Source organism: Nuphar pumila, chromosome 16 (genome assembly GCF_984573655.1).
Source record: "Nuphar pumila chromosome 16, dmNupPumi1.hap1.1, whole genome shotgun sequence".
Taxonomy (NCBI): domain Eukaryota; kingdom Viridiplantae; phylum Streptophyta; class Magnoliopsida; order Nymphaeales; family Nymphaeaceae; genus Nuphar; species Nuphar pumila.
The window spans coordinates 60,828,452-60,953,019 of NC_143264.1; the positions used below are offsets into that span (position 1 = coordinate 60,828,452).

At 36.0% G+C, this 124,568-nt stretch overlaps 2 protein-coding genes across 3 annotated transcripts; one reads left to right on the plus strand and one right to left on the minus strand.

Moving 5' to 3' along the window:
- Positions 1–21,966: 21,966 nt before the first annotated feature.
- LOC149813315 (APO protein 3, mitochondrial-like) lies at positions 21,967–47,782 on the minus strand. Of its 2 annotated transcripts, none has more exons than XM_089990950.1 (4): positions 47,118–47,782; positions 45,656–46,063; positions 27,758–28,194; positions 21,967–22,573 (listed from the first exon to the last, which is right to left on the minus strand). In XM_089990950.1, exons 2-4 carry the CDS (start codon positions 46,036–46,038, stop codon positions 22,164–22,166), a joined length of 1,230 nt encoding a protein of 409 aa, XP_089847076.1. In that variant the 5' UTR covers positions 46,039–46,063; positions 47,118–47,782; the 3' UTR covers positions 21,967–22,163. The 2 variants fall into 2 exon arrangements, with proteins under 2 accessions (XP_089847076.1, XP_089847075.1); XM_089990949.1 differs by having other exon boundaries at positions 45,656–46,066.
- A 25,077-nt stretch (positions 47,783–72,859) lies between these two features.
- On the plus strand, positions 72,860–90,028 carry LOC149813316 (uncharacterized). The gene is made up of 2 exons (XM_089992094.1): positions 72,860–73,170; positions 89,347–90,028. Exons 1-2 carry the CDS (start codon positions 72,894–72,896, stop codon positions 89,571–89,573), a joined length of 504 nt encoding a protein of 167 aa, XP_089848220.1. The 5' UTR covers positions 72,860–72,893; the 3' UTR covers positions 89,574–90,028.
- Positions 90,029–124,568: the final 34,540 nt, after the last annotated feature.

The window sequence follows — 124,568 nt, forward strand, 5'->3', positions numbered from 1 at the left end:
GTGTCTCTTAGGAGAACTATTTTCTCACATAATTGCAAATATGATAAAATGATTCTCTTATGGTTGTATGAGATGATGCTTCAAAAATAATGATTAGCTGGTTTAAAGAGTCACCGGGTTGAGAAAACGATTCTGATTCTCAAATAGACTAAAAAAATGATTCCAAAATCACTTTTGCAAAGTGCACTCAAACGTACCCTTGGTCTTTTGAACTCTATACAGTCACCCTTTCACTATTTCCCATACAGTGTTGAAAATTGGTCTTGCATTCAAGGGTGTGAAGCATATGTTGATCTTTTTACATTAAAATTAAAATCTTTTCATGGACTTAAGAGTCCCCATAAAATGCACTATTCTTTGGTTGGAAAGCTTTATATAACAAATATATCAAGATCAACTGAATTCAAGCCATCTTGTTGATGCTCATTAACCAAGGTCAACTGGTCAAATTTTAAGGCATCAGTATGAAGAGATTTGACCTAAAACCAACTTGGAACTTTGGATTAGTGTAAAACTAAGAGCTTTAATTCTTAGTATCAGTGGTATTTTACTGACATAGTGGGGCTATGTTATAAAGATTGGCTGCAAGTACAACCTTTCAATCTGCATATATGTTACAGTTTTGTTGCCCCCATAACAACAAACATAAAAAAATCACTTCAACTAACAAAAAAACACTTCCATCTTAGTGGCAGTGATTGCAACTACAAGAGCTTTCATTGTCCATGTACTCTTGATTGCTCCAATTTTTAAACACTCACTCAATAACCTTAAGCTCGTGAAATGAAGAACAGAATGAAACTTGTGGTGAATCACTTCTGTGAACTTTGAAAATATTGGGAGAATCTGAGGATGTCAACTTTAAGAGCTTTGATGCACAGTGCTTGGCTATGTCGTCAACATAGAGTACATCATCGATAAAAAAAAATTGTATGCCAAACTCTCCAAGACTCTCGAGTAGCTCTCAAAGAGAGCTTGCCCAACATTTTGCAACTAAGATGGCATCAAAACTGTCAGTAGAAAATAAGACATCAGCAAATGCATCTATACACACATATTTAGAAACACATTTAAATACATTCTGAACACATTTATGTAAGCAACCATACAAATAATGGCACTGTTAAATAAATTACAAGTGTTTGAGCACTGGAAATAGTTAACATTAATTACATGATCTCTGTTGCATTCTGGAGTCCATGTATACTGGATCTATTTGGTGCAATTTGATAACCATCATTAGAGCCACATAAAACACTAATAAAACTAGAAGCAACATATCATAGTGTTGAACCAAATAACAAAACCCAAGAATGTGACATTTTACCTTGTAGTGGATCTTGCTTGTGTCCAAACTTGTCTGAGACAGACCAGGACATCTCTGCTTTAAGAAAATAAGCAAGTTCTTAGCTTTGTCAGTGAGAAATTCCATTTTATCTCTATCAACCATGAAATCTTTGAGCAAATCCTATGAAGATTTTAAGTAAGCCAGCCCTCCTTTACGCTTCCATACATATATGGAAGCTTCAACTTTGTTAGCTATATCTAGAGCATTGTGCTCAGATGATAAGTCAAGGCAATTGAGATTCTGATCAGGCGTGAAATGATCTGGGTTTGTGATGTCTTTGTATATTGTTTCACCCAAAATGGCCTTTCCAGTCTGCACACATGTCAAAGAGCATGTTATAAGAGTGATATTTTTGTATTTAGGAAAAGAAATATCTATTGACACTCCTTTTATATTGTTCTACATGATTGTGACCAAGAAAGAGTCTCGTTAAGTTTCATGTCATTGCAAATGAGACATTTGACAAGGACAACTCTAGAAAACTTGAGTCACTTGTCTTCTAATTTTGATCCATGCTGCACAAATTGCATAGGATTAAGTGGCTCAAAACTAACCTGTGGTAGAGATTCCATATTGTTGAGAAATTCGGTTTTGATGTCACATAATATGATACACTGTCTTATTTGATTTTGTATGATATGATAATATGTTCTCTTGAAATAATGTTATATTATGACTGAATATGTTTTGCCTTAAATCTAACGAGTATTTGATGCAAGGATATCTCACCCAATAAGGATGGAGACTTCCTGTTCAAGTACAACTATGGTGCAATCATACTCCTTGAAGAAAAAGCTTGATGAGCCATGCTTTCCTAAAGCTCAAATAAAGAAATCGGCTACCTCAAGATGAAGATTTTTTCTTTTTAAAGTCATATGTAACAGAACCTTCAGGAACTTGCATTTTGCATATTACATACTCATTCATACATACTATATCATAAAAGTATACGATAGTTTCAAAAAGCTTCTTTTTTGAAAACCAATAAGTGTACCTTCTTACAACCTTTTATGAAAAAGATATTTTGTCATATAATAATTGTACCTTCTTACAACCTTTTATGAAAAAGATATTTTGTCATATAATAATTGTACCTTCTTACAACCTTTTATGAAAAAGATATTTTGTCATATAATAATTGTACCTTCTTACAATCTTTTATGAAAAAGACATTTTGTCATTGTACCTTACAAGACAACATGAAAAAGGAATGTAGGAAAAAGACAAAAACATAAAATCGGCTACATAAGAAAAATAAATTAAATTTTTAAGGACTCTAGTTACCTTTTTCTCATAACCATAGAATGTCGACTTACTTGAAGTCATCATTCTCTCTACAAAGCATTAAATGCCTTCTGTAACAAATCCCTTCTAAATATCCTTCCCAAAGAATGTCGACCTTTTTTTTGGTCCTCATTCTCTCTGGAGACTTTAAAATACACTACATAAAGAATACACTTGACATGACTATGTACAAATAAATATCTCAAAGCACTCATAGTACTTACACTCATTTAAAGTAAAGAAGTACTAATGTACCTCAAATCATTAATTAGAATAAAGACAAAACTACAACCCAACGTTCAAATGTACTATTGTAAATAGACTTTCTTACATAAAATATGTATTACCTAAAACACTACAACGACTAGTGTACCCTCTATTTTACTCTTCTGGAAAAAGGCATTCTCGATCTTCTCTAAAAGATATTTTTGAAAAGACATAACATTTCATATCTCAAAAAGTTACAATTCCAAAATGTAAACGACTACTTTTTATAAGCTATATAAACACACACACATAAACTATTCAGACAGGAGGAATGAAAAAGACGTGTGAGCTTACAAAGAGAAAAATATTCTATTCGTGATTTGAAAAGAGAGCCTTGAAAAAGAAAGAGAAAAAGAAAAAGAAAAAAAAGAGAAAAAGTCAAGTCCAGCTCTTTGACAAAGAGTATCCTCTGAGTGACAAACAGAACATTCTTAGAATCCTTCATTCGTGCATTCATATCATTCTGAAGGTTCTATAGGAAGTATTGTAACTCTGTTTATTCACTGTACTCCTTCTTTGTTTAAAGAAGTAGACCTCTGTGAAAGAGGGTGTTGCCCTTCTCTGTTGAGAGAAGAAGACCTCTTGGGAAGAGGGTGTTGCCCTTCTCTGTTGAGAGAATAAGACCTCTTGGGAAGAGGGTGTGCCCCTTCTCTGTTGAGAGAAGAAGACCTCTTGGGAAGAGGGTGTTGTACTATTTATCCGGTAACTCGGATGTTATAGTGGAATCTCAAGTGGTTTGCTTGGGGACTGGATGTAGGTCTGGATATTGACCGAACCAGTATAACTTCTGTGTTTTATGTGTTGTGCCTTATTGCTTAATTATTTTATTTTATCGATCATTATCATATTTCACTATTCACCCCCCCTCTAGTGGAATTTCATTTGGTATCAGAGCAGGTTTGCTGGTTTCGACGTAACAAGTCTTCCAGCACAAATGGCATCTACCTCTTATGCTCGTGATATTGAAGGTCAACACGCATCTCGTCCTCCCTTCTTCAATGGCTCCAACTATGGATATTGGAAGTGCAGAATGGCTATCTTTCTCAAATCCATAGACTTTGCTGTATGGAAAATTGTTGAGCATCCATACACATCTCCATCCGCAGACTATAACTTATGGTCTGATGAAGAAAAGAAAATGGCAAACTTAAATGCAAAGGCTATGAATGCCTTATATTGTGCCATTGATCAAAATGAATTCAACAGAATATCTATATGTGAATCTGCATATGACATTTGGCATTCTTTGGAGGTGATTCATGAAGGAACCAACAAAGTTAAAGAAGCCAAAATATCATCTCTTGTTAGAAAATATGAGTTGTTCAAAATGAACAAAGATGAACCCATCACAGAGATGTTTACCAGATTCACCAACGATCTGAAATCTCTGGGTGTAACATATTCCCAGACTGAAAAGGTGAAGAAAATCTTGAGATCTCTCACAACTGATTGGGAGAGAAAGACCACTGCTATTGAAGAAGCTCAAGATTTATCTAAGCTTACATTGGACGACTTAATAGGCAATCTTATGGCCTATGAAGTCCACATGAAAGAAAGAAGGGAAGAAGAGCATCCAGTAAAGAAAACTCTAGCTTTCCCAGCCCTATCTGAGAATGAAGACTCAGATAAAGAATCAGAAATTGCGCTACTTACCAGAAAATTCCAGCGCTTCATGAGAAGGAACCGGCTTCCAAACAGGCACAAGGAAAGAAAAGATCTTAAAGAAGATCCCATGTGCTTTCAGTGTAATAAGCCAGGGCACTTAAAACGTGACTGTCCCCTTCTCAAAAGAAAGTCCAAGACTGAGGAACCAAAGAAGAGGTTCTTCAAGAAAAAGGCTTTGCATGCTCAATGGGATGATTCAGAACCATCCACTAGTGAAGAGTCAAGTGATGATGAAGCCGAAACTGCAAATATGTGCTTCATGGCAAACGAAAGTTCGGTAAGTGAAATCTCTGATTTTTCCTTTGAAGAACTTCTAGATGCTTTTCAAGAACTATTTGAAGAATCTAGAAAATTGAGTTTCAAAAATAAAGCTTTAAAATCTGAAAATTTAGAGCTTTCTCAAGAGAATGAAAAACTCAGCAGTGAAAATTCTGAGTTGAAAAAGAAAAATCTTTTGCTTATATCTGAAATTTCTTCTACTAGCTCCAAAACTAAAGATATGCAAGTAGAAATTTCAGAGCTAAAAAGTAAAACTGAGAACCTTATGAAAACGGTTTTCAAGTTTACTAAAGGTAAAGAGAACTTGGATAAACTCTTATCCTCTCAGAAGGTCTCCTTTTACAAGAATGGGATTGGCTATTCTCATTTCAAAAAACCTTCTTGTATAAATCAAAAGACCACATTTGTGAAAAGTTCATCTGAACCAAATAAGGAGTATTATATTGATAATCTTTTTAACTCCTCTAAAGAGATAGACAAACCCAAATCCAAATGGATATGGGTTCCAAAGTCTAACAAAAAAGGACCCGATTGGGTACCAAAAAGAAGATTTACTTAATGTTTTGCAGGCTCCAAAGAAGAACAGATGGATACTAGATAGTGGATGTTCAAAGCACATGACAGGACATCCAGACCTTTTTGTTGTTCTTCATCATAAAGAAGGAGGAACCGTCACCTTTGGAGATAACAACAAAGGTTTGATAATTGGTATTGAAAATATTGGTAACATAGACAAACCTCTTATCAAAGACGTTCTCCTTGTTAAAGGCTTAAAACATAACCTACTAAGTATCAGTCAAATGTGTGACACAGGTTATAATGTTAGCTTTAATCATGATGCATGCCTCATAGCTGACACAAATGAAAACATCATCTTAAAAGGTATAAGAAAGAATAATATATACGAACTATACCTAGAAAACATCACATAACATTGTCTTATAGCTAATAATGACACTCAACATCTATGGCACATGAGAATGGGCCATGTCAATTCAAAATACATGTCCAAACTAGCTAAAAATAAATTAGTACGTGGGCTACCCAACATATCTTTTAAAAAGGATTATTTTTGTGATGCATGTCAATTAGGAAAATTGTCAAAATCTCCTTTCAAATCAAAAAATGTCATCTCAAGTAAAAGACCTTTAGAGCTTCTCCACCTGGACCTTTTTGGTCCTTCTAGGGTAGCTAGCCTTAATCATAATAGATATGTTTTTGTCATTGTAGATGATTACTCAAGATTTACTTGGGTAATATTTTTGAAAAACAAAAGTGACACGTTTTGTCAGTTTGAAATCTTATGTAAAAAATTACAAAACGAAAAATCATGTTCTATTGTTAAAATCCGTAGTGACCATGGAGGAGAATTTGAAAATGAACTCTTTGAAAATTTCTGTAACTTGCATGGTATTTCTCATAACTTTGCCTTCCCTAGAGCTGCACCTCAAAATGGTGTAGTAGAAAGAAAGAATAGAACCCTTCAGGAATCTGTCAGGACTATGCTCCAACACAATAATCTTGTAAAATCTTTTTGGGCAGAAGCTGTTAATACTGCATGCTACATAACAAATAGAGTTCTCATTAGACCCTTATTAAATAAAACTCCCTATGAACTATTCTATGACAGAACTCCAAGAATAGACTACTTCAAAGTCTTTGGATGTAAATGCTTTATCCTAAACACAAAAGATAGCCTGGATAAGTTTGATGCTAAATCTGTTGAAGGCATATTCTTAGGATATTCAAGTCATAGTAAAGCATACAGAGTTTTCAATAAGTGTCATAATACTATTGAAGAATCTATGCATGTTAGTTTTTGTGAATCTATTGATCAATCTGTTCATATACAAACTAATGATGATGTTGAAAGTACAGATTTATTTTTAGATAACACAGCTAAGTCTAATGAAGATGATCACCAAAGAACCTTTGTCGATATCAAAGATCATCCTCAAAAGCAGATTTTGGGAGAACTAACAAAGGGGGTTCAAACTAGAGCTCAGCTAGAACGGATTGCAAACATGGCATTCATTTCTCAACTTGAACCAAAGAAGATTGATGAAGCCATCATTGATGAGTTCTGGATGCTAGCCATGACTGAAGAACTGAATCAATTCCAAAGAAATGACGTTTGGGATCTTGTGCCGAGACCAAAGGATCATCCAATCATTGGGACAAGATGGATCTTCAGAAACAAGCTAGACGAAACAGGTAATGTTATAAGAAACAAGGCCAGACTAGTAGCTCAAGGATACAACCAGAAGGAAGGTATTGACTTTGATGAAACATTTGCTCCTGTTGCTAGACTTGAATCTATTAGAATGCTCTTAGCATATGCAAGCTATATGGATTTCAAATTATTTCAAATGGATGTTAAAAGTGCTTTCTTAAATGGTTTTATAAATGAAGAAGTCTATGTAAAACAACCTCCAGGATTTGAAAATGAACAATACCCAGATCATGTTTTTAAACTCAAACGTGCTTTGTATGGTTTAAAACAAGCACCTCGTGCTTGGTACGAAAGACTTAAAACCTTTTTATTAAAAACTGGTTTTTCTGTTGGCAAAGCAGATTCTACACTATTTGTCAAAGTAGTGGATAATCATACCCTAATTGTTCAAATCTATGTCGACGACATCATCTTTGGATCTTCTAACAGCACTCTCTGTGAAGATTTTTCTAAGTCCATGCAGAAGGAATTCGAAATGAGTATGATGGGAGAACTCACCTACTTTCTTGGACTGCATATTAAGCAAACCAAGGATGGAGTTTTCATCAACCAATCTAAGTATGCTCATGAACTTCTGAAGAGGTTCAACATGAACTCAACTGCTTCAAAATCCACTCCTATGAGCATTACTACTGTGTTGGACAAAGATGAAGATGGTAAGACTGTTGATACAAAGGTATACTGAGGTATGATAGGATCACTTCTTTATTTAACTGCTAGCCGTCCAGATATAATGTTTAGTGTTTGCTTGTGTGCTAGATTCCAGTCAAACCCAAAAGAATCACATCTTAAAGCTGTAAAAAGAATAATGAGATATTTAAAAGACACAGTTGATTTTGGATTATTCTATTCAAAATCCTCTACATTTGATCTAATCTCATACATTGATGCTGACTTTGCTGGAAGTAAATCTGACAGAAAAAGCACAAGTGGAACATGTCACATGCTAGGGCACTCACTGGTATCATGGTTCAGTAAGAAACAGAATTGTGTATCATTATCAACTACTGAAGCCGAATACATTGCTGCTAGCCTAGCTTGTACTCAAGTTATCTGGATGAAACAAACATTAAAAGATTTTGGTTTAAATTTTGAAAATACAACTATTTTTTGTGATAATACAAGTGCTATAAACCTATCTAAGAATCCTATTTTACACTCACGAACTAAGCACATTCAAATAAGACACCACTTCTTAAGAGAACAAGTCTTAAACAACATAATTAAACTAGAATTCATACCCACTAATCAACAGTTAGCAGACATATTCACTAAACCATTAAAACATGAAGACTTCACACGAATTAGAAGAGAACTAGGAATATGTAAACTAAGTGACTTATAAATTAAACACACTTAATATAATACTTCTTATAAGTTTTGTTAAAATCTTATTTTAAAAGTCTTTTTCTTCTTATCGATTTTTGTTAGTCAAAGTAGGTTTCGATATTCACGTATACTCTAAACTCTTATAAGACACATTCTTTATGTCTTTCAACTTGTCATCTTTCAAGTACACATCCATAATGACTCCTTGTCCTATCTCCTTTCACTCATATCCATAAGAACTAATTATATTAAAAGCTATCATGACATTGTTCACATCACTCATCTCATATCTCCTTTATTATTTGTTGTCCTTTTGTGAAAACTTCTCTTACGATAAGTTGATTCACCTTCAACATGATAACATATTATTTTATGAGAAATCTTACTTTTCAAATTTTAGTCAAAATCGAATGATGTTTTTTTGTTCTTTTTACCTTCTTCTAAAGATCTAGTTGCTATGTTTTTACGTATAAATTTTACTATATCATTTGTTATATCATATAGTATGTACACTCTATTTTTATCATGTCTTCCTTTCCTTCTATCGAGATACTTCACTAAGACATTAATGCCTTTCATGAAAAATTCAAATGATTATCCTCTCGTACCACCTTTTAAGTTATTATATTTCACATAAATTTTTACTATATCATCTATTATATCATAGCCTAAGAACAATCTATTATCATCTCTTCATGGTTTACATCTTTTACGAAAAAGTACTGTAAAATTCTCTTTTCAAAAACTTGTACTCCACTCATTAGTACGTTTTGTATCACCATTTTATCTCTCTCTCTACATTATACGAAGTTCCTTTTCATCCGTGACCATGACTCTCTCATATATTTTATATCTCTCTCCAATCGAGATTCATTAAAACCTTGTCCTTCACTCCACTTTATGTCATACAATTTCTATCCAACTTCAAGGTATTGGTGTCCTTTATGACCACTCTCATTTCTTTTACACATCCATATCACCCTCCTTTATATCTATTCACACTCCTTTCACGTATATCAAAATATACACTTCTTAAATAAGAAATTATTGCATTTCCTCATACTCTCATGTTTGTCCTATTCCAAACTCCCTCTTCACGATTTTGGAATGCTTTCACATAAAGTAAATTCTTGAAAAAGTTGTTTGTTCTTATTAGGCCATTATTCACTCTCTATTCTTCATGATCTTCACAAAAATCTTTAAAAACTCTTGAATCATTCTTTCTCTTACGTTTAATATGACACTCCATACTCAATTCATGACTCTTCTCACTATCCAACAAGATTGCCCATAGTAAATTTGTTACATATATAGAAAAATTATTTCGAAACTATGTCCTTCTTAATATCTATGCTAATATAATACACTTTCTTCCAAAATTGATTTGATTTGTCATTCACAAGTCTCTTATTTTACAACTCACGCATTTCCTCATTTCATATCAACAATTATTTTCTTCCTTCTATTTAATCAATTGGTTCATCTCTTACCATTCCATTCGATCTTTTCTATCCTTATACAAATTTTCTCTCGGTTCTAGCTCCTTTCTCTCCTAGTGCTTTATTTTCAAGACACTCGAAAATGGCTTCCTCTTCTACCAATGTGATCACCTCTGCCGATCTAAGGTATCCTGATTTGTTTCACACCTACACCTCACTCTGCTCTCGCCCCATTCATGAAGGAAAATTGATCAACTTTGACGACTTCATGTTCTTCGACTTAGACACCTATCTCCCCGAACTCAAACCTCTCATAGGATCTTCATCCCCAGCCGCCTATTATCCTGAACTAGTTCGACTGTTTTATACCAACTTCTCTTCTAATCATGAACAAACCTCAATCACCAGCAAAGTCCGAGGACAGCTGATGATTTTCAATGCTTCCGACCTAGGTAGAATTCTAAATCTACCTTCCACCGGTACCGACCTTAACGCCATAGTACCAATCGACCGATCGGTACTTCGAAAAATACTTCTCTGCACCAACTGCTACCAACTTCCGTGGCACATGAGGAATCTCCAACCTCAAGCTCAGCTACTTGCCCAGATTCTTTTCCACAACCTCTATCCCAAGCATCCCCGCCAGGGATTAGTTCCTCGAAAAATCTCTCTTCTTATCTACGCCATCCTTTCTTCTCTTCCGATAAATTGGTCATCCATTATTTTCAACCTCTTTATTCGTTATCAGAAATTTGAGCCTCTTCTTTTTGGGTGTTTTATAACTCTCATTTTCAACTACTTCCAAGTACCACTTCACAACGAAGTCATCCTCCGACCCTCTCACGTCCTCGATGCTACCACCTTCAATCTAAGGTCCCTGCACATGCCCGGCTCTGATGAAGCAGATCCAATATCCTCCTTCAATTACTTTTCTGCTATGATGGATATCGAGCAAACTCAAGATCGAATCCTTCGTAATCAAGCCCTGTTGCAGCAGACTCGCAAGCGGAATCATGCCACCCGGACGCCTTCACCTTCTCCACCTTCGAGATAGACGCATTTTTATATTTAGTCTGTAATAACTTTTAAATTATTTTTTGGTCTGTAATAACTTTTTTACTCTGATCCCTCCTTTTTGTCCATGACAAAGGGGGAGAAAACTTGTCTCCATTATTGGAGAAACATTCTCTCTTTAAACATTATTTCACATTTTTATCATATTATTATTTCTATGCATAATGTCTTTTTGACAGGGGGAGCATATTTTGTCATCATCAAAAAGGGGGAGAATGTTGAGAAATTCGGTTTTGATGTCACATAATATGATACACTGTCTTATTTGATTTTGTATGATATGATAATATGTTCTTTTGAAATAATGTTATATTATGACTGAATATGTTTTGCCTTAAATCTAACGAGTATTTGATGCAAGGATATCTCACCCAATAAGGATGGAGACTTCCTGTTCAAGTACAACTATGGTGCAATCATACTCCTTGAAGAAAAAGCTTGATGAGCCATGCTTTCCTAAAGCTCAAATAAAGAAATCGGCTACCTCAAGATGAAGATTTTTTCTTTTTAAAGTCATATGTAACAGAACCTTCAGGAACTTGCATTTTGCATATTACATACTCATTCATACATACTATATCATAAAAGTATACGATAGTTTCAAAAAGCTTCTTTTTTGAAAACCAATAAGTGTACCTTCTTACAACCTTTTATGAAAAAGATATTTTGTCATATAATAATTGTACCTTCTTACAACCTTTTATGAAAAAGATATTTTGTCATATAATAATTGTACCTTCTTACAACCTTTTATGAAAAAGATATTTTGTCATATAATAATTGTACCTTCTTACAATCTTTTATGAAAAAAACATTTTGTCATTGTACCTTACAAGACAACATGAAAAAGGAATGTAGGAAAAAGACAAAAACATAAAATCGGCTACATAAGAAAAATAAATTAAATTTTTAAGGACTCTATTACCTTTTTCTCATAACCATAGAATGTCGACTTACTTGAAGTCATCATTCTCTCTACAAAGCATTAAATGCCTTCTGTAACAAATCCCTTCTAAATATCCTTCCCAAAGAATGTCGACCTTTTTTTTGGTCCTCATTCTCTCTGGAGACTTTAAAATACACTACATAAAGAATACACTTGACATGACTATGTACAAATAAATATCTCAAAGCACTCATAGTACTTACACTCATTTAAAGTAAAGAAGTACTAATGTACCTCAAATCATTAATTAGAATAAAGACAAAACTACAACCCAACGTTCAAATGTACTATTGTAAATAGACTTTCTTACATAAAATATGTATTACCTAAAACACTACAACGACTAGTGTACCCTCTATTTTAATCTTCTGGAAAAAGGCATTCTCGATCTTCTCTAAAAGATATTTTTGAAAAGACATAACATTTCATATTTCAAAAAGTTATAATTCCAAAATGTAAACGACTACTTTTTATAAGCTATATAAACACACACACATAAACTATTCAGACAGGAGGAATGAAATAGACGTGTGAGCTTACAAAGAGAAAAATATTCTATTCGTGATTTGAAAAGAGAGCCTTGAAAAAGAAAGAGAAAAAGAAAAAGAAAGAAAAGAGAAAAAGTCAAGTCCAGCTCTTTGACAAAGAGTATCCTCTGAGTGACAAACAGAACATTCTTAGAATCCTTCATTCGTGCATTCATATCATTCTGAAAGTTCTATAGGAAGTATTGTAACTCTGTTTATTCACTGTACTCCTTCTTTGTTTAAAGAAGTAGACCTCTGTGAAAGAGGGTGTTGCCCTTCTCTGTTGAGAGAAGAAGACCTCTTGGGAAGAGGGTGTTGCCCTTCTCTGTTGAGAGAAGAAGACCTCTTGGGAAGAGGGTGTGCCCCTTTTCTGTTGAGAGAAGAAGACCTCTTGGGAAGAGGGTGTTGTACTATTTATCCGGTAACTCGGATGTTATAGTGGAATCTCAAGTGGTTTGCTTGGGGACTGGATGTAGGTCTGGATATTGACCGAACCAGTATAACTTCTGTGTTTTATGTGTTGTGCCTTATTGCTTAATTATTTTATTTTATCGATCATTATCATATTTCACTATTCACCCCCCCTCTAGTGGAATTTCACATATATGATTCAGGAACTTCCATCTCATGCATTTCATTTTCAAGAAATGCATAAATAATTCCATGTTTTTATAAAAAAATATCATAATCATGCATTTCATGATTTTGATTCAATATAAACACATTATACACATGAATATATGCATCAAGCATATCGTAAACACAAAGATCTTATTTATACAATGAATCAAATATTAAATCCAACATTTTTACATGAGAAACTATGTTTTTCTCAAAACCAATTTTTAAAAATGATTTTGGGTTATGAAAACGTTTAACGAGATTTCTAATCTATTAAAACCTAATTCAATAACTTATTCAACATGTTAAAATATAGAATCATAACTCATATCATAGATCAATATTTATAATCACTCACAAAATATATTCTTCTCTCAAGAATGGTTTTTCAAAAACAAATTTTAGTTTATCAAAAACCTTCATACTCCAAAACATATTAGATCCTAAGTAGATCTAGATTGATATTCATATACATATTTATGCATCTAGAAATGACATCTCAGCATGCTCATGCTCCTTAGCATCATACATGCATCCATAGTTAAAGTGCATTTACCTCAAAAGTAAAAAATCAAAAACCAAAACCGTAGAGAACTCTTCCTTCTTGATGTCTACCTTCTTCCAACCACTGCACCTCCAACAAAAGTACAACCATACCCAGGAAGAAGAGAGAAGGGAGAGGGAAAATAGTGAGAGAGGGAGTGTTTAACGTAGAGAGATAGGAGAGAGAGGAGAGAGAGATAAGAGGTAGGGTTCTTGTAGGGTTTCCTAATCCCATAAAAAAACTTTCCCTAATTTTTAAATTTTATGTAATATAGAATCCTAGCATATTAGAATTCCAAATAATTTAGAAACTATACAATACTCTAGCTAATTAGACCCCTTAATTAAAATATGCAATATCCTACTAGGTTGACTTTTGATAAGGTGGAGTAGATTGGAAAGATAGGAGGGCACATCCTCCTCCTTCTTGGATTTCCTTTTTAATTTTTGGTCCACCCCGTAATAGACTCTAGATCCAAGAGGGGCCCACATAGGAGGGGTGTCCCATCCTCTTGGATTAAGTTTACTTAATTACTTCAACTAATTTCAAATTCCATAATTTAATTGAAATAAATTCTAAATTAAATTAAAATTCTAATTTAACTTCTATATCAAATTCAATGAAATTCTAAATTCAAATTCATATTAAATTCAAATCTAAATTCAATTCTAAATTAAATTTACATTGCAATTCAAATTCACCTAAATTCTGAATTAATTTGAAATTCAAATTGAAATTGAAATTGAAATTTAACTCAAATGAAATTCAACTTCAAATTAATTTAACTATGTAAGACACCTAATTAATTGGGTTAAGTAGGATTCCTTTTTTAATAACTGTGGTTCATTTAGAATATCCGAGATCCATTTCACATTAAGTTCAAATTCAAATTCCAATAAAACTCCTAAATTAAATTCCAATTCAAATAGCAATTCAATCCAATTTCGAGATATGAATTCATCTTTATTTCTTTAATAATTATAAAGAAAATTATGGGTATTACACATTTAATAGGGGTAATGGGGTTATGGTTGCAATGACTAGCTTTTAGAGTGGTTGTTGTAGGCATTTGTGTCAATTGAATGTATAAAGGTTGCATGAATGATCTTTTCTTACATGCTATCTTCATTTGATGAATAATATGTTGTGCGATTGGTATAGGCAATTAATAATGACCTCAAAAAAGGGTTAAAGTATATTATCGTCCCATTGATTATCCTACTTGGAGATCTATAATGGTATTAAAAAATAGTAGCTTTAAGAAATGTATGCTTTGATATCTCATAAAATCGGATGTGTGGAAGAGTTATTGAGCTTCCGATATAGTTATTCTCTAAATGTAGGAAGCTAACAAATATAGATAGAAGTTTTTAATGATGATGATGTAGACTCATTGTTATGTAGTAGTGATGTTTACTTAATTGCTTTCAGCGTACAAGATAACAATGTTAAACAAGAAGCAATTGAAAGTGATTTATAAAAAGCAGTTGATGAATGAAATATACATTGAAGAAGTGATGATGAGAATCGTCTGAAGAATGTGCATTTTTCTCAAAAATTATCTATTGAGCTCAGTTTTGAGGCAAACATCCAACTCTCCCAAATAGTTAGCAATATTGATGTTCGTAACATGCATGCAAAGGGTATGCAGTTGTCCCAACCAATTAGGGATATTGATGTTGTACATGTAAGCAATAAACAACTTGCACCAACAATTAATGTTGTACATAATAAGAATATGTTGAGCTACATTAAAAAACCAGTGCTATTGATGTTCACTACAACAATGCAGATAACATCTAACCTTCTAGGGTGAATGACATAACTAGATATAAGTTGTTGGACTTTGTAATTTTTGCTTGATATGTAGGTGTGATGATGAATGAATTATTATTATGGATAATCATAAAATTAGAAAATGTAGGAATAATGCATTCATAAAAAAAAATAAAGAGATAAATGTGACGACCTTTGATTTAGCTTGTGTATTCAAAAAATCAAATAGTGATAGCAACAATTATATATTTAGTGAAGAATCGAATGGTGATGATGACTATACCATGTAAGATGAGAATAACTATGAAACCATAAGAGATGACGAATACACTGATGACATGGGATAAATAATGGTGGATGCAAATGATGCATAATTGGAAATTGGAAAGTCGGACCATTGGTATGTTGTATAAGCTATATGAGCATTGACTGGAAAGTAGAATTATTTTTTATTTTTATACTAATGAGATATGGTTGAATAGGTTCTCGTTAAATGGAATCTCGTACAATAAAGAGCAATTGAAAATCATTGAAGCAAAAGCATCTCAAATGATCTAGGAGTTGCATAATGAAAAACTTAATGACCAGGAATCTTTTCAGTGGCTAACTATAAGCTTAGATGATGAAGACATTGCTATCGATCAAAGGTTTAATAATCTACAAATAAAACAAAATTCTTGAGAAATTGCAATAATAGAGTGATTGTCATATGCACAAGAAAGAACCTTCAAATTATGGGTAATTGTCCTTAAAAGATCTATTACACAAAGATGCACAGAGCAATGTTCTTTCAAGTAAAGAATTACAAAAGAGAGTATATATATAGTGGTTCATTAGGCAACCTTTTAAGTAAAAATGTATCTTTTGTGTGGATTGCATGTGTTATTCATGCACACCTGCATGATAACCCAAATATGATTCTAAAAAAAATCATCAATGACAACAGTCGCGAGGAAGATGTGGAGATTAGTTTAAAACAAGTATGATATAGACGAGAACACATGAAGGAAGATATACATGATTTATATGAAGAGACTTTCAAGATGCTTCCTGCCTATTTGGATCATTTAATGATGATAAACCCAAGAACGGTATGGATTATTGAGACTGATAAGCGATATCAATTTAAGTACTAGTTCTTATCATTTCATCTATGCATTAATGACCTTTTAAAAGGGTATCCTCCAATTCTTATGGTATATAACATGAGTATATTATTGTCAGCCCATAGTATTGATCCTTGTAGTGAAATGTTTTTAGTAGCATTTATAGTTGTAGATAAGGAGTCCAAGAAGTCATGTGAATGGCTTTTGTAGCGTCAAAAGCACCAACTCATATACTTCGATGACTTTAGAGAGAATAGAATTGGATAGTATCTCATATAGGCACCCAAGGTTGTTGTATGTTGTCCCCTACACCTTTCCTAGCAGTTGTCATATTGGATATTGCATGAAACATTTGACATATAACTTTGCTAAAAAAAATTAATTCACCACTCAGTGCACTTTTATGGAGTGCAACTCTAGCGCTATGAAACAAAAATGTACATATTTAAAAAAAAAATGGGAGCAAAATCAAGCCGCATATGATTATATTGTCATCAGCATGAAACCAGAGTTTTAAGTTACATCTCAGTTTTCAGGAAAAAGATATGGGTGTTTGATATCTTATATAGCATAATACTTCAATTTCTAGATTCTCTCCATATGTGACAATCTCTTAGTACCTTTTCTTGAGAGGTTTTGTCTCATGCTAATGACACTTTTGTAAAAAGAAAGAATATCGAAAAAAAATTGTCAAACATTGTTGTGCCTGAGGTAAAAGAAATGTTAAGGCACTAACAAAAAAAGCATTACAACTACGTGTGGTTGTCATACATTGCCACTGGCATCTGTACGAGGCCCATGATCTATCTCACAGTTACAGTGTTGATATTGCGAAGAGTAGTAGGTGTGTGAGATTTCATAACATGTGATTGCGTGTATTTTATACAAGGACAAGCTACCAGAAGATTACTGCAGTGGGTACTTCAAAGTTGATTCATATATAGTTGCTTATCATATATTTGCATTATTTTTTATGGCAGATGATGTCTCACATAATGCTTTATTGACTCTTATTCGAGTCTATCCACCAAAGGTGATGGTTAACCACAACCGCTTAAGGTGAAGAGACAGATAATAATAACAAAGGATGTTGTGTCATACAAATACAGACCACAATAGATGGAAGCACACATAACAATATATTTCATTAACTATTTTCATGAAATGTATGTGTTTGTGTGTGCTTTTCTATGTATGTATATTTATTAAGAATTGTTGAATGAATTGCTTCTATGTACTTTTTAAGAGTTTTTTAATGAACTTCTTCAATGTCTTATGTTTTCTATATACATATCTTAAGTCTTTCGTGATATAACACTTAAAAGGAAATATGACAGTAAAAAAATAACCAAATCCCCAACCCCAAGCACGAATTCAATTATGGTAAGATGTATACTGAAACAAGTTATATGTACATGCAATTAGTGATCATACATGCATATGTTTATATTCAATTGTAATTGGCCATAAAAACAGGTTGATGAGAATCAGCTAGATCATTATAAAGCAGAAGAGCTGCTCGAGTGTTACTTTTTCATGGACACTTTGTTGACCAGTGATGTAAGTGTTAGGTTTGCATGTTTGTTTTAATATTAGAAAGTCGTCAAGGGTTAGATTTGTCTTCAGTAGGTGTTTGTATGTAGATTCATTTAAATCTAACATGAATGTATCATATATGTTAATTATATAACATCTAAAAAGATTTATAGGTAGAGTTGAAAAAAAATACAAATGGGACATGGCAGAAGAAATAGAACTACTAAAGACTATTTACTTGACCATGTATTTCTCAATGAGTCCTAAAAGTGATAGACCTCCTATTTTTCTATTGACTAATATAAACTAACTTCTTCACATTGATTGTTCACAGCCAATGGTCGTTTCCCCCACTTTGCGATTAAGGGATCGTTCTTTCTTGGAGAACCAGAACTTGTCGTATTATTTTGATAAATGTGACAAGGTAACCGTTGAATAATACATACGATGTATGCTTATTTTTTCAACTCAATTTATGTTGTAGATCATATATTCTCTCAAGTGAGGCAATCATCACTGAGTTTTATGGGAGATGCTCATGAAAAAAAATGAGTTTAGGTTGTAAAATTTCACAGAGACTACAACTCATGTAGATGAGGACATCAAAGATATAATATGAACTTATTACTTATTCAATAATATCTTTAGTTTTTTTTTATATTAGATAGGATTAATATTGGGTTTCAGGTTTATTTCGTTGCAGTGTTTTGGCTTCAACGCTTACTTTGATTGGCAAGCCTATCATCTAGATGAGATTCCTCAGCAAAATAACGGATAATTACTTTGTATATGATTGAAAATTTCAAATCGAGGTGCATTTACTGGCTTTCCATAACACTTTAATCATGTGATGTGTGCCACATCTTGCAAGGTGATGGTTATCTCAAAATCAAAGAATTGAAAAATGTTCGTTGTGAGATTTCATAATTACACCATGGAATCTATGAGACTATGACCAACGCTCCATGGTGAACCCTTAAAAAATGATCTAAAGTGTATTTGATCCAACTACTTCTTCACACCCTTTGATAATGTTAAGAAGCACTTGTGTGCTTGAAACTAGTAGAATTGTTGCATGTACCTTATTAGATCATCTGCTCTCACAATAGATTTTTCATGAAATCAATCACATATCATAATTTAATTATTGAATATAACACTCAGATTGGTTTATTTTAGTATCCTATTTACAAGTGCAAACATTAACAAGAATTTACATGGAATCAGCCATATATTACACATCAATTATTGAATATAACATTGACATTAATTTATTTTAGTAGACTAGATATAACTACACACAATAACAGATAATTGATTTATTATTGCCTTTAATACATGATCATGAATTGCATTATCCAAATTGGTTACCTTACAAACATGCTTCACAAACATACACACATATCACAATTAAATCATTAAATTGCAATATTCAAACTCGTTATCACACACACATATAATTATTAATAATTGATTATAAACATCTTACAAGCATGCTTTACACACACATCACAAATTAATCATTGAATTGCATTATCCAAACTGGTTATCTTATAAACATGATTTACAAACATACACACATATTATAATTTCATAATCGAATTACAATATTTAAATTGGTTATCTTACAAACATGTTTCACACACATGTATCATAATTTAATCATTGAATTGCATTATTCAAATTAGTTTTCTTATAAACATGATTCACAAACACACACACATACATACCACAATTTAATCATTAAATTATAATATTCAAACTGGTTATCTTACAAACATGCTCTACATACACATATCATAATTTAATTATTGAATTGCAATATTCAAACTGGTTATCTTATAAACATGCTTCACATACACATATCAAAATTTGATCATTGAAGTGCAATATTCAAACTAGTTATCTTAGAAACATGTTTCACACATATATGATAATTTAATCAATAATTGACTATAACATTAAAATTGATTGCAAATATCTTACAAATATATTACATACACTAATAAATTAAGGAAGTATTTAACATGTACTAAACTTTTGTTGTTGCGACCTCTTCGTCGAAGCATGCACTTCCTCCTCTAATTGATCCTTTTTTGCCCAATCTACCTCAACCCCCTAAGGTTCATTCTCTGCTCTGTCCACTTCAGCCCCCTAAGGATCAGATTTTGGGTGACATTCGCAGACAAGATTTATGGAGGTCGTACCATATTTGCGGACCTACGTCAAGAGTGTTTAGTTAAAGGCGGTTTGCACATTTTTGGTGACATTCACAAACATGATTTGCGAAGGTGATATCATATTTACGAATGTATATTAGGAATGTTTAGTTAAAAGAGGTTCACATATTTTAGGTGGCATTCACAAAAATGATTTGCGATGGTTGTATCATATTTTCAGAAGGAAAAAATGTCTTGAAAGTTTTTAGAATTGAAGATTTTAGATATGAAGAGGACTTCAATAAATTGTGAGGCATTTCGGAGAACATGCCATTTTGCAAGAATAATACAGTCATTATTATACAAAAATGAGCTAGTTCGATGCTTAGGTTTAGCATTCAAATTTTATGGCCTTTTATTTTGAAAAATGCATTTTTTAAAATAAAAAAGCCAGCTCAAACTCTGCTCAGCTTGCCACAAGAATGACTGAGCTTGAACACGTATTGTTCAGCTGGTTTACCAACCCTAATGATTAAGATAGGGAGTAGATCAGGTAGTGGAACCCACAGCTACTTCAGAGTGCCAAACAAGGCAGGTGTCGTGCCATTTGTTGGCATTTTACAATAATAGTGTAAAACACCATTTTACCTGTTCCCCTCACATTAGGGTCAGAGATACGTATGGGATCCAGCTATCAAAAGCATTCATTTCAACAGCAAGAAATGGTGCTGTGCTATTGGGGCAGCGACTTCGTTCTTTGGCTCTTATCAAGGTGCCTGAACCCCTTGTAATATTACATACAAGGATATCCCTACCCCATGCTTTGTAATGTGCTTGACTTACTGTTGGGAACTCTATATTTCACATTATATGCAGCGTCCTTACATCGTGGGCATGCAGCGACCAGACTGACAGCTGCCATCCATCTTGACATTTCTCGAGATGGTTGCTCTGTCAATTTCTGAGAAATGTCGAGATGGATGGTCAGCAGTAGTGGAGCTGTGGCACTGCTGCATAAAAAATGACCTCTTTGTATTGGAAGGCAAAGCCTCCTGATTGCCACCCTGCATGTACTTGGAACACTTATAATTTGTCTTTTTTCATGCAGCTCTGCTGTTGATGACCATCCATCTCAACATTTCTGGAGATGAACACCACACACAACTCGAGAAATTCCAAGATGGATGGCTGTCAAGCAGGTTGCATCATGCTCACCATACAGTGACGCTGCATATAATGTGAATACATAAGATCAGGGGTAGACTCCAGCTTCATTATCGAAAAATAAAATAAAATAAATGACTCTAATGAGAATGCAATCCATATAACCTATCAGTCCAATCCAATTTAGCATATTAACATGTTAATGTTGTGTTGATATCAGGCCAGTTTGGGTTTTGCTTGAGCCGTTAATGGCCACAGCATGCCACAGGCGCACAGAGGACATTACCATTGTATCCCCTAAACATAAATGTATTATAAAAAAACGCTTACTAAATATACAACTTAAAACCTCTACTGCTAGAAATGATTTTCAGTAATTGTTGCTTCAGAATTTTATATAAATTATGTGTTCATAAGCTTCACCATTGGCAACTTCCTCTTAAAGAGAAAAGTTTTTCCATTGGCAACTGTAATCACTGGGGGAGGGAATGCCACACATAAGCACATCCAAGCAGTGATCTTTTCTTTTCTTTTCTTTTCCTTGTTTGCTGCTGTCAAGCAAATGTAGAAACAAGAAACTCTGATGGTCCCCAGAACCAGTTTGGGATGAGCCTTGAAATATAGAAAGCACCCATCCGTATATTCATTTAGTAAGAATCATAAAACATGGGAAGTTAAAACCAGTTGGTACAGCACATCTATGTATTCATTTGCTAACAAATTTCAAGTAATTACAAATGGGCAACCAAGCGATCTCATCTACATACATGAATGACAAAGTTAAAGAATTCTTGCCCTCCCCAATTGTCCTGCATCTTCAATGCAAAGGAATTTGCAAAGCCCAATCTTTGGTTTCACAAACTTCATCACACAACTAGCTTCTCCTCCTCCGGATCAGGTAATGAAACATCCTCTCTCATCACTCCCCAGTACTCTTCCCCCACATGTGCACCAGCCTGTGAACACACCTCCACAACAGCAGGTAGCTTACCATAATACCACCTCAACTCATCCATAATCACCTCTCCACCTCCAGGATTCCTCACATGCCAAACACACACAGGTGGGACTAGATCATCCACTGTTGCTTCCTGCCATGCATGCTGCCCATCGCGTTGCTGGTGCTTGTGCGCCTGGCAGGTTCGCGCTCGGTGCCCCTTTGGACCAACCTGAACCTCTGGGCAGTATCCACACACTTGTGCACCATATTTTTGCATGAGTCGTGCAGCTCCTGACCGCATTTTTTCCCATGCATCCAAACTTTTTTCAGCTAAATCTGGGCCAGCAGTGCCAGAGACATCAATTTAGGTGACAGCTGAATGACAACATGCTTAGATGGTCGTGACTAGTGACACACAACATGGAGGTGGCTAAGGTATGATTAACCATAAACAATTGCTATGAGATGATTAACTTGAGAAAAAAACATATTCAAAATTGGAGAACTGTGAACACGCTTCTTAAGTTTTTCCGAGTTGAATCTGAGGCAGACAGAGTTCTTTTCTGATTCTGTCAATCTTACAGTTTATATAACCAGTTGAAGACAGAATAATTGTTCAGTGTGGAACCTTTGAGCGGTAATATATATATATATATATATATATATATATATATATATATATATATATATATATATATATATATATATATATAGGGTAACTGGAATATGTAAACCAGCAAAATATGTAAACTAGTATGCACTGAGATTTTTATAAGTTTTCTTATTTTATTCTAAAATTTCACCGTATCTAGATGCTTGGTTTTATAGAAACAGACTCATTTGATTAGGATGAATAAGAAGAATCTTTTAAAGCTTGAAAATCAATGGCTCAGAATTTTTGTAAATATTCAAGCATACAAAATCGCATTTCTTGATCTGATTAGGATGATCCAATAGTCGATTCCAAGAAAATGGACCACGCTGAATGCATCAGCAGGGTTAGATTTGCAAAAAACCCTATGAAAATCTTTGGTTCATCCTAGTTTACTGTTAGAACCCAAACTCCCATGGAGAACGGTTGTACGGATTTGGACGCATGAAACGAGGCACGACTCAGGGGAGGGACACGGACCATGTGAATGAGGCTCATGCAGCATTGGGGGAGAGAGAGAGAGAGAGAGAGTTGTCTCATGATCGACTGCACAAGAAAGCGTGAGGTGGATGGGGTCGATGACAAAGGAGGAAGAAAAGGCATTCCTTCCAAGTCGATGACAGGTGTGAAAAAGAGGCGAGAGAGTAATGCGTTCTCTTAGAAAACAAAAACACAAACCAAGAATGAAGCTTAGAGAATAATCTAAATAAACTTCATTAAAAATTTAAAAGTAAACTAAGCACGGTACATTTATTTATAGATTTATCCCACAGTAGATAGGAATCTAAGGGAGATGTCCCACTAGAGTCTCGACTTGGGCAGGACTCTAGGTTGGGCGGGTTTCTCTAAGAGTCTTGAGAGAAAGGGAAACTCCCTCTGTGCAGTCCTAATTGGGCAGGACTCTAGATGGGGGGGCTCCTGTCTGGGGCAGATCTGGCTGGTCGGACTCGGGGCAAGAAAGGGTCTGTAACAAATCACCTCTCTCAAACTCGCTTTGCCTCAAGGCGAGAACTCTGGGCACTAAGTCGTTAGCCGCTCTTTTTCCAATCTCATTCCACCTTGCGAGTTATGGGTCCACAATATAGAACCGGATTTCGGAGTTGTTCTATAAACTGAATTAACCAAGCAAGATTTACCCCAACATGTGTATTGAAGCTATGAACATTCTTTCTAATCCAACCAAAGTTATCTGAGAGGCCTCCAAAGTGGAACGAGTCAAACGAATTTGGAGCGACTAGTTGAGACAAAATATACAATCATTTTGGAGCTTCATCTGGTCCTGATGAGTTGAAGATATAAAGCATGATGCCATTCACTAACTGGTCTTGATGCTCAGTAGAAACAACAATCAGCAAGGTCAGATCAATACTCATTTTGCCCATAATTGAAATGTGATCTTCAGGCGTTTCAGTGCACCCATAGCGACCATTGGGGGTTGTGATTCAGCCATGCCATATTTGAAGAATGATGCAAGATCCGCATCATAGAGAACTATATTCATTTTCTGACAATCTTCACATGGTCCCGCGAAGAAAATAAATGATCCAGTCCAGATTCATTCTTTTTCTTTACTCAGCGTATTCGGGCAGCCTCTTCACCAAATCTCGCATGGCATTGTCAATCTTACACAGCATTGAATCTATCACATCGTCTATCTTGCACCGCAATGAATCCATCTTGAATGCACCCTACAAGTCAAGTGTTGTCTGCCTACAGGAAAGGACGTTGCAGGTCTGAAGTTCGGGTGGTACAAAGGGCTGGGGTAGGTTTTATAGCTGGTTCTGGGCTTAGTCGACTGGTGGGAGGTCTCACGTTAGTAAAACAAATTTTTCTGGGATTTTTTAGGGGTTTTAGAAGGTAAAAATTAATTAATTTTTTAGACTGGTCAGGACGTTACAAGTTCAACCTAGGATTTGAATTCTGATAGGTTCCAAAGATTTGACTGGATCTCAGCATTCCAGATGAATTTTCGGGATCTATAAATTGAGTCTGAAAGCTAACATGTATACACGCCTACGGTTAAATTTTTTGGATTTTGGGCTATGGAATCTGTCTTAGGAATTTTTGGAAGTAGTCGGTCAGAAACCGGTCAGGATCCAAGCGCGATTTCTGACAAGGTATGGTAAAAACACGATATCGACAGATTGAGATCTGATTTTTTCAATCAGTAAATTGGGTTCAGTTTAGGACATGCATGGGCTATCTACGGTGTTTTGGGGGGTTTTTTGGGAGTGACAAAGGACCGAGATGAATTTTGAAAAATCTGACTGGGATGTTGTCATGTGTTGATCTTTCCTAAGAATAGGCAGAATGAGGCCTATCTTTCGAAAGTCAGATCGAGGTCAGTGAAGGTCAGATTTGAATGATTCAAAAAATAATTTGAAAGTACGAGAATCGAAGAACCTGATGTTGATGTGATCTCCTCAAAAGGATCAAAGGATCTTGGGGTGCAAATCGTCGCGGTTGATGCAGATCATTGTTAGTTGCGGCTGGATCTATCGTGCTGAGCTGTGAAGGGCTTGGGCCCTTGCTACGTTGACCCGGGTAGTGTTGTTGGTCGACACAGTTTTCCAAAAGCAATGTTTTGATACCACTGTTAAAACCAAAACTCCCACGAAGATCAGTTCTACGGATCTAGGCAAACGAAATGAGGCACAACTCAGGAGAGGGATGCACACCATGTGAAGGGTGTGCAGCGTTGGGGGAGAGAGAGTTGTCTCTCTTGATCGATTGCACACGGAAGCGTGAGGTGGATAGAGGTTGACGGTAAGGGAGGAAGAAAAGGCATTCCCTCCGAGTCGATGATGGGTGTGGAAGAGAGGCGAAGGAGAAATATGATCCCTCATAAAACAAGAACATGAACCAAGAACGAAGCTTAAAATAATCTCTGAATAAACTTCATTAAAAATAAACTAAGGTACATCTATTTATAGATTTATAAGAGGGCAAGAACATAAAAGTACAAGCATAATCCCACCCTAAATGGGAGTCTATGGGGGATGTCCCACTAGAGTCCCGGCCTAAGTAGGACAACAGGCTAGGCGGGTTTCTCTGGGAGTCTTGGGAGAAAGAGAAACTCCCTTTGTGCAGTCCCAACTAAGCGGGACTCCAACTAGGTGGGTCTTGATTGGGGTAAATCTGGATGGTCGGACACAAGGCAAGAAAGGGTCCGTAACATTTACATAGTTTGTTGATTTACATATTTCAGTTTTCATATATATATATATATATATATATATATATATATATATATATATATATATATATATATATATATATATATATAACCTTTCCTCAAATTTGGCTGATAGTCAAAAAATCTTGTTATCGAGATTTTCTCAGCAAAAGAAAATCTTGAGATAAATGTATTTTTTCTTGGGAAAAAATATAGAGAAAATATTGCAATATTTAAAATTTACAACATAAATAAATTATAAAATATAAGAAAACTCTTAAAATATAAAAAATGTAAATATGATCGATAAAAACACAGTATTTTCAAAATAGGTGATGGATTGAAAATATCGTGTCTTGTGATTATATCAGTTTTCGAAAATCTCACAATAAAATCAAGGAGATTTTAAAAAACTGGCCGATATTTGTAACTATGATTTGAAATATATAAAGCAGTCAACATGGTTATAATAGAAAAAGGATTTGGATCATATTATTGTGATGTGAGAAAGATTTTCAAGGGCATAAAAAATCAACACCCTACAATGTACCAAAATTTCAAGACTTGAAAGATCATGATTTTATTTTGAAAATCCACAACCCAAGGTATGATTCCTAGCAAACATACTGTGCTTAACGCATCTATAGGGTTAGATTGAGTGAAAGAGATGCTCTTGTCTTGACCCAATGCACATGGGGCCACAACAGAGTTTGGGGACGCCTCTATATAGGGTAAATATTTGGTAATTGGCACTAATGAAGGTTTTTATAGGTCAGAACCTACAAATGTGGTCTGCATGGTTTATTTAGTAGGAAATGGATTTTGGATCATGTAATTGTGATGTGTAAGTAGATTTTCCAAGGACTTGAAAAATCAGTAGATCCTAAACAGTCTTATCTCCAAAACCATCCTAAACAGCTTTAAAGGGACAAGGTTTCAGTGTTTGATCAATCCAATCTCATAGACGTATTCTCTATAGCTTACTAGAAAACATGTATTAGGTTAGATATTTTTCATGTTAAGTTACGTATTTAGAGCGATAAAAAATCGACAGCTAAGATTACACTAAAACTTGGTGAAATAGAAATCAAGGTTTCTCATCGAATTGATTTGATCCAAAACATGGTTTTTAGTGAATAAGCAATGATGAATGGATCTACATATTAGGATTAAGCAAAAAACATGTACAACTATGTTTTTTAAAAGGTTAAAGATATAATATTATTATGCCAAATACATGGGCGTCTTTGGCTAGTTAGATGACAGCCTTGTAGACATTTTCCTCTATCCACTTATAAAGCACATTGACGTTGATATAAGAGAAAAAAGCAAGCTCATGACTCACAAGCTTCGTGATCTTTTAAAAATCCTATACTGGGATCAAACAAAAGAATGCTAAAAAGATAAAAACACTTACCTATGAATAAAACTTGATTAGCCGCTTTGACCATAACATCTAATGAGGCTCATTTGTTTGTTTTGATGATCCAAATTACATAAGATGAAGAAAGACCATGAAGATGACATCCTATGTCCAATAGATTTTCAACAATGACCATCATATACCCATGCATGCACACAAAGTCACAGACACGCACATATTGCTCATTGGACAACATTTTCAAAAACAATAGCAAATAAGAAAAACTACAGGGAGCAAATTCAAACAGAAATGATGAGTTTGAGAACGAACCTTGTATATCAGCACCATCTGAATCTGACATGGAAGAATCAGTAATCTGCAAACTCTTCCTCTTCTCCCAAAACCCAAATGCCTGAATATCTTCCCCATGGGGTGGGCCATCCCGAGGATATCTTTTCTCAAAATCAATCATCTTTCCTGCAATATTATACACTGGAAAAGTGTGTCGCCTTGTCGGATACTCAGGCAAGTCAACACCTGCTTGCATGCATAGCTCTACAATGGCTGGGACACGGTCAATATCAACACGTTCCTTGTGTGATACTGCTCTACCCAATCTGTCATAGAGGTGGAAAGATTCCACAGTGGGAAGTACATGCCCAACGCTACCTTTCTCCCAAGTGTGTTCTCTGGTTGGTGGGCTGCCAACAACATTGCATGTGCGTATTGTGTGTGGCACATGTCCTACATGAACTTCCCCACAAACCCTGCACATGTGAACCTCTTGTAATGCTTCTAATTGAAGATACAATGAGAAACCAAGACTTGCATTATGAACTAAGTTTGCGCGTGAAAACCAACGGAAAAAACATGTGCACAAATGGACATGCTTAAATATGAAAAAGACTAGTGATCCAATGTGTTAAAATCAAAAGAGGGATGGTTTTGTCATTTAGGTAAATAGCCAGGGTATTTCTGTCATTTTTGTATTTTTCATTACTCATACTAGGTGTTTGGGTTTGGATTACATGTAATTGACACCAGTTCCAGGATCCAGGTACATTTTTTGTCGTTTATAGAACCGCTTTTTATGTTCCTACTATTGGCTGAACAGTAACACCTGATAGTTTTGAGAGACAGAATCATAGAACCTTAACTTCTCTTAATTTCTCCTTTTCTTCCCATTGTCTATCGCTCACTCATCTTTTAACTTTTAGTACTTGAGAAATACCACAAACTGAACATGGTATTGGAGCATGCAGAAGTCTCCATCAGATTCTTCTTGGTGTTTAGAGCTACTATCAGGCAAGAGAATATAGGTTCCACGCAGTACTTACGGGTGGAGTATTGCCTCTTGGGTCATTTGGGATTAGCTGAAAACTAATTTTAGCAACCCTTTGGAACAGATAAAATAAAAGGATTTGAAGTATACAAGAGGTTATGATTTTTACAATATTTTTGCTGCCATCAGGGTTACGGCAGCAGCAATGTAAGGATAAGGATATTTGATGCCTACAAGGCTACGATCTATATTATGCCTCCGGAATATTATGATGGTTATGGTACATGTGAACCCCGTGGCTGTGAGGAGTTTGGCAGAAATTTTGAAAGGGGAAATTTAAACTGAGTGTAAGGGGGTTAATCTGTTGCAAGGTAAGAAGTGTCGATGCTACACCAAGTAGTTGATGACTTTTGAGTCATGCAGGACAAACATTTCGTTGAAGTCAAAGAGAATTCTGCCATGGAAAGCTCATCAGTAAGCCTAGAAGATTTCCAGATTTCAAGTATTATGTTTGATGGAAAAAATCTTATTGAAGAGTCAAAGTCTTTAGAGTTTGTCATATTATCTCATGGAAAGTGGAATCTGTTAAAATATATGTATGTGTGTATATATACTTATGTATAAATGCCTTATAGGGGCATTTTTGTCTTTTCACATGTAATAAATACTGGTTATTAAAAACAGTATTTTTCCTTTTATTATTTTTCTCTTTTTATTCTCTTTTTTGAAATTAAGAGGACCATTGGGGGCTCTATGTGTTAGATTTTCGTTTGTACCTGCATTAAGAAAGAGAAAACAGAAAAGGAGAGAGGGAGAGAGAGACGAGAAGAGGGATGCAAAACACGACTGCGGCTGTCACGATTTCACTTATGAAATCGTGACCTAATGTTGGTATTAATATACTTAAGTATATACAGTGGGTCGGGTCGGGTTTGGTGTAATATCCGAACCCGAATACAAAAGAAATAAAGCAAGATACACTTATACAGGAATGAACTTGAGTCTGGACAGGTGAATAGTAATTCGGGCCTGGTACAGGATCCAGACCCGAAACACTATTCACCTTTTTCACCCCCCCTCAAGTTGATCATGGTTATGGACCATGCACAACTTGCCTTTAAGCGTCCAAAAACGATCCTTTGTTAACCCTTTCGTAAATAGGTCTGCAACTTGTCTTTCAGTATTAACAAACTCAGGCTCAATCTCTTTTTCTTCGACTTTCTGCCTCACAAAGTGTTGGTCAATCTCAATGTGCTTAGCACGACTGTGATGTACTGGATTGAATGACATGTTTATAGCACTTTGATTATCACATAGCAAGATAGTGTGGGAGATCTTTTCTCCTACTTCAGTCAGTAGATGTCTAATCCATGTGACTTCTGTAGTAGCAGCAGCCATAGATCTATACTCAGCCTCAGTACTTGACCTAGCGATAGCCTTTTGTTTTCTACTGCTCCAAGAGACTAAATTTCTTCCAATGAAGACGCAATATCCTGATGTAGATCTTCGTTCATCAGGATCTCCTGCCCAGTCTGCATCACAATATACAGTGAGTCTATGTTCATTTTTGCCATATGGTTGTGGTGAGTATGTCAGTCCATCACCAATAGTCCCTTTCAGATATCTAAGGATCCTCTTGACTGCTTCCATATGTCCAGTACGTGGTGCATGCATAAATTGAGACACTTGATTGACTGAATAAACAATATCAGGTCTAGTGAATGTGAGATACTGTAACATTCCTATTATGCTTCGATACCTGGTGGGGTCATCACACAGATCTCCATCATGGACGCTAAGTTTTTGATGAAGCACACTCGGAGTTCCCAGAGGTTTGCAGTCTTGCATGCCTGCCTTGCGGAGAACATCCACGGTGTACTTGTGCTGAGTGAGTGTCAAGCCATGAGTCTGATTATCAACTTCCACACCAAGAAAATAGCGTAGAGCTCCAAGATCTTTCATTTTGAACCTCTGACCTAGTAAATCTTTTACTTCTTGGATGTGGACCGCAGAGTTTCCTGTGATAACAATATCATCGACATAAATTAATAACAGAGTGGTCACAGTCTGACTTTTGAAAATGAACAATGAGTGGTCCATCATGGAACGTGAAAATCCATGTTTCTGAATCTCTAGTGAGAAGCTATCAAACCAAGACCGAGATGCTTGCTTCAGACCATAGATAGCTCTCTTTAACCTGCACACATGGGTTTTACAATTTTGTTCTTGATATCCAGGGGGTTGCTCCATATACACTTCCTCCTTTAAGTCCCCATGCAAGAAAGCATTCTTTACATCAAGTTGACTCAACTTCCACCCATGCTCAACAGCCAGAGAGATAATAATCCGAATTGTTCCCATTCTTACAACCGGACTAAAAGTCTCATCATAGTCTTGCCCTGCTTCTTGAGTAAATCCTTTTGCCACGAGCCTTGCCTTGTATCATTCAATGGTTCCATCTGGCTTGTACTTTATCTTGTAGACCCATTTACACCCGACAACATTTTTGTCAGGCGGTCTGGGAACAACTTCCCAAGTTCCACATTCATGTAAAGCTTGCATTTCATCATTCATGGCTTCTACCCATTTGGTAGAAGTGGCTGCCTGGTAGTATATAGTGGGCTCATCTTCCTTATTGAGAGCAGTTAAAAACAGTTGAAGATCCAAGGAGAAGTTGTTATAACTAACCCACCTGTCAATGGGATGTCGTATGCGGCTCGATTTTCTGACCTCAAGAGTATGAGAAGGAGTCGGATTACTGACTGGGACATGATCTGAATGGCTTGATGTTATCGGTCTCTGTCTAGAATAGACAATGCCTTTGTATCTGCCCGGTATTTTTTCTGAATCATGTGGCCCCGACGTCTCAGTGTTTTCAGACATCTCTTCTTCTCGCTGCACGCAATCTGATGAACATGCTTCACTGGAGTTAGCAAAAAGTTCTGAACTCAACCAAGGATAGTAAACTTCAGTTGGTATATTCGTTGCATCAGCTTTGCCATCAAAATTTTGTTCATCAAAGACAACATTTCTTGAGATTCTGATACGTTTGTTGATGGGATCATAACACCTATATCCTTTGTAGTCATCTGCGTAACCCACAAACCTACACTTCTGGGCCTTGTCTTGAAACTTGTTTCTCAGGGACCGATCAATATGCACATAGCAAACACATCCGAAAACACGCAGATCCTGATAACTAGGATTTTTTTTTTTGGCTGTCAGAGGATCACAGACGATTAAGTTCAGAGGATGAAGGAACTTGAACTTTTCTATGCACCAAGAAGAAGACTTACGTAGAAAAGAAAAAAAAAATCACAAGTCACGTATCCCTTTTTCCTTCTTTTTTTTTTTTTACTAGTACAGTAAAGAATGATCAAGAATAATAATAATGCACAGCAAACATAGGAATCAAGAGAAACCCTATAGCATCCGAGGGTACAGAGATAAAATTTTAGAGAATGTAGAAAAGAAAAATGGAATCAAACAATTAATAAGGGTGAGTTTAATGTCTCACGTGAATCAATTCACGAGTTTAATGCCTGGGAGAAAAAAGGATGATTCACGTGAACTAGTTCACGTGAAATGCTGCTGTCAACCCACGATCTGGATTCACGTGAATAGGGTTCACGTGAATCACAGATTCACAAAGAGATAACTCACGTGGGGTGTGAGTACACAAGAGGTTTCAGAAAGATGAAAGAGGAACGGACAGAAAAAGAGGAGACGAAGAACAGAAAAAGAGGAGACGACAGAAAAAGAGGAGACGAAGAAGAACAGCGAAAACCTCAATTTCTTGATCTTTGTCACGAGCCAGAACCCTTTTTTTTTTGCCTCTAGATGGATCTACGCTCTGATACCATGTTAGATTTTCGTTTGTACCTGCATTAAGAAAGAGAAAACAGAAAAGGAGGGAGAGAGAGACGAGAAGAGGGATGCAAAACACGACTGCGGCTGTCACGATTTCACTTATGAAATCGTGACCTAATGTTGGTATTAATATACTTAAGTATATACAGTGGGTCGGGTCGGGTTTGGTGTAATATCCGAACCCGAATACAAAAGAAATAAAACAAGATACACTTATACAGGAATGAACTTGAGTCTGGACAGGTGAATAGTAATTCGGGCCTGGTACAGGATCCAGACCCAAAACACTATTCACCTTTTTCGCTATGGTCTTTTGTGACTATAAAATGGCCTCCCGCTCTCTTGTTTCATGTATAAATAGGGGCGTGATTCCCCTATTCATTCAATGCTTGATGCTCAAGAATATGTTCAATAATATCATATTTTTTACTTCTTTTGTGTTGCCATTATTGGCTCTTTTATTGTCCCATTGTGGACTTGTGCTTGTGCACTTTGTGATTGTGTTGTTGTAAGCCCTTAAGAGGTATTTGTTAACATTTTTCGCATATTTGATTACATGGTATCAAAGCCATAGTGCTTTTGGTCCTTTGGAAAAGTGGCCATTAAATATCGTGATTGTGGGAAAGCATTCAAAAGTCTTCGTGGATTCGTAGTACTTGCGGTAACTCAAAGTGGAGGTGCTTTTTCATCTCCTTCCACATTCTTTCATTCCTCTTCTATCAAGTCAAAATGGAGCATGAACAAAAAATTGATTGCTCATTCAAACTAAATGGTTGTGGACATCCGCTATGGAAAATAACCTCAAGGGAAAAAAGCTTTGGGATATGTGATGGGCACTATCCCGAAGCCTCAACTCAAGCTCACCAAATTGGAAGGCAATCAAGAGAAAGCATTGGAAGGAGATGCTCAAATTAAAGCTATTGAAGATCATCAATCCTATGTAGAAGATTGGGAAAATAAACATGCAAAAATTCTTTCATGGTTTATGAATAACGTTGAGCTCAAAATATGTGGCAACATTGCAAAATTCCGTAAAGCCAATGAAATGTGGTTCTTTATTAAAGGTATGTATACTCAAAAAGATCTTGCAAGACAATGTTTCTTACAAGAAAAAAAATGAACCATCAAATAAGGGAACATCAATGTCCATGATTATTTTAATACTCTTGGTCCTCTATGGTACGAGTTATCTCTTCTTGAACCCAAGTGGGTTGCTAGTGAAGATGTAGAGTTAAGAAGAGAATAAATAAAAAAAGAATATTTTTTTTCAATTTTTACATAGGCTTAGGCCCAAATTTAAACAAGTTAAGTTATCTCTCCTCCATAGATCTAAACTTCTTCCTTAGAAAGATGTGGTTGCCGAAATATGCCAAGAAGAAACTCGTCTTGGTATGATTAAAGGAGGGGATGAAGTATTGGTGGTTTCTAAACCTATCAACCATGTGAAATCTTTCAAGTCTCGATACTTTGTGAGGCAAAATAATTATACTAGAAATAATAACTATAGTGGTGGCTCTAAGAAAGCTATTTGTCATCATTGCCATGAATCTGGACACAAGACTCAATTGTCCTAAGCTTAATGATACCTTCAAGAATAAGCTGGCTTTTGTTGAAGAATCCACACCAAAGCGAGATGAATCGATTAAAAGACTCTTTTTCATTTGCTCAATTATCAGAGGCACTTCAACAATTACTCAAATCTCCATCTACTTTAGGCGTCACAATAGCCTCATCCTCTCCTACAGGTATGTCTTCTTAGATCCTTGATTTGGGAGTTTCCTTTCATATGATACCTAATGAGAATGGTCTATCCGATTTATGCACTAACTCAAAAAATTTCTATGTTTCCACTGCTGATGGAACATCATTGCAAATTAAAAGTATTGGAACTTTAGATTCTTCTCAAAACTTTTGTGTTCCAAAAGTTAGGGTTGTTCCAAAATTAAATTTAAACATTTTTTTCGTTTCCCAAATTTTCAATCATGGATGTGAAATTTCTTTCTCATCTAAGGGTTGCTATGTGCAGGATCTCCGGTCCGGAAAGCGGATTGGGTAAGGCCATGGGAGAGGAGATCTCTACTTCATGAACTCTCTAAATCTCCGTTCAAAATCTTTTTGTAATTATGTTTAAGATAAAAATATTAAAACTTGGCATAAAAGACTTGGACATCCAAGCTATTCAAAGATGTATCCTTTCACTTTTGGGGAAAAAGTCTATAACGAAAGAGATTTAATTTGCAAAGATTGTATCTTTGGAAAGAAGAAATTCATCACATTTCCTAATAGAACTTTTGTCTCTAAAAGACCTTTTGAATTAGTGCATTCAGATGTTTAGAGACCTTCACTGGTCATACCAAAAGGAGATTATTCATACTATGTTACATTTATTGATGATTTTACTAGATATGTGTGGATCTACTTTCTTAACTTCAAATCTGACATTTTTTCTTTGAAAGATTTTATATAATTGTTAAAAATCAATTTCAAAACAACATTTTTATTCTTAAATCTGACTCGAGTGGTGAATACTTATCAAATGAATTTCAAAATTATTTAAAACACAATAGGATTTGTCACCAAAAATCATGTCCTAGAACTCCTCAATAAAATGGACTAGCCGAAAAGAAACATAAGCATATTATAGAAACCACTAAGACACTACTTATCTCTAAAGATATTCCAAAAAGATTTTAGGCCAAGGTCGCTCTAACATCAACCTATTTGATAAATAGAATGCCCTCATCATCCTTACAAAATGTATCTCCATATGAAAAATTATTTAAAATAACACCTGAATTCAAGTGTTAGTATTTTTACTTGCAAGTGTTTTGTACTCTTAAATAAAAGAGATAAATTGTCTCCAAAAGCCATTGAATGTGTCTTCATAGGTTATGGAGAAAACCAAAAAGATTATAGATGTTTTGACTCTAAAAATAACAAATGTTTTAACACTAAAAATAACAAACTATATGTTTCTAAGGATGTAACTTTTTTGGAAAATGAAAATGGGCTCAAGAAAACTAAGGAGAAAGAGGAAGTAGATCATACTTTTCTATTTGATCACTTACAAAAAAAGAGCTTCTTGTGATGTTTCTTTGAATGATAACGGTGATAATACTTTGAATGATAATGAAGATGGTGATAATAATGGGCATCCAAATGATGACAATGTTGAATCACCAATAAGAAATGATAATATTGTTGATAGACCCATAAAAATATATACCCTCAAAGTGCTTTAGAAAAATATTCACATAATTCTTCTATAGAAGAAACCGCACTTAGAAGATTCAATCGTGTCTCTATCTCACAAAGTAGGTTTGTATTTTATGACACGTTGACACCAAATTATAGAGCATATTTAATAGCTTTACATTCCTATTATGAACTATCACATTATAATGAAGCCAAAAAGCTTCCACAAAATGTAGAACTAGATACCGTTAAAAAGGCTAAGACATTGGAAGTAACTTAATTACCCTTAGGAAAGAAATCTACAAGATGTAAATAGGTTTTTAAGGTTAAAACCAAGAGAGATGGGACCTCAGAAAGATATAAAGCTAGGTTAGTGGCCAAAAGATATTCTCAAGAATATGAAATTATGGAATTGACTATGAAAAAATCTTTGCACCAGTAGCCAGAATTACTAGTGTTAGAACGCTCATAGTCGTTGCATCTATTCAAAAGTAGCCCATATACCAACTTGATGTTAAAAATGCTTTTCTAAATGGAGAGTTAAACGAGGATGTTTATATGAATCCTTTGTCAAGGTTTTGTATTAAAAAATGTACAACTCTTAAACTTAAGAAAGCTTTGTATGGTCTTAAAGGGGCTCCTAAGATTTGACATGATAAATTTAGTAAATGTAATGATTCATATGAGTTTTCATTCTTGCTATACTAACATTGCTCTTTTCTAAAGTTGTTATTCTTCTACTTTATGTAAATGATATGATAATCACTGAAAGTGACAAGCAGGGAGTTCGTGATATTAAAAATATTTTTAAAAAAATTGATATATCTGACTTAGGCTTTTTAAGAAATTTCTTAAGTATTGAAGTTGCTTACTCCTTCAAAGGGTATATTCTTTCTCAAATGAAACTTGTTGATGATATTTGCACTAAGTCCGACATTTTAGATGATAAGAAGATAGAAACCCTTGAAGTGATTATTGCTAAATTAAGGCTGGAAGATGAGACTCTACGCGAAGATCTTACACCTTACCACCAACTAATCAGGTCTCTCACTTGTCTATCACTAGACCAGATATCGCTCATGCAATTCACTCTATCAGCCAATTTCAGCATGCATGTGCACATGAAGGCTGCATTAAGAATTGTCAGATATATCAATAGTACTATAACAAAGAGAGTTTTCTTATCATCTTCTTCATTAGATTTACATGTTTATCCTGACATTGATTAGGGAGAAAATCCTAATGATAGTCTTAACTACAGGTTTTTGTGTATTTTTAGGAGACTCTTTAATTTCGTGGAGATGCAAAAAGCAACAAAAAGTATCTTTGTGTTCAACAGAAGCTATCGTGTGATGGCTACGACAACTATGGAGCTTATATGACTAAGAAGTCTTCTTAGTAACATGGGAGCAATAATCTCAAAACCTTCGAAGATGTGCTGCGATAATAAGAGGGCAATTTACATTGCGAGCAACTACACCTTCCATGAGCAAACCAAATACATTGAGATTTATTGTCATTATGTACGTGATGAATATATGAGAAAAACCATTGAGTTGCCGTATGTTACATTAAAATACCAGCTGGCTGGTTTTTCAACAAAGCTCTTCCTGCTCTTTATTTTTCTCCTTAACAATTTTTTTTTACTTCACTGTAAGTTTGAGGAGGGTGTTAAAATGTATGTATATGTGCATATATATATTCATTTTTCAGTCTTGTAATAGTTAAATGCCTTATAGGGGCATTTTTGTCTATCCATGTATAATAAATATTGTTTATTAAAAACAATATTTTCCTTTTATTAATTTTCTCTTTTTTATTTTCTCTTTTTTTTAATTAAGAGGACCATTGGGGGCTTTATGGTCTTTTGACCATAGTCGTTGGCAGCTCCCAACGACTCTATTTGAGAGCTCCCAATGGCCTCCCTCTCTCTTGTTTCATGTATAAATAGGGGTGTGGTTTCTCTTATTCATTCAATGTTTGATGCTAAAGCATATGTTCAATAATATCATATTTTTACTTCTTTTGTGTTGCCATTATTGGCTCTTGTATTGTCCCATTATGGACTTGTGCTTGCGCACTTTGAGATTGTGTTGTTATATTAAGAGGCATTTATTTACATTTTCGCATACTTGATTACAGAACCTACCAATAAAATCCAAACACCAGAAGAGAAGAATCTCAGGTATGCAAACTGGAAGCAAAAAAATGAAAAATGCACTTCTAGTCTCTTGGTCGCTTCAATTAGTGTAACCCAATATATCTAGAGCTTTTATGCATTTATGTATTAATAAAAAAAGTCTAGAAGGCTATGACATGCATATTCCAAGAAGAGGAATATTGTGAGTCAATAGAATTAAAGAAATGTCAGGGGAGGACTATAAGCGATTATTATGATAAATTTTATGGCTTGGAATGGACACTATTACATCACCCATGTGAACTATGTAAAGCAATAAGCGGAAGATAGATACAAGCCTACTAAGGGCATACAAAAGCATAATTCAATGTGCACAATCACAAATCCACTAGGGACTAGCAGTGTCAACGGGACGGGTTTACCTGGACCAAACCCTATAGGTTTGGGTATGGTGACAATAAGAAGACCCGATTAAGATCAGGGTTCGGACCTGAAGATCCGATTAATACATGGATCCGTGTATAGTTTGTGAAATTTTATACCAGACTCAGGCCCAACCCGAGTTTCGATTAAGACCCAAATTTTTTTAATGTAAAAATAATAAAAAATATTATTTTACCGGGTATGGTTTGGGTTTTGTTTATGTAGTTGTTGTCGAGTTCGGGTATGGTTTCTCTTATAGTAGACCCGATTAGACTCCGGTCCGAACCCAATACCATACCCATAAAATCCGGTTCTACCTAAGTCCGAACCAAACCCGACCCATTGACACCCCTACTAGGGACAATACAAATAGCCTACAAGGGCTTACAACAAACATAAAAAATAAGGATTTTATTGATAATATACTTAGCAAAAAGCATAAAAAGAATGGGGACAAGGTGTCCCTATTTATACACAACAAGACATAAGGCAAGGAAACTTGGGAGCAGCCTGGCAATTCAACAACTATGGTGGGGCAAAGATGGGGGTGCCCACAAGTATGATATGAGTCATATACATTGTCACTATTGTAAGGAAATGGCACATGAAAAAAACATGTTGCATACTAAAGAAGAAGGGAATGAAGATGGGAGAAAGTGCAGCAGTGTCAGGGATTGTTGTGGGACAAAAGAGTATTGGAAAGGAAGAAAATCAAGTCCTAGTCACAGCTTTCACCTCTACCTCCTCTTATGATGCTCAGACCTCTGTTACCTCTAGACTTGACCAACTAACACAGCAAGTCCAATACATTCTCTCTTTATCTACCTCTAGTTTGTTTGCTCCTACTGGTATATCAGGTTGTGCATATACAAGTATTCCTAGCTTCAGAATCATGCCATATGACTGCAAATGAGTCCATATTAACCGATTGTAAATCATGGTGTGGTGTCTTTCGCACTGCAAATGGCTTCTTGATGACTATTTCAAAAGTTGGTCTAGTTACTTTTGAGTCCAATCCATCTGAAAAACTTAATGTCCCAGAAGTATTTTGTGTTCCTTCTCTTACAATGAATTTACTTTCCGTTGGTAAAATCACTTAATCTAACTATGATGTAATCGTTACTCTTGATGATTGTTGTGTGCAGGATCGATCGTCAAGGAGGAGGATTGGGATTGGGCATAGGCCGGGTCATCTTTACTTTATGGATCAGGGTCAGGGAGATGTTGGTGGAAGTAGAGTTGGTGTTGCAGTTTTGAACTTTTTGATATTGTGGCATCGGCGGTTGGGTCATGTGTCTAGTTCTAGGCTTCAATTTATGTTATCATCTGGTTTACTTAGAAGTACTTGTAAGCATGGTGTCTCGAGTGATGTCAAGTGTTATAAAAGTTGTAGGTTATCTAAAAGTCATGCTCTCATTTAGTTCTAAGGAAATTAAGTCTAGATGTTCCTTTGAGATAGTTCATTCTGATGTATGGTATAGTGTCCAAAGGAGGATCCATGTATTTTGTGACATTTATTGATGATATTATCATTTATATATGGATATATTTTATGAGAAATCAAAGTGAATTGTTTGATATTTTTAAAAGATTTTATATGTACGTTGAGACCCAATTTGCAGCTAAAATAAGAACCTTACATTCTGACTCAAGGGGAGAGTACATGAGTAAAGAGATGCATGAGTTTTATTTGGAAAAGGGATTGTGCTTCAGAGGTTTTGTCCTTACACTCCAGAGCAAAATAGGGTGGCAGAGAGGAAGAATAGGCACATATTGAAAACCACTAGAGCTTTGCTATTCAACGGTGGAATGCCTAAAGAGTTTTGGGCAGAAGCAATAAGAACAATTGTGAACTTGATAAATTGAATGTCCTCCAAGGTGGTTGGAAAAGTTTCTCACTATAAAAGACTGTTTGAAAAAGAATCACATTATGACATGATAAGAATATTTGAGAGTACATGTTTTGTTCAAGTTCCTCAGCAATTCAGAGATAAACTGTCTCCTAAGGTTGTGAAATATTGCTTTATACGGCATCCTGAAGGATAGAAAGGTTATAAAGGATTTGATCCTGTGAAAAGAAAGTATGGACATCAAGGCATGTGGAGTTCTGGGAACATGTGTCATTTTACAGTTAGAATGATTTAAAAGAAAACATAGAGTCTACCTTGTCCTTCTTGGTACCTTTTTCAAAGACTTCAGATAAAGGTAATGACAAGAAATGGGTTGCATATAGCAGGAGTATTCTACAAAGTCATTTCTTGATCAACATGATCCAGAGGAAGAGCCCTTGCCAGAGCCAAGTCCCAATGTCCCTCAAACCGATCCCAATGAGTCAACGCATTCATCTTCTCTTGTTCTTCAGGTACGTAGAAGCTCTAGACCCTCTATCCCTCCTAGATTTTTTTTTCTATTATTCCTTTTCTGCTACTCATCAAGCTTTCTTAATCATGATTCAATCTTATTATAAAACAAAATCTTATGTTGAGGTTGTATTAGATCCAAAGTAGCAAAAGACAATAAGAATCGGAGGCTTTGGAGAGGATGAAAGCATGGGAGCTAGTTAAACTACCAGATGCAAAAAATGTAGTTGGGTGCAAGTGGGTATATAAAATTAAAACAAGGGCATATGGATCTATCAAGAGATATAAGGTTGGTCTAGTAGCGAAGGGTTACAATCAACAATATGGGATAGACTTCGCTGAGACTTTTGCACCAGTGACCCACATGACTACCATTAGAACCATGTTGGCAGTAGCTTTAATCAAGAGATGGGACTTATGGTAGATGGATGTTAAAAATGCCTTTTAAATAGGGGTTTAGAGAAAGAAGTGCATGTGGAGTTACCTCAAGGGGTTGTTGATAAGGAGGGTAGAGTGTGCAGATTAAAGAGGGCTTTGTATGGGTTGAAACAAGCTCCAAGGGCTTGGTTTGAAAAAATCAGTGCAGCAGTGGTGAACTTGGGATTTAAACAGAGCCATCATGATCCTGCTTTGTTTGTGGCATCTTCTAATAGGGGTTAATGTGTTATTTTGTTGTATGTAGATGATATGATCATCATTGGAGATGACAAGAAAATGATTGTCAAAGTGAAGACACAACTAGCCCAAAATTTTGAGATGAAAGACTTCGGAAAATTGAAATATTTCTTAGGTCTTGAAGTTGCATACTCCAAGAGAAGATATTTGTTGATACAACACAAATATGCAGCAGATTTGATTAGTAAAGCAAGACTGGCAGACGACAAAAAACATGTGGACAGTCCTATGAAAGCCAACTGCAAATTAAAGCATATTGATGGTGAATTACTTAATGATCCCACGGTTTATAGGCAGCTAGTTGGGAGTTTGAATTATTTGACTATCTCACGACCATACATTACATTTGCAGTTCACATGGTAAGTCAGTTCATGAGTACCCCTAGGTCATCCCACTTGGCAGTTGTTTTGTCTTTGGATGGCCACTGATATTTTGTTTCATTAGTGCACAATTGTTCAAAACTGACTACAGTGTGCTCAATGAAATTGAAGAATGATGGTACTTCCACTCAATGTAGGTGAGTACTCAACTTCAACTTGAAAAGTTATTTGCCAAGGCACTTGAAAGATCAAGAATATCATAAATCACAAGTTGGGAATGATCGACATCTTTTACCAACTTGAGGGGGAACACTGAAAGTGAAATAGATGCACAATTTTGTCATTTAGTAAATAGCAGCATTTTTGTCATTCATTGAACACACTTTCTTTTGTTCCTAATATTGAGTGAACAGTGACACCCGATAATTTTGGGAAATACTTTATTACTCATTTTCTTCCTATCATCACACCTCTCTCTCTCTCTCATCTTTCTGTTTTTATTACTTGAAAATACCATGGATTGAACACAATGTTCTCCGTAAACATTGGTAGGAAGGAATTTATCTTTTTACATGACCATCTATAAGTTGGTAACCCAAAAGTCCAAAACCACAGCCACATGAGTAGTGAGTTGGGAGCCACAAGCAGGTAGGTGGTCAGACTTATACACTGGGTTAAAATAAATTGAATATGATACCCCATTAACTGGGTTATGTTGGATCAGCTTACAAGCCTGAATAGTGTTGAGAAACTATATTTTGATGACACACAATATGATACACTGTCATATTTGATTTAATATGATATGATAATATGTCTTCTTGAAAATTGTTATATTATGACTGAATATGCTTTGCCATGTATCTAACGACTATTTGATGCAAGGATATCTCACCCAAAAGGATGGAGACCTCCTGTTCAAGTACAACCGTGGTGCAATCATACTTCTTGAAGAAAAAGATTGATGAGTCATGCATTCTTAAAGATCATCTAAAGAGATCGACTTCCTCAAGATGAAGACTTTTTTCTTCTTTAGAGTCATATGTAACAGAACCTTCAGAAGCATGCATATTGCATATTACATACTTCATCATAAAAGTCACTCATTCCCAAAAGCTATATTTCATAAAAGTATACGATAGTTTCAAAAAGCATCTTTTTGAAAACCAATAATTGTACCTTCTTACAAACCTTTATGGAAAAGGTATTTTGACATGATATATTAGCTCATGATTTCAAAAAGCAATAATTGTACCTTCTATCATGTATAAGACAACTTGAAAAGAAATAAAAAGAAATGATTTCAACTATGTAAGAAAAAGATAAAACATAGAAATCGGCTAGACAAAGAAAAACAAATATAATATGTTTAGAAAAGACTTTAGTTACCTTTTTACAACTCAAGAATGTCGACTTACTTAAAGTCATCATTCTCTTTGTAAAACATTTAATACCTCCTCTAAAAATCTTTTTAGAAACAACTATTTTAATCTCACTCAAGAATGTCGACTTGCTTAAAGTCTTCATTCTCTCTGTAGACATTAAATAGCACATCATAAAGCAATTCTTGATATGACTATTTACAAATAAAGATCTCAAAGCATTTATTGTACTTACACTCATTTAAGTAAAGAAGTGACAATTTCTAAATAAAATACTTAAGTACTACAAAATCATTTATTAGAATAAAGTCAAAACTACATGATGGCTTACACATCCAACGTTCAATGTACTATTATAAGAAAAAGACTTTTTACATAAAATATATCATACCTAAAATATTACAACGACTAGTATACCCCAAATACTACTTTTATGGAAAAAAGACTTTTTCGAAAATCCATAAAGATGTTTTTGAAATGACTTGACATCTCACATCCCAAAAATACTATCATTTCAAAAAGGCAACGACTATTTTTCTAAGGCTATATAAACACAATCAAATTAATTATTTCACATGGACATGTGAGCTTGCAACGAGAAAAATTCTTATTCGATATTTGAAAAAGAGCCTTGAAAAAGAAAAAGAAAAGAAAGAAAAAAAGTCAAGAATAGCTCTTTCACAAAGAGTATCTTTTGTGTGAAAAGAACAGAACATTCTGAGAATCTTTCATTCGTGCATTCATATCATTCTGAAGGTTCTATAGGAAGTATTGTAACTTTCTGTTATTCTCTGTATTCCTTCTTTGTTGAAAGAAGTAGACCTCTGAGAAAGAGGGTGTTGTCCTTCTCTATTGAGAGAAGAAGACCTCTGTGAAAGAGGGTGTGCCCCTTCTCTGTTGAGAGAAGAAGACCTCTGTGAAAGAGGGTGTCCCCTTCTCTATTGAGAGAAGAAGACCTCTGAGGAAGAGGGTGTTGTACTATTTATCCGGTAACTCGGATGTTATAGTGGAAAGCTCAAGTGGTTTGCTTGGGGACTGGATGTAGGTCAGGGTTTTGACCGAACCAGTATAAATTCTGTGTTTTATGTGTTGTGCCTTATTGCATTCTATTTTTAATTTATCGATCTATTTAGTATTTCACTATTCACCCCCCCTCTATAAGTTGGTAACCCAAAAGTCCAAAACCACAGCCACATGAGTAGTGAGTTGGGAGCCACAAGCAGGTGGTCAGACTTATACACTGGGTTAAAATAAATTGAATATGATACCCCATTAACTGGGTTATGTCGGATCAGCTTACAAGCCTGAATAGAACACCCTAAAAACTATAGTATGGCATAATTGGTCTTGGCTATATCTCGGCAATGCAATTTCTCGTGATAATATAGGTTTAATTCATAATTCTCTGAAAAATATCAGGAAAATCTCAGTGATTAAAAAATTCAAAAAGTATAAAAATAGCAGAAATAAGCATGAAAATAACATGTTTAGATAATATAATACACGTATAAAAAAAGAAATAAGTAAATATAAAATAAAGAATAAAAACATATTTAAGATATAGAAAAGAAGTAAAAAAGAAAGTAAAAGTACGATAATATTGTGATATTGTTGTGATAATATCATGATATTATAGCAATATTTATAAATTTCCAACATTTTAAAGCATAGTGAGATTTTTCCTTTAATAGCGTTTTATGAATTTACAGCTATATTGTCCAATATTTTCAAAATATCACCTATATCTGCGACTATGGACTATGAACTATGGACAAGACTATAAATGGGCCTAGATAATTGAAGAAATGGAAGGCCAGAAAAAGAACATGTTTCCAGCATTCATAAGATATGGTACTTTTTGCCTTTCCAATCGTCTTAACTGCTTCACGCTTAAGACAGGTAAACATAATCAAGACCATGTTTGTGCGATTGCACATAGACACACAATACGCAATTGTATGAGGGCTTATGGTAATAACAATGTTGAGAGAAAACTTATATCAAGTTTTATGGATAAAATCCACCTTTTTGAGAGATGACATTTAGTTCCGTAAATTCTAAGGATGCTTAAAGAGATTCCTTCACGTTCTTTTGAATTTAAAAAACTAATTTAATTGGCTTTCTTCATTTTTGAAGAAAAACAATTTCAAGAAATCTCTGCAGAGAATTGTAAATATGTGTAGAGGTGAACATCGGGTCGAACACCCAACAGGCAGGGTACTTGACCCGAGATGGGTCAGGCTTGGGCTGCCCTGTGCAGCCCGAAGCCCAATATGCCTAACCCAGCCATATTAGCAAATGAGCTGAGTTTCAGGTAGGGCGGAAGCACCATTTCGATGGACCTCAACCCAGCTCGGTCCATTTACTATTCAGGCTTAAAGGAACTGATCCAACCTGACCCCTAACCAAATAAGTACCGAGCCAAGCCCGAACTCTACAAGAGATGAAAAGGTTGGGCTTTTGGTGGGTCTGGGTCTAGGTGAGGCCCATCGGGCCCTAATCAGCCTACGGTCTGGCCAGGCTGGGCCGGGCCAAATATCAACCCCTAAAAATGCATATGCGATCAGTGAAGAGTTTTACCTGCACCAATGAACACCAACTTTATGAATGATACTTGAGATATAATGGAAAAGTTTGATTCTGGATGTGTAAACTTCATATGCAACCGGGACCAATCTCTTAACTAATAGGCCATTTTCTGGTGGTCGCAAACTGATTTCTCGAACCTCCTGCCTAAGCTTTCTTTGAAACCTTGCTCTACACTTGAGTTCATTGATATCAGTCACAAAAGGCTTCCTTTCTGATTTATTCAGCTTCCTTGGAAGCTCTGTATATTCAGGAAATGCACTGGTTGAGAACAGACGCCCTCTAAACAAGAAGCTTTTCACGACTTTTCCTCCAACAAGAGGTTTCAGAGTCACCTGAAGCTTGCATATAACATTTCGATATGACCTCAATATCATTGCGCTTGCTATGTTTCTTCAGCTACTTCTGTGGAAAATAGTGATGTTTTTATCAGAATTAAAAGCACAAACATACTAGGATGAAATGTGAATAGCAAAATATGTTATTCGGTGGGTATATTGAAATCAAGGACTATATTATCCAACAATGCAGCAACCTATTACTTAACTCAAGAAATTTGTACCTGCTGATGTCTGCCAGTATCTAGACAATGTAGATCAAGTGATCCAGCTATGAGTTATGGTAACTTAGTCTGATATTTTTGGCATTAATATGTAGGTCCAAATGGTCACAGATCCTCTGTTGGGCCCCTTACAATTAGTGGGAGGTAGGCATGCCTCCATTAATTGTAAGGGAGAGGCCAATACTAACCATAGTGTGAGGCTTATCTAAATTATCACTTGAGTCTTATTTGTATACATCAATATTGTGAAAAGCCTTGAGGCAAAGCAAAGAGCTCCACCAAAACATGAAGGGAGGCCTAAAGCGTGAGCCTCAAAAATATATTTTAAAAACTTTTAAAAATCTTTTAAAAAAATATCTAAAAACATGCATAAATAAATAAATGTTTCATTTACGAAGCAACAACCAATAAACAATAGAAAATATTGAAACATAGAAGAAGAATATATAAAAGTAACATCAATGCAACAACCTATCTAAGTATCTAACAAATAAAACATGAGCATTTAACAATTCAATTCCTCAATATCATGTCAACACTGTATAATGCATATTAGCATTAACAACCAAAAGTTAAAGTTAATGTATTTGGCCAAGACTCTCCACAATGAGAGTGTTATAACATTCACAAGTGAAAATGAAGGACAAAAAACAGAGGCAAATGTCCATAGTCCCATGAACATAATCACATGCACAGTCTTTACAGACCTACAAATGCACATGTAATTAAAAAAAGAAGAATAAGGAGGAGGAAAGACGAAGAACAGAGAAAGAAAAGGAGGAAAGAAGAGGAACGGAGGAAGAAGAAGAATGAGGAGGAGGGGGGAAGAAGAAAGAGGAGGATGAGGAGGGAAGAAGAAAGAAGAAGACGAAGAAGAAGAGGGAGAGAGAGTACCTGAGTGAGAGAGAGAGAGTCCGCTCCTCTCTTGTTCTTCTTCGTCGTCGTCTTCTTTCGGCAGAGAGAGGCGCTGCTGGTGGTGGCTGCCGTCGGTGGTAAGGCTGGGGAGCAAAGAGGGAAGGAGACGAAAGGGGAGGAACAAAGAAGGACTTCCGTCAGGTGGTTCAGAAGGCGGGCTCGCCGAGCTTGTGGGTCCGACGGTCGTTCTGCAGCAAGTGGAGCAAAGGGCAGCAGTCCTCCGTCAGTTGGTGCAGAGGGCGATCGTCCTCTGGCGAGGGGAATGGGAAGAGGGGAAGTGGGAAACACACGGGGAATGAGAAAGCTTAGTATTGGAGACGTGGGTAGTTCATGACCGCCCGATCTAACTCAAATCGAATGGTCATTAGTGGTTCGTAGGGTTTTAGTGTCCATGTTTTCGTAGGAATGCAAACCCCTTTAATAGTTGATACGTAACTCAGAATCTCATGACTCAAGGGGTTGGCGTAGTGGGGTAGGGCCCTAGACGAGCAGTGGGTGTCTTTCTTCTGCGCATAGGCTTCAGGGTAAGGGTCATAGCCTTAGAGTTTTACGTTGTTGGCACGATGATCATAGGTATGGGCTGAGTCAGCGCGGCCAGGTCTTAGTGCTGGTGCAGTTTCTTTGGGTTATAAATCTCAAAAAAAAAAAAACTCAAAAATATGGAAATAAGGGTTATTATTGGGTCGGGGTCCATAATGTAATTGGGCTTGAGGTTTAAGGCTAACCTAAAATTATGCAAATGAGGATATTGATCTAGATAGGTAGATGGATTAGCTGTTTTAAGATCCAGATTCATTGTGGTAGTAAGTAGTCCATAAATAAGTATTCTCTCTTGTAATTGAGGGGTTAATGAATGTTAACGAGTTTTAGTGTTTTACCATTCTAGAGGTCTTTGAGGCTACTTCTCCTCAACTTGAAGCAAATCTACTCTCTCTCTCTCTCCACTTTTTCACCTTGTTCGGATCAAGGATCGTAGCAATCTGGTATCAAAGCCAACTTTGTGCTGCTCTAAAGCAAACTGATTTGAAGCATCTAAACGATAAACGAATGGGATTGGATAACATGCATATTGCCCGCCATCTGCTGCTCATTGATCAGCTCTGTGAATTTAGACCACAAATGCGCTCAATGATTGATGGGATGAATGTCACCTAGTATGATCCAAGCATAGAGGTAATAGATGCTGCAATCACGACAATTACTTGCTTCTACAGTTGCGTGAAGGGTTGTGTGTATGACGAGGCAAGGCAGGTTATATGTTCCCCCCCCGGAACATGCAGGTGCGTGTTCTCGGGTCTGAATGAGTGCCACATATGTAAGCATGTGGGGCTCATTTTCCCGTGTGTGTCTGCATCACTTATCACCAAAGTCTGATGCATTTGCAAAGACTAAAGTATCATTTCCTGCCATTAGCGTCATGAAATGACATTTCGAGTAATGTACCAAAATCTCCTCCAGCCAGAAAATTGAGGATAACCTTTTGTTTTTGCCCTAAGAAACACCTATGCTTGAAGAGTCTCAACCTCGAAATATGTCACCATCTCCGTTTCAAATCACCCTTACACCTCCGGAGGAACACCCTTTGCGTCGTCTACTACCGTGGGAGCACCCTTTGTCGTCGTCTGTTATCGGAGCACCTTTTACCGTCGTCTGCTGTCGAACCACCTATTACCGTCGTCTGTTGTCGGACCACCTTTTGTCGTGCAGCTGAGGATCTATCAGATATTAAATCAACAAGAGCATATTCAAAAGTATACTGTCAGTTGGTAGCTCCATGTTCTTCTATAAAAGTTCTGACAACAACTCTGTATCAGGGGTCAGATCCCACATATCATTTGCAAGCAAACGAGCTCATTCGTAATGGCAGCCCACTGCACCATTCAAATCGATACAGTTTCTCATATGTTTGTTATGTTCAATATTGTTTCAATTGGTGGTTGTACATAATCATCGAAAAGAACTAATTGAAGATCTTTACAAAGAATGGGTTGACCCTGCCAAAGGAGAGGTGATTCAGTTATTTGTAATTATATTCGAGTTATTATTTACCATGCCAATAAAAGTAATGATTTATAGTATTAGCATGTTTTGATGCAATTTATACGACAAATATCGTAATAATTGACACTAGCAAACACATAATATCTATTTACAATGATTCATACTTCAAATAATGTGCAGCGAGTTTAATAGAAATCGCTAATCGAGCAACGATTTGAACACACACATCGATATACATATCGCATAATATACTACAAATCGATATGACAATTCAGCATAATCGCTTATTCATACTACAAATCGATACGATAAACGTAAGTACTGTTATGCCTCACAAACCCTGGACAACAACAATCGTGGTAACTTCATAAATCATAAATACAAATCGCGAAACCTGATCCATCAGATATTGAATGACACATATTTTGGTAACAAAGTCAAATCGACACGATTTATGATTTATAGTTATGATTTATATGTTTAAAGCAGCAATGATTTATACATTTAACGCAGTAGCGATTTATGATATATAAAGTTACCAAGATTTGTACTCAAGTTTGCTAAATCGTACAATGAGGTTTACTGTTGAAGCCCAAACGTTACAACGATACGTACTTATAAAGGATACAATTTATACATCGATTTATAAGTTTGAAGTAGTGATTTGTATGTTTAAATTAGAAACGATTTATACGTTTGATGCAATAGCGATTTATAATTGTTGATGATAGCGATTCATGTGACAGCTATTTAATTATAGGTACCACGCTTTAAAGCGATTTCCATAGAAATCGCTAAAGGAGCAATGATTTGAACACGCAAATTGTCACCTCATGTCCCTACAATTGTTATTCCTCACGCACAGGTTTCAATTACATACTACAAGTATCTAACCCTAAACCCTAACCGTAAACCGTAAACCGTAAACCATAAACCATAAACCATAAACCATAAACCATAAACCATAAACCATAAACCATAAACCATAAACCATAAACCATAAACCATAAACCTAAACCATAAACCCTAACCCTAAACCCTAAATATCTTACTAAACCCTAACGGCAAACACTAAACCCTTAATATATTACTAAACCATAAGCCTTAAACCCTAAACCTTAACCCTAAACACTAAACACTAAACACCAACCTGAAACCATAACCCCTAAACCTGAAACCCTGAACCCTAAACCATAAACCCTAAACCCTAAACCCTTTCCCGGAAACCCTAAACCTAAACCCTAAACCATAACCTTAAACACTAACCCTAAACCATAACCCCTAGACCATAAACCATAAACCCTTTTCCAGAAACCCTAACCCTAAACCATAACCCCTAAACCCTGACCCTAAACCATAACCCCTAAACCCTAAATATCTTACTAAACCCTAACGTCAAACACTAAGCCCTTAATATATTACTAAACCCTAAACTTTAACCCTAAACACTACCCCTAAACCATAACCCTAAACCCTAAACCCTTTTCCCAAAACCCTAAACCCTTTACCCTAAACCCTAAACCTTAAATCATAAACCCTAAACCCTAACCCTAAACCATAACCCCTAACCCCTAAACCCTAAACCCTAAACCTCTAAACCCTAAACCCTTAATATCTTACTAAACCCTAACGCTAAACCCTAAACCCTTAATAAATTACTAAACCCTTAATAAATTACTAAACCTTTAACCTTAAACCCTAAAACCTAGACCAAAACTCCGAACTCTGAAACCCTAAACCCTAAATTCTAAACCCTAAACATCATGTTGATTTGTTCTTTAGTAAGTCTAAATATTGTGTCGATTTGTTTAAAGTTATTTTCTTTCTGCCTTTTATGAATCAGTCATTAGGTAAACCGTGATACGACATATCGTTCACGTAGAAAACGCTCGTAAAAGCAAATCGCAATAGGATATCGTTCACATAGACAAAGCTGGTAAACAAAAATCGCTATAGGAAAAATCGTTAATGATTTAGGTCTGTTGTTGTACAGATCTTGATAGAACACTTTTTTCTATAAAATAGTGATAACGATTTGAACCTTTAACTTAATGTCTGTTGTTGTACATATCGTGATAGAACACTTCTTCTATATAGCAGTGATAGCGATTTACAACTTTTTAATAGTTATCAAGTTGTAAATCGATTTGTATTTTACTAAGTCTAAACGCCGTATCGATTTATGTACACGTGCATAAAACCCTAATATAGATATGTGTAAAACCTTATTCTATGTAAAACCCTACCCGACCCGACCTTACCTGACCCGTTGTCCATGTCTAAAACCCTAATCTATTTAACCTCTCTTCTTTTTTTCTACGGCAACGCAGCTTCTTCTTCTTCTTTTTCCTCCTCTGCCTTCTTCTTCTTCGCCCTTGTATTTTTCTTTCTTCTTTGTTCTTTTTTGTTCTTCTTTGTTCCTTCTACCTGTGCTTGATAGATGGGTTTTGATGCTGATAACGTAGTTGTTTCACGTCGTGAGGAAAGATCGGTATAATCTTCAATGATGATTATGGTTGTTATCTTCTGTGTATACATTGATATATTCATGACACATACGACTATGGCGTATTTGTCGTGAAGTATATCGAAGCTTACGCATAATATAACGGCCATAATCATCTTCAATCGTTGTCGTCATACCGGAGCAAGCACAAATATTTTGCATGATAGACAAGGGGTGATGTTGATGTTCATCTATTTGATTTATTTCTACTGTCGGACCCTCCATTGTTCGCAAGCCATAATTCGTAGTTGAAAAAATATCTGCCTACCTTTGATATACTTTATGACAAATATGCACATAGTATTGGTTCTTTCTAGCGGTGAGTGCCTGAGCATTGGTTTGTGAATCATATTATCAAGAGTGCGCTCATTTTCTGCTGCAAAGCGATTCTATGTACCAATCGCATATATATCTCTCTAGAGCTCTTGCTAGCTGGAATATGAACTCTGGATCAGGAGTGATAACATTGGAGGATCTCTGAAAACAAAGAATGTGCAACACTCTGAAAGCAATGAATGTTCAGCTGAGGATATTTGCATGAGAAGCAAAGAATGTACAACACTCATATATTTTGTAAATGAATGTGGTTGTAATATATCGTTGAAGTTAACTCGATTTATAGTTTACTATGCCTAAACATTGTGTCAATTTGTTTATTGAATTTTATTTCCGCCTTTTATGTATCAGTCATTGTATAAATCGCGGTAGGACATGTTCACTTATACAAAGCTCATAAAATCAATTCTTGAAAGGACAATCGATATCAAGCAAATCGCTTGGACAAAGGTCGTAAAGGCAAATCGCAATAAGATATTCAATGTATAAATCGCAATGGATAAATTATAATATATTAATCATCGATACGATAATTTAACATAATATTGATTTCTATCGTGACTCTGTATATCGATTTAAGATATTGTTTTGATTATTAATATCGATTTAAGATATTGTTTTGATTCTAAATATCGATTTTTAATATATCAATACGAATTTTCAAATCGATTTATGATATTGTTTTGAATCTTAATATTGATTTCTATGTTGATTCTTAATAAGGATTTAAGATATTGTTTCATTCTTAATATCAATTTAAGATACTGTTTTGATTATAAATATCGATTGTTAAGATATCAATAGGAATTTGCATATCGATTAAGATGTTTTGATTCCTAATATCGATTTAAGATATTGTTCTGATTCTAAATATCAATTTTAAAGATATCAACACGAATTTCCAAATCGATTTAAGATATTGTTCTGAATCTTAATATCGATTTCTATGTTGATTCTTAATATCGATTTAAGATATTGTTTTGATTCCTAATGTCGTTTTAAGACATTGTTTTGATTCTAAATATCAATTTTTAAGATATCAATAGGAATTTCAATATCAATTTAAGATGTTTTGATTCTTAATATCGATTTAAGATATTGACTTGATTCTAAATATCGATTTCTATTCTGATTCTGTATATCGATTTATAAGTTATCAACAGTAATTATCATATCGATTTGTATGATATTTGATAATCCGATTGCGTTATACTATGACAATATTTTTGCAATAAAGGCAGATCTTTATGGTCGACAACGACGTTATTTTAAATCTTTTATTATGAGACATGAACCGCCAAAAACGTGAACTGACAAAAAATCTTTGGCAAGTCCCATAAGCATTAAACTCCTTGGCTATAAAAGGAGTTCTTCGCAATATTTTCCCTAAACGTTCCATAAAAATTCTAACGCTTCATCTTCTTTCGCCAGAGCACCCTTTGTCGTCTCGGTAAGTTTTTGTGTTGTGCAGGTTTCCAATGGCTTACATTCTTAAGAGAAGAAACCCTTCATCGTCAGCGGAGAAAACTCTTGACGTAATCATCCAAGAGTATGTTTTGTATGAGCAAGTAGAAGTGTACTATAGAATAATGAAGATTGAGAATGATAAAGAAAGGAAGCAATTGTTGGTAAAGTATAGATTGGAGCCTAATCCACCAGATATTGAAGATGATAATCGAATGATGAAAAAGAAGAAGAAGGATGATGAAGACAAGCAAAATGAAAGGAAGGAGGAGGATAATGAAAAAAAGCAACGGAAACCAAGGCAAAGGAAGGAGGAGGTGGAGGACAGGGGAAAGCAAAGGAATAATAAGGAGGAGGAAGAGAAACGAAGACAAAAGGAGGAGGAGAGGGAGAAGCAAAGGAAGAATAAGGAGGAGGAAGAGAAGTGAAGGCAAAAGAAGGAGGATGAGGAGGAGCGGGAAAAGCAAAGGAATAATAAGGAGAAGGAGGAAGAGAAGCGAAGGCAATTGAAGAAAAAGAAAGAGGAGGAAGAGAAGCAAAGACAGTTGAAAAAAAAGATGGGGAGGAAGAGAAGCAAAGACAATTGAAGAAGAAGGAAGAGAAAAGGTAAATGAAGCAGATTCAGGATGAGGAAAAGAAGGAAAGATAAAGGAATAAAAAGGAGAAGGAGGACGAAGAAGAGAAGGATAGACAAAAGAAGGAAAAGGCTGATGAGGAAGACAAGGAAAGACAAAGGAAGGAGAAAGAGGACGAGGAAGAAAAAGAATGACAAAGGAAGGAGAAGGAGGACGAGAAAGAGAAAGCAGAGAAAAAGGAAAAAGCAGGACGAGGAAGAGAATGAAAAAGAAAGGAAGAAGCAGGAGGAAGAGAAGGAAAGGGAAAGGAAAAAGCAAACAATGGACGGAAGGAAGGAAGAAGTACAAAAGAGAGGAAGGAAGGAGATAAAGAGGAGAAAAGTGTGATCAAGGTACGTTAATCGTTGTTGTATGTCGCGATATACTGTTGTAGGTATTATTATATATAGCGATTACTATGAATAACAATTACTATGTATAGTGATTACTATGTACAACGATTATTACGTATAGCGATTTTTCTTTAAAGTGACTATTGCGATAACGATTACTCTATATAGCGATTACTATGTATAGCGATTACTTCGTATAGCGATTACTGTGATAGCGATTACTATATATAGTGATTAACTGTGATTTGATATTTTTTGTTATAAGCAGGTTAGAAGAAAAGCAGAGCAACAGGTGAAAAGCTGAAATGGCAGTGTCAGTGACCTGTAGTTCTATCGTGGTTCAGAAAACTGAGTGAATATGAGAAGAACAATTACGAAATATGCACTATGGCGGCCTTCTGGACCAATATTATTTTGAAAATTGCTGGAACACCATGACTCACCTGGTCAATAAGTTGAACCATAAGATGAACATGTTCCAGTTTGGGGTTTTTGAGATGACCATGACCCTAGAAGATGTGGCATGGATTACGGGTCTTAAGTGTCATAGTAGTGTTGTCCTAACACGGGATTCAAACTAGAACCCAAAGGACAATTGCACGGTCCTTCTAGGAATGTCGATGGAGGAATGGTGTGAGTGTATTTCTGGTGGAGGCACTTCTTCGTCGATGAAAGTTCATTTTTTCCATAATAAATGGGAAGGTCGGTCCGCTGCATGTGCATCTGAAGCAACTGACCAAGAGTTGCACGACTTTCTTTTTTATTTTTTTAGACTTACTTTATTTTTTTAGACTTACTTTATTTTCTGATTGTTCTAGATCGAGAATAAGTTACTTGTGGCTGCAGTTCCTGAAAAACTTAGATGAAGTCGACAACTAGGCATGGGGTGTTACTATGCTCACACACTTGTATAGTCAACTTTACTGTGCGAGTAGGGGTACGAAAATCGTTGGGGGGGTTTGGCCATTTGTTCAGGTATTTGTTTATTATATATTTAGTGCTTGTGGACTAAGCTCGTTGATATATTGTTTTTGTAGGCCTGGACTTGGGAGCATATTGTCGTCTTGCATTCTCAATATAGCCTGCGGTTTGTGGTTTTCCCATGATCGACGCGTGGGCTTCAATAAATGTCAAGTACGAAAATGCTCAATTCATTTTAGATGGACTGCAATTAAGTGAGGTAAATGGTTTAAAATTGTTGTAATGTTTAGCATTCTTAAGTAATCATTGCTTTATGATTTTGTCTTCCTTAGTACAAATCGTTATCTCCAATGCATCTAACTTTCATTAGCGTAAATCGTTATATGGTTTAACATTCTTAAGTAATCACCGCATTAGGATTTTGTCTTCCTTATTAAAAATCGTCATCACATTTTTATAACTTTCATTAGCATAAATTGTTGTAATGTTTAACATTCTTAAGTAATCATCACTTTAGGATTTTGTCTTCCTTAGTACAAATTGTCATTGCCTTTGTATCTAATTTTTATTACCGTAAATCACTGTAATGTTTAGCATTCTCAAGTAATCATCGCATTTAGCGTTTTGTTTTCCTTAGTACAAATCGTTATCGCATTTGCATCAAACTTTCATTACAGTAAATCGTTGTAATGTTTAGCATCCTCAAGTAATTATGGCATTCAGCATTTTGTTTTCCTTAGTACAGATCGTTATCGCATTACATCTAACTTTCATTACCATAAATCATTGTAATGTTTAGCATTCTCAAGTAATCATCGCATTAGGCATTTCATTTTTCTTAGTACAAATCGTTATCGCATTTGCATCTAACTTTCATTATCGTAAATCGTTGTAATGTTTAGCATTCTTAACTAATCATCGCATTCAACATTTTGTTTTCTTTAGTACAAATCGTTAGCGCATTCAGCATTTTGCATGAATAATTATGTCTATATCTAAACCACAATCTCGATTGTACAGGTTGTGTGGAGACCTTATGGGGATGGGGAGGACGAGGACGACGAGGTTGTTGTCGAGGTTGCGAGACTGTCTGTATACGATATTTGGCTCTTTAGCAAATGTGAAGCCGAGATGCAACATGGTAGTCGAGTACTCCTACAAGCTAGCTTGGGACAGTCGATACCAAAATTGCCTCTAGCATTGAAAAGAAAGATGAATAGTGGTGGGGCCACAAACGTGAATTGACATAAACTTTTTAGAGAACAATTGGATAACTGGAACAAATTAGGTGTTCATGCCATACCATATGATTGTAAAGAATGACAATATGACCCCAACTATTTTAAACAATATTGGCAACTCATGCGTGGAAATCGACAGATTAAGGAGAAGCAACCTGAAAGTGAGGTCACTCTTGTCCTCAAGCATGTCATCCTCCAGCATAGACGTAATGTCCATCGTGTCAATTTGGCGGATACTACGATTCCATTTGTTGCAGTAGATGATAAGGAGCAAACACAACTCCCAAAGGAGAAGGTATCGTTCGATCAAAGGTTTGCGATGTTGGAGAGTGAGAATAAGGAGTTATGGAAGGACGTACAAAATTTGAGTAAAAAAATTGGTTAACTAGTTGAGTTGATTACCAGTGGGGTATATAAGACCAAGGGAACAAAGAGGCCACCGAATAAAAAGACTCCACCAAGTGCAAGCAAGAGACGAGTTATAGGTCTATCTGACTCGTCAAGCGTAAGTGAATAAACATATGTGATTTGTGTATCCCGATAATTCTATGTTGTAATTCTAACATTCTTTGTTGTAATTATATAATTCTTTCTTTAATAAGTGTAACACAGAAGTGCCACTAACTCTTTCATGATTTGTACTTACGTATAGCGATTACTGACTTCGGGTTTATTATGTATCGTGATTTCTGTGATAGCGATTAATATGTATAGTGTTTAGGAAGTTCCAACGATATGTACTTACATTTGCTAAACCGTATAGTGATTACTAGCTTAAAGTTTATTACTTTTAGTGTTTCTTGTGATAGTGATTACTTAATATGTCAATTACTCCGTATAGTGATTATGAAGATACCATTATTTGTACTTACGTTTATTAAATCGTATAGCGATTACTAGTTTAGGGTTTATTATTTATAGTGTTTTGTGTGATAGCGATTACTTAGTTTAGCAATTAATAGGTATAGCGATTATGCAGTTACCACGATTTGTACTTCCTATGATAGCAATTATAACGATTACTAGTTTTGAGTTTATTATGTATAATGATTCTTTTAGTTGCAAGAAATGTCGCATAACATTAGTATAGGGTTTAGGATTTGACACGCTACTGATGTTATGCTACGTGTTATTCATTTACGCGTACTAACATCGTGTCGATGACACTAGCAAATGAAATGACGTCTTTTAATTAATACGTAATATAATTTATTTATTTGTTAATAAACTTTCATTACACGATTTTTTAAAACTGGTGGGTTGTGAAACGACGTGAACAATAAATGAATGAATTGTCGTATTCCTTTAATCGTCGTGAACAAGACGTTTCCTTAAAGAAGAAAAGGAGTCTTTCCTATAACCTGCTTCGTGAGCAACGAACAGAAAAACCGATGTTTCCTCTAACCTCCTTCTAAGCGCAAACTGTATCGATGTCGAAGAAGGACGCTACGATTAAGTCGAACGCCTGCAAAAAAGGGTACCTTCGATTTCTATAACTCGCTTCGTCCTTTTTACGTCGTTTACAGTTCATTTACTGGATATAATGCTACAGTTTTTTTTACTGAATATTCAGCTAATTTTAGTGCAGTATCTACAAAACAAGGTGCTAGAAAACTCAACAAAGTACTCGAAGAGAACATCAACCCGATGCGAGATGAATTTGCAGAAAGACACACTATCAATAATTTTGTACGTATGAAACTGCTCCCAATTATACATTAATGTATGCCATGAGTATGCATATTAATAAATGCACATTTGTTCTAAACAGACTATATACAATTTTGTCATGTATATTCAAAGCAAGGGAAGAACCATGTCGGTCTGCGTTGTCACCCCTTATTTTATGGTATATCGATTATCTGATATGTTTATTTTGTTATTTTATTTACTATTGTACCTTCGTGTTTTAAACTTACTATTATTATCGTTTCATTCAATAGAGTATTGTCCGCCGAATGTCATACGGGGCTGGATTTCTAGACGGAATACAATACTGGGGTGACGATGACCAAATGGGAGACTTTTTTTCAAGTGAAAAAGTTTGTGACTATATCGATTTATAAGAAGTTAAATTTATTTAAGATATTATTTTGATTCTTAATATTTCTATATTGATTCTAAATATCGATTTTTAAGACATTGTTTAGATTCTTAATATCGATTTAAGATATTGCTCTGAATCTTGATATCGATTTTTGTGTTGATTCTTAATATCAATTTAAGATATTATTTTGATTCTTAATATTGATTTCTCTACTGATTCTTAATATCTATTTTTAAGTTATTAATAGGAATTTCCATAGCGATTTAAGATGTTGTTTCGATTCAATGCTGATTCCTAATATCGATTTAAGATATTGATTTGATTCTTAATATCGATTTATATGCTGATTATCAACATTGATTTTTATGGTATCAGTGCGCATTTCCATATCCATTTTTTAAGATATTTTATAATCGATTTGCAGATATTGATTCCTACATTATGGCAATCGGAAAAGCATTGGGTCTTATACGTGTTGGATGTACGAGAACAAAAATTATAGCTATACAACTGCTTGGACTATGACATTGGTGTAGACCATGACATTGTGCATTTGGTAAGTTTCTATCTTTAAGATTACCGTATCTGGTTGGATTTTTCAAAGACATTGGCCCGTGGAGGCTTCACGTGGCAAATGATGCTCCTTTACAAAATAATGGCATCGATTGTGGCATCTTTGTAATGAAGTATATTGAAGCAATATACTATAGACGAGCACCAAAATTCAACGTTGTATGTTGTATACCTAAACATTATTTATTAACCTATATTATTGATTACTACATTTTTATATTGTTCTCATTTCCATTTTTTTTCAGGATGATATATCTTGATTCTGCAAAGAACTATGCAAGGAATTAAAGGATTTTCTATTTGAGGATGATACAAAAATCCAGATTGCACGATTACCTACAAAGCTACGAAGGACGCGAGGCCTCCAGAAGTAAGAGGAAGTCATTTTAAATGTCTACCTGTTCTCAAGGATAACGTGAAGAAGATTACGTTCTACTGCTGAGAGAGAGAGAGCAGTTTTTTGTTCAACTTTTAATTTCTATTTTTTTGTGTACAGACATTTATAACAAATTTTGTAAGACTATGTACAAAATTCACATTGATCCATAAACCAAAATCACGAACCTGGCACACGTGTGTTGAACACGCAAATCGCCACCTCAAGCGCCCAAATCGCAACAATGTAAATTCTGCAACAATTTAAGATATTATAACGATTTTTGTGAGATATTATTTTGTTTCTTAATATTGATTTATAATATATTATGTTGAATTGTCGTATATAGATTTATAAGATATTATGTGTTTTCTAATGTCAATTTGTGAGATATTGTTTGGTTGTTAATATCGATTTGTAATATATTATGCTCAATTGTTGTATATCAATGTGCAAGATATTATGTGTTTTCTAGTATAATTTTTTATGATATTTATAGTATGATTTCTATTGTAGAATTACAAAAAATTATAACATTACAACACAGAATTATCGTTTAACGTTTTGTAGCGTGAAAATGCCACTGATTTGCTTTTATGAGTTGTGTTCTTATCGCGATTTACATAATGATTGATAAAAATCAAATGATTTGCACAAACATTAACAGTACAATTTTACCCTGATTTGTACTCATGCACAATGCAATTTTTACTCAGATGTGGCTCACATAGACGTCATTGGGTAAATCGTTATACCATTGTGATTTACACAATGACGTCTGTCTTTTAGACAATGAGCTTTGTCTAATTGAATGACACGTACCATCGCGATTTACACAATGACGTATGAAGGCTACGTACTATCGCGATTTGCTTTTACAGGCTATGTCTATGTCAACGATATTTCCTAATCACTTTTACGGTCTATGTCTATGTCAACGAAGGGCAAAAATTACAAGCCTTTGTTAACCGCATACGTCGTTAATCCCTTTTGCGATTTTCATTCACATAGGGTGAGCATCACAACAATTTATGAACAATACACATCTCTAATCGCTTATTGGATTTTCATTGATGAAGGGCGAACATTACCAGCTTTTGTACACCGCATACATCGCTAATCCTTTTTACGATTTGTAAGATATTATGTGTTTTTGAGTATCAATTTGTGAGATATGGTTTTTCTTGTTAATATCGATTTGTAAGCTATTATATTGAAATTTTGTATATCGATTTGTAATATATTATGCTCAATTACTGTATATCGATGTGTAAGATATTGTGTTTTCTAGTGTCGATTTTTGTGATAGTTGTAGTATGATTTCTATTGTAGAATTACAACAAAGAATTATAACATTACAACACAAAATTATCTATTTACAACAAAGAATTATCGATTTACAACAAAGAATTATAAAACTACAACAAAGAATTATAGAATGCTAAACATTACAACGATTTGTAAGATATAAAAGTTAAATGCTACAACTATTCTGAAGCTGAAGAATCCACACGCGATTCCTGTATTGCGTTGCTCGCTTTTGAATTGAACAGAACATGTCATGAAACAAAACAATATCAGACACTACATTAAATTCAACAAGAAATGCTAATATCCTCCCAAAATTTTTACATACCAAAAGACTTGTCACACTCATGCCATCGTTCCACTCAAACAAGTCGGGTGGATCGCAGGTTACAATATTATAGTGCATGTTTGTATGGTATTGTTGCATGTTAGAAATTACACTGGTTATATATTGATAGGTTGCACGTAATACAATTTACATGGGAAGCAATATACTGTATTACATACTTGTTCATGTGAAGGGCTTGGTTGCTTAAGGGTTGGTTGTTTCTTAGACATTTTCTTGCCAACCATTTCTAGTGTACCCTTTATCCTCCGACGACTGCGATCAGAGGTAGGTTTTCTTTTGATACCCTTCGCTAGGTGAATATTTTCATCATAATCTACAACGTTTACTCCTGACTTGTCGAAGATGATGTTTACACTTCGGCTCAACTTCTCACAAGGGTCAAGGGATGCATGATTTTTACTTATGTTGTTCGATCCCATTTTTGTAGATTGGTCTTCACGAGTTGCAACAGACTCGTGGTAAATTAACTTCACTTTTTCAAGTAATTTCCTTGACACGTTTTCCATACATACATAGGCTTCTTCGCTTTTCGATGTCAAATCTGCAATATGCATAAGTGACCTACATAGTTGTTGGTAACGGGAGGCTATCTGGCACTTCTCATCAACATTAGATGGACTGACATTATTTGTCTCTAGCAATTCAATCTTTGCTTGTCTTGTCTTGTCTATCTTCACATTATATATGACTCAAATATTTCTTATGTCTTCTCTTGATTAAGTGCCTTTAATGCATGACAACATAAAATACCTTTGAATTCAAATATTTTGCACGTACATTCAACTATTCTGTTGTCAATATTGTACGTAACATGTGCTTCTTGCTTTTTTGGATACTTTTCGTCATCCTATACAACATGGTATTTGTGCACATTCCCATGTTGCATACGTCCTTCTATGTTGCAATTCATGACCTGTATAATCTCCTTATTAGTCCATTCAAATATAGTTAGTGTATACAGATCTGAAGGTCGCATCAATATTTTCATGCTCAAAGTTAAAGGGCGGGTGTTGAAGTATTTCACATTTTGTTTAAGTTTATTCTGTCTAAGACCGTCTACAAATAATTTATATTATTCCATGAAACAAAAATTGTTAAACATGAATACAATGTTTTTTTCAGTGTGGCATGCATAGATTCAGCTCTTTGTGTGCTTATCATACATGCACAAAAGTATTATCTTCCATATGCCAATGCCCACTTCTCTTTGTCTACATATAAATGTTGTAACCACATACATTCTTTAAGGTCGCACAAATGGCCATTGTTCCATATTAATCTTCATTGTCGTACAAAAAACAAGCACATCATTGAAGCATTCATAATCCACTCTTGACTTTGAATTTGCCCAAAACATATTCACAGCATACTCATCCTCATCCAGTTGCATTGCACTAAAGAAACCAGGGTCAATGTTTGATTTTTTATATAGGTAATGAACTAAAGAACATATTCCTCCATTCTTCATGTTTTCTGACATCTTCCTTCTCAAGTGGTTTCTTAGACCCATAGGTGTGAATGATACATTCTTGCAACCATCATCTACGTGCACGCAAAAATTGTATGTTTTCCGTGGTGCAATGCCGGCGGTATCAGTTATTTCAGCAATTGCAGCATGCGCTGCAGTTACTTTACGATGTGACCTTAACATAGGAGTCATAAATGAAGCGGCTAATTCATGGTTATAATCATTGATTAAAGTACGAACTACATATTTATCATTCGGAAGTTTTCTTAACACCATTCTCGTTGGACAATCGCATCTTAAATCTGGCTTGCTCCTTGTTGGATTTCTACTTGACTTCTTCAAACCTTGCTTTGAACAAATATTTACCTTTCTCACCACGACACTTTGTGCATTTTTTGCCCAAGAATACCTTCTAACACTGAAGCCAATTTTTAAGGCATAATCATTGTAAAATTTGTATGCAGCTTCCTCATTATTAAACTGCATTCCCTCTACAAGAACAGAGTCAAGTGTACTATTATGTAGACTTGAGGTGTCTGCATCTTTGTCAAGTGCACTGTCATAATCGTCTACCTCATTATCGAATTACAATTCTTTTACTGGAATATTTAAGGCAAGATTGAATCCAATGCCTGCACCATTCTTATCATGTGCATCATTAGTGCACATATTCAATTCTCCAAGTGCGTTGATAGTACGAATGCCCGTTGCTCCATGACTTTTCAATGATTGAGATACGTCATCTTCACTGTAACTAGTTGATATGCTCAACACTGTCATGTGCAAAATATCAATTTGCGTTAGCCAGCGCATACATTTACTACGATTTATTCAAGATGCATATAACAACGGCTACCGATGAGTTAAGCATAATAGCTTACAAATCGATATTAACAAACAACACCATATCTAACAAATCGATACTCGAAAACGATAATATATTACAAATCGATAGTAACAAACAAAACAATATCTCACAAATCGACAATAGAAAACACATAATATCTTACAAATTGATATACGACAATTCAGCATAATATATTATAAATCGATATTAACAAACAAAACAATATCTCACAAATCGATAATAGAAAATACATAATATCTTACAAATCGATATACGGCAATTCAACATAATATATTATAAATCAATATTAACAAACAAAATAATATCTCATAAATCAATAATATAAAACACATAATATCTTACAAATCGATATACGACAATTCAACATAATATATTACAAATCGATATTAACAAACAAAACAATATCTCACAAATCATTACTAGAAAACACATAATAACTTATAAATCGATATACGGCAATTCAACATTATATTACAAATTGATATCAACAAACAAAATAATATTTCACAAATCAACACTAGAAAATACATAATATCTTATAAATCGATATACGACAATTCAGCATAATATATTACAAACAAAACAATATCTCACAAATCGATATACATGTTACTACAACCGCAATTTATGTTACATTGCATATACTTAGTGAATGAATGATACCGGGTGGGGTAGAGGTTCTTGCTCGCATCTGTAACCAAGCATTCTTGTCAACAGGTCCGAGTGTCTTACAAATGTCTTCAAGTTTTCAACCATTGAAACGATAAAATCTACCTGGAATAACAAAACAATGCCTTAATGACACTCACGATGACATACGTTCTTCAACAATAGCACGATGACATGGAAAGGTACTCACGACGCTTTAATGGCACTTGTTGGAATGTTTGTGCTTCATTGTTTTTTTCCATACTGCCTAACGAAAATGAAGAAGAAGAAAAGACTATAAAAAGAGATGGCTGACAAATCCCCCTTGATGCCCACCAATGATCGAACTAGTCGTTCGATTTATAGTTATCTCCACGAGATAGGAACGAACCAAAAAAAGTTTTCTATCTAACAAGTGTCTTTCTTTGCTTCTCCCTCTCCTACTCCTTTTTCTTTTGCCTTTGTTTTTAGCTTGTGCTATAACAAAGGCGAAACATGCAAATGTATATACGGGAGAGGGAGGACATTTTCATGCAACACATATCTATCTTATGGGAGGACATTTTCGTCAAAAACATATCTACCTTTTTTATATGTTATTTTATTATAAAGTCATCGTGGGCAACATTGGCATATGAATTATCGTGGGTCCCAAGATATTCCTCCGTACACACCGGAACACGCAAATTTGTGTTTTGGAGATAACACACACCACCCTCCCATGACGAGGGCATACCCATAATGGATAAGCATTTGAATAGCGTGAATCCGACCCTGTAAGAGTTCGAATGGACGCTTGTTGGGCTTAGGGTGCTAGAGCTAGAGGCATCCATTCCATGGTTGTTGCATATTCACTACGAATTTGCAGTTGAAGTTGATAACTACAACAAGAAAGTAACTGCCCGCCACTTGTTCGAGGAAAAATACAACAGAAAAATACAGGAAGACATCATGCAACCAGTTGAATTGCAACAAAAGTTGGAAGTCCAGATAGCGCTTGAAGCTACCCACGTTGACAATAAGACTGAGTTGTAGCAACAATCGTGTCGTAACCTCTTCGGAGGTCATGGATGTGCAAGCTAAGAACAAACCCCGTTTGGCTCCGAATAATGAGGGCATGAAAGTTGATGAGCCTTGCATCCAAATTATAGAGTAAATAGTTGTCCGTTAACTGCTTGATCAAAGGCCGGATTGGCCTTCAAACAGAAATAGCTCTCATGGGCTAACATCTATGAAATTGAGTTCACTATTCGAGATATCAGTAAAAAAACTTCTTTATGAAGCAGTGATGCAAACCAGAAAGTTAATTGAGAAAAATATGTCATCTACATTGGGGTTGAGTATGATGCATGTGAATGGTGTCTTTTATGGTAAAAGTGGAGTGAATAACTGTGATTATGAGAAGACAAGGAATGAGTTGGTATAAAATGGAACTTCATTCTTGCAGCTCAAAAGAAGCTGAAGAAGGTGTTGAGTTTGAAACTACAAATACCACAAAAGTCAAATTGGAGTGAGGTATATGATCTAGGTTGTGAGAAAAGTATGTTGGGTGTACTAGAAAATGAAGCTTTTAAAGTGTTTCGTACCAAACTATATTGAAGCTTCCCACGGTATGTTCGATGGAATGCTCCAAAGAAATGTGATGTATGGAAACAATATAGTTATTGGGTATATGCAGCAGAGAGTAAGAATTAAAACCTTGGAAGTGGTTGCAAAGATGCATCAGACTGTTGAGGATCTGAAATATATTATTCCTCGAATTGTTTCAAGTAATTGCATTGGATTGAAGAATCTGCGCTATAGGAAAATAATACAATGTGTTGTTTTGACAACTGGTTATGTAAATTCTAAGTTTTTAGGGTGCCCTTTGTTGGATTTCTATGCTAGGGATACAGAGCCGTACCTGTGTTTTATGGGGCCTGAGGCAGAGAGAAAAAATGGGCCCCTTATCAATAGTAGGAGTTCGAGGGCAGCGCCTTCGATTTTTTTTTAAAGAATCAAAATAACAATAAAATTTGCATTCACATTAAACAAATATAATATTCCAAATATTTATATTATATTAAATAAAAATTGAAGAAGACGAGGGGGCGCATGGGTTTTTAATGTTTAATCAGATCCAGGTCGGGTAAAGGATCCGGGCAGTGTTGTGGAAAGCGTTGAGGCGTAGCGAGACGCTCCACCAAAATCTGAGGCAAGGCGTAAGCCTCGAGGCATAAAGCTTAAGCCTCAAAGTTTTTTTTTTTTTTAACTTAAAAAAACCATAAAAAATATCTAAAATTATAAAAAAATAAAAAAAAATCTTTATTGATGAAGCAACAACCAACAAGAAATAAAAAATCTCAAATAAATACTGAAAAAAAATATGAGATTAACATGTAAAAGTAACACTAATGCAACAACTTGATCTATGTAAGTATCTAAAAAATAAAACATGGGCATTCATTAAATTAAAAAAAAGATAAACATCGTACATGAACTGCAACATAGAATATCAGTAAGCATCCTTGTGGACAAAAAACAAACGAATTATTCTTTTCTAAAAAGAATCAAAACTGCCCTGGAACTTAACACATAGATCACTTTCTGTCAATGTGCTTAATACAGAAATTCAAAATTGTCATTAGGCTTAATACATCTATATCCTGTTATGGAACTTAACATAAATAAATTTCTGTCAATATCCTTAATACAAAAATTCATCAAAACCGAAAACATGCAATCAATCAAATAAATGTAAGTTGAAAAATGAAATCCTATGTAATCAACATAGAACACTTTGTTTGCTGGGACCCAAGAATGCCAAATATAAGAATGCACGAGAACTGTTTGTTGAAGTGTGCTACTCTTGGTTCTTTCTTATACCAGGTCTTTGTGACTCAGTTTAAACAAATTGAAATATTATGAACTGTATTTTGCAGCTGCTGTTACTTCAGAAATAAGTCTGACACATTAGAGGAAGCTGTGAGAGCAGTGATAGAGACATATTGTGAGAGAGCAGATGTAAAAGATGGGCAGACAATTCTGGATATTGGGTGTGGCTGGGGATCTCTTTATATATACATTGCTCAGAAATACAACAATACCCATGTCACTGGAATTTGTAATTCTGAATTAATGCAGGCCTTCATTTGGTATGGTGTTACTGAAGACAGGAAAGGCAGATAATTGAATAAGCACTGGTCACCTCCCCAATAGACAAAGGTGGACTAGGCATCACCAGGTTAGATGTCTTGAACAGAGCCCTGCTGGCAGACTGGGGGTGGGTGTGATGCACTGGAGACAAGATCTGGCGTGGAGTAGTTTCCAAACATGCCTTATTAAGTACTGAGACTTCCCCTAGAGCTAGCATGTTTTCATGGTTGGTCTCTCTTGACAACCCAGTTTAACCTTAAAAAGAGACATTCATGTGGCCAGCAAATGCATTATGTGTGAACACGAGGAAGAAGACTATACAGAGATCCTACCTTAACCGGCGTTTGGGGCTGTTGTTGTTGCGAGGAGGTCGCCGGCGGCGGTGGTCCTGCTGTCGCGCACGAAAACGAGAGGGAGATGGGAGGCAGAGGGAGATAGAAGGTGAGAAAAAAACTAAAAACACATAAAGGGGTCGGTAGGACTTTGTTTAAGCCCTAATTTTTTGGTCGAATGAGGGTTTTGACCCTCATTTGACCAAATAAATTAAGGCGTGTGCGCCTCAGTTCCAGGCGTGCCTCGCCTCAAGGTGTGCGCCTAAAGGCCTATGAGGCGCACGTCTCAAGGGTATTGCGCTTTATACCTACGGCTCAAGGCACAAAGGCCCTCACCTTGAGGCGAGGCGCGCTTTTTGCGCCTTGAGGCGCATTTTTAATAACACTGGATCCGGGTCTGATCCTTTACCCGAAGCTTTTCTAAACAAATGGGATGCTCAGGCCTTAAAAATGCGCCCCTAAAATTTTTTTGGGCCCAGGGGCCCAAGCCTCATTGGCCTCTTTACAGGTCCGGCTCTGTCGGGATAGAAGGGTAGATGATGCACACAACATATTTGGTGGAAGGTTCCACAACCAAGTTGGTGCATGCCAATTGCTCAACAAAGTGTCTCTCCTCAGTAGGGACCCTCTTGAATAAGAGGGTGTTGCGTGTGCACCCCTGAACACACACTGTAGCTAAAGTGCGTGTTTTGGGGTCCCCACTGAGCGCCGTGTGGTGCTCAATGGGGTGTACGGGGAGCCGTACACCGTCGTACATCAGCCTACAGGATGTACGACGGTGTACGACTAACCTGCCCGCCTCTTGAACAAGGTTCATGAGCCACAAGAGAATTAAACTTGTCTAAATCTGCACGACATAGGGCTTATAGTGGTGTTCCCTACCATTCATTTGATCCATTTGTAGTAAAAGATAGCTGAGTGGTTGTTGTTTGTCCACCATGGTCACATGCGTATAAATATAAGGAATAACCGATACAAAATGCAACACCTATTGATTCCCAAAGACATAATCAGCAAACAATACTACGAAGATCATCAGATATTGAATAATGTATACTTGAAGCACAACTGAATGCAACCAATAACTGTAACGTCCAGAAATTTTAACTTGTAAATTTTGAAAACATTTAGAGAAAACTTTTCAAATTTCAGGGTTTGATTTTAAAGACTTCAGCGAAAGCAATTTCTTTTTACAAAGAAAAACAAGTTGACAATTCTGAGCATGTTAGCTTATAAATCAACCTTATCCACAAAAAATAGTAAGGAAGTCAGCATAAAGAGGGTGATCTCGAGCCATGTTACATCACGCCATCGGCCATCGTAAAGTCTTACTTGCCATCTGCCCATGAAATAGGTGAGTTTCATAACAAACTGGTAAGTGTACAAATAGACAATGTAGAATAAATAAAGTAAGACATCACAAGATAAGCAGTTTATTTCATTGAAAGCAGTAGTAGTATTTGTAATTGAGAGAAATTAAATATGAGTAACATATGCAATGAGCATCTAAACTGAAAGAAAGAGACAACACAAGACGTAAGCAACATTATATGCAGTTAACTAGCATAGTTAGCTAATTAATACAAGTAAAGAACTACATAAGTAGTTTAACTAACAAGTGTAATGCCACAACAGGCATGAACAATTCAACTAGCAATGAGAACATGTTAATTTATATTTCGATATTAGCTGGCATCGTGGGTACGCACAAGGCACAAATCGTATAAACAACTGAGACTAATTCGAGGGTATATTATGTCATGTATTTTTAATACCCCGAATAGCTAGTTGAGACTGCTCTTAAGGGGACAATCGATGACCGAGAGAGAATTCTTCAAAAGCCATTTATTCCAATGGATGCATCCAACTTTTGCAGAAGTGTTAAGTTAACTTTTGTAGCCCCTTTCTTCTAACTCTGGTGACTGAGAAAGCTGAGTCTTTTGTCCGTAACTGCCATTAATGAACCTGTCCATTGAAGTTTTTGTACCTTCACATCCTTTATTTTAACGAGGGTCAGCGATTCGAATGGGTACATCAGGTGTTGGTTAACTAAAGACTCATTTTGGATGCTCTGGTCTTTCAACTAACTTGAGCATTTTGACTGTGAAGGCGAATCATCACCATTTATGTGATCTCAATATTGTGTTATTTGCATGTTTTGAGGTTGCCACAACCCCATCATTCAATCATCGTAACATAAATCAGACATACATGTTCAAAGGTACGGTCATACATATCCAAATGTACGATTATGATGAAAAGGTAACATTTAATATGTTTTAATTCATTTAGTTCAAACTTGACATGCATTGCTCTTTGAGCATTTGATATGTAGAGAAGAACATCATTATTTTTATTTATTTCAATAGAGTGTTTATTATACAGCTCGAGGAGCTCAACGATCTCTCATACTACTTATTGTAGTGAACATACCTCACCTATCAAAAAGGTTCAAAGGTCATGGGTTTCTCGAAGGATAACCCTACATAGTGTTTCGTATGACTTAAAAGCAGTAATATACTTGACACACTCAATCACTACGAAACATGAAATCTCAAACAAGTCTTGGGATCGTCGTGGATCCAATCATTTCTTCCGAGTAATCGATTTGGGGTACAATTAGTTGCATCTAGCAATGCATAGATGGAACACAAGCTAGAACTAATACTAGCAAATCTAAGCATGCATAGTATGACGACAACAAGAAACAAATAAAGGAAAGCAATGGCAGAAAACTAACTGCATAACTAAACTATGCATGGCGACTACAAGAAAACATGTAATTTCAGATAAATAAAGGCAAGTAAAGAACAAACAATCATAAGTTATATTTATCTATATGAACTCATGCATGAAAATATCAATTGTTCTTATCTCAGAGTTCAACTATTTTATTTAATTAATCTAAAGTTCTTGTTCGACTTTCCCCTACCTCTAAAGGTTGCGACACTACTTGCGCCTATGAGCGAAGGTGATGTGGAGCTGAGGCCATGGAGCATGAGTAGGATCCGTCGTGTGAACTGTGAACAATTAAAAGTGCTTATTAAAATACAAAAAGCATTACCACAGTTGAGGTTCGAACTTGCAATGTCCCAACACAAGGAGACATGCACTGACTACTCCTGTCAAACAAGCTGAGTCCCCGTTGGTTGATAGAAAGAGTCGAAGGCAAGGGCTTCATCCCTACCTGCCTGCCTAAGAACAAACAGGCAGGGGTGACCCCTCCCCTGTCAACAGGGACCGTAGGGAGGGGGCTCGACCCCTCCACTGCACAAAGAGGGAGCAGGGAGGGGGCTCGGCCCCTCCCCTGCCAATAGGGAGCTCTGAGAGGGGGCTCGACCCCTCCTCTACACAAAGAGAACGCAAGAAGGGGGCTTGGCCCCTCCCCTACACAAAGAGGGGACAGGGAGGGAAGGGTGTGGCAGGGGCCACCAGCCTCTGCCGGCCTTCTAGCCAACTCAAAGAGAGGGAGGGCATGGCAGGGGCTGCCGGCCTCTTGCCAGCCCTCTGGCAAACATGAGAGAAGAAGATGAGGAAGAAGACAGAGGGCGTGAGAGGGAGGAAGGGCACGACAGGGGCCGGCGGCCTCCTGCTGGCCCTTCGGCAACTAGAGGAAAAAGGAGAGGAAGACAAGGGGGAGAGATCGTGGAGGCTTACCTGCGAGGGAGCCGGTGTCGATGGATGGCCGGTGGTGTCGACTCAGTCGCACATAGGGAGGGCGAAGGCGAAAGAGGAGGAACGCAGGGAGGTGAGAGCGTCCCCTCCCCTTGCGTGCTCTTAAAGGCACGAGGGGGCGCCAAATCGGTTTCCCTTTTTACCAGAGGGGGGAGTGGTGCGGAGGCTTGCGGCTGCGAGCCACCCCCCCTTTAGCTGAGGGTATCAAACCCAGCGGGTCTGGGTCGGATCTGAATCCGACCCGGGTCCGTTTTTTTTTTTTACTCGTGGGTTTTACAATAAGTTTATGCAAGAAATGTTTGCAACAACAAGTTCCTTGCAGAGAAGAGTGGCCTCTGTCATCATTCACATGTTGACAAAACTTCAGGTGGGGAAGTTGCTACCAACCGTGAAGATTATTGCTCTAGCAAGAGTTTTTGTTAGCTATGCCATTATTGTAAAGAATTTCAATGTGTATTTTGATCCTAAGTTAATGGGTGTACTGCAAGTGGAAAGACAAGGTACACCTGAAAGGTTGTACCTTTGCATTGTGAGGTTGATCATTCCTGGGTGGAAGATTCCTGTTGTGATTATGAATGGAGGTGGAAGCACTCAAATAAATGCAACCATGTGAAAGTTGAAAGCGGTGAGCATGATGTTGGCGTTTTGAAGCTCACGCTAAGGCAATTTACTAAGCTCAATGGTGCAATCAACAATTATAGAAAACTTCATACTTTATTTGGTTTATGCAACCCTCTAGTATTTCTAGTTTGCACAGATCTCATTCATCAATTTGAGTTATGATATCCTTCAGAAAACTAAGTTGGCTCGGGCACTGCAGAACATTAATCTTAGATTATTGGAAGAAGGTGGCCAAAGCAACAATATATTATCACGCATATTTGGTGGCATTGCACTGGAATTAGTAGAGTTGTGCCAATGTGCATGTAGTTTTAAGGCACTACTACTCAACACATTGCAGGTTGAGAATGTAACCAGTTCGTGTCAACATGTCTAAGCATGTCCGTTCGTGTCACCGAGGACATTCACCCAAAATGGTGCGCCCATGGTTACCCATTCAATTTACTGTTTGCATTTTGGATTTGGATTCCAATATGACAAGATCCGCTCCGAATCCAACCCACTTGCACTCCTATCTGCAAGGGCATTTTTGTTTTTGTTTTTAAAAAACAATTGGCTTCCTTTGACATCTGGAGTTGGTGACAAGCCTTAAATGCTCTTTTAGTTTTGTGCACGTTTTATCCATCTTACTCCCAGTCATAGTGGACCCAGGTCTGACCCGGCCTATTTACATCCCTAATAACAGGCTACTAACAGCCCGATTCGATATGGGTATTACATATGGTTCACACTTCACACTAGGAGGAAAAGAAGAAGAAGAAAGGATCTGGATTGATTAACACCAGCCAAGATCCGACCCGTTTTACATGTCCAAAAACCCCTCACTAGTCCCCTCCCCCTCCAAAAACCCCAAAATTTTTAAAATACGAATCGAGGGAAGGAAACGCTCCCAGACCAAGAGCTGAAGCGGCCCAGAAGGATGGAGAGAGAGGGGGAGCTAGAGGAGGAGGCGAGGGGAGCGTCTTCTTTTACTTGTTCTACCCGTCGAGCCACGGATCCTTCAGGAGGAGACGATGCGGACGACGACGACGGCGATCTCGAAGGGCTGGAGGCAGAGGTGAGAGAGATGGCGGAGAGAGTCCTCCGCTACAGGCGCACAGTTCCGAAGGAGCTGAAGGCCGCGCTTGGGTCCTTCCTCGTCTCCTCCTGCCTGGATCCATCGCGATTAGGTGGCGGCGCTGTGGATTCTGCCTTAGGTTTATCTTTCGCCTTTGGCTGGCTCTTTTTTTTATCTTTAGGGTTTGTTTTTTTGGGGGTACTGTCTTTGTGTTTTTTTACGGTGAATTCTAGATTGGGGGTTTGAACATGTTGGTGTTTTTGGGGATTTCGATGGTATGGATTTCTTTTTGGGCGTGTGGTAGGGTGGAGGTTTTAGGGTTTTGAAACTATTGTTTTTCGTTTTTCTGTTTCCGTTGCGAATTTGCGTTGTTGTTTCTCTTTGCGTTGATGAAAATATTGTCCTTTGCTTGCGTTTGTTGGTGGCTCGGCTGAATGTTCAATTTTTCTTTTTTGCTTTTTAATGTTTTTCTTGGGTTATGTTCTTTTTCTTTAGTTATATGAATATGTGGATGGATTTTATGTGGGTCATATTCATGTTTGTGTGTCAGGATTTTCTTTTTTCTTTTCTTTATTCCTTGGTTAGGACATGGAGTACCATGTTAGGTTTTTGTGGTAGTGTTTCTGTTCCTTAAAAAAAAACTAAATGGAAGTATTAAGTTTTTTAGTGAATATCTGAAAATAAGCAGGCGTCTGTTTCTATATAACTTTATTTTTTTCATTCATAATTTTCTTTTTTCGAGGAGGATGATCTTTATCTTGCTATATTCCTTTTGCATGTGAAACTAGTATTTCATGTCTTGGTATGAGATAAAATGGGTTTTGGTCCAATTGTCTCTTTCTTCCAACTACATTGGACGACTTCAATATAAATTTTCACCATGATGTCTACATCATAAATTGCTTGTTTTGAACTTATTTCTCCACAACACTAAGTAGTGTCTCATTTTTGTAGTTGCTTGATGACTTTAACCTGTTTGGTTTTCTCATATTGGCTTGTTGAATTATGTCGGTCATCTGTTGAACTTCAGAATATAAATTTTCATGCATTTCATGCCGATGGTATTATTTGATTTTGAGATTTGTACATGTAGTGTACATTACTCTCTCTCTCTCTAAAAAGCGAACCAACAAAACCTAGTAATACCCTGTTAATCACTGTATGACTCGGCTAAGTCACAGTTTGGAACTCTGATTTGGTCAAAGTCTCACTTGGTTTTACTGGTTCATGGATAAATTCAGAAGCGTGTTAAGTTTTCACTTAATAATTAATATGATTCCTAAGTATTGTAGGATTAATAATGCACTCGTGAAAAGTGAAATGGAACACAACATCGAAAGGTTCTTTCGTCATTTAAAACCCAAAAGTTAACGTTGTATAATACTATAATTGTATAGCTATTCAGTTTATATGGTAGTATAGTTGTATATTCTATTTAATTTTAAGTTTTAACTTTAAGCTTATAATGTTTTTAATTTCATATCTCAATAATGGCACAATCATATGTTTTAATTGGGAAAAACTTTGTTTCCCATTTGTTTCCATTTTCACTTCTGGTTTGACCTTTGTTTTTGCTTATTCAATCCTTATTTGGTTTCTCATTTTATTCTTGTTTTGATCTTAGTTCTAGTATTGTTTTGCTTTTGGTTTGATTCCCATTCTTTTTGTTGTTTCGATTCCTAAATTTTTTTAAATGCTTCTTTCTTGCTTCTACTTCATGTGTCACTTATCGCTTCTGTCTCCAATCTGGCAACCTTGTCTGAAATCCTATGCTTGCAAAATTCATGGATTTGGCATGGATCTTGCACCAAATTTGATTTTTTTAATTAAAACCCAAGGTAATCAAATGCACTCTAAGTTTGTTACTTGGAAATATTTCTGCAATTATGTCAACTAAGACCCACATATACATTGCTTGAGAAATGTTAGAAAATTTCTTAAGATCTCAACAGACTGTTGTCATATATCTATGTTTGGTGTCTGTTGTAGAATGATCAACAGTTCGTTGTATTATGTAATAAACATAAATTGCTTGCCTAGAAAAAAATCAGTCTATCTTGATGATTACTGGCTTCATATTAGGATTCCATCCCCGATCTAAATCAGAAGAAGCTACAATCATGAATGAGATGTAAAACATCTCTTCTGCATGCAAACCCAAATATCTTTCTATAATTAAGGATTCTTTTCTTGGGTTAAGTGTGATTGGTTTTGGGTGATTCACGGGTGCAGCAGGACACCTGATTGATGGCTAAAGGATATTGATTTTAGGAACTCATATATTAAAGAGCTCTTGTGTTTCTGTGCTGCTTCATGGTTTAGAATGACTCACAAATCTCCTTTGAGTTTCCTATTTTCCAAGATATTCTCGAAGTTGTAACTGGTTTCCAGTTCATCTTGGTTTCACCTAGAAGATGAAGAATGCTTTAGCTATGGCTTTTGGGGTTATTGGCTCCTTTATAGGGCAGTGAATGCAAAGTTTCACTTACATGCAAACTTTATTAGAACAGGATCTGTCATAAAATGTTGTTCTCATGATGCTCTCTTGCACTTTGCTCAAATATTTCTAATGCCACAATGCTTGAGCAGTTTCTTCTCACATCATTGGCTGTCTGTATTGGTATTACCAATTTCTGGGCAACTTAAAAGCAGTAACTTTGGTAAAGACCAGGATTTGATTGAGATATATCCAGACCAGCAAGGGTTTGATTGATCCTGGCTATGCTCGATCATGGACTTGTCAAATTCAGGTTTTGAGAACCTACTTGGTTCCGTTTAAAAGAAAAGGACCCAAGCCTGTCAGTTTCAGCCTACCCACCATTGGTATCATGTTATAATCACTTGTTTAATGTCATGTATAAGTTGTCCTGATTATTGCATTCCTGCAATTTCCTGGTCCTTGAGGTTGCTTACTCTAAAAGAGGGCTCTTCTTGTCATAGCACAAATATGCATCAGATCTTGTAACTAAAGCGAGGTTGGTAGATGACTCCAAAAAGGTTTCTTCTCCTATGGAAAAAAATAACAAGATGAGAAGTTCAGATGGTAAGAAGCTTAAGGATCCTGTGGTATACAAGCAACTAGTGGGCGGTCTGATATATTTGACCATTATTAGACCAAACATTGTCTATGCAGTGCATGCTGTCAGTCAGTTCATGAGTTCACCTACATTAGCACATTTGGCTGTTGTGCTTAGGATTATCCGATATGTGAGGGGTACTGTGCATTTTGAGAGGTTTTTCTCTTCTTCATCCTCCACAAATGTTAAAGCTTTTTGTGATTCAGACTTTGAAGGATCGACCAAAGATCACCTCTCTACTATTGTTTTTTGTGTGTTTACTGGGAGCTCTTTGATTTCATCAAAGAGTAAAAAGAAACAGAGAGTTGCTCTGTCTACTGCAGAGACTGAATATAAGGCTATGACTTAGGCTACTGCTGAGGTCATGTGGATTAGATTGCTCTTGAAGGAGCTTGGAGTGCCAGTTTTTTAGAAGACACCTCTGTATTGTGACAATACGAGTGCTATTCATATTGTCAAGAATCCCGAGTTTCACGAGAGAGCAAAACATTGAGATTAATTGTCACTTCACCAGAAGAGCCTACTAAAATGGAGTCATAGCTCTAGAGTATGTTGGCGCAAAAGAGCAAATTGTAGATGTTTTTACTAAGAGTTTAGCCCCATTATACTTTCAATCCTTACTTTCCAAACTTGGGATGATTCCTCTTGCATTATCTCAAGTTTGAGGGGGAGTGTGGAATAGTATAATATAATGTATCACTAGATATTTGTACTACCCCATACTTAGTGTATGTATCATTATTCTTTGAGGGTATTTATATAATCTGTCAATAGACTATAGTCAACTATTTTTGTCATTTAGTGGAAAAGGGAGGGTCGACCCCTATGTGTTGTATCTTTTTCAGTTTTCCTTTCTAATGAAGTTTTGGGCTAAAGTCTTTCTTCTAACTATAGTCTTCTTGAGTGTTCTTGTTCTCTGGTTAAAGGTGGATAGTTTCAATAGCTACAGTAGCACTCACACATAACCCACATCACCCAGGTCTAGATGTCTCCAAATTATGTTGGAGTTTATGACACAAGCAACAAGAAAGCCACAAATGAAGCAGAAGCATTGTTTAGATTAAGAAGATAATTGTTGTTGCTAAAATCCAGAAGTTGTAGGAACCAATATGCTGCAAAAAATGACCAAAGAGATGCAGTGATTGCTACTGTCCATGATGAACTTGGTGTATATTGATTTTACTAAAAAAAAAATGAACCCACAACTCAACCAGTCATGACAAGCCTAATAAATTGCCACATATACAAACAACAATCTTCACTCTGCTCAATCAGTTTGGCCATACTAGCAAGTATCTTTGAGGTGCAGTGTGCTTTGTGCTGGCACATGGTCCTTGATTGAAAGGGTCAACTTGATCATGATGCTCGGTAATGGTTCAGATCTGATTTGGTCAGTTGGACCAATGAGAATGGTTGCAAGATTCGATCGAACATAAGACTTCAATATGAATGACACATGCATGAGGTTTGTGGAGCAACATCACTCTATCTACAGATTTTAAAAGCCATGTACTAGTAGGCATGATTCTGACACCATGGGCATCATGCTATTGCTTTGAATGCATCCTTCCTGCTGGCTATTTTGAATTCAGACTCAATGGCTCCTTATTGTTGCTACTCTTGCTTCTTCCAACTACAGTAGCTGATGATTTATGTGGAGCTGATAATCACTTGTATATCATTTCTCTCATTTTGTTTGTTTCTCCTTTTGACTTATAAAATCCACCCCATAAAACGTTAAATGAAAATATTGTGCATGGCCTTATGTTGTCTTCTCATAGGTATCTATTATCTTCTGTACATCATCTCCTGTAATAATGTCATCTACATACAGTAGCAATATACATTTTCATTGAGTAGAGGAAGCCACAAACAAAGTAGGATCATGATGACTTGATCATGATGACTCTGCTCAAAACCAAGCGATTTCATGGCAATGCTAAATTTCTAAAACCAAGCATGAGGTGCTTGTTTGAGCCCATATAGGGTTCGCTTCAACTTGTACACCTTGCCTTGAGAATCTGAATAACCAGGTGGTAGTTTCATATACACTTTCTTCTCTAAATTTCTATTCAAGAATATATTCTTCACTTCCAACTGCCAAAGACTTTTTTGCGTTATTGCAACCACAAAAAATAATGTCCTTATGGTGGTCATGTGAGCTATTGTAGTAAATGTTTTAGTAAAGTCAATCCTGAATTGTTGGTTATATCCCTTGGCTACTAGTCCGGCCACCTTATACATTTCAATGACCCATCTGCATTAGTCTTGATTATATAGACCCATTTGTACCCAACAACATTTTCCCCCGGTGGAAGTTCTATAAGATCCCAAGCATGCATTCTCTCCAGTTCACTCAACTCCTCAGCCATAACAGGTTGTCACTCTTTAGAGGAAGCCTTTGCATAAGAGTTAGACTCGACATAAGAGAAGATTAGAGCTAAATAAGTATGATGCTGAGGAGAAAAGGAATCATAGGATATAAGATGTGTGGGAGGAACAAATACTCTGGAGCTTCTACGGACCTAAAGAAATGAGGAGGTGAGGTTGACTCTAGATTCATGTGCTATGGATCAACTGTGAGAGAATCAGAATTGGGCTCTAAGTTCCTTATCTCCTCTAACTCCATTCAATCTAGAAAATGTATTTCCATTGCATTTTCTTGCCTTCTAACATAAGTCTGCCCAAATATGTTAGTTCTGTCAACAAACTCTTCCCCTTGAATCCCCCCACTCTTCTCAACAACTCTTTCTTTAGGAAATGGAACCAAGAAAGAAAAGTCGAAAACTTCTTTTCTTTCATGCTCTCCTTTACCAAAGTAAGGTGTGTTCTCATGAAAAATAACATGCCTTGATACCCAAACCCTTCACTCAATCAGGTCATAGCATTTATACCCTTTCTGTCTATGAGAGAACCCCAAGAAACAATACTTCACATATCTTGGTGAGTGCTTGTCCTTATATTTGCCAAACATACAAAGCAAATATAACCAAAGACGTATGTCACAGGGATTCGGCTAGCAGGGTGTCGCACCCACGTCGACGCGACTCGACGCGGGTGCGGCACCGGGTGCGGTCAACCCGATCCTGGGTGCGTTGACCGCACCCAAGATCATTTAGGTCATTTTTTTATTTTTATTTTTTTAAAATTTGCCCTATGAAATGGGCTGTGATTTTTTTTAAAAAAAAATTCTGCTGACAGCAGCTGTCTGTCAGGGTTGACAGCTGCTGTCAGTTTGTTTTAAAAAAAATTCAGCTGTCAGCAGAGGGAAACAACGATTTTTTTTTTTAAAAAAGTCTGCTGACAGCAGCTGGCTGTCAGCTGCTGACAGCAGCTGTCAACTGCTGACAGACAGCTGCTGTCAACAGCTGTCAGCAGAAAAACCTGGGGGGGGGAAACAACGACCCCTTTATATATATATTTACATTTTTGCCCCTGCCGCACCCCCGCACCCGGGTTTTTTGGAAGTGCCGAATCCCTGCACCCGCACCTGCACCTGCACCCGCACCCATGTGACATAGCCAAAGACTTTCAGCATCTCATAGTTTGGAATAATTTCATATTGCTTTTAGAATGGAGATATACCTTTAAGTACCCTTGATGACTTATGATTGATCTGATATATTGCCATACACATCCTCTAAAGAACAATGCTCTTGTAATATCCAAAATGTGCCTGTTTTTCCTTTCTGCTACACCATTTTGCTTAGGAGTATAAGGAGAAATTTTCTAGTGTTCAATTTTTTTTCTTGTAAGAAGTTTTCAAAAATACCACTAACATATTGTCCACATGAATCAGTACGAAGCACCTATGCAGTAAAAAACACTAGGTGGTGTCTAGTTAGTGGACCCCTAAAAAGACTAGTTGAGGACTAGGTGAGACTAGTCGGTACCCCAATTAAAATATAAAAAAGTACACAAAATATACATAAATTTTTTTAAATTTTTTTACTAATAAGATGTTTTCATTGCACAAGTACAAAATTACACATGATTTCACAAAATATATTGACATGCATAACCATTATATATATATTCAATTATTCATAATATATTCAGTATAATCAACAAAATATGCTTTCAACCTTTCACAGAATCACAATATCACGTGCATATATAAATAAATTATTACATAATTCATAATAGAAAACATGCTTTCAGGCTTTTATAGAAAAAATCATCAGAAAGAATGTGATACACACACATATAAAAAACATAATCAATTAAAATTAATTGTGCATGCTTTCATTGTTTCACAAAAAAAATCCAAAAGCAAAGTAGCACACACACACACATATATAAATATAACAAGTAAGCATGATTTCACACACACACACACACACACATATATATATATATATTCAAAAAAATAACAAAATATATCTAAGAATGATAAATGACTAAACTACCATTGTGCCTAGGCGAAGGCAGCTTAGTCGCCGACTAGACGCCTTAGTCAGTGCCTAGTCAGAAAAATTGTTACCTTTTAAGTTACCCACCTAATAATTGCAAAGCCTAGGCATTTTACTTACACCTAGACCGACTAGTCAGACTAGTCAGAGCTTTTAACTACATAACGAATCACTTTAATTTTAACAGAAAACTAAGTCTCAATCATTGCAAAAAAATTCTTGAAAATAACAAAGAGTCCACCTCTATTCTTTATGAAATAAACCTGAAAAAACCTTGTACAATCATCTATAAAAGTGACAAAATATGAAGAACCACTCTTAGACAAAATAGGTGAAGGATTTCATGCATTTGCTTAAAAGGACTCTCAAACTCTCTATCTCTCACCCCAAATGGCAAGGCATGGTCCTTTGCCAACCTACAGGTTTCACACTTAGACACTACTAACTTTAATCTACTCGAACTCCTTGAGGTAACCAAATGTTGCAACCTAGAACTGGAAATATGCCCTAATCTCTGGTGCCATAAAACTCATCTACTACAATGCCACTCAAGCCGGCTCCACAACTTCTATGCTTGCTTATCTCCAACCAATCCAAGTAACATAAATCTCATCGTCTCTGGCCAATCCCAATCTTCTTCTCGAATAATTGATCCTGTACAACACAGTCAACATGAGAAAATGTGACATTACAATTATACTTCGTGATTTAGCCAACAAAAATAAGATTCATGACTAAAGAGGATACATGGTAGACTTGAGAAATGCTCAATTTAGAAGAAATGCAACATAATTTGAAAACTAACATAGAATAACCATCTGTAGTGTGAAAAACACCATTGCATGGTTTACAATTGGTCAAAATATACCCATGAGTTGTCATATGACATGAGGCACTTCAGTTTATCAACCACCCAAAAGCAAAATTTGAGATATTTTCAAAGGCAATAGTTGACTGAGCAAGGAGCTGGAGCTGGAGCTGGAGCTGGAGCTGGAGCTGAAAGATTTGTTGCTGCATCTTTTTCTAACAACTGAAGCTAACCACCACCTGAATGTTCTGGAGATTTCTCAGCAGAAGAACCAACATGTTGAACACCAATATCAATGTGATCATCCTTGGGCTTGGTGCCTTCACCATCAAAAGATACTACATAAGTTCCATATTTTTTTAAAGAGCTGCATAATAGCTTTTCATTTGACAAAAGCCTTTACAATACCGACATTGGATAGAACTCAAGCTATGTCACATGGGTGCTGGTGCGGGGATGCGGCACTTCAAAAAAACCCGAGTGCGGGGGTGTGGCAAAAATAATATATATATATATATATATATATATATATAAAGTCCAAAAGTTGGACATAAATGACCCTGGGTGCGTTGACTGCACCCAGGGTCAGGTTGACTGCATCGGGTACGGGTGCGGGTGCGGCACCTAGTTGGAGAATCCCTGTGACATGTATTAAAAAAAAATCTTGGCAAAGTTTTTTTTTAAGTCCAAAAAATTGGACCAAAATGATTCTGGGTGTGTTGACCACACCCAGGGTCGGGTTGACCGCACTCGCTGCCGCACCCGGTGCCGCACCTGCACCCGCGTCCCGTTGACGCGAGTGCGGCACCCTGCTAGCCAAATCCCTGTGACATAGAACTCAAGTCACTTAATCCTCCAACTCTTCCACCACCTCTACCACCAGACTGTCATAACCCTGTCATTGGATGAATAGGTTTCAAGCTACCTCATATTGGTATTTTCTGCAATCAATTCAGCTAAGACATTGGTGATTGAGGGCAAAAGTAGATGATGCAGTATGACACTCCTCACTCCATCAAACTAACTCTGATCGAAGTGCCATAAGAAACTCAATAAGTATAATTGTCTCCTTGTGCTGATCAGAAAGCCCCATACAAGTTTGTCATGTGGTGCATTTCTCACACGTTGCACACATCTCGCATTTGGTCTGGGCCGTCTGGCTTTCCATGAGTGCAAGTGCATACCAAACTCTTTGCATGTCAGAATAAAATTTTCCAATTGACTTGTTTCCTTGATGCATACCCCTCAATTCTTGTATGAGTTGGTATTGCGTAGCTCAATTCTTTTGCTTGTAGACTGTTTGAGATATGCCCATGCTTCTTTGGCCTCTTAAAATTTGAGGAGTTACATAATTATCCTCTGTCCTACTCTACTGAACCTAATATCCAGGCCTTCACTCGTGCATTATTCACTATCCATTCTTCTAATAGTTTCTCATAATTAATATCTGTAGGCTTTGGATTGTCTTTGGTCTCATGCAAATAGCCATCAAGCTCCTTTCCAACGATTACTACTGTCATGAAATCAACCCAATAAACATTGTTTGTCCTGTCCAACTTTAATGGGACAATCTGAATTTCTCATCCTTTCGACATACCTCAAACAACTCCCAAACTACAATTTAAAAGGTGCACACAATCACCAAAACACCAAGCAATACAGAAAATACTAAACAAGTGCAGCTTTGCAGTCCAAATATGGAAGGAGATGCAAGTCAAGTAGTCACACTATGAGAACCAACACACCAAATAGCAAAAGCACCCAAACAGTGCTTATTTCATATGCAAATCACTGATATCTCCCTATCATGTCAAGCTAAAGAGACAAAATGACAAGATAGAGACAAAACACTCCAAGTCGATAAAGCCAAAGGGATAACTATAGCTATCGCCTATGAGAAATCCCTCAAAAAGTGTCTTGAATCTCACCCAAACACCAAATGTCAATGAGAAATGGCATCTAATGCATCTCACACATAAAAACAACCAGAGTAGATGCAATTTCAGCCATCAAAAACCAAAAAACCATATAATATGACCACATTTCCCAAATCTGCCTCAATAGAACATCACACAGAAAAAATACTTCGAAAATCACCCAAAAATTCAAAACTGAGATACTCTAAAAATCAAGAATTACTGATTTGATACCTCAAACACCCAAAATCTGAAGGTTGACTGGTTAATGCTGATGTCAGCACCTTCCTACACATACTTCAAACCTGTTTGTTTCTTTCCATATATCGGTAGCACAATTCTGATATCGGTAGCACCCAAAACCTGTTTGTTTCTAAAAAAAAGAAAAAAAGGGTTTTTTCCAGATATCGGTAGCACATGTACATGTCTTGTTGAAGTTCTCCTGATTGATTAAGTGATCTCAAACTTGTTTGTTTCTTTCCATTCGTTTTGTTTGCTTATTCATTGTCCCATTGATATGGATTACTCATCGTCATCCGTTCCCTCTGCAAATTTCTTGAGTCAGCTCGTTACAGAAAAACTTACTCATTCTAATTTTTTGGCTTGGAAGAGGCAAATCCTTCCTTTTGTACGGAGTCAGGATCTCGATGAACATCTGGATGGTTTAGTTCCTATACCATCACGACTTATTTTGCAGGAAACTAAGGATGAGAAGGGTGACACAATTACCATTTCTATTAATAATCCAGAGTATACAACTTGGAGGAAGCGGGATCAGTCTTTGGTTGCTTATATTACGTCAACACTCTCTTAAGAAGTGTTGGTTACTCTTTCAGATGATTGCACTGCGGCGGATCTGTGGAGTAAGTTGTCTCAGACATATTCTTGGATATCAAAAGCCCGAGTTATGTACTTAAAAAATGAATTTCAAAGTTTGAAGAAAGGCTCCATGACAGTCATGGAATACGTAGGATGCTTGAAGAGTATTACTGATCAATTGGCGGTTATTGGAAGTGCTATTGCAGATAAAGATAAAGTTCAACAGCTTCTCAATGGATTGGGTCTTGATTTTGACATGCTTACCACGACTTTATCATGCCTTCCGCAGTTGCCCACTTTTGACGACCTTCAAGCGAAACTTCTCTAGCATGAGATGATTATGAAACAAAGGGCAGAAGGAAATGAATCAGCTCGTCCTCATTCAGTTTTGGCCATGGACACTTCTGTAGGTTTTGGACGAGGGAATGAAGGGCATCAAGGAGGCAGAGGCCGCAAACGTTTTGGGCAGGGAGGACGTGGTATCTTGCCTACACCTAATATTTCAGGGGTTTTTAATACAGGGAATCAAATGAGAGTGCCCACTTGTTTCTTATGTAACAAAAGAGGACATATGAAAGCTGATTGTTGGTTTAATCTACATAATAGAGGAAAAATAAACAAAATTGAGAATAAATCAGCTACTACTGTGGACACAAAAGGGCCATCCACAGATGTGCAACAACTTTTGTTATCAACATTGTCACAGATGACGATCAAGCAAAATGAACAAGGCGAATGGTATGTTGATTCAGGTGCCGCCACACATGTTACGGGTAATGCGGGTAAGTTATCTCACTTATTGCCTTATTTTGAAAAAGGTAGTATAGTTACGGGAGATGGAACTTATCACTCCATTAGTCATACTGGCAGTGCACATATCCTTATGTCAAAGTCCTCACTTCACGTATCCAATGTCCTTGCTCCTAATATTAAAAAGAACATTGTTTTTGTAGCTAAACTTGTTGACGATATGAATTCTTCCGTCGAATTTACTCCCTCTTCTGTTTATGTTAAGGATCTACGAACGAAGAAGATGTTCGCTAAGGGGGAGCGACAAGGAAACATGTACGTCTTCAAGGAAATTCCTTCAGTGTCTTCGTCTTCAGTCTCAGTTCTCCAGTTGAAGTCGCCCAAGCATTCTTCAGTGTCTTCACCTTCAGAGTCTTTGTTTTTCCCTTCATTGGAAGTTTTTAATTCATCTCATTGTAATAAGTCAAATATTTGGCATAGTCGTTTGGGACATTGTAGTCAGGGTTTCGTTGAAAATCTTGTATCTGATGGTCTCCTTCCAGAGTCTAGTTTATGTTCATTTTTTTGTAATAATAATAAATGTTCTTCATGCGAACTCTGCAAAAGTCATGTTCTTCCTTTTCATATTATAAATAAAAGAGCTTCAAAGCCATTTGAGATTATTTGTTCTGATGTTTGGGGACCCGCACTTATTCCTTCTCTTTCTGACAGTCATTACTATGTTATCTTTATTGATTCTTATTCCCGTTATACTTGGATATATTTCTTAAAACACAAGCATGAAGTTTTTCAAATATTTCGGGAATTCCATTCGATGGTCAAAACAAAGTTTGCTTGTGATATTGTGCATTTACAATGTGATGGTGGAGGAGAGTATTCATCGAACGAGTTTATTGCCTTTCTTCGGGATAAAGGAATAAGTCGACAGGTTTCTTGACCTCATACTTCTCAACAAAATGAAGTTGCGGAGAGGAAACACAGGCATATTGTAGAGAGCGCGATGAGCATGTTACATGATAGCAATGTGCCCGTTAGTCTCTCGACAAAAGTTTTTCACACGTCTATTCATATCATAAATCGTCTTCCTATGGAACTTTTGGATCAGAAATCTCCCTATTATACTTTATTCGGGCAACATCCCTCTTACGATGAGCTGCGTGTTTTTGGTTGTGTATGTTATGTACATGTTGATTCATCTCTACGAGATAAGTTTCAGGACAAGGCTGTCAAGTGCAGATTTGTTGGGTATGCAGATGAATACAAAGGTTATCGATGCTATGATCCTACTACAAAACATATTAGGACCTTCAGAAATGTTGTTTTTGACGAACGAAATTTTCAGGTCAATGACTCTGCAGCGTTGTCATCTCGAGAATTAGTAGTATATGATCCATGGATGAGCGCATATCTTTTTGCTAATACAGGAGAAACATATCAGACAAATTGTCCTTCCTTCGGCTTGAGTAGGGAGTTGAATGACTCACATATGCATGTTGAATTATCTCCAGTTGAGTCTCCAGTTGAGCCACCTCCAGTAGAACGCTTCTCTGGGCAGATATACACTAGACGGGACAAAAATACAGAGCCGAGGAATGTGGAAAGCATCGCCAATGATCCGGCTCTAAGGTCGTCACGCATTAAGCATCCTATTCAACGATGGGTGAGTTATGAGACCTTCTCCCTTGATTTCCAGTTGTTTATGTCTCAGCTCACAAAACAGGATGAACCCACTTGTTTTAATCAAGCTCTTCAATCCCGTCATTGGACTGAAGCTATGAATGAAGAAATTGAAGCTCTTCATGAATGCCAGACTTGGGAAATAGTCCCTCGGCCAGAAGGAAAGAATGTAGTTGGCTCAAAATGGGTTTATAAAACAAAGTATAAGCCTGAAGGAAGCATTGACAGATATAAGGCATGACTTGTTGCTCGAGGATTCACACAACAATATGGTGAAGACTACGATGAAACTTTTAGTCCGGTAGTCAAAATGGGTATTATTCGTGTCATCATATCCCTAACAGTCGATCGAGGTTGGAGCCTTAGCCAGATGGATGTTAAAAATGCATTTTTGCATGGAACTTTAAAGGAAGAAGTGTATATGGAGCAACCTTCTGGTTATGCCGAGAAGGATCCTACTGCCTGGGTGTGCAAACTAAGAAAATCTCTGTATGGGTTGAAACAAGCGTCCCGTTCCTGGTTTGAAAGTTTCTCTATGCAAATTCAGAGTTATGGTTTTAGAAGATGCTCTCTGGATCACTCACTCTTTATTTACCAAAAGGCAGACATTGTTATACTTCTTCTTATATATGTTGATGACATTGTGATCACTGGGAGTTCAGATAATCATGTGCAAGACGTGAAGCAGTTTTAATGAAAACTTTCAAGATGAAAGATTTAGGGGAGTTGAGGTACTTTCTTGGTGTGGAAGTTGACAGACAACAAGACACATTGACACTCATGCAACAAAAATACACTCTTGACCTTCTGGAAAGAGTCGGATGACGAATTGCAAACCAGTCAGTACTCCTAGTGTATTACATCAAAGGTTGAGCTCTGAAGATGGTCATCTTTGTGTCAACCCTACAACGTATAGAAGTCTTGTGGGGATGTTACAGTACTTGACCTTTACCAGACTTGATATAGTTTGTGATGTCAATCAGGTATCCCAGTTTATGCACCCTCCAACGGAGGGTCATATGGAAGTTGTGAAGCGCATTCTACGCTATTTAAAAGGAAATATAGGAGACAGACTTGTTTATCGCAAGAACGATAATCTGCATAGAGGACATGAACTCATCACTTATACAGACGCAGATTGGGCAGGGGATCCAGATGAGAGACGATCTGTCTCTGGATATTGTGTATATATTGGACACAATTTAATGTCTTGGAGCAGCAAAAAACAAAAGGCAGTGGCACGATCGAGTACAGAGGCTGAATACAGATCGATGGCTGCAGGCACGGCAGAAGCCACATGGATTAGACACTTATTGAGTGATCTTGGAGAGACAATTATTCGATCTTTTCTTCTATGTGACAATCAAAGCGCAATAAACATTGCATGTAATCCTATCCAGCATAGCAGAACGAAGCACATTGAGATTGTTCAGCATTTCATACAACAGAAAGTCGAGATGAAGGAGATAGAACTACGTCATGTTCGAACAGAAGATCAAGTGGCAGACCTGTTTACCAAGGGGTTAACAGGACATCAATTTTGGCTATTGAAGAGCAAGTTGTACATGCTCCAAAATCACGTACAACTTGAGGGAGGGTGTTAAAATATAACTTGCGTATGGATCTGGATCCAGATCCATATGCATGGTATGTTAAATGAAACACATGCTGAATATAATCTCATTAATGGCATCCTCGTTGTATACCTGTTTTATATATAAAGGTTAGGGCTTGGAGGTCGAGCAAATGAGTGCCCCCCAGCCGATTGTGCATCTCCTCCCTCTCTCTCTCTCTCTCTACTTTCCTGTGCAGGCTGAACCACACATACGAAATCGAAATCTAATACTTCAGTGTAAGCCATAATGAAGTCTCCTTCCTTCTTTAGACCACCCTCTGGCATCAACTTCTTGTTCTCAGTATGGCTTTGATATCATGCTGAAACTATCCACCTTTAACAATAGAACAAGAACACTCAAGAAGAAGAGGGTTAGAAGAAAGGCTTTAGCCCAAAACTTCATTAGAAAGAAAAATTGAAAAAAATACAACATATAGGGGTCAACCCTTCATTTTTCACTAAATGACGAAAATAATTGACTTAACCTATACTGACAGATTACATAGATGCTCCCAAAGAATAATGATATATACACTAAGTGTGGGGTATCACAAATAGCTAGTGATACATTATGTTACACTATTCAACAGTAGCTCCCTGTTCTATACCTTGGTTTGAAGCAAGCGATTCGTCACTGAGCACAAGGGACTCAAGTACTAGAGTACAATTTAGGTTTTGGAGTTTATTGGGATACTACACCTTGTTGACCATATGGCATATACCCATCAAATATATGAGGAATATGCATGTTTTCAATAATATCCGGCATGATACTATGATAGATTTGACTTTCTGCTTGATGATTTTATACTTTCAGTCCTACCCATTTTTATAACATCAAAGGCAATTCTATTCGGAAAATTATATATTTTGACCATTTCATTTTGTTGCTTAAATTAAGAAAAGGAAGATTAAAGTTTTTCATGCCTGGGCTTAATCATCCATTAAGCAAATCCATCTTTTATTCTTCCTTTTTTTTCTATTTCTACACCATTTTCTTTGTTGCTCAAAATTTAAAAAGAAAAAAGAGGGAAAAAACTTACTGTGGCATTGATCATTCTTTATGTGGGTCCGCCTCATTATGAAAATTATCTTCTTTTTTTAATTGAATTTCTGCTACTGTTTATGCATAATGTTTTGTCTGGTAACTGCTTGTATTTAGCTGTTTATTGCTGTGCAATTTATTTCTTTATTCAAATTTTTAGTTCACATTAATAATGTGTGATTACTGATATCTGCAGAAGCGAAATCAACAGGGCTTGAAAGATCAGCTAATGAGGCTTCACTCTTAGAAGATGACCAAGAAACTTCTAAGAAATTAAACCTTCTCAAAACCATGATATCTGGAAATATCTCCTCTATTCCTATTATTTTGAGAAGGATGAAAGCATGCATTGAAAGGATAGACCAGCTTGATCAATTCAAGGTTGACACACATATTGCTTTCAAAAGGAGAAGAAAAAATTGATCAAGAAGTTTAGATAAATGTGCAGTAGCTTGTTTTAATTCAGTATTTTAGCTTTTAACTGTACCATACCACGTTTCGATAACTTGTGCTATGCTGATGGCCTTGAGGTCGGATGCTTCTCGGGGTTAGTAACATTTGAGTGACCTGGATTGGTGCCAAGTTGCATGTAATTGGTCAACCATGCTAAAGATGCTGCTAAGCACCAGATCGGTCAACATACCTTGGGCTTCCCCCGACTTCTGAATCCAATGCGACTGTACTTTTAATGGGTTAAATGGGCTAATTTATTGGAGTTTTCAGGGCTGTTTCTAGTTGATGTTGTCTCGTTATCAAGAGAATCGAGTGAAGTGCTTATTTATTGTAAAAGATAATAACCATGATTTTGTATCTTTTCATCCGGTTTTCAATGTAATTATGTTCTAATTTTCCTATTTATCATTATTTTGAACTGTCAACCTCCTCTTACCTACTCCTGTACATGGCCTGCTTGATCAAGGTTTAAATGTGGTGTTTTTTAGTGGAGACTGAGTTTCAATTAGCTAACCTTAATTGGATCCATGTGTTCCCAAGCCTATCAGGTTCTAACTTTGGTTAAGTTTATTCTGGGTGTGGTCAAGAAAGTATCATTACTATTGTTTGTTGGGTATTTTTTGGATATCATGTGTCTAGAGTTGATGAATTCCTTAGGGCTTGTTTCTTTCACTTAAATCTGTCAAAGCATCGCCAGTTTTCATGTGGGATTGTAAAAAATGGGCGTTTTCCCACTTTGAATGAAAGAGATGCTCCTCTAGGAGGGGCTCAGGTGGGACGTGCATTTTCCATATAAAAACCTCAGGTTTTTGTTTGAAAATGCAGTCCCATGCCTTATGTTGCGGAAGCGTTTTAGGCTCTATTTGGGAGCCGGCAACCGAGGATGCATCTATCAAATCCACAATTGCTCCAGAAATTATGATTTTATCATTTTCTACTTGCCTGTTTGGGAACAACAGTATTGAATTTACCAACTCCATGTTCACCTTGTTTGGGATGGACCATGTTCAACAGTGGAAGCAGTATTTGCATCCTCAATAGCTATCTCACAAGCAGTGCCCCTAATTTTGCGAAGCAGATCAGGTCATGCTGAAAATGAGCGTTTTTGCTCATGCGGACATCGTGGCCGTCTGTTTGCATTTTCTACTTGCCTGTTTGGGAACAACAGTATTGAATTTACCAACTCCATGTTCACCTTGTTTGGGATGGACCATGTTCAACAGTGGAAGCAGTATTTGCATCCTCAATAGCTATCTCACAAGCAGTGCCCCTAATTTTGCCAAGCAGATCAGGTCATGCTGAAAATGAGCGTTTTTGCTCATGCGGACATCGTGGCCGTCTGTTTGCATTTTGGATGAATGCCACGTGGTTTTGTTGACTTTTGAGCTTTTTAAAATGCAAATCGGATGGCCACTATGTCAGCATGAGCAAAAACGGTCATTTTCAGCATGACCTGATCTGCTTCCCTAATTTTGACGGTTACAAAGTTGTTAACAATCTTATAGTGTAGCATTCAATTCAACCATAAGCTTTAAAATTATACATTACATATGTCTTAATTAACTGGAATAACTAATAAGCATGATTTTCAGGGAATAACGCAAGTGTATTTGTAATCAAAAGAAGCGGTGAATGAAAAACAACAAACCTGAAAATGAAAAAAAAAATTATTTTTCATACAAAAAATATATTGAGCTATGAATTCCAACATTAAAATAAAATGAAACTTATGGAATGGAGCTATGAGCTCCATCATAAACAACAACACACTCATGACATTACCACAAAAAAATGGATTTTAATAACAAAATGACATAAAACATAACCTCAAATAGAATTTTTACTGGAAGATATTAAAAAACAAGGTCTGGCCTACATGTGGCTCAAATAGAATTTTTACAGCATTCGGACCAAACCCCTTACTGGGGATTTCAGGGTCAGGCCCATATGTGGCTTCGCCTATGTAGTACTGTCTTATGGTCACCATGCCTGGCAGTGTAAAACCTCGTCGTCGCTTCCTTTATTACTCACGACATCCTTCAACTTGAAGCCTGTAACTTGACTTACCTAGCCAGGTGTAGAGAGCTCTTATATGCTGAAACGCTGATGATTGCCAGCGGGATGTTTTCTGGAAAGTCATGTCACCAAGGAATTTCATTTTAACGTGCAACCATTCTTTGATACTACCTCAGAAAAGTTGGTGAAAACACGAGTACTTGTGACTAACACGACTACTTGTGACTAGGGGTGTCAACGGGTCGGGTTTACCCGGTCTCGACCCTACCAAACCCTATAGGGTCTGGGTATGGTGATAAATAAGAACACAAAATTAAAACCCAGGTCTGAATCCGAAGGTCCAATTAATACATGGAGCCAAGTATAGTTTGTGAAATTTTATAACAGATGAGGGTTCGACTCAAGTTCCAATTATGACCCGCAATTTTTCAATGTAAAAATAAAAAAAAATATTATTTTACCGGGTATGGCCTGAGTTCGATTTACGTAGTTCTTATCAGGTTTGGGTATGGTTTCTCTTATGATGGGTTCAATTAGACCCGAGTCTGAACCCAATACCATACCCGAAAATCGGGGCCAAGTTTGGTTCCACATGGGTCCGAACCAAACCCAACCCGTTGATACCCCTACTTGAAAGTACAAGAGCCGTCACTTCACACAAAAATAAGACTATTTAAAGTGTGTGTGTTTTAGCACTTTAACATAGACTGCCACCCGGAGTTTACCTTGCAGGGACAAGCCCATTAAGTGACCTGGTTCTCGGCGAGGGGTTCTTTTCATTAAAAAAAAAAAAGACTGCACATTGTGTGTGTCCTTTTTTTATCAAGTGATTTCCTGATAGGTCTTGCCTTTGGCTAGGCTAGGTCTAAATATGGTTCGATCTAGGTCAGGTCTACCTGCTTGAGGAAGCATATGATGCAAAGCAGGTTATATGTTTCCCTCTGAAATACGCAGGTGCGTGTTCTTGGGTCTGAATGAGCGCCACGTATGTAAGCACGTGGGGCTCGTTTTCCCATGTGTGTCAGCATCACTTAGCATCGGAGTCTAGTGTATTTGCAAAGACCTAAGTACCCTTTCCCGCCATTAGCACCATAAAACAATATTTTGAGTAAAGGACAAAATGTCCTCCCGCCAAAATGGGTTATCCCTTATAGTTTTGGATCACCCTTTGATGATGCACCACCTGCTGTAATAGGAGCTCCCTTTGACGACACAGCCTTTGACGTTGTCAACTGCCGTGAGAGCACCCTTTGTCGTCGTCTGCTGCCGTCGGAGCACCCCTTTGCTGTTGTCTGTTGTCGTCGAAGCACCCCTTTTTGTCATCTGCTATCGTCGGAGTGATTTTAAAGCATCGTTCTCACCATTGGCTGCATCTACCTTCTAGGTGTTTCTCCTCCACTATCGGATTAGCAAAACTTTTGTTCTTTCAGTGAATTTTTTGTAAACAAATCGATTTTTAAATCTGAATGCTAAATCTTACAACTGGTTGTACTTTTCATGATAAACAACACCTATTTTCATATTGAAATAAATCGATTTGTACATATCCACCTTCTGGGCGTCAAAAAATAGTTAGCACGATTTGTTCTTATCAAGGCCAAACATTACAATGATATATACTTATGAAGGCTAAATTTCTACAATGATTTGTAAGTTTGAATTTAACAATGATTTATAAATTTAATGCAGTATCAATTTGTTCTATGCAGCAACGATTTATACGTTTGACGCAGTAGCGATTTATGATTCATGATTTATATATTTAAAGCAGCAACGATTTATACATTTAACGCAGTACCGATTTATGATTTACAATGATATGTACTTATGAAGGGTTTGATTTATACAACGATTTGAATGTTTGAAGCAACGATTTGCATGTTCGATGCAACAACGATTTATACATTTGAAGCAGTAGTCATGTGTATTTATGATTTATGTTTGTACTTAAGTTTGTTAAATCGTACTACGATGTTTAGTTATGAAGCCAAAACGTTACAATGATATGCACTTACGAAGGATGCGATTTGTACAATGATTTGTACGTTTGAAGCAGCAACGATTTATATGTTTGATGCAATAACGATGTGTAATTATGAAGTTACCTCGATTTGTACTTAATTTTGCTAAATCGTACTACGATGTTTACTTATGAAGCCAAATATTGCGACGACTTGTAATATTGGTGATTGTGTAACGAATGTGATAATTTGTAATAATATATACTTGGGGAGGCGATTGTAACATGTAATGATGCAGTTAAATTTATGTGTTGTCTGTTGAGAACAGGACATCAATTTAAAATTTTGAACTAGGAGGGGAGAAACGCCACAATATTTTATTTTCTGTTTGTAACGACTATATCGCACTGACTTTTTTAGACACATTTCCTCTTATCACTTTCCAACCGCCCTCTCTCTCTCTCTTTCTGGCGATAATGATGTCTGAAATGGAGAGAACAACCGCAACGCTACTGCACAAGTTGCCTACAACGACTCTGAGAATCAAGGGTGGCTCCTGTGCCTCCCAACCCCTCAGCCTTCAACCACCACCATCTCTTCTTGTCGATGTTCTGCCTCCCACCCCTCATCCCATGCCCAAAGTTTCTCTTTCTCCCACCTCACCCATCGCCAATCCAAAGTTTCTCTTTCAGCCACCTCACCCGTCGCCAATCATCCGCCAATCCGATATATATGAGGGTTATGTAAAGTACCAAAATATAATGAACATTGAGATTATGATTTATTATTTAAGCAGGACGATTTATACGTTAGATGCAATAGCGATTTATACTTGTTGATGATAGCGATTCACGTGACAACTATTTAATTACAGGTACGCCATGTTGAAGCGATTTTCATAGAAATCGCTAAATGAGCAACGATTTGAACACACAAATGGCCACCTCATGTCACTACAATGTAAATTCTTCACGCACAGGTTTCAATTACATACTACAAATATCTAACAAATCGACACTAAAAAGCACTTAATATTTTATAAATCGGTACACATATCGCATAATATATTACTATACCTAACCCTATACCTTAAACCCTAGACCCTTAATATCTTACTAAACCCTAAACCCTAAACATTTAATATCTTACTCAACCCCAACGCTAAACCCTAAACCCATAATATATTACTAAACCCTAAACCCTTAATATCTTACTAAACCCAAACGCTAAACCCTATAAATGCTAACGCTAAACCCTAAACCCTTAATATATTAGTAAACCCTAATCCTTAAACCCTAAACCCTTTAACCCTAAACCCTAAACTCTAAACCCTAAAACCTAAACCAAAACCTAAACCCTAAACCTTAAACCTTAAACTTAAACCCTAACCCTAAACTCTAATCCCTAAACCATAAACCTAAACCCTAGCCCTAAACCCTAAAACCCTAACCCTAAGCCGTAAACCCTAAAACTTTAAACCTCAACTATAAACTAAAATTACGCACCTGACACACATGTTTTGAATACGTAAATCTCCACCTCAAGCACGCAAATTATAACAATGTAAATTCCATAAGCACACCTTTGAACATCATAATACAAAAATATCTTGCAAATTGACACATCTTAAAAATCGATATAATATGACACACGTGTTTTGATATATTGTTTTGATTGTTAATATCAATTTGTAATATATTATGCTGAATTGCCGTATATTGATTTGTAAGATATTATGTGTTTCCTAGTATCACATTGTGAGATATTGTTTTGTTTGTTAATATCGATCTAAAATATATTAGGTTGAATTGTCGTATATTGATTTGTAAGATATTATGTGTTTTCTAGTGTCAATTTGTGAGATATTTTTTTGGTTGTTAATATCAATTTGTAATATATTATGTTGAATTGCCGTATATCGATTTGTAAGACATTATGCTGAATTGCCGTATACTGATTTATAATATATTATGTTGAATTGCCATATATCGATTTGTAAGATTATGTGTGTTTTCTAGTATTGATTTGTGAGATATAGTTTTTTTGTTAATATTGATTTATGTATAAGTGTAGCACACAAATGTCATTGAACAAATCGTTGTAATGATAGTCAATGTTAAATAAAAATCAAAGAAGCGTTTAGCATTATGTACAGTGAAAATGCCACTGATTTTCTTTTACGAGTGTTGTTCCTATCACGATTTACACAATGATTGATAAACGTCTGAAACGATTTGCAGAAAACATTGATAAACAAATGAAACTGTTTGCATAAACATTGATAAACGGCTTAAACGATTTGCACAAACATTAACAATGCACTTTTACCGCGATTTGTAATCATGCACAGTGTGATTTTTATCCAGATGTGACCGACATAGACGTCATTGTGTAAATCATTATACCATCATGATTTATATAATGACGTATGTCTTTTAGACAATGAGCTTTGTCTAAGTGAATGACACGTACCATCGCGATTTATACAATGACATATGAAGGCTGCGTGCTATCACGATTTACTTTTATGGGCTATGTTTATGTCAACGATATTTCCTAATCGCTTTTACGGGCGATTGGTGTTTAGGGTTTAGGTTTTAGGTTTAAGGATTTTGGGTTTTACTTCAACGATACAAATCAAGTTAACTTCTTAAATATAAATTGATTTCGTTCACAAAGATATATCATTCTCGTTGTAACTTCGTAACTACAAATCCACATGATTTACAACCGCATTCATATACAAAAAATATATGTATTTAGTTACAGTACATCATGACCAATGGTTTGGCTTAGATACATTACATGACCATCATAAAGAAAGAAAACAAATATCATCACCAGTATGAAACCCACGTCCAAAATAGTGATGTGATTCTAATACAATCCAAGTGCAGGAATGTGGAAAGCTATTTATGGGAAAACATTTCCGTCAAACACATATCTATCTTTTAGAGACTCCCATTTTTATAGAAGAGATCACCAAAACATTCATATCGTTCATCATTGAGTTCATTTTCTGCTGCAAATCGATTCTAAGTGCAGCTGCGGATACATCCTCTCCAAGTAAACAAGATCATTAGTAATGACAACCCACTGCACCATTTTTCTCGGACTGAGACTGATAGGGACTCTAGCAATGATGCACCTTCAGAATATGCTTCACAAACTTCAACTCAGGCACTATCCCCTTGAAGAGCCGATAGGCTACATCATAAATCACTTTTACGTATTTTTTATGGAGTATATCGAAGACAAATACGTAAAAGCGATTTATGATGTAGCTCATCGATTCCTTCAAGGGGACAGTGCCTTGTGAAGCATATTCTCAAGAGTGCACCAATGCTAGAGTCTCTACGAATCATCCGTAGTCCGAGAAAAAATAGTACAGTGGGCTGCCATTACTAATGAGCTCATTTTCTTGGAGAGGATGTATCTGCAGCTACACATAGAATCGCTTTGCACCAAGAAATGAACTCGATGATGAACGATATGAATGTTTTGGTGATCTCTTCTGTAGAAATGGGAGTCTCCAAAAGATAGATATGTGTTTGACGGAAATGTCGAAGAAGGAGAAGAAGAAGAAGACGAAGGCGGAGGAGAAAAAAGAAGAAGAAGAAGAAGTTGCGCTGCCGCAGAAAAAAGGAAGCGAGGTTGAATAGACTAGGTTTTACACCTGGACAACGGGTCAGGTAGGATTTTATATATATCTATATTAGGGTTTTATATTTTGCAGGGTTTTACGCATGTGTACCCATATTGACACGATATTTAGACTTAGTAAAGTACAAATAGATTTAAGCAGCTACCGTGACAACGATATATTTTTGTTTATCTTTGTGAACAAAATTGATACTAGAAAACATATAATATCTTACAAATTAATATACATATTGCATAATATATTACAAATCGATACGAAAATTTAGCACAATAGCGTACAAATCGACTCTATAGAACACATAAAATCTTATAAATCGATCTACATATAGCAACATATATTACAAATCGATACAAAAATTCAGCATAATAGCTTATAAATCGATACTAACAAACAAAATAATATCTCCCAAATCGGTAGAATGTTACCACAACCGCGATTTGGGATACATTGCATATAGTGAGTGAATGACGATACCGACTATAGCATATTTGTCATGAAGTATATCGAAGACTAGGCAGATATTTTTCCAACTATGAAGTATGATTTTTAAGAAACGATTCAACTACAGTTTATGTATAGTAATTTGTATATGTGAAGGGTAGATGAGACAACAATTTTCACTAATTGTATAAACACTGAGCCACGACGATTTACCTATGGTATAAAAATTGTAGCTTTGTAGGCTAGATGAGACAACAATTTATACATATGAATGATATATATTACAACGATTTATGCATGTGAATCATACATTATTAAACAGAATTCACACAACATTCTTGTGTTCCATAGCTTTTTGGATGAAGTCATTTTTATGAATAGTGATCCAAAAAAATATTAACAATTCTATTTTTATGGCTCACAATTTATGAAAATGGATTCATCCAAAAACTCTTTCTTTGTGAACGAAATTGATACCAGAAAACACATAATATCATACAAATCGTTATACATATCGCATAATATATTACAAATTGATAAAAAAATTCAACATAATAGCTTACAAATCGACTCTACAAAATACATAAAATCTTACAAATCGATGTACATATGGTAAAATATATTATAAATTGATACGAAAATTCAACATAATAGCTTACAAATCGATATTAACAAACAAAACAAACATATGCCTTTCTCACCATGAGACTCTGTGCATTTTTTGCCCAAGAATACCTTCTAATATTGAAACCAAGTTTTAAGGCATAATCATTATAAAATTTGTATCCGGCTTCCTCATTATTAAATTGCATTCTTTCTACAAAAACAGAGTTAAGTGTACTATCATGTAGACTTGAGGTGCTTGCACCTTTGTCAAGTGCATTGTCATGATCGTCTACCTCATTATCGAATTGTATTTCATCTGCTAGAATATTCAAGTCAACAGTGAATCCATTGCCTGCACCCTTCTTATCATGTGCATCATTAGTGCACATATTCACTTCTTCAGGTGCATCGATAGTATGAATGTCCATTGCTCCATGACTTTTCAATGATTGAGATACATCATCTTCACTGCAACAAGTTGATATGCACAACACTGTCATGAGCAAAATATCAATTTGTGTTAGTCAGCGCATACATTTACTATGATTTATTCAGGATGAATATAACAACGAATACCAATTAGTTAAGCAAGTCAAAGAAACTATTGAATGAATCACAGTATCAAAGCAACAACATAATAGCTTACAAATCGATAATAACAAACAAAACCATATCTCACAAATTGACACTAGAAAACACACAATATCTTATAAATCGATATACGATAACTCTGCATAATATATTACAAATCGATATACAACAATTCAGCATAATATCCTACAAATCAATATACGATAATTTAGCATAATATATTACAAAACAATATTAACAACCAAAACAATATCTCACAAATCGATACTAGAAAACATGTAATATCTTACAAATCGATATACGACAATTCAACATTATATATTACAAATCGATATTAACAACCAAAACAATATCTCACAAATCGACACTAGAAAATACATAATATCTTACAAATCGATATACGGCAATTCAGCATAATATATTACAAATCAATATTAACAAACAAAACAATATCTCACAAATCGATACTAGAAAACACATAATATCTTACAAATCATTATATGGCAATTCAGCATAATATATTATAAATCGATGTTAACAAACAAAACAATATCTCACAAATTGACACTAGAAAACACATAATATCTTACAAATCATAATACGACAATTCAGCATAATATATTATAAATTGATATTGACAAACAAAACAATATCTCACAAATTGACACTAGAAAACACATGATATCTTACAAATCGATATACAACAATTCAACACAATATATTACAAATCGATATTAACAAACAAAACAATATCTCATAAATCAATATACATGTTACTACAACCGTGATTTATGTTACATTGCATATATTGAGTGAATGGACGATACCGGATGAGGTAGAGGCTCGTGCTCGCATGTGTAACCTAGCATTCTTGTCAACAAATCCCATCGCGTTTCAAATATCTTCAAGTTTCCAACTGCCGAAACGATAAATCTACCTGTAATAACAAAACAACACCTTAATGACACTCACAATGACATATGTTATTCAACAATAGCATGATGACATGAAAAGATACTCACCACGCTTTAATGGCATTTGTTGGAATGTTTGTGCGTCATTGCTTTTTTTCATATTGCCTAATGAAAACAAAGAAAAAGAGAAGACTGTAAAAAGAGATGGCCGACAAATCCCCTTATGACGCCCACCAATGATCGAACTAGTCATTCGATTTATAGTTATCTCCATGAGGTATGAATGAACCTGGAAAAGTTTTCTATCTAACACAAGGCAGGAACGAGAAGGCGGCCATGTGTTGTAACACAAGCTAAAAACAAAGGCAGAACATGCAAATCTATTTACGGGGAGCAGGAGGACATTTTCGTCCAACGCATATCTATCTTATAGGAGGCCATTTTCATCAAAAGCATATCTATCTTTTTTATATGTTATTTTATTATAAAGTCATCATGGGCAATATTGGCATATGAATTATCATGGGTCCCAAGATATTCCTCTGTACACACCGGAACACACAAATGTGTGTTCCGGGGAGAACACACAACACTCTGTGCATATGATGAGAGGAGAGCAAATTATATGCCAAATTACAGATTTTCATTGTTATGGGATTGTTACTGCTCATTGAATGTTCAATGATAACCAGCAGGTGGCCATTAAAGGCAACACTCGGGCCATCAGTGTGGGCCTCATTGTTTTGCACAATCAATGATAACCAGCAGGTGGACAGTTAGGACGCCCAAGATTTTTTATGTGGCATATCACTCGATTTGTTCTTGTGTTTGATTAGATTGGAAGACTAACCCTAATTTCGACGGATATTCAAAATGCCTGATGAAAAATGAGATTTCTTTTGCTGAAAAACATGGTAGTACAAGATCAAAAAAATAACCTATAAACTTTATGAAATTTAAATACTATAAAAAATATTATTGATAGAGAATAACATATCTGCATATAGTTGTAATTAAATATATAATTTTATGACTGTGTTTTATGATAAACAATCAAATTCTTTTTTTTAAAATAATCATGGTAATGAAATTAACTATACACTTTATATGTGATCCACATGACATGTCAATTTAAATACACAATTGAAATATTCATGACCTAATTGATGTTTTAAATTAGTATATATTATTACAATTAATTGAAATATTTAAGTTTATCGAAATACATTGAATTTCAAATAATAGACACTTGCAGTTAGAAATAAATATATGGCCATGATCATAAATATGATTTTAGTTAAGATAAAAAATAAGATCAAGCTTATTTAAATATGCAACAAATAAACACGAATTTGCAAAAATATAAAATATTTGATTTTCATGCAATTCATGACATCAAATAATAAAAATTTGCTTTTAGCTTAAAAAGACAAAATTTAGATAATTGAATAGGCTTTTCAACACATTAAAAATCACTAAGTTTTGATATATGATTGCAAAGTTTTGGCTTCCAAAAGCTTACTATGTCAAATGCTATCCGATTTTAGATATGATCTCATTATATGTACAAGATTAAAGTATGAATTTGAATAAATAATATACATACATTAATAATAACATCAAGAAAGAGGAGAAGAGAAAACATAACTTTCACCAAAAAAAAACTCTCGGATCCATGTTGATTGAAAAAAAAAAGACACAATGCTAAATCAACTTACTTTAACTTTAACCACCATTAAAATAAAATCGAGCTCAAACTTTTATATCCACCCTAAGTTTAAGATCATACTAAATGGGATGAAGTTGGGCTTACCTCTTGGCTACATGGTATAAGGCTACCTAGAAATATTTCTTCATTGCTCATCTCTAAGGTGAAATCCTTTATTTGTAAAGTATGAGAACTCTAATCTCTCGTTGAGAAAAGGAGTTTCATTTGCTGCCAACCTCTAACTACACTTTCTTAATTGACAAGGTCATCCCTCATTAAGTAATATTTTTAATTAAAATATAATTTTAAAAGTTATAGAGATTTTAGATATACCAAAACCAAATTTAACAAACAAAATAATTACAAACATGTCAAAAAAACCAAATTTATAAAAAATTTGGCACAATATATTCATATTTATTAGTATATTATTAGGCACCATATTGAAAGATGTACTTAAGGTCTAGCCTTAATATGCGCTCACGCTAGTTACCGTTATGAGCATTAAAAAAGTTTTGTTCACCCAGTACATAGACATATGATACTAATATAGAACACGTTGATTGTCTAAAACCAAAGTTCGTGTACTCAATCTTATCTCAAAGGTCACTAACGAGTGTGATTATTAATCATTGCTTTTCAATAGGGTTACATGCTCCTACATATATCAAATTGCTTAATTGGTAAAGAGACAATGTAGGATCTACTGCAAGCATGTGTCTTATATGTTCTATGATCTCAGTCGAGTTTTCTGATGATTTTCCTATACTAGTGTCATAAGTAAGCCCATCTCTTGAAGGCCTCATCTTCAAGAGACCTTAATATAAAAAAATAATAAGATACACCATATCATCCAACTCATTCAGGCTTAAACCTCTAACTTGATTTATGAGACATCAAAAATAATGTATTCAGTTGAGTTTTTTTTCTTGTGTTCAAATTGACACGACTTATATAAGTTTCCAAATAAGTTCATCCTGCAACCAAAAATGGTAAAACTATAATAAGATCTTGCATATGCAGTACCAAAACAACATTTCATAAACATAATAACGGTCATATTTGAATATCTATGGTTTTCATCAAAAATTATGCAAGACCATATAAAATGTTCAACATCTTTTACTCTCCAAAGTCCAAACTAAAGCCTCTTGTTTTATTTTCATATAAGGTAAAGGCTTTACATGAGAAAAGAGAACTAATTTCTAAAACATCTGGAAAGCTTAGTTTTTCCACTTGAAAGCTTTTATAAGGAAAAATGTATGAAAGAATTTACACGAGCTGTGAGAAAATTGGAGCTTGCTTGTGCCAACATGACACTTTGTCACCACGCAAAAAGTAAAAAAGTTAGGGTTTAGGGTTTAGTGTTTAAGGATCAAAACATGCAAAGTTTTATTGAATTCCTTGAGGAGCTGACCATTGAGAAAGAAATCTTTGAAGAGATTGATCGGGTCAGATTCATCCCCTACGTCATCCCTATCTTCAAACCTCTTCTGGAGATTTCCATGATGCAAGTTTTCAGAAAACTAAAAGAAAAAATTCAATCCATAAATTTTCATATATTTTTAAAACAATTGCGCTCTTCACTGGAACAAAATGGAAATATGGAGTTTGGAAAGCCAAAGCGTTTATGCGCAAGCCAAGGTCAAATAAAAAGTTGGTAGTTAATAAAACTTTATTAAAAATGTGTTTTTGCACATTACAATTTCTTCTTTTTTTCTTCAATAGCTTTGTGGGGTCGCCAAACCTGTGTGGCCAACGACATTATGTCTTGCAAAGATGCTGAGATGAAGGAGTTGGATCAAACCCTTCTGGTGCATGGGGTATAGAGATGGGTCATGTAAGGCAGAGTAGTTGTGGCTCCACCTGGGGGTTTTCTCGCTTTAGTGAGGGTTTTTCATGAGAGGGTGTTGTGTGTTCTTCCTGGAACACAAATTCACGTGTTCCGGTGTGTACAGAGGAATATTTTGGGACCCGTGATAATTCATATGCCAATGTTGCCCACGATGATTTTATAATAAAATAACATATAAAAAAAGTATATATGCTTTTGACAGAAATGCCCTCCCGTAAGATAGATATGTGTTGGATGAAAAGTCCTTCCGCTCCTTGTAAATAGATTTGCACGTTCCACCTTTGTTTTTAGCTTGTGTTACAACACATGTCTGCCTTCTTGTTCCTGCCTTGTGTTAGATAGAAAACGTTTTCGGGTTCGTTCCTACCTCATGAAGATAACTATAAATTGAACGACCGGTTCAATCATTGGTGGGCGTCATAGAGGGATTTATCGACCATCTCTTTTTACAGTCTTCTCTTCTTCTTCATTTTCGTTAGGTAGTATGGAAAAAAGCAATGATGCATAAACATTCCAACAAGTGCCATTAAAGCGTGGTGAGTACCTTTCCGTGTAATCATGCTATTGTTGAAGAATATATGTCATCGTGAGTGTCATTAAGATATTGTTTTGATATCGCAAGTAGATTTTATCGTTTCAACGGTTGGAAACTTGAAGACATTTATAAGATGTTGGGACCTGTTGACAAGAATGCTTGGTTACAGATGCGAGCAAGGGCCTCTACCTTATCTAATATCGTCCATTCACTCAGTATATTCAATGTAACATAAATCGCAGTTATAGTAACACGTATATCAATTTGTGAGATATTATTTTGTTTGTTAATATCAATTTGTAATATATTATGCTAAAATATCGTATATCGATTTATAATATATTATGTGTTTTCTAGTGTCGATTTGTGAGATATTGTTTTGCTTGATAATATCAATTTGTAATATATTATGCTGAATTGCTGTATTCATTTGAAAATCTTGATTTGTAATATATTTTGTTGAATTTTTGTACATTGATTTATATGATGTTATGTGTTTTCCAGTGTCGATTTGTGAGATATTATTTTGTTTGTTAATATCGATTTGTAATATATTATGTTGAATTGCCGTATATGGATTTGTAAGATGTTATGTGTTTTCCAGTGTCGATTTGTTGGATATTGTTTTGTTTGTTAATATCAATTTGTAAGCTATTATGTTGAATTGTCGTATATTGATTTGTAAGATATTATGTGTTTTCTAGTGTCGATTTGGGAGATACTGTCTTGTTTGTTAATCTTGATTTGTAATATATTATGCTAAATTGTTGTATATCGATTTCTAAGATGTTATGTGTTTTCTAGTGTCAATTTGTGAGATATTATTTTGTTTGTTAATATCGATTTGTAATATATTATGTTTAATTGTCATATATCGATCTGTAAGATATTATATGTTTTCTAGTGTGAATTTGTGAGATATTGTTTTGTTTGGTAATCTCGATTTATAATATATTAGGTTGAATTTTCGTAAATCGATTTGTAAGATGTTATTTATTTTGCAATGTCAATTTATGAGATATTGTTTTGATTGTTATTATCGATTTATAATATATTTTGCAGAATTGCTGTAAACGTATGCGCTTGCTAACACAAATGGATGTTTTGCTCATGACAGTGTTGAGCATATCAACTGGTCGCATTGAAGATGATGTGTCTTTATCACCAGAAAGTCATGCAGCAACAAACATCTGTACTATCAATGCACTTGAAGAAGTGAATATGTGCACTATTGATGTACATGATAAGAAGGGTGCATGCATTAGATTCACTCTAGACTTGAATATTCCATCAAACGAATTGCAATTCGATAATGTCATTCCATCAGACAAAATGCAATTTGATAATGAGGTAGACGATCATGAAAGTGCAGTTGACAAAGGTACAAGCACCTCAAGTCTACATGATATTACACTTGACTCTGTTTCCGTAGAGGGAATGCATTTTAATAATAATGAAGATGTATACAAATTTTATAATGATTATGACTTAAAACATGGCTTCAGTGTTAGAAGGTATTCTTGGGCAAAAAATGCACAGGGTATCATGGCGAGGAAGACATATGTTTGTTCGAAGCAAGGTTGAAAGAAGTCAAGTGGAAATCCAACAAGGAGCAAGCCAGATTCAAGATGCAGTTGTCCAGTGAGAATGGTGTTAAGAAGACTTTTGAATGGGAAATATGCAGTTTGTACTTTAATCAATGATCTTAACCATGAATTTTCCTTTTCATTTATGACTCTTATGTTAAGGCCACATAGTAAAGTAACTGAAGTGCATGCTGCAGTTGCTGAAATAGCTGATAGCGCCGACATTGCACCAAACAAGACATACAATTTGTGCGCGCGCATAGATGGTGGTCGCGAGAATATACCATTCACACCTATGGATCTAAGAAACCATTTGAGAAGGAAGATGTCAGACAACATGAAGAATAGAGGAATATGTTCTTTTGTTGATTACCTACAGAAGAATTCAAGCAATGACCTTGGTTTTTTTAGTTCAATGCAACTGGATGGAGATGGGTATGTTGTGAATATGTTTTGGGCAGATTCCAAATCAAGAGTAGATTATGAATGCTTCAATGATGTGCTTGTTTTTTGTACGACAATGAAGAATAATACAGAACAGTAGCCATTTGCATAGTTTGTTGGAGTGAACCATTACTCACAGAGTTGGATATTAGGCGGCATTTTTTTGTATGACCAGACCAAGGAAACATTTGAGTAGTTGTTCAGAGTATTTACACAGGCAATGAATGAGAAGCACCCTGGAGTTGTACTTACATATGGTGATCATGCAATTGTAGCTGCAGTGTCTCATGTATGGCCATATGCACATCATCACCTATGTTTGTAGCATATCTTTCAAAATACAACAAAGAACATAGAACACATTTTTAATCAGAAGACATGGTTTGATAAAATGTTTAGAAAGTGTGTACTTGAGAGCATGGATGAAGTCACTTTTCTGTCTGATTGGGAGCAAATGATTCAGATGTACAACCTTGAAGACTGTGTGTGGTTACAAAATTTATATGCAAACAAAGAGAAGTGGGCATTGGCATATGGAAAATAATACTTTTGTGCCGGTATGATAAGCACACAAAGAACTGAATCTATGCATGCCACACTAAAAAAACTTTGTATTCATGTTTAACAATGTTTCGCTTCATGAAACAGTATGAATTATTTGTAGACGATCTTAGACAGAATGAATAGTTTGTTTTGCTTCATGGAAGACAAACCTTGTATTCATGTTTAATATTGGGTTTAGGGTTTAGGGTTAGGGTATAGGGTTTAGGGTTTAGGGTTAGGGTTTAAGCATTATGCTTTATGGTTTAGTAATATATCGTACAAATATTGGGTACAAATCTTGGTTACGGTTTAGGGTTTACGTATAAATCGTTAATTCTTTAAACATACAAATCGTTGTTTCAAATGCACGAATCGATATAGAAATCTTATCCTTCATAAGTACATATCGTTGTAATGTTTGGGCTTCACTCACTCAGTATATGCAATGCATTGCAAATCACGGTTGTAGTAACATATTACCGATTTGTGAGATGTTGTTTTGTTTGTCAATATCGATTTGTAAGCTATTATGCTAAATTTCTGTATCGATTTGTAATGTATTTTGTAATATGTATATCAATGTGAAAGATATTAGGTATTTTTTAGTATCGATTTGTAAGATGTTATACCATATATTGTCCTATCGCGATCTACAAAATGACGTCTATGTCGGCTACAACTGGATGAAAATTGCAATTTGCATGAGTATAAATCACGATACAAGTGCACAAACAAATCGTTGTCTCATCTTGTCTTCAAATATACACATCGTTATACACATTATTTAGGTTTTAGGTTTAATGCTTAGGATTTAGGTTTAGGGTTTAGTGTTAGGGTTTAGTAAGATATTAAGGGTTTAGTGTTATACACATCGATTTCGTTCACAAAGACAGAGTTTTGGGATGAATCCATTTTCATGAATCGTGAGCTACAAAAATAGAATTGTTAATATTTTTTTGCATCACCATTCATGAAAATGGCTTCATCCAAAAAATACATGAATTCTGTTTAATAATGTATCATTCACATATATAAATTGTTATAATATGTATCATTCACATGTATAAATTGTTGTCTCATCTAGCCTACAGAGCTATAATTTTGATACCGTAGGTAAATCGCTTTTGCCCAGTGCTTATACATTTAGTGAAAATCGTTGTTTTATCTAGCTGTCATATATATAAATCGCTATACATAAACTGTAGTTAAATTTATTTATACTTTACTAAGTCTAAACATCGTATCAATTTATGTACACATGCGTAAAACCCTAATGTAGATATATATAAAATCCTACCCGACCAGACCCGACCCGTTGTCCAGGTGTAAAACCCTAGTCTATTTAACATCTCTTTCTCTTTTCTGCGGCAGCACAACTTCTTCTTTTTCTTTTTTCTCCTCCGCCTTCGTCTTCTTCTTTTTCTCCTTCTTCGACATTTTCGTCAAACGCATATCTATCTTTTTGAGACTTTCATTTTTACAAAAGAGATCATCAAAACATCTGTATCGTTCATGGTCAAGTTCATTTTCTGCTGCAAAGCGATTTTATGTGCAGCTGTGAATACATCCTCTTCAAGAAAATGAGCTTATTGGCAGTGGCATCCCACTGCACCATTTTCCTCAGACTGAGGCTGATAGAGACTCCAGCTGTGGTGTACTCTTAAGAATATGCTCCACAAACTTCAGCTCAGCCACTGTCCCCTTGAAAGAGCCGATGGGCTACATCATAAGTCATTTTTATGTATTTATCTTCGATATACTTTATGACAAATACGTAAAAGTGATTTATAATGTAGCCCATCGGCTCTTCAAGGGTACAGTGCCTGAGCTGAAGTTTATGAAACATATTCTCAAGGTCAACCATTTCTAGAGTCTCTATCAGCCTCAACCCGAGGGAAATGGTGCAGTGGCCTGCCATTACTAATGATCTCATTTTCTTGAAGAGGATGTATCCGTAGCTGCAAATAGAATCACTTTGCAGCAGAAAATAAACTCGACGATGAACGATACAGATGTTTTGGTGATCTCTTTTGTAAAAATGAGAGTCTCATAAAGATAGATATGTGTTTGATGAAAATGTCCTCCTATAAATAGCTTTCCACATTCCCGCACCTGGATTGCATTAGAAGCACATCACTATTTTGGACATGGGTTTCATACTTGTGATGATATATGTTTTCTTTCTTGATGATGGCCATGTATTGTATCATAGCCAAACCATTGGTCATGGTATATTGTATCGAAATTCTAATATTTTTGTATATAAATGTGGTTTTAAATCATGTGGATTTATAGTTACAAAATTACTGTGAGAACAATATATTTTTATGAACGAAATCAACTTGTATCGTTGAAGTAAAACCCAAAATCCTAAAACCTAAACCCCAATCGCCCATAAGAGCGATTAGAAAATATCATTGACATAGTCATAGCTCGTAAAAGCAAATCGAGATAGCACGTGGCCTTCATACGTCATTTTGTAAATCGCGACGGTATATGTCATTCACTTAGACAAAGCTCATTGATTAAAAGACAGACGTCATTGTGTAAATCACGATGGTATAACGATTTAAACAATGACGTCTATGTCAGACACATTTGGATAAAAATCATGGTGCATGAGTACAAATCGCATTTGTGCAAATTGTTTCAGTTGTTTATCAAAATTTATGCAAAGCGATTCATTACTAGTAGATTTCTTTTACGTTTCATAATTCATCGTTTCAGACGTTTATTAACTCAACTGTGTAAATCACGATAGGAACAACTCATAAAAGCAAATCAGTGGCATTTTCACTGTACACAACGCTAAACGATTGTTTGATTTTTATTTATGAGCGCCGATCATTATAATGATTTGTTCAGTGACAACAATTTAGTCCATTTGCCTTTGTGTTGAAAATATTATCATAGTATAACACAATTCGATGATCAAACATCATACAAATTGATATGAAAATTCCTGTTGATAGCTTATAAATCGATATACAGAATCAACATATAACTCGATATTTAGAATCATAACAATAACATATAAATCAATATTAAGAATCAAAACAATAACTTAAATCAATATAAAAAATCGGCACAAAAATCAATATTAAGATTCAAAACAATATCTTAAATCGATTTGAAAATTCATTTTGATATCTTAAAAATCGATATTTAGAATCAAAACAATATCTTAAATAGATATTAAGAATCAAAACATTTTCTTAAATCGATATGGCAAATCCTATTGATATCTTAAAAATCATTGTAATGTTTAGTCGATTTGCCTTTGTTACGAAAATATTGTTATAGTATAATGCAAATTGATGATGAAATATCATACAAATCGATATGAAAATTCCTGTTTATAGCTTATAAATCGATATGTCGAATCATCTTCATAATCGAGGGTTTAGGTATAGGGTTTAGTTTATAGGTTTTAGGGTTAGGGTTTAGGGTTTAGTAATATATTAAGAGTTTATGGTTTAGCATTAGGGTTTAGTAAGATATTAAGGGTTTAGGGTTAGGGTTTAGTAAGATATTAAGGGTTTAGGGTTTAGGGTTTAGGATTAGGGTTTAGTAAGATATTAAGGGTTTGAGGTTTAGGTTAAGGGTTTAGGGTCTAGGGTTATGGTTTAGTAAGATATTAAATGTTTAGGATTTAGGTTAAGGGTTTAGAGTTTAAGGTTTAGGGTTTAGTAATATATTAAGGGTTTATGGTTTAGCATTACAGTTTAGTAAGATATTAAGCGTTTAGGGTTTAGGGTAAGGGTATAGAGTTATATTAAGGGTTTAGGGTTTAGCATTACAGTTTAGTAAAATATTAAGGGTTTAGGGTTAGGGTTAGGGTTAGGGTTTAGGGTTAGAGTTTAGTAAGATATTAAGGGTTTAGGGTTTAGGTTAAGGGTTTAGAGTTTAGGGTTATGGTTTAGTAAGATATTAAGGGTTTAAGGTTTAGGTTAAGGGTTTATGGTTAGGGTTTAGGGTTTCGTGTTTTAGGTTTTGTGGTTTAGGGTTTAGGCATTAAGGGTTTTAGGGTTCTTGCTTTAAATGTATAAATTGGTGCTTCAAACGTACAAATCAATGTAGAAATCACACCCTTCATAAGTACATATTGTTGTAACGTTTGGACTTCAACATTAAACATTGTTGTACAATTTAGCAAACTTGATTACAAATCTTGATAACTTTATAAATCATAAATCTCTACTGTATTAAATGTATAAATCGTTGTTGCTTTAAATGTGTAAATCATAAATCACCACAACGATTTTCCTTTGTTACGAAAATATGTGTCGTTCATTTGCAAAAGAAACATCGTTTCACATCCCGCTCATTGTCAAAAATCGATATGCCTTGTGAGACTTGAATTTCGGTTGTGATGTTTGCGATTTAAGCAATGATGTCTATATAACCAACAATGATTTTCCTTTGTATAGAAAATATTGGAATAGTATAATGTAAATCGCAGTTGTAGCACTATCAATTTGCGAGATATTGTTTTGTTTGTTAATATCGATTTTTAAGCTATTATGTTGAATTTCTGTATCAATTTGTAATATAATATGCGATATGTATATCGATTTGTAACATATTATGTGTTTGCTAGTGTCAATTTGTATGATATTTGTATTATGATATTGAAATGTGTGCGTGCGACATTTACATTGTTGCATGATTACGATGGCAATGTGCGTATTCAAATCGCTGTTTATTTAGTGATTAAAATTGTAACCGCTTCGCAGCATCGTAGATGTCATTAAATCATTGTCTCTTGAATCGCTATTGTCAACACGTATACGATAAGTCATTTCTTTTATTGGCACGATAAATAATAACTCGATACATAGTATCGTGCGATGCAACTGACGATCATGACAGATAACATGAAGAATGATGTGCATATAGATTTAATTTTGCATGGTCGGCAGGAAGAAATCCTTTTGCCTCATAAGTGTGCGTAGTTTTCATTCTCCTCCTCCTTCCTTTGTTTTTCCTTCTCTTCGTCATCCTTCTTTTTTTTCTTCATCTTTAGTTCTTCCTCATCTTTCTTCGTTTGTTTTTCATCTTCAATATCTGATGGATCAGGCTCCACATAATAAATATCCAACAATTTATTCCTGTCTTTTTCATTCTCAATGTTCTTTACATAACCCTCATATATATCAGATTGGCGGATGATTTCTTCAAGAGTCATCCCCTCAAATGGTGAAGGTTTTTTGTCTTATGAATTATAATCATTTCTAACCTACACAACACATAACTATAACCACATCATTGTATGTTACAACCGCTTTCCCAAGTATATATTATTACAAATTTTCACATTCTTTACACAATCACCAACATTACAAGTCGTCGTAATATTTGGCTTCATAAATAAACATCGTAGTATGATTTAGCAAAATTAAGTACAAATCAAGGTAACTTCATAATTACGCATCGCTACTGCATCAAACGTATAAATCATTGCTGCTTCAAATGTATAAATCGTTGTACAAATCACACCCTTTATCAATACATATTGTTGTAACGTTTTGGCTTCCTAAGTAAACATTATAGTACGATTTAGCAAACTTAAGTACAAATCATGGTAACTTCATAAATCATAAATAATAAATACACATGACTACTGCTTCAAACGTATAAATTGTTGTTGCGTCGAACGTACAAAGCGCTCCTTCAAACATACAAATCATTGTAGAAATTGAATACTTTATAAGTACATATCATTGTAAATCATAAATTGCTACTGCATTAAATGTATAAATTGTTGCTGCTTTAAATGTATAAATCATGAATTATAAATCGTAAATCGCTACTACTTCAAACGTATAAATCGTTGTTGCATCGAACAAATCGCTATTGTATTAAATATATAACTCTTTGTTAATTTCAAACTTACAAATCGTTGTAGAAATTTAGCCTTTATATCGTTGCCTTTCATGACTCTTATTTTAGTATGAAAATAGGTGTTATTTAGCATGTATAGTACAACCACTTGTAAGATTTAACATTCAGATTTACAAATTGATTTGTTTATATAACGAAAACGTACACAAAACTCACCTTCTATGACACAAGGTTTGCTAATCCGACAGTGGAGGAGAAACACCTAGAAGGTAGATGCAGCCGATGGTGGCAACGGTGCTTCGACTACGCTCCAACGGCAGCAGACGATGGCAAAGGGTACTCCGATGGCAGCAGACGACAACAAAGGGTGCTCCAGCGACAGTTGACGACGACAAAGGTTGCGCCGTCAAAGGAACCTCCTGTTACAATAGATGGTGCGTTGTCAAAGGGTGATTCAGAACGTTTAGGGCAACATATTGCGAGGAGCTCCTATTAGAGCAAAGGAGTTTACTCCTTAGGGCAAAAACAATGATGATTTTAACCCTTTCTGACGGGAGAAAATTTTTGTCCTTTACTCGAAATGTCATTTTATGGTGCCAATGACGGAAAAGGGTACTTAAGTATTTGCAAACTCTAGCGAGAGGATATTTTTGTCATTTACTCGAAACATTGTTCCATGGCACTAATGGCGGAAAAGGGTACTTAAGTTTTTGCAAATGCACCGGACTTCGATGCTAAGTGATGCAGACACACACGGGAAAATGAGCCCCACGTGCTTACATACGTGGCACTCATTCGGACCCGAGAACACGCACCTGCGTGTTCCGGGGGGAACATATAACCTGCTTAGGTTTTCATCATAAAAAACACAATTTCTTTTCTTTTTTTATTTTAAAATGAACTACAAAAAGCCACCCAACTTATCAGCTGTTTATAGAAAGCGTCTGCTACATTTGATTGTTACATTCATCTACCTGCTTTTTCTAAACGCATTTAAAGTACCTTCTTCAGACATAAAGTGTCATTTTGTTGTACATTTACAGAACAACTTACATCTTTTTGAAAAAATCAATAATACAGGCATTTTAGATTTTTCTTTAGCCAATAGGATCAATTAAATTATTTAAGGACCAAGAATGCCTGTGAAACTGATTTTAGAAAGTGCTTAATATAACATCCAGAAAGCCAGTTTTTTTAATAGATGATAATTTTAGCAGTTTTTTGTAAGTTACCCATTTTCTTTTCAGAATAAAAGCTTACAAAATATGTGCATTTAACATTCTTATAAACTCTACAAGCAGAGGCAGAACCAGCAATCCAAATTAGGGTGGGCACAAATGTGTGTATGTGTGCACACACTCGCATGTGTCAGTATATATATATATATATATATATATATATATATATATATATATATATATAGAGAGAGAGAGAGAGAGAGAGAGAGAGAGAGTTCACCTGAGCCAAACCCCCTTATTTCTACAAGATTGAAATGAGCATGCCAACTACTTTTTTTTTTTTCAAAAGGCAAGCTGGGGTTAGGCAGACCCCTACCAGTTATAAAACTATACCATTGGGTTTTGAACCTGCAGCGTCCCAACACAAGGTGACGTGCACTAGCGCTAGTTTAATTAAACTAGCCCCGTTGATGAGCTTACCAACTACTTAATAGGCCTAAACTCAGGCTTCTAGGCTTGTTTAGGCTTGTTTAATTAGACTAGCCTTTAGCTAAGTTAATTCATGGCTTGTTTATTAAACGAATGAGCAAGGGCCAAGATTCTTGACTCAAACTTGCCGGACCTTTAATTTTTTCTTTGACTCGAGACTGCGGAATTCAGTCTGCATGGCCAGACTTTTAGGCCTTTTTTTAGTGTACCAATTCATGCAAGCATGGACCTAGATGATCCAGATCTGCTGCATGGGCCAGCCATGGACCCTTTTTTCTTCCACCAACTATTATGGGTATGGATGTTAAATGGTTCAGATTCGGTTTGTTGCATGTGTAAGTCTTTTCAATAGACTATGCATCCTTGTATACTATGGAAGCATATTTATGCTTCTCTGAGAGAGAGAGAGAGAGAGAGAGAGAGAGAGAGAGAGAGAGATTTATGTGTAAATATTAGAGTTGAAGTATAGATTTGGATAGGGCTCCATGATATGGTTTTGTTTGCAGTGGAGCACTGACATATTTGCTCCTTTTGGATTTGTGGATAATCATTAGATGCTGAATTACTTCAGTCATGCACATTGGGCCTTGCAAGTCAGTACACAGTTTAATTATAAGGCTTGATTTTCAAGATTAACGGCCCAAGATGACTTGATCATCAAAGCATTAGTTTGTGTTGAGCACCATCTATCCTCAAGCAAATAATGCATAATTTCTGCCAAGGACCCCAATTAGGCACAGCTAATTTAAGCATTTAATATTGCTTCATTGCATAATGAGTCAACAAGAGTCAAAGACTGAATATTTGAAAAGCATGCTTTTTGTTGGGGTTAAAACGGATGTACCGGGTCTCCCCACAAGTGTGAATCGATGAAAACAATAAAGCAATGACAGTGAAAAAAACAAAACCAAAACAAACCAACAACGAAAACAAAACAGCACACAACAATTTACGTGGTTTCCTCTCAATTGAGGTACGTCCACGGCGACCAATAGGTCAGCAACTTTCACTTTTTTCAAACAGAGATTACAGAGTGGCCAAAAGGCATAAGCCTTACAAATACACAAGATGTAACGAAATGAACAAGAGGATATACCTCACTGAGGAACAAATAACGAATGATCTGAAGAACCAGCTTGACAAAGCTGTCTTGAAAGAAGTGTAGCAACACTTCTTGCTTTTGTTCACTCCACACCCTTTCGATGCCCTAAAAAAAAATTTTTAACTCCTTTTCGCTCTCTTTTGCTTTTTTTTCTTGCTTTCTCATCCATCCCTTAAGTAGAGGACGAGACCCACATTTAATGTGGAAGACTAAACATCTTACAAAACTTACAATGCGCCTGAAGAGCATTAGCACAAATCGCTATCCAGCTGAAGCCACAAATCACTATCTAGAGACTATTACAAATCGCTATCCAGCGATACCACAAATCACTATCCAGCGATACTACAAATCGCTATCCAGATTAAAGCACTCTTCGCCAAATCATTTTTGACAAATCGTTGATCCTCAAACTCTGAACAACTGAATCGTCATTCAGCTGAGAGGACTTCTACAAATCGCTATCCAACGAATACAAAAATCATCCTTAAGAAGATCAGGCGTTGTGCTTGCAATTTTGCAACGATATTGAATGTGCATCGAACCAATAGATCCCACAAAGGAGGAAAACCCGACAATTGTCCCCCTTCTCGACTTATATGGAAGCTTATTTCATTCCTGCTAGGAATCGACACTTCTCATGCTTGTCCTTGGGCAATGACTTGGTCAACATGTCTGATGTATTGTCATCAGTATGCATTTTCTCTAGTTGCAGCAATTTTTCATTCAAGACATCTCGAATCTAGTGATATCAAACATTGATATGTTTTGATCTTGAATGAAATAAGGAATTCTTACTCAATTGAATCGCACTCTGGCTATCACAGTGAAGAACATACTCTTTTTGCTTCAAGCCCAACTCTTGCAAGATTTTTTCACCCACAGCAATTCCTTACTGACTTATGTAATGACGATGAACTCAGTTTCTGTAGTGAAGAGAGCTACACATTTTTATAATTTTGACTACCATGCAACTCCTCCTCTTGTAAAAGTAATCAAATACCCAGAAGTAGACTTTCTACTGTCTACATCACTAGCCATATCAGAATCTGTGAACCCATCAAGAATAGGTTCACCCTTTCCAAAACACAGGCTCAACTTTGAAGTACCCTGAAGATACCTAAGAATCCATTTCACTGTTGCCCAGTGTTCCTTCCCTGGATTTGACAAAAATCGACTAGAAACTTCTACAACATGAGTTATCTCTGATCGAGTACAGACCATAACATACATCAACGAACCTACTGTCGAAGCATAGGGAATTTTCTGCATCTCAATTCCTTCTTCATCATTTGCACGACATAGACTTGAGCTAAGTTTGAAATGGTCTGCAAGTAGACAATTAAAATGCTTTGCTTTATCCATGTTGAACCTCTCAAGAACCTTTATGATATACTTCTCTTGCAATAACCAGATCAACTCATGTGATCTGTCACGAACGATTCTCATCCTAAGAATCTGCTTTGATGGACCTAAATCTTTTATGACAAAGATCTCACTCAGCTCTAACTTTAACTTATTTATTCTGCTGATGTCTTGGCCCATAATCAGCATATCATCTATATAAAGCAAGAAAATGGTAAAATTACCATCTAAAATTTTCTTCACAAGCACACAATGATATGTGGAGGTTCTTGAATATCCATGATCAGTCATAAAGGAATCAAACTTCTTATATCACTGCCTTGGTGCTTTCTTCAATCCATACATGCTCTTCTTCAGCTTGTATACTAGATGCTATTTACCCTTGTCAATGAAGCCCTCAGGTTGCTCCATATAAATTTCTTCTTTCAAGTCACCATGCAAAAATGCAGTCTTCACATCAAGCTGCTCAACTTCCAAATTCATGCTTGCAGCTATACCAATCACATTTCGGATGGAGGACATCTTTACAACTAGTGAGAAGATTTCATCAAAATCAACTCCCTTCTTCTGAGCAAAACCTTTCACTACAAGTTGTGCCTTGTATCTACGTTGAGAGTTGATCCCATCAGTCTTCTGCCTGAAGACCCACTTGTTCTTCAACACCTTCTTCCCTTTAGGTGTCTTTACCAGATCAACGGTGTGATTCTCATGCAATGAATTCATTTCATCTTTCATTGCCTTAAGCCACTCAGTTTGATTTTCATCCTCCAAAACTTCTTCAAAAGTTTCTGGCTCACCTTGATATGTAATCATCACATACTCATTCGATGAGTATTTTCTAGATAGTTGTTTCTCTCTGGTAGACCTTCTTATCGGAGTCTGAGGAAGTGACTCTTGGGGTGTTGGCTTCTCCTCAAATTTTGTCTCAGCATATCCTTCCTCTGCATCATTGTGAGAAGGTGACATCTCCTCTATGAAATCCTGAACAGTCGGTGCATCAAGGGGATCTAAGTCAACAAGATCACCTTTACTAGACTTTGATGGCTCAGACTTACCAATGTCTTCAATGGTCTGATTTTCCAAGAAGACAACATCTTCTAACCACCTTCTTATCAACAGGGTCATAGAGTCTGTAGCCAAATTCTTCATGTCCATAGCCAAGGAATATGCACTACTTGGCTTTTGGATCAAGCTTGGACCTCTCTTCCTTCGAAACATGAACAAAAGTTATGCAGCCCAACACTCTTAAGTGTCTATAGGAAGGTTCTTTCCCTGTCCAAACTTTCTCTGGAATATCTCCTTTTAAGGGAATAGAAGGAGATAAGTTGATAAGAACAACTGTAGTCCTCATTGCCTCACCTCAGAAAGATCTTGGCAATTTAGAGTATAACAGCAGACATCTGACTCTTTCAATGATGGTGTGATTCATTCTTTTAGCAACCCCATTATGTTGAAGTGTCATCCTCACAGTCTTTTCATGCTTGATGCCATGATTGGTGCAATACTGATCAAATGGCCCAATGTATTTGCCACCATTATCCGAGCGAACACACTTCAACTGTCTGCTAGTTTCTCTTTCAGTCATGGCCTGAAAATGCCTGAATATATCTAGAACTTGGTCTTTAGTTCTTAGTGTATAAGCCCAGACTTTTCTAGAGTGATCATCAATGAAAGTCACAAAATACAATGCACCACCAAGTGTCTTGACCTTCAAAGGTCCACAGACATCAGAATGTACAAGATCTTGAACATGAGATTTTCTAGATGCAATGCTTCTATGAAAAGAAACTTTGTTCTGTTTACCATGGAAGCAATGAACACAAGGTTCCAAAGATATATCTGTTGTGCCTGTCAGGAGCTCTTTCTTAACTAGGACTTGCAGTCCCTTCTCGCTCATATACCCGAGTCTTCTATGTCATATCTTTGTGGACGAGTTAGTCTCCATAACATTCACAACACTCTTGTAGGTCTTCGCTTGCAAAGTGTAGAGAGAGCAAGTCTTAGTTCTTCTTGCTACCAATAAGGAACCTTTGGTTAACTTCCACCTTTCATCACTGAAGGTGTTGTTGTAGCCCTCATCATCCAACTTTCTGACAGAGATCAGATTCAGTCGGATGTCTGATACATGCCTCACATCTTTCAACAATAATTTGCAGCCAACGTTTATTTCCAAGCAAATGTCGCCAATGCCAACAATCTTTGACACATCTTCATTTTTCATTCGGACATTCTTGAAATCACCTTGCGAGTAGGAAGTGAAGAAATCAGCCCGTGAGGTAACATGAAATGAAGCTCCAGAGTCAATAACCCAATCAGTCTCTTGACCGATCAGATTGATGCTAGTGCCATCACAAATAACCATGAGCTCTCCATCTGTGACTGCGACTGCGACACTCTGCTTTTCTTCTAAGCTCTTCTCTTTGCTCTGCTCCTTAAACTTGAGCTTCATGCACTCCCGCTTCATATGCCCCTTCTTGTGGCAATAATAACACTCGGCATCTTTCTTTGAGCTCGAGTGTGAGTGGCCTCTCGATTTGCCACAGTAGTGCGGAGCCTTTCTCTTACTCCCGCTTCTCTCTCGGTTTTCAATCACAAATGCCTCAGAGGTGGAAGGACTTGATGACATTCTTCTCGTCCCTTCATTCATGAGACTACTGGTAACTTGGCTCATTGTTACTGTTTCATCAGGTGTGAAATTACTGACTGTGACTACCAAGGTTTCTCAAGAAGGGAACTAAGGAGTAAGAAGGCTTGCAACTCATCATCAAAAGTGATTTTCATTGTAGCCAACTGATTTATAATGCTTTTAATCACATTTAAATGCTCTACAATAGAGTTGCCCTCTTTATACTTGAGGTTCATAAGCTTTCAAAAAGAAAGGCCTTATTCACTACTGTCTTTCTATCATAAAGACTTTCCAGTTTGGTCCAAAGATTATGCGCCAAAGTTTCTGTAGATACATGATGAAAGACACTATCATCTATCCATTGCCGAGTGAAACCGATAGTCTTTCGGTCTAGTTTTCTCCATTCATCATCTTTCATCTCTTCTGGTTTACTGTTATAACCCTCTATAGGTTCATCCAGATCTTTACAAACCAAAAGGTTTTCCATTTTTGTTTTCCATGTCATCCAGTTTGTGCCATTCAAATTGATCATGCGATCGACGTTGTTCTCCATGACTCACACACAAATATATGACGAACTAAGACTAGAAACCAAAGCTCTGATACCAGATGTTGGGGTTAAAACGGACGTACTGGGTCTCCTCACAAGTGTGAATTGATGAAAACAATAAAACAATGATAGTGGAAGAAATAAAACCAAACCAAACCAACAACGAAAACAAAACAACACATAACGATTTACGTGGTTCCCTCTCAACTGAGGTACATCCATGGTGACCAATAAGTCATCAACTTCCACTTTCTTCAAACAGAGATTACAGAGTGACCAAAAGGCATAAGCCTTACAAATACACAATGTGTAATGAAATAAACAAGAGGATATACCTCACTGAGGAATAAAGAATGAATGATCTGAAGAACCAACTTGACGAAGTTGTCCTGAAAGAAGTGTAGCAGCACTTCTTGCTTTTGTTCACTCCACACCCTTTCGGTGCTCTAAAATTTTTTTTTTAACACCTTTTCGATCTCTTCTGCTTTTTTTTTGCTTTCTCATCCATCCCTTAAATAGAAGACGAGACCTTCATTTAATGTGGAAGACTAAACGTCTTGCACAACTTACAATGCGTCTGAAGCGTATTAGCACAAATTGTTATCCAACTGAAGCCACAAATTGCTATCCAACGATACCATAAATCACTATGCAGCGATACCACAAATCGCTATCCAGGTTAAAGCACTCTTTGCCAAATCGTTGATCCTCAAACTCTGAACATCTGAATCGTCATTGTTATGTTTTAAGGGCTGGCCCTTGCTTTTGTATTAGCCGAAGGATTACGAGATGGGCTAGGTAAGGCATGGTGCTCGTGGGGCCCCACTAGTGGTTTTCCTCGCTTCGGCGAATCCTCATCATAAAAAAAATAGGGGTCGTTTGTATGTACAAATTAATAATTAAGCAAAGTTTAATTAGAAGCCTGTAGGTTTTGCCAGGTTCAAGGCAGGCAGAAAGTGATGTTGAAGTGGCAAAATATAAACCAAAACAAACAGGTTGAAGCTGGCCAGGACGTGGAAAACTTCTGCCAACAAACACAGCCTTTCAGGCCTAGCCAATGCCAAGCAGTATGACCTGAAGTAGAGCAATTAAATAAAGCTTAATGTAAATGAATCTTTAGTAGTAAAAACACAAAATAAGAGAATCCAGTCTTTGGAGTAGAATTTAGGTCTGATCTTAGCCCGAGTTCATATTTAAACTTGTTAGCACAAATGAGGGAACACTGAAATCAGTTTCCTCTTAAAACAGTTCATACAGAACACGGTCAATATATAGAGATCAAAGAAGGAAAACAAAGAACAGGAAAAGCTCAAACCCCACTTTTATTTATGCTTTTTCACATCCCAAACTAATCAACACAAACATATTTACACTAACTTGCAAGAAGAGCGGGTACACTTCTATAACTATTTTTTTTTCTTTTTTCTTGAATACAAGTAACGCAAGCATGTAAAAAAGAGCAGAAATCCAGAACGCCAAACTGGTTTCCCTCACGCTTTGTAGGAACCTACGAACTGCCTATTAGCCAAAACACAAACTTGACAAACATTGAAAGATCTGTTTTGATTAGAACACCTCTTCTGTAGTTCTGCAGCACTCTTTCATGGCAGTCTGGTACCTGCAAGTTAAAAACCCATTAGTAACTTCAAAAGGAATTGTTGGGTCGTGAGTCAGTAACAAATACTGCCAATATTTTGAAAATATCGCAAATTAAACATGACAGTTTCAATGTCATTTATTGAGGTTAAAAACAAGTTTTTTCAAAAGGTTTGTTTCGAAAGTATTTAACATGATTTGGACAAAATTGGTTAGACAGATGTATGATCAGTCAACATCCAACCTGTTCCTGAGATCCAAATTGAATTTGTACCTATGTCACATGGATACTCCATTTTGGCCTCCTCTTTTTTGCATTCCCTTATATAATAGTCATATTGAAAAACTTTATAAAGATTGGCTGTAGCCTCGTATCCACAGCCGTATCCGTGTGACTTGAATTTGTGCATCACATCAACTTACAATACATGGGTGTCATCCAAGTGATATCATGACTTTTTTTTTAAAATTTATATGACTCAAAGAAACCGTGTCTGGGATCAAAGACTTGATCGTATTGGCTCAACCTGCCATACTTGTAGTAGCCCAGAGGTGTAAAACTTTGAGGCTAGGACCCTCTGCCCCAGGACCTATGATGGAGAAGATATAAGGATATACTCTGGGCTGATGCACTTTTTGTGTGTGGGTGGGTGGGTGCAAGAGAGAGAGAGTACCTGCACAAGAACGGCTAGTTTGGATACCACAGCGTTTTGGGACCGACATGGCAACATTGGGACTGAGGCCCAGCTGTCTGGACCCCAAACTGACCATTTCACAGAAGCACTGAGGGTCCCTGATGACCTCCCGGACAGCAGCACAACATTCAGGAGAAACGGGTGCACGGGCATCCTGACTGGCTTTGAGGCATGGTAACAGCTTCATGGCTGCACCCATTGGACCTCTATTGCCACATTCACCCGCCCCTTCCACCACAGCTGCTGTTGCCACCAGCCACACAGTTACCCTAACACAAAGATCCATCCTCTCAAAACCAAATATAAACACAAGAAAAACTTATTTCATAAGTCAGAGGCAGAAAGCAATTTATAGATGAAACTAGAAATCAAAGGGAGTAGGTGGTGTTGAATGGGAGATCCTGAGACATGCTTTTGAAAAAAACAAAGGCACTAAAAGTGGGGATAGAGGAGAAAGTGGAAAATCATTTGAGTGTGTGGAAGAGGAAGATTATTTATTATGGTCAGCATGAGAATGTGGTTTTCTCATATTGCAAGAGGAAGTTAACCTACTGCAGATTGCAATCACAAATACGATAGAATAGTCAAGGAGAAAATTACCAGGAAACTTCATAGTAAAAAATGAAATTCCTATGATGATCAATTGATAATGCTTCACCTTAAGAATTCAATGATGACTTGTGTTGCCCACTTATCTAAACCAGAAATATGCTGAGATTAAGGAACCAGATCAAAACCCACTGGCGCACGGGTGTGTTAGTAGCTTTCAGAGGTAGGCCACATAAGGCAGGGTGACTGTGGTCCCCACCCGAGGTTGGTTTTCCTGGTTTTGACAAGAGTTCCTCATCATAAAAACAAACACGGGAATGACCTGGAGGCAGCAAAGTCCATCTTAATCCAAAAGGAATATACCATAACAAATAAAAGATGATGCAACCCACTAACGACTGAATTTAGCGAAGTGGGCTTGAATTCTGCTGCAAGACTTGTGGGCATATGCACCAACGGGGGCTCCCCTTGTCTGGTAGGAGCAGCTAGTGCACATCACCTTGTGTTGGGTCGTTGCAAGTTCAAAACCCAACAGAATAGTATTATAACTGGTAGGGTCTGCCTAACCTCAGCTTGCCTTTAAAAAAAAAACTTGTGGCCATACGCACAACAGCAGCTGCATTAGATAGACTCAACTGTAGTCATTGGCTACAACATTGTTTCATATTCAAGTTACCCACGTATAGGGCGGGGAAATGACACAAGCTGCTCATAGCTTGGCTCGAGTTTGTCTTGTAAAGAGTTTGTTCGAGATCTTGAAATAGGCTCAACAAGTTGAGCAGAAAGAAAAGGTGTTTGGCTTGGCTCGTGTAGGCGTAATAAATATATGTTACATATATTGTATGAAAAAATATCGTATTGTATAGCTAATTTGATGATTTTTTTTAAAAAATCTTACAATTTTTTATATTCTCTTCACGTCCAAAATCACAAATATCTTGATTTAAAAAGATCTTTTTACCCTTCACATATGTGAACTTCCTCTCAAATATGTAACTGCTTTTTGTAAAATAATTGCACTTTTCAAATTTTTATCTTTCTGATACTATATCAAAAACTGATATTTTTATAGTTGTTAGAAAGTTGTGACATAACCCTATAACTTTCATGTTTTGAGTTAGAACATAAAACTCCTCTAAAGTTTTTGTTTTTAAGTTCCAAAACCATAATATAAACATGCTCTGCTGACTGAAACAACCAAATAATAGATAATTTTAATGACGTTTTGACTTAAAAAATGAAGGATTTCTAAAAAAATATATAAAAAGATAAATAAGCTAAATAAAAATATCTTTTCAACGACACCTTATTTGCTAAAAAATGATAAATAGACACTGAGATATAGCCTCAATAACATTATTAAAACTTGAAGTTCTCATAAAATATATGTGAACTTGAAGTTCACATAAAAATATATGCGAACTTTGACGTGTCTACATAAAATATATACAAGTTTGAGGAAGGTCGTATAAAATCTGTGCGAACTTCCTCAAGAAAGTATGCATAAAAATATAGGACTTACGGAAGTTCGCATAAAGTTCACATATATTTTTATGTGAACTTCCTTAAGTCTGCATAACTTGAGGAAGTGCATAGATTTTTATACGAACTTTCTCAACTTTGCATAACTTGAGAAAGTCTGTATAAATTTTTATGCGAACTTCCTCAAGTTCACATATATTTTTTGCGAATTTTCTTAAGTGTTAGGAACGTTGTTAGGGTTGTATCTCAGTGTCCCTTCATCATTTTTCAATAAATAAGATTTTGTTGGAAATATATTTTTGTTTAGTTTCTTTTATTTTCTGCATTTTTTCTAAAAAATTTTATTTTTTAGGTCGAAACATTATCTAAAACTACTTATTATTTTGTTGTTTCAATCTACAAAGTATGTTTCTATTCTGTCTTTAAAACTCAGAAATGAAAATCCTAAAACGTTTTTTTATTCTAACTTAAAACACAAAAATTATAGGATTGTGTCTCAACTTTTCAATGACTTTAAAAACATAAGTTTTTGATGTCACGTCAAAGAGATAGGGATATGAGAAGAGAGTCTCTTCTACAAAAAACAATCATATATTTGAAAAAAAGTTTGCATATATTGGCAAAA

Bases quoted from the DNA above. Each gene is read 5' to 3' on its own strand.
- LOC149813315 (XM_089990950.1), bottom strand. From the start codon at position 46,038: ATGATATTGAGGTCATATCGAAATGTTATATGCAAGCTTCAGGTGACT. The intron at 28,195-45,655 runs GTAAAACTCTTC...TCACATGTGCAG, and splicing joins GTTGGTGTTCATTGGTGCAG to GGTTTGTGGGGAAGTTCATG. The intron at 22,574-27,757 runs GTTCGTTCTCAA...CTGCTGGCCCAG, and splicing joins AGATGGTGCTGATATACAAG to ATTTAGCTGAAAAAAGTTTG.
- LOC149813316 (XM_089992094.1), top strand. From the start codon at position 72,894: ATGGAGAGAGAGGGGGAGCTAGAGGAGGAGGCGAGGGGAGCGTCTTCT. The intron at 73,171-89,346 runs GTTTATCTTTCG...TGATATCTGCAG, and splicing joins CGCTGTGGATTCTGCCTTAG to AAGCGAAATCAACAGGGCTT.